This window comes from Buteo buteo, chromosome 1, assembly GCF_964188355.1.
Source record: "Buteo buteo chromosome 1, bButBut1.hap1.1, whole genome shotgun sequence".
NCBI classification, from domain to species: Eukaryota; Metazoa; Chordata; class Aves; order Accipitriformes; family Accipitridae; genus Buteo; species Buteo buteo.
Window position 1 is genome coordinate 11903112 of NC_134171.1, and position 105909 is coordinate 12009020.

Here is a 105909-nt window from a genome sequence, read left to right on the forward strand (position 1 = left end):
CCATAATCTACTGAAGTGCAGAGGTGGAGTGCTGTGATAGGTAAGTAATGGCAGCAAAGGTGTTCAAAGGAATCTGAACCTACATCGAGGTTTGATCCTGTATTTCAAAGAAGTTAACAGAAAATAGCTCATTCCCTTTGTAGGGCCTTAATAAAGGGTCCTCTTCTGGATCCAGAGGAGAAAAGAGGTGATTTTTCCCTTTTTCCATAACACTAGAATCTGTCTGTAAACAAATGAGGCATGGGAGCAGTGGGGCTTCCTGTCCAGCTGCAGAGGTACCTCTGTCCTGTGGTCAAAGTGATAACCAAGGGGCAGATTCCAACCATGATGCACTGAACTATGGCTGCATGAACCTGTCTCCAGGTTGACAGTGATGTGATAGGTCAGCACTGGAACTTTTTTTCATGACCATCAAGTGCCATTTATAGTGGCTTAGTACATTTCTTCTTATGTCTCTCAAGCCTTGACAGGCTTGAGAGGTGGGCCCACACAAACCTCATGAAGTTCACTGAGACCAAGTGCAAGGTCCTAAACGTGGGTCAGGGCAATCCCAAGAACAAATATAGGCTGGGCGATGAGCAGATTGAAAGCAGCCCTGCAGAGGACTTGGGGATGTTGGTTGACGAGAAGCTCAACATGACCCAGCAATGTGCACTTGCAGCCCAGAAAGCCAACCGTATCCTGGGCTGCATCAAAAGTGTTACCAGCAGGTGAAGGGATGTGATTCTCCCCCTCTACTCTGCTCTCATGAGACCCCACCTGGAGTACTGCATTCAGCTCTGGGGCCACCAGAAGAAGGACATGGACCTGTTGGAGTGAGTCCAGAGGAGGGCCATGAAGATGATCAGAGGGCTGGAGAACCTCTCCTATGAAGACAGGCTGAGAGAGTTGGGGTTGTTCAGCCTAGAGAAAGGGCTCTGGGGAGACCTTGTAGCAGCCTTCCAGTACATAAGGGGGACCTACAAGAAAGCCAGAGAGGAACTTTTTTCAAGGGCATGTAGTGATAGGACAAGGGGTAATGGCTTTAAACTGAAAGAGGGTAAATTTAAATATAAGGAAGAAGTTCTTTACTCTGAGGGTGGTGAGGCACTAGAACTGGTTTCCCAGAGAGGTTGTGGATGTCCCATCCCTGGCAGTGTTCAAGGCCAGGGTGGATGGGGCTTTGAGCAACCCGGTCTAGTGCAAGGTGTCCCGGCCCATGGCAGGGGGGCTGGAACTAGATGATCTTTAAGGTCCCTTCCAACCCTAACCATTGTATGATTATTATTAAAGTTAGAATCTCTCTACCCAGAAGTCACTCTTTTGCTAAATTGCTGTTCATGGAAGATCCTTCTCCAGTTGCCCAGGAGAGTGACTGCTACTGCTTGGTTGGCTATTCTTATGGTAGCCAACATCAACATCACCCATTTTCTTTCACTCTCATCATCACATTAATGCTTCCTAATCTCTTTATGACCCTTTCCAAAGCCTTAGTAGCAATACAATATGACACACTATCATCAAAGAAAGAAAAAAACCATGGTAGTACAAACTGAAGGAACTCCCTATATAAATCCAAAGAATAACTATTTTCTGAGGAGAGCATCAATGTTTAAACAGAGGGAGTGTTTCAGTGACTGAGACACCACACAAATCAGCTCTGCAAGCTCTGTGTCAGATGCAAATTGATGTTAAATATCTGGTGGCAAAGAGCAAGAAAGATGACAAGCTCTCTTACGCAGTAAGTTGAGCTACCAGTAATTACATGCCTGAGACAGACTTTAACAACGTAAATTTGGCTGTGCTCAGCCAGCATCTTGCTCATCAGCCTTTCTTGCTGAACATCTGTAAGCAAACTGGCATGTCTATTATTTTTACTGGGTTTAGTAGTTAGCTACTCATTTAGTTTTATACTACTCTTTTGAAGGCATAAAATATATTTAAACACCTTTTCCTATTGCAATGGTCATTTTATGTCCAAAAGCTGACTGAGCGAGAAAGAAAAAAAGAAAGAGTTCACAAAGGCATTTAACTGTACAATAAAGACACTTCTTCACATAAGGACTCCTAGGAGACACTAATTTGTACCACTGTGCAGCATTTTCCTGGTTTGTTGTTTTGGCCACTACAGGTACAGAGATTCCAAGAAGCCTTTGAAAAGGAAAGACTGTGACAGCTCTCTCTATTTATCAGGAAGTATCAGGACAATTCAGGACCTTATAACCTATCAGAAGAGGAGAGTTGGTCAAAAACTGCCCTTCTTTTCCCATCCACTACAAGACCTAGACCACCACAGGCATTTTTAGAAAAGAAAGCAACATTTCAGAGGAAAAAAAACAAAAGGTGCAACATTACTTAAATAACCAGCTTAATAATAATTTGCATTTCAGCCTGCCAAGAAATGACTTGAAATAATCTAGTCTCTTTCATCTAATCAGGGCAATTACCAAAATAACACCACTTACTTGTAATATACTTCAGTTACTTCACTTAGGCAGTTAGATTTATACAGAAGGAAGATCCTAGAGAGACGTAAATGCAGGTTATCTTTTCAAGGGAAAAATACAGGGATACCCTGGAAGAAGGATGCAAGAACCAATTGCCTACGATGTCTAATGAAATGCAAGGCACATGGAGAAGCAGCCCCAGGACTCGCTGAACTCGGGGATACACAGCTGCTGCTGGAGTTGCCTCTCTGCAGCTTTTTCACTTTCCCCACCTGCTGGCCATGCTGGAAAGCAGCACAGCACCAATATATTCTGTAATATGAAAACATCCTACTCAAGTGATTCTGCCCTCACACGGAGGTATTTCTGTAGGCCATTAATGAAGTTTCTCTGCATTTCTTTTACTGTTAAAAGTGAGATCAGCATCTCTGATGAGACATCCCAGTAAAACACAATGAAAGAAAGGGCAAAAATACCTATCATTACAGCTTTTCAAAAAACAGAAGACTTGTCTCACTTGAAAGCATTCCCTACCTGTTTAGATTCCAAACACAAGAAAGAATATGACTGCTGGGCTAAACTCAATATTTATATTCACAGCACTATCAGATCATTGCCAACAGCTGATGTGTTCACTATAGGATTTAGTTTCTGAAACAATCTGACAAAACAAACATTAAAAAAATAGAAGACAAAATATACCGTTCCAAAATATACAGAGATAAGGATAGCAATGCCTGTACTGGAGGGATTTCCTCACAATGCACCAAAGGCCAGTGAAGATACCACAGTGCTGCAGAGTAAAAGCATTCCCCTGGGAAGGCTGCACATTCAAAGAGAACAAAAAAAAGCACGATGTACTCACAAAAGACAGGCAACTTGAAAACTCTCTTTCTCTCAATATTTTGTACCTGAGAAAAGGGCAAACAATTTTCCCTTCCTCTCTGTTCCATGTTTATTCACTGGATTAAGAACTCCTAACACGAAGCCTACAATCCCAAGCAAAAAGACTCATTTCACAGCTGTTGTATCTCTGCGTACACCCTACTCATAATATCAATTAGCAGCGAGGACAATTTCCTTATTGCTACTACAGCAGATCAATTACCAAAGTATTCAAAATTCAGGGCAGGCTTTCCAGGAGAAGATTGGTTTGATTTGGTACACAGTGTCTGGCTAGCTGTCAAGCAAGACTGACTGGCAGCTGGAACGAGGGTGTTTTCACAGCGCAGCAGGTGCGCTCAGCTTCAGCAGCCAACGCCTGCCCACGGTGCACGCACAGCACCACATACGTACCTGGGAAGGGCTGGATACACAGCTTTGTGCGAAGCCACGGGGTGGCTCACCAAGAAACTAATGCAGATGGATCCACTGATCTCTAAACAAAAATCTGCCGTGATGCTCCCGCCACAAAGGAATCCGAAGCTACACTCACCCATCTAGAGCTGTTGAAACCTGTTATAATAAAATTGCAGAGGGAAGAGAAGAGCTGGGTTGCAATCACTAAGCAGATTTCATCTGGCAGCATTGTAGCACCCGGTTAGATGTGGCTTAAAGCACTGCTTGTAAGAAGATGGTAAACGAGCACTGAAACAGTTACGTTTTTCTACCTGATAAATATGAACATTAAGTTATAATACAAACAAAACGCATAAACTCAGCAGGCCCAAATAAAGGTGTTCACTAAAAACTACTCACAACACGCAAAGCCCAGTCATGAAACCATTGCCACATAAATGCAGTGCTGCTGCAGCAGGCTTCTGCAAGAGGAAACGCGCCAACACCCTGGGGGAAAATCTTAAGATTCTACTCACAGGTCCAGCACGATACAATAGCAGAAAAGGTGACTGTGCAAAGTACTCCTTGCAGTAACATGTTGGCATTACACTCTGGGTGAATTCCCAATTAATTGCAATTTCTCTATGAAAATACTCTTTCAGTTATATAAACAGAAGTTACCAGCCATAACAAAACATAACATCTGACTTCAGCTGATGCCAAACGTTTAGACACTTTAGTGGACACCTGTCTCAATATTTGTTTTAGCTGTCACTTGGTAGGACTGTTCCAGATTTTATATTTAAACTTTGTTGATTCTGAAATATTTGCCATTACGATGCCCTAAGCAAAACTATTGACTGCTCACTCTTGCCTACTTTATATAGCTAAAGCTAGATTCTAGCTCATAAAAACATGCTAAGATCACCGAAGATAGTTAATTATAATTTAAAACTTCGAATCTGAACAAACAAGCCCCAGAACCCAGCCTAATTGTATAAGAAAGCATACCTAGAGGCCTATATTGTTGTCAGACAAGCTGTTAAGACTTCCTCTAGGAAATGCTCTAAATCTAGGCTAATAATTTATAACATGAAGCAGTAGCAGTAATACTGTAAACAGACAATCCAAATGATATATACACAAAAATTCTCCTGGTTTGAAACGTGCCAGAAAATAGACTGTTCTGAAGCTAATAGAGATATTCCGCAAGTAAAAAAATTCTATTGTGATTTTTTTTTCCCAGTTTTAGGGATCTGATGAAAAGCTAAAATTCAGTCCGGTACTGATGTTAAAGGGAGAATGTAAACACAGATTTTTTGTTTGTTTTTATTTTAGAGTATTTCTATAGATTTAATGAAACTGTAGCTCATTTACAGATGAAAATATAAAATCTCTAGATCCCAGCATTTCTGACTGCAGCCTGATATGTAACTTCTCTTCATAGCCTCACTCTTGTGAGGTATCTACAACAGCAAATATTTTCCCTCTATAAAATAGGCTTCAAATAAAGCCAAATTAACTAATGGGTAGTGATGCTAATAAACTAAGAAGTAAAATGACAGTGTTACCTGAACGATTGAGACTTTATGCTAGAATCCCTTGTGGAGCAAGAACTTTTTTATCTATAGTGAAACTGATTCTTACTCTGCATAGTACTTCATCCACTGCCAAAGCTGAATATTGTATTAATGCCATTTTAAGACTGTGGATCACAGAGAAAGCAACAAGATACACAATTTAGATAAAGTAGAGCTATTTTACACCTTTACATTTAAATGCAGAATTATATAAGGCTGGCATTTGGATGCAAAAGTGTTCTCTTACCACTTCTCCAAACAACAGGGAAGTTTCTGTAATTACAGGAGATTTACTGGCTGGCTTGCCACCTGCAGTGATGCCAAACAGGAAGGAGAACAGCCATCACGCACCTGTGACAGATCTGCATGCTGGTGAGTTCAGAAACAAAGTCTATACAAAGGAGGCAGCATACTACAGTAATATAGTATGCTATGCTCATTATCATAGCATTGCACAAACAATAAAAAGGTAGTTTTAAAACTAATTCACTAGCCTTATCATGCGTATATTTGTGACTTCAATGAGTCAAGCAGGTATTTCATTCCACATTTATTAGAAAGAAGGAAAAAAAAAAATTTCAAACCAAAATACAACCAACCTTCTTCCAGCTCATTAACCCTGACTTCCTGCAAACCTGTCTGAGGGGCTCCACAGGTGAACTCTAACTCAGGAAATCACCTGTTACAAGTCAAACCCATCATACCCCAAGGTGAATCATTAGGGAAGACACCAGTGACTAGAGAACAATTGAGTCCATTTTTGCTCTTTGCACCGTGGGAAGCAATCTCCATCTGGAGATAGCATGAACTTGATTTTACGTCATCATCAAATGTATCACTAAGTTTACCACAGTAAATAAGCATCTTGGGGCTCTTCCTACTCTGCGTGTAGCCAAACAAAAGCTAACTAAGGCAACATCATCACTTGATTACATGCAAGTTCATAAAATTTCATGGCTTTTCTCAACTCTTGTCCCCTCAATAAGCTAAGTTCTGATATTCTTACAACAGTAACTACACTTATCAACTGTGTTCCCTTACTGTGCTGCCCTGCTTCACAAGGAGTTGCAGTTTACCTGGCTTATACTATTCTTCCCTTAGTCTAATAACCTTAATTGAACTACATCCAAGTTGCCCCTTAGAATATGATTCACCTGAAGGTAATTTCTTTTTAAAATGTGCAGGCTCTGTAATGACTGTAACACACCACTGATTAGTGCTAAATTCAGGACACAGTATACAACACTGCAGACCAGAGCCATGGGGGAAGGCTCAGAGCCCACCACAGGTCCTGTTAGAGGTAGGCCAGGTAGCTGTACTACACGGCATATTGGATAAGCAGAACATGGTTTAGTGGGCCTGGATGATGGTTGGACTTGATGATCTTGAAGGTCTTTTCCAACCTAAATGATTCTATGATAATGTGGTACGTGATCCGTAAGTTAAGGCCTTGCTGCAATTGTCAGGGTTGTTGTTATCTAGCAACAGCTGCTTTTTCCAGGATCAGAAGAGAAATGTAAAAGGAGAAGGGGGAACATAAAACACTTCAGTCAGTACTTTGCTCCCGCCCTGTCAGTAGATTTAGACCCTGCTTCTCCTGCATGCAATGGACTGCAACCTGTTGGCTTAAAGTCAGGGTGTGAGAAAAGGGGCTTTGGAACTGTTTTGAAAAGTGTTTCCAGTACCATCTTTCATTTTACCTCTGCTTTGTCTTCAATTATTTCCTTCCTTTGTACTTCAGGTTCCCTGAGCTCTTAACAGAGTTCTCACATGGTTATTCACTCTTACCCCTAGACCTCTTTGTTCTGCAATCAGTTTCTATGTCATTGCTCTCACCACCACATTTCTTCTTTAGTAACTTTTTTTTTAAATCTTGCCCTTTCTTCAGTAGGATTTGGAATCAACGTCTTGTCTTAGTAGATCAGAGCAGGATTTCCACACTATCAGTATACAAGCTAGGCCAGAAGCAACACGATCCCTTGTCTCAGAGCTTGTACAGCAGATATTGAACTTTACAAGCACTCAGCAGTTGACAGATATGAATGATGACACTAGTTCAATGACTGTCACTGAGTAATAATAAGGATTTCTGCTAAGTTCACAGAATCGTTTAGGTTGGAAAAGACCACTAAGATCATTGCATCTAACCATTAACCTAACACTGCCAAGTCCACCACTAAACCATGTCCCTAAGTGCCACCTCTAAATGTCTTTTAAATACCTCCAGGGATGGTGACTCAACCACTTCCCTGGGCAGCCTGTTCCAACGCCTGGCAACCCTTTCAGTAAATAATTTTTCTTTCCAATATCCAATCTAAACCTCCCCTGGCGCAACTTGAGGCCATTTCCTCTCATCCTATCACTAGTTACTTGATAGAAGAGACCAGTACCCACCTCGCTACAACCTCCTTTTGGGTAGCTGTAGAGAGCGATAGGGTCTCCCCTCAGCCTCCTTTTCTCCAGACTAAACAACCCAGTTACCTCAGCTGCTCCTTATAAGTCTTGTGCTCTAGACCCTTCACCAGCTTCACTGTCCTTCTTTGGATGCACATTTAATTTTAAAAGTTAAACCTTTTAAAGAAAATAAGAGTCTACCAAAGAAAATCATAACCTGCTCAAGGTGCTAAAACATTCCTTTGTTATCTGATAAGCAGAAACCCTACCATTCCAATATAATTAAACACATTTTCTACTGTTACTCCTTACTTTAAAAAAAGAGGGAAAGGCCAGCATGGTCTACAGAGCCCTACAAACCTACACACACGTGAAGACTTCCACAGTAATTTCCCAGAAAGTTATTCTTCAAACCAAAACTCATTTTGAATCAGTATGAAAAGGAAGGACAGGACAACTAGGGTCTGACCAAGAAAAGAAGGGTAATATATATTATTACTCCATAGTAATGGAGAGGAAGCTGTCAGGTCAGGAAAGAGCAAAATCTCTTCAATTTTTGACTCCCAAGAGCCACTGTGAGTCATAAGAAACTATATATCCTCCTGGAAAGTTTGGAACAAACCAGCTAATTTTCAGGGTTTGAAAATGCTGCATCATGTACATCATGAAGAGTGTCTTAGAAAATTAAGTTTTTAGACTTTTCTACTTATACAAATGCATGTTAGACAAGCCATGACAAAATCCAGAAGTATATACATACTTTACTATACCTTTTGCATGTTAATAACAAAATCAAAGAATTAAAAATACAGGAGAACTTGTAAACCAACTGGAAAATATGATGCATAGGAATGGGGAAAACCCCTCCATATTATTGTACAGATCTTCATGCACCAGGCAGTCCCGAAGTCAATCACAGATTTAGTTATGTACACAAGCTTAAACATAAGTGGCAGCCTTTTATTACTGTAGATGTTTTTTCTTTTTAATAACCTGAGACTGCCTTAGGTCCTCAGTTCCATGAGCATATGGGCAAGATTCAGAAGGCAAAGAACAACCATCAGGATGATGAATGAAAAACCAACAGAGCCGTGTTTTAAATGCATCAGCTGAAAGGTGTCGTTTCACTTCAGGCTTAGTTTTCCTTGATGGTTTCTCTTTTCTCCAGTCACGAATATGAACTCTCCCATTTAGAACTAAGATTTAAAAACAAACAAAAATGCTGCTGTTAATAGACAGCCATGGGAATTATACTTGAAAAAAATGCATAGGGCATTCTGTGAATAAAATATATATTCTACAAATGGATCACTCGGGCAAAACCAAATGTGCCATTTGTACAGAAATAGAAAGAAGTGTACAACAAACCAAGATAATATATACACGGTCTAAAGAAGAATTGATTGATTTCCCGGTGAGATGTTTTATTGTGATGCTGAATAGTTTCAGGCACCTTTGTATCATCTTTGTAGAGGCTGGTTTGTTTGTTTTAAACACAGCAGTTAGGATCATTTAGACTGAAATCCTCTGAATTTAGATTGCAAGTCCAGAAAAAGAAGTTTCAACTTCAAGAACTATAATCTTTCCCATGTTCAAAACTTCATTACTCCACCTTTTAAATGTGATTACCAGCAAAAAATCTAGTAAGACTCTTCTACTACTGTTACTATGCAGAAATGCTCTTGCAAAGACAATGGTTCACTGACCCAAAAATACACTGCACTGAAGAGATGACAAGTCTAATCCTTCATATGAATTATCATTGCTTAATAAAGATTTGGGTTTTTTTAAATTAATTTGCTGTGTTAGGACCATAAACTGCACACACACATTTGTGAACCTCTGTCAACTCCTTAAATGTGTAAACAAAACAGAATAAAAGGAAGTTAATAAAGAAAAAACATACATGAATAACAACAGTGAAAATGAGGAGGGAAAAGTTTGCCACTTCTAAGTTGCCATGCTCTATTTTCATATTCTGCTTCAATCATACCTTCTGTATCACAAACTTGTAGCTTGGAATAGTTAACAATACAATTCTGCATTCTGATAATCGCTACTCAAAACATAACGAGTCCAGTGAAAGCTTAACATCACACATTCAGGCCTGGATGAATTAATCCCTCCAAGTTTCGTTGTGATACACAAATAGATCTGAACTCATACAAAGCCAATCCAGAAGCAGGTTCAGCAGAGCTTTAAAATCTCACTCAAAAGATGAAGAAAAATGAGCAGATACAGTGCTATTTATGATCAAACATATTTTTTCTAGAAAATCAGTCCTGTATTGGACAAGATGTCTGATCAAAAGAAACTGCCACAGATCAGTTACGCTAAGTCCTTTCTTTTTCGTGTGCGTGCATCTGTTTTCCATGTCTTTAAAAGAGCAACACTTCAGTAAAGATGACAAGAGCTGTAGCCATGTTCTCTGTCCTCTTTGGTATAAGCAAAGTCCTTCCAGAGACCACCTGCTGATAAAAGCCCCTTGTTATGGTGACATGCTACTGAAGGAACAAACCAAATGGTCTTTACTGAAGCCCCACACAGTTTCCATGTGACATTAATTACTGAGAAGGACCTGCCCTTAACCCTAGTCTTTCTTCAGAGGTAATGTGCAGACAGCATCCATGCCAAATTAAAATGCTCATTCCATGTAACAGGTTGTAAACCTATTCCACCTATCCCTAATGACAGGGAATCAAATTCAGACACATAATGAATGCAGTGTGACCAACTCTTTTCAATGGATGGTAATTCAAAAGGATTTCCATACAGCTTCACATTTTATAATGGCCAAGTGCACAGAAATCCTTAGTGGATGCTAAACTTGGCTAAATTAACCACTGGCAGCAATTAGGTTGCATACTTAGGATTATTTGCCATGGATTAGTTGATCAACATTTTACAGCTGATGTAGAACTGTTGGGACACAAGAAGTTAACACACTTCCAAACCTGAATCAGCCTTAATACTGAAAACCTTGAAGATCTTGTATTTCTGCAAAGCTAGACCTTAATTTTGCAAAACTCCACACTGACAAAAAAACCCAACCCAAAAACAATGACACAAAACACACCAACACCACATTATAACAGGAAAACAAAACAAAACAAAAAAAAAAACAGCTATCAACAAATGCAGCCAACCACAGAAACTTGCTACTGAGTTCTTTCTGCCATGCTACTACAGGCTATACAAATACAGCAAGCCTCAACAGTTACAGGTTCTTATGGAGATTTAGTTTTGTTTTATGTTGGCATTTACACTATGGGGCTTGGTAAGGCCAGACTAAGTCTCAGTTAAACGCCTTAGTGAACTTGGTCTACGTTTCATGGCCCCAAAATCATCAATACTTTATAGGAAAAATAAAAATTCTCTAAGTCAAACAATAGCATCATATTAGCCACTTCAACTAAAGGGTTGTCTTTTCAGATACAGTCAGTCTAGAACAACACTTTGCTGATGGATGGCTTACCAATCTCATTCAAAAAGAATTTTACTAACATTATCTTGGAGCAATGGGCACATATTCAGTTTTCCACAAAGGTATTGTGCTGGTTTTGGCTGGGATGGAGTTAATTTTCTTCACAGTAGCTAGTATGGGGCTATGTTTTGGATTTGTGCTGAAAACAGTGTTCGTAATACAGGGATGTTTTCGTTATTGCTCAGCAGTCCTTACCAAGTCAAGGCCTTTTCTGCTCCTCACACCTCCCCACCAGCAAGTAGCCTGGGGGTGTGCAAGAAGGTGGGAGGAGACACGGCTGGGACAGCTGACCCGAACTGACCAGAGGGCTATTCCATACCATATGACATCACACTCAGCATGTAAAGCTGTGGGAAGAAGGAGGAATGGGGAACGACCAGAGTTATGGCATTTGTCTTCCCAGGTGGCTGTTGCACGTGTTGAAGCCCTGCTTTCCTGGAGACAGCTGAACACCTGCCTGCCACGGAAAGTGGGGAATGAATTCCTTCTTTTGCTTTGCTTGCATGCACAGCTTTTGCTTTGCCTATTGAACTGTCTTTGTCTCAGCCCACGAGAGTTTTCTCAGTTTTGCCCTTCTGATTCTCTCCCCCATCCCACTGTGAGGGAGGTGAGTGAGCGGCTACGTGGTGCTTGGCTGCCAGCTGTGGTTAAACCACAACAGGTATAGAAAGTGGTTAAAAAACACCACTATAGTAATGTTTCAGTTGAGTTTAACTGCATATAGAGGAGATAAAACAGATGAATAGAGAAAACCAAAACAAAACCCCAAACCCTTACTTTACCTTCGAATACTTGATGATTGTTCTTGAGTAGTGTCTGCAGGCCTCCACATTCACTCTTTAGCCTTTTTAAAGTCTCTTTATTTAAATGTTCTGCTACTTCTTTCAAAGAAAGGCTTTCTGCAATAAATAATAGTGTAGCTATTAAAAATGTATAAATTTTTTTAAGATTTTATATATAACTTCTATATAAGTTAATGATTATGAGCAGAATCTATGAATTATTTACCAGTACTGCAGCAACTTTGTACTCCCAATATCGTGCATGATATATATTTTATATGTATACTGTCTGTAAAATAGCAGCTTTCATTCTACAGGACTAAAGTCAGAATTTCCACAGTAAGACGCATTTTTTTTCCCGCTTTTTTTACAGTAGCATATAACCCTCATTGCAATAAGCACTGTTTACATGCATCTAATTAGAGAGATGAGAGAATGACTCAAAGGATATCCTGTAACAGTAACATATGACAAACTACAGTAAGTAATAAAAATGGATGGAGAAAAATGGAAAGATTGTAGTAGTGAGAACTGAATGCTTTTAAATTTAACATCAACTTCTATGCTTTCTTCTTAAGACTGAATTCCTAACCATGCCATAACCAAGTGCCACTTTAAAGCACTTCTTACACAATTCTTACAGAATTATAGCTAATTATTATGCAACTATCCAAAAAGAAACTTAATCTTCTCCCCAAATAGATGTAGAGTGTTCTGGTTTGGTAAATGGGGAGGAGTTCTGGGTTTGGTTTGGGTTTTTTAATAAAAATCAATTCTGTCCTAGTATTTAAGTGTAGAGGGGAAAAAAACCCACACCAAATTCAGAATATTCTTATATGCCTTATCTGCATCCTCGTGTGCAATAAAACATAGTGGGGGGAAAAAAAAGCCTTTGATTGCTACTGTGCTGTTCTTGGTATTTCCTAAAATCTATTTCACTTACTAAATTCACAAACACATAAATTCATTGGAAAAAGCATCCTCTACCAGCAAAAGCAAAAGATAATGTAAAGGAAAGACAATCTCACCTCCTTGATTCCAGATATCTGTATTTCCACCATGCATATTAGAACATGATTTGGGGGGGGTTGCACTTAACAGCAATTTTGCCACATTGAGAACCACATCATCTACAAAATCTCGAGGGAGGGAAGCACAATTTCTGATTTGTACTACTTTTTCTCTGGGTTGAAATCCAGGCATCCAAGTTGTACCAGCAGTCTCAGTCTCATTTTTGGGAAGTTCTGAGCCTTCTTCTTTGCATGAACCATCAGAGTGATCCTTATGATTAAATCCAACTCTTCTGTCACACATGACCACAGCACAGGTCTGACGATTATTAATATACTGTGTTATCTGCTTGTCAATCAGAGCACATTCTGCAGGTGGATAGATCCTTTTTTTTCCAATAAGGCTTACCTATTGTAATAGAAATAGATAAACCGCTATTTCCACAGAGTCCCATACTTACACACAGCCCCCCAACCCGCCCATGTCTTATGCAGGCTTCTAAATCTACCTACAGGTGATATCCATTCAAACTCAATACTCGTTAACATCTGAGGGGTTTTTAATTTTAGTTTTCAAATATTGGTGCCACAGAAGAAATCAAGTAATCAAACCATAATCCATCATGCCATACAAGCACACAGCAAAAAGATTGTTCCTGACCCTCAGATTATTTACAAAATTAAAGCTGGACAACTCTTCCTACTCTGAGAACACTTCACTTTGAATTTCACAGGACATGAAAAATTAAGTACAAAAAGAAAGTACAAAAGAAAAATTAAGTACAAATAAGCAATATAGGCAGCTGGAAAAATTAAGGAAAAAATGAATTTTGTAAGTTTTCCATCCTGGAGGGTGGCATAAGAAATAACCATCAAATCTTCCATTCTTTCTTGTCTTCAGGATTGTACCTATGACGTTAAGAGCAGAATACCCAAGAAAACAATGAGTATTTTTAGTCTCTCTTCAGAGCATACTGTCTCAAGGAATGCAGCTGACTATGGCCTGATCTTACAACAATAATAATGAACAAACAATAATAATGAACAAAACATCCATACGCTTCAGACAGCTAGCAGCTTTAAAAAAATAAAGACAAAAGCCCTACACAAAATTACCCTTTTTGTTGATGGAATTCTAAGGCAATCTTCTTCCACGTGAAAGCCGCATACGGATCCCACTTCGGCAACAAAATCAAGATACTCTCTGTACTGAGTTTTCTTGCTTTGTCTTCGGCTGTATTTTCCGTGGAAATCAAAGAAGCAACATGGCAGCACAAAGTAGCAGCATGAATAGGAAGACCTACAAGAAGGATAACAAACTGCTGAATGGAAAGTTATTTCAGAGAACACACAAAATTAACAAATAACCCATCAGATACAAGCAACAATGGAAGTTTTCATGAAGTGACAGAGCTTCATGAAGTAATATTTATATGTTCCTCTTTCAGTAGATTAGATAATCAAAAATACTGTTTCACAAAGTATTTGTTAGAGCAAATTACTGTGTCAACTTGGTTTGCTGGACTAAATCTCTAGATATTAAACTATTGCAGCTGGTTGTGAAGAGCACAATGGTTCAAGGAAAAGCAGAACCAACAGCAATTTTATTTAAAAAAAACAACAACAAAAACTCAAACAACAGGTTCATATCTAAAGAATAGAAATCAGTTCTGGTTTTTGAACTTCAAAAACAAAATTCTCTACTGACTTCTATGAGAAAGTAAATACTACACCTGTGCTTTTCTGCAGGAATAGAAACATTTTGTAAAAATAATCAATTGGCATCAAAAGCAGCAACTCCTGCAAGCACAGCAGGTGTGGCTTGCAAGAGTGACAAGTTTTCACCAAGCCCACATAGGTAATTATGTTTTGAGGTGGTTTGTTTGGTTTTGGTTTTAGTTTTTTTAATTCCTTTCCTCCCACTCCCGTCCCTTCACAAATACCTAGCTGCAATTACAGGTATCCATGGTGTTAATTCATCTGAATGGTTTCCTATGAGCCAGTCAGTATCTGGGAAGAGATGACTGTCACCGGGCATGATTGTAGACTCCTAAAAAAACAAACAATACATTAACTGAATTTTATTACAGGTTTCTTTAAATGCATTTTATTTGTTAATAAAGCACTAAGCAGCAGTATAAAATTATATGAGCTGACAAATACAAGGTGAATAAGAACCACAGACACCAACAAAGTTTTCCTCAGTCTGCACTTTTACCAGGTAGTAATTTTTTATAGCTACAAAGATATAATTTAGCAGCAGCTACCCACAAAATATTGGTCAAAAAGTGGAATAACAATTCTGATTAAGATATCTGGCACCCTAAGTATTTGTAAACAAATATCATACATCAGGTTATGATTTCTTTGCATTCTTCTTCTATCACCTGTATGTCTGGACTCAATTTTTCAGAAAGCCACTTAATTTGCTATGTCTTACAGTCCTAGGACTCACACAGCAATTAATCAGAACACAGCTTCGCTACCATCTTCTCTTCTTTCGCAGACTCTTCCCTAATCAAATCCTAATATACAGAATGCCACTCTTCAGACCCTATCATTCACCTATAATAAACCTAACACTTGCCCTCTATGTTGCCATTCCATCCCCAAGTTGTGTCAAAGACTACCTTATAACATATGAAAAATCAGGAGCAAAAATAGGAAACAATAGGTTGGAGAAAGAAGGCTTCTTTGGTGGCCTTTAGAATAGTATTTTGCCTCATGGAAATTCAATATATATGGATTGAGGAGACATCAGCACAGAAGTCTTCCCACCACAATACTGTCTCACAGAATAGTGATTAGTCTCAATACCCTATCCTGATATTCTTTAAACACAAACAAACAAAACCCCCAAATAAACAAACAAACAAAACCCCACAAAAAACCAAAACCAACCACCAAACAGGATGAATTCTTCATACAGGTTAAATTTTAAAAATTCTAGAGTGCCTTTAATGTTTATCTCTCACACAGATGTTTTTTTACCTTGAACTAAGTTCAGTAAATAAAGTACTTCCTTCCATAGTATAAACAGCTTGAAGTACACACTCTTCTCTAAAAACATGTATGAATCTCAAAGTAATTATTGGACAGATTTGAAAAATTTTTAAATTTGAATCTCCACAGACCTTTAGCAAAAGCCCTGAAAATTATGCCCACACTCTCTTTTTATATACAAAATCCATGTTAGCTCAAAATTCACATATATATGCAAAGTATTATCTGTATAGGAATTTAAAAAACCAAACCCACTTATTAAGGAATTTCAGAAATCTCAGACTACCTCTGTTACATCCCAGTTCCCCTCTTCAGAAAGCACTGTCTTAGGTGTTCTTATTATCAGTATGGTGTATTATCGTTCACTTTAAATACTACATCTCTGACCATTTTTAGTTATGTATATACATTTCTAGATAATATAGGTAACAAATTTATTTTTGGCAGGATAGTAGATGTTCAACCAAGTGTTTGGTAAGTGTTTTCTTATGGTTGATTAAATAAGTTACTCCTATGTTACCTTTCAGTTTTGATCATTCAATTTTGCCATAGAGTGAATTACCAGTGCCACACTCCACTTTTTGACAGTCATCCATAATCAAATTTATATTCACCATGTCTGACAGCAGTTTGGCAATGCAGAGCGGCACCTGTTACATTCATTTTTATTGTTAATATTGGCACTGAATGTCACAGATGGCAATATTCATCCTGCAACTCATGCTTGAAGTAAAGATCAAAACAAAATTAGCTTCGAGGGTAACAAAAGGCTGTGAGCAGGTGCTTTCTCCTTCTGTGGCTCCTGTGGCTCCTGTGGCTACAGAAGCCTTGTAAAATCATTTCACCCTTCCTATTCGTTATATAACTCCTTCCCACATAAATCAGTGCTTTCCTTACATAAAGATTTTAGATATTTTTATTGTTTCTGTCTGGCTTTTTCAAGTGTTCTCTGTGGTTTTTTTCCCCCTCTCGTTTTTTAAAAGACAAAAACCATCCTTTTCTATTTTGTTCCCTCATGCTGCAGAGAGGGACCGCTGCTGCTCAGAAGTTTCCCTATGAGTCAAGAAATCTGAGAAACTGTAAACAGCCAGACCTTAATATGAAACGAATGCAGAGAATTCAAAGATTTTCACAATACAGAAACATGGGCAGAAAAAGGAATTTATAACATGAAGGAAAAGCGAAGATGCTGTCTGGTATGATCAAAAGTGACTTAATATAGTACAACAGGAACAAAAGAGCACCACAGCTTGATGTTTTGGATTGTTTATTGAAACCTTTCAGTAAGATCTAGTTGCAGACTGCAGCAAAGGAATCTGGCAGTTTTGGCAATCTGCACCCAAAATGGCAGGGTAGCAAAGAGAAGGCTGCACAAGACTGTGAAAGCCCCACATCCCATCTGTGAAAACTGCTGCTCTTTTTTTGATTTAATGTGAGTTGTTAGCATTCAAAGATATGTTGAATTAACTTTTAAACAAAACTACTAGATAGTAACTACAGGTGGAAAATTATTTGAATATGTTGGAAGCTGACAATTTTTGAGAGAAAAGAGTGAGAAATTTTAGGAGACTAGAGAACAAGAAACCAGAAACACCTCACCTCCAAAGGGCAACTATTCATCAGTACCACACTTTAACGAGTATCAGACCAAGAACAGCTGGAGTTAAAGTGAACATTCCTGTGCTTGAATTGTTCCTTTTCTCATAAAAATGCTAATCTGGAACTTGAAATATGATCCTTCTTTCAGACTCATTTTCCTGTTCAATTTTTTTTGAAGGCTATTATTGCAATTATTTACCACAAGGTCAGTACAGCAGAGGACTGGCTCCTTTGAGGTTCAACAATTTTGGCCCCAAACCAGCACACAGCACTAGAAGGTCAGAATCACTTTCAAGAATAAACTACTCACAACTTTGGATACTAATATCTTTTATGAGGTACAGTGGTGCAAACAAAGCTGCTTATATTGATCTTGCAGTAAAATTAAAGATTGTTTCATGGTGTGCATGTCTGTACATGCAGTAGGAAGTCACGCTAGTCTTCTCAGCTAAAAAATCAGTAAGTTGCAAATATGCAAGGGCATGATACAGCATTACTCTCATAATTCCCATTACAACTTACTTTACAGTCCCACAAGACCTATGGGTGGCATCATACCAAACCAATAGATCACCTCAGACAACTGTCTGTAACCCGGTACGTTTCATTACATTTGCATCAACACAACCTGAAGCAATGAACAAATTAATAAAGTTAAACATCAATAAGATTGACATACATTTGCATAATACCTCTAAATGAGTTTCTGGTCCATACATGTCCCATATTTTTCTTCTCCTCACATCAATTCCTCTACCTGAATGCTGAAATATTGGAACAAAAAGTATCATTTTTAAGTACTACTTTTAGCAGAAACTGTCAAACAGGCTCACTAAATGTATGTATTAACACTCATTATGTGTCTAAATTTTAGTATGAATGAAATAATCAAACATAGCTTCACCATTTCAGGCAGAAGCTGAATACTTTTAATCCCTTCTTTCCCTTCTAAACATGAATGGAAAGACTAGGAAACATTAAGAATATATCTGGCTTGAAATTTTACCTGGGCATACCTATTGAGACTGCTCTTGAAAATCTGGATCTCTACAAAAGTAAAAGCAGAGGTATTTTTTTTTGTTTGTTTTTAAAATATCAAAACCTTTCATAAGGTGAGTAATACTGTAGCATCCACAGCACTCAGAGAAAAGTGCTATTCTAAGCAGTTCTTGCTGGAGAACCACCTTTCAACTAAGTCAGTTAGGCTGCTGGAGTCCAAGCACACTCTTCCCTGTGTGAACTGATGGGAAGAGGAAATAAGACTGGAAACTAAAGCAAGAAACGAAGAATTCATAAGTAACAATATTTGAACTTCAAGAAGCCTGTGCAGAACTAGACAAAATCAATTACTAAAAAAAGTCTCATGAAACTCTCGCACACATCATTTTTTGACAGTCAACAATGTTTGTCAGTGCTACAGCAGTGATGACCTAATGATGTACAAAAATAAATGTCTACAGGGAAAACATTTGGTTTTTGTTACACATCTTGTATTAGATCAATTTTTCTGGCCACAGAAGGATAGAGAGCTTGTGCTATGAGAACTTGGGACTTCCCCCCACTAGTGACATCCACTGATCTAATAGGAGATACTCATTTCCTCTACAAATTTTACCATGTTGTTCCAAAAGTGGAAAATACAATTTTCTAAAACAGACAGACCCAAGTTCACTGGGTTTTGTTCAATCTCACTGACCTTTTTTTGTTGTTGTTTCAGAAACTATGCCTTAAGAAACTGAATTTTGCTGTTGCCACATTTTCACTCCCGAAAGCACAGTATGTTGTTAGGCATTTTCACAATTAACAAATCCCAGGATTGTTTTTAAAGATATTGAAAAACATTTTCAGGACATGACAAGCAGAACTCAATTTCTATAAAATTAAGCTCATGAAAAACATCTTGTGAGAGAGAATCTCTGTGTTAAGATTCCCCATTCCTTTTTGGTTCATCTATAGCATAACTAAATTACATCATTACTTTTTCTTTTCCCTCTGAGTTTCTTACCTCAGAAAAATAGCCTTGAATTGAAATGAATTGCGCTTATAAAAACAGATAAATAAGTGAAAGGTTTCTTGTGGTGAATGGGGTGAAATCCAGTTGGTGGCGGGTCACTAGTGGTGTTCCCCAGGGCTCGGTGTTGGGCCCTGTTCTGTTTAATATCTTTATTGATGATTTGGATGAGGGGATTGAGTGCACCCTCAGCAAGTTTGCAGATGACACCAAGTTGGGAGGCAGGGTCGATCTGCTTGAGGGTAGGGAGGCTCTACAGAGGGATCTGGACAGGCTGGATCGATGGGCTGAGGCCAGTCATATGAAGCTCAACAAGGCCAAGTGCCAGGTCCTGCACTTTGGTCATGGCAACCCCACGCAGCGCTACAGGCTTGGGGAAGAGTGGCTGGAAAGCTGCCCGGCAGAAAAGGACCTGGGGGTGCTGGTTGACAGCCGGCTGAATATGAGCCGGCAGTGTGCCCAGGTGGCCAAGAAGGCCAACGGCATCCTGGCCTGCATCAGAAATAGTGTGGCCAGCAGGAGCAGGGAGGTGATGGTTCCCCTGTACTCGGCACTGGTGAGGCCGCACCTTGAGTCCTGTGTTCAGTTTTGGGCCCCTCACTACAGGAAAGACATTGAGGTGCTGGAGCGTGTCCAGAGAAGGGCAACCAAGTTGGTGAGGGGCCTGGAGCATAAGTCTTATGAGGAGCGGCTGAGGGAGCTGGGGCTGTTTAGTCTAGTAAAGAGGAGGCTGAGGGGCCCTTATAGCTCTCTACAACTACCTGAAAGGGGGTTGTAGTGAGGTGGGTGTTGGTCTCTTCTGTCAGGTGGCTGGAGATAGGACAAGAGGAAATGGTCTCAAGTTGAGGTAAGGGAGATTTAGATTAGATATTAGGAAAATTTTTTTACTGAGGGTTGTCAAACATTGTAATAGGCTGCCCAGGGAAGTGGTTGAGTCACCATCCCTGGAGGTATTAAAAAAGCAAGTGGATGGGGTACTTCAGGACATGGTTTAGTGGGCATGGTCAATGATCTTGAAGGTCTTTTCCAACCTAAATGATTCTATGATTCTAAAGCTCTGCTAAGATTTTCTCCTGGTAACTAGAGTGACCAAATCCTATTTTAGCTACATGAATTAACTGAATTTTGGCTATCTGCATGCCAGATAAAAGAAAAGCATAACAAGAATATTGACTTTCTGGTTTTTAATTATTATTTTAAAAAAGCACTCTATTTACCCCTTCATTGTTTAGAATATGAACCAGCAAACCATTTCCACATCCAAGATCTACAAATGACTGTTTCTTGGTCAACCCTTTTTCCTTTCTCTCTTCTTCCCAAAGAATCTAAGACAAGAAAAGAAAATATTTTAGACTTCTGCTCTCAAGTTTCCCTGTAAGAAAGCAGAAAAGGTTATTGGAAATTAAAGGAGAAAGCTGGGAGAGAATGCAGATGTGACAGAAGACATTCACTGTACTCACAGAGAAAATAACTTGAGAGAAAAAAAAAACTCAAAAGCCACTGAAACTGTTTATGGAGAGGGGCAGGAATTATGTTGCAAAATATCAATCATTTTGGTAAGTGCTAAGCACATCCTCTGCTCCCTTCTGAGTCACTGGAAGTTGAAATTAATCAAGGCTATGCAACCCTGGGCTAGACTGAGCACAAATGTAAAATAAGCTGCTAAAACAAAGGGTGCAAGAGATGAACAGAGGATGCAGGGGAAGTAGCAAGTAAACTTCAACAGTGTCTCTGCAAGTAACACCACAGAAGCATTCATATCCACTGCATTAAAGAAAGAATCGGTGGCAGAGCTGAAAATAAAAACCAAAATGTTCTTTGTAATCAGTGGGCTATATATTGGTACATGTAGCATCACTTTCTACTGAACAAAGTGTAACTTACCTAGCAACAGTCAGCTACCCCAAATTCCACATCAGCTAAAGGGACCCCAAAGCTTTTAGCCCAATTCTAGTCTGTGCCCTGTAAATAAGTAGTTACTTTTACGTAGTTATGTAACTCATAATTAGATAATAATCGGATGTTTGTCTGCAGGGCATGGATTAGTCTCTATCACTGTCAAACTCTTTCTCCTTCAATGAGAAGCTACAGAGCACCCATTCATCAACCCTGCACACATTTTTTACTATGACTAACAAAAATCCTCAAGAGTATTTAACCACAAAAATTAGTATTTGTAACATTGCTACCTGTTAATTTGTCAGTTTTCCTAGAGGGAAGGAAACTGCAGATAATCTATGAGATTACCAGGCTATGTTTACATTTTTAGATGTACCAATCATTGCACTTTTTGCACTCTAGGCTATAACCCAGAAATCCCTAATCACATCCTACACAGATCACACCTACCCTCCATCCCCTGCTGAGCTTCTCACAATGCAAACTGAATAGCTACTTCTTTGGGCATGTGCCTATACAGTAGGTGACCTTAATATGACTGCAGAGTAAAATGAGGTCAGATGTAGGTGCCATAAATACACAAAAATTTAACACTGGACCTATCTTCTCTTAACTACCTGTTTAACGTACTTCTAAATAATGAGTTATTATATACCATCACATAGATACCTGAAATTTTTGCAAGGAGGCTACGTTATTAAAACCATACTTTAAGCTTTCATTTATATAAGCCAGTTATTGGATGACTTTAATAACTTTTTGAAAACTACTGCTACATCAGCTAAAACACATTATCACTGTAAACTAGCACTTGTGCATAAAAATTCTGTCATTACAGAATCTTCTTGTGGCTACAACTGATGTTCAACACCTAATATGATCACGGTGGTAAAAATGGTAGAAGATAAATCTACTATATAGCTCTTTTCACAAGCCAGTATAATAGATTAAAATAGTTCAGTTGGAAGGGACCTAAAACGCTCATCTAGTTGAACTGTCTGACCACTTCATCATGATAATTTCTCTGACGTAAGAAGTTCCGTCACATCAACGTGACAATCAAGATTTTGAGAGCATAGGTCAGTCGGGTTTTCTCAGACAATTTTAAAAATCTTCATGGGAAAAGAAACTGGGTTTCTAAGTTTAAACAGTCAATTACCAAAATAAATTAGTCCTCAATGAGTTCTGTAAATGGACTAACTTACTTATAAATACTGATTTAGAGAAGATGCAAGAGGTATCTACATTATGACTTATTATACGTAATTCCTTGAAATGCTGTTGAGAGTACTACCAAAGATCAGAATACAAACACAACTTGAAGAGTTATAGACATGAAGTCCACTTTCAGTTTAAGTTATGCTTGAAAACATTGTGATAAGAACTTTGTCTCTCTCTTAAATGAGAGCAAAAGAAAAAAAACCACAAACAAAACCCACCAAAACCAAGCAAAAAAACCCCAAAACCAATCCCCAGAAAACCCACATCCTTTCTCCTACCCCTTTCCTTTTGCATTGTATGCCTGTAATAACTTCAGGTCATTCTATTTTTAAAAATGCAACAACTATAAAACGAAAATACTGATTTTCTTTAGACAGGTTCTATTATTAGGAAATAGAACCTTATAGAATATTATTAGGGAAAGCAGTTCCCTACCAGCAAGTAAGTGGCAATGGCAACATCTTCATAAACAAATTTCTCAGGGTCTGTCACTTCAGGCCACACCTTCAGAAAAAAATAGAGAAAAATTATTTTCTGCACCATCTGAAATTACTTCAGGAAGTGCTCAGTTAAAGCAATCTGGATACTCATCCACTTACAATAGGTTTCTGCACTTCACAAATTTTGCATTTTAACCTCATTAAAAATACACACAAAGAATATAAATAAAGACTGTTTGATTTTGTGAGTCACAAAAAAGAATCATAGCGTAAAGGATGTCTGCTGTCATCCAATCAATAAAGTTTCCAAGAACATTATGGCTCCATATGTGAAGGTCACAACAAGGAAACTGCTGCATCTGTTCTGTAGTAGAGCATGCATCCTTTTGCTTAACTCTCTTAGAAGACAAATGCTTATATTATTCCTGTTATGTGCAACACTGATAACATGAACATTTCTAAATTTATTTTCACAACATAACAGGCATAAAATTATCCTGACACAACAGAACACAAAGAGTCAAAATCTGAAGTAAGAAGACAGAAAGTGGAAGTATTATCCATATTGTGTAAATGAGGAATTGAAACAAAGATTAAAATGCTCAACACTACACTGTCTACTGCAGAGCTGATGACTCAACAATTACCTTACCCACAAGTCCAATTTTCCTCTCATCTATATCTTTCTATTAGTACAGATATATCAACCACAGAACCTTTCAACATTTTCACAATATGTTTTATAAAAGCATTTACCAATTTTTTTGCTTGTAGCTAGAGTCTGGTGTATAAGGATATAGGCATTACTCCACACAGCACTTAAGATGATCACTGTTGTTTATTGGGATCCCCACGATAAAACAATAATACAAAATTGCTCCTCTAACTCAAACACATATTAATATAGCATCCAAATTTAAAAAGAGTAATAAGAAATTTAACCTACTTGCTAACCAGTGCTGTTTCCAGACTCTTTCAGGTTTTGGAGAAGGAGGTGCTTTATTTATGCCTTCTACTGTGGATGATTTAATATTTACATCCCCTGACCTACCGCTTACTTCTTATCAGAAGGGATACATTCTGGAAAATAGCTAACTCCTCCAGATATTTAGTGTGAATTTGGCTCCAAATCTTGCTTTTCCAGTTCAGTTCTTCCAAATATTAAATTGTTAGTACACAGACGCAGAACAAAACCCCAAAACACAAAACCGTTAAAACATACGTTTCGATTAAATTGCTTCTTTTATTAAAAAAAAAAAAATATTAGCAAAAGAAACAGTTTCACTAAAAAAACAACAAAAAAAAATAGGAAAGCATATTATTACTGCATTTATTGCTAAACTTACCTTTACCATCTCTTTGTATTTTTCTTTAAGATTTTGATAAACCTTGCTGTATTTTGCTACAGAAATGAGCGAGAGTGTACTTTTAAACTCATTAGGTTTTTGCTCTACAGACCATTTAGCCAGTTTGGACAAAAGTTCATTTCCAAGCCATGCTAGTTTGGGGTATGCAATTCCATCTGAAAACCAATCTTCTGGAAATGGAGCTACAACAGACAGAGACCTTTAAAAATAAAAATTTTATATAAATACAGTGTATTTCATTATTTCAGCCACCTCAAATAGAGAGAAAACAATGACTAAGTGGAGAAAATCAGCAGATCAAACAGAGGTATAAAAGTAGACTGATGAATAAGGGAATATGTAATACACAAAACCAAAAGGAAAAATAAAAACAGTAAAGTTACTGAAAAATGGAACAGTCTCCCCTGAATTTTGTTAGACAGCTCATTATTTGCCAATTCAAACACTGAAGATGAGAGTCCATGCTGCATTTAACACAGTGACTGAGGACTCGCATATGATGAGCAACCTGACTTAGCAAGAGATCCGAACACTACCTAGTAAAAGTGAATTCATAAAATTCATGAAAACAACAGGAAAATTTCAGAGGAAAAATATACCAACCAGCACATTTCAATATTTCATCATCTCAAATTTTATTCAGATTTCATTACAGCTATGCCCTCAGATGCTCAGGACCAAGCTGCAGCAGTCTACATTTCAATGACTGAAGCTCAGTAGGTTCACAGCAATTCCAATTTGACCCTCAACCTTACTAACACCCACGGAACCTGACCTCTCCCACGGGCATAGCTAGCTCCTCGTGGTCAGAATATGCATACTTTTTCTAGACCACATACATGTACAGTCAATGTATACATTCAAAGTTGAAACAGATTTGGTTTGTGTTGGTTTGGGTATTGCAGATGTTTCTTTTAACTGAACACTATGCACTAAGATCACACCACTATTGTCATTTATTAATCAAGCAGGAACTAAACAAACCAAATTGCCTAGATACTAATACTAAAACATGATGTGATCCTTGCAGTATCTCATGGTTTGCTTCCTCCCTCACTCCCAGCACTTACCATTCCTCATCTTTTATGTGTGTAAGTTGAATTTGATAAATATTGCACTTTTTAATCTGGTATTTTCCTTCACTGTTTTCCTCCAAAGGCAGAAAAGTCACAGTTCCATTGTAAACATCTGAAAAGATATGTAAACAGTGATATATTATTCTACGGTGCAAACCATTCTGGTTAATACTGCTGCATGAGGTTTCCAAAATATCTAAGGCTGACCAGTAAGACTATTCATTTTCTTTAAACCTAACTATTTCAATAAAGTAAAAGCTAGACAATGAGATTTTTCTAGCACAAAACTGCTGCTTTCCCCTACCCCATAGTAAATCCAGAGTCCTGGAAGCACATTCCAAATAAACAGACTTACATGTCACCCCAGTATTAGATAAACAATCAGTGCAATATTAAAAAATAATAATATTATTAGTATCTATCAGTTTTGCCATGTTCAAGCACAGGATCTACTGTGTGATTAAAATTAATTATAGCTAGGCTTCCCTTCTAGCATCATGCAGCTTCCCCAATTCCTGGACTAAACACCATGAAAAAACGCATTATCTATCCCTAAATTAGTATCTCATAACTCTGAAGGGAGACTACCGGAGAAGACCTGTTTTTAGGTGAAGGTGCATGTACTATGTTAATATATTAAGTTATGTTCAGCAACTACACTACTGATCTTAATGGTTCTATCACCTATGGAATAAAATATGTAAGTCCAGTAACAGATTCCAAACACTAGAGATTTTGAAGAGTTGAGCTGGGCTGACAAATAGCTGGCAATGCACTTGAGTGCCTCTTCTATATTTCAAGAAGATACTCTGCAACTTTTGTCACATCTCATTCTCTAACATCAATCATGCATGTAGGATAATTAACTCCTACACAAGTAAAAACAGCAAGGGAGAGTGTGTCCTTTTGTAGTAACTTACAAATAAAAAGAAAGCTGACTGCAGCAAAATATGAATGGGACGATAAAGTTTAGTATTCACATGCTACTGATTTTTTTTAAAATCTTAATATCTTAATTTATTCCCTATATCCTTCCTATAAAGTGACTCTAAAAACATTTATTATATTCCCTATGGCCTATGATATACATTATTACTTTATAAACCAGTTACAAAAATCTTTTTAGCTATTGTTTATCCAAGGCGATTTCTTCAGAATAGCTTATTAAGTTCTCATTTTTTAAAATGCTTTTTCAATTACCATCAAACCAGGTGTTCCAACAACTACAAATCTTCAAACTAAGAATGCTATATTGGCTAAGTAATCAAATTTCAATGGATTCCAAAATCTTCTGAGAGAGACAGGAAAGAATAATTAGCGATAGAGCAAACATCAAGTCTTGCTATCTTGTCCCATCCTTAGCCGATCCCCTAACATTTATTTACTTTAAACATATTAATTAAAAAAATTATTTTCCTAGGCTGTTTCTTACACATAGGCTCTATAGATGTAGCTCAGGAACATCTCCTCTTAACATCAAAAGAAAAAATAAAACAAAACTGCAATATATGCTTTTTTTTTTTTGAAGGCAGCAGGATAAGAATCATAGCCCACAAGAGCATCCAAAATCAGCTGTACCCCATAAATGACAATAGTTCTTTCTGAATTGTAAATTTGTTTCCAGAATTCTGATTCTTTTCAAAACATTACTATTAGAATTTAATCCACATCAACACTTTTCCCAAAATTTCTTAAAAGGTGTCAATCTGTACCCTGTATGTTTCTTTATCTTAGTAGGATTTACTACAGCATATTACCATCACACAATGTAAAAAAAAAAAAAACCAAACCATGAAGTCAAGCTTCATTTTTAAGCAATACTAAACAGTAAGAAAGTCGACATAAACAGTTCAGCTTGGAAGGCAGGTGCCACAGCTGCCTACTTTTTTTTCATTAACTCTGTGTTTTCAGAGGCTACCATCACAAGCCCGTAATTAGATTTGCACTGCAAGCGGTGGTTTTGTGCGGGCAGCTTACTCACGACAGAAGCTGGCACGGTGACAGTCCTTCTTGCCTCTTCTTTTTAAGACAAAAAGATGAGCCACTTCCAATACCTCTTCTTTGGGAGTGGGGTGCCTGGCTTCCCTAAGCACTTTTCCTGTCTCAGCAGTACCTTACACCTACCTAGCGCATTAGCTCTTCCCCTACTGCGATTCCCTAAGATTGAAGCGGGAGTTGTTTAAACCAGAGTCCTACAGGTGTTTGATCTCTGTAATTTGTATTTCAACTGCTGACACTTCCTAGCACAAGAACAACAAAACGGATAAAGTCCAATCACGCGAAAAGGACAAAAATCCATCTGCAGTCCCACAAGTAGGGAAAAAAGGGCTATTTATCTCATTTGCGAGGCAGCCTCGGAGGGGGCAGCTCTGCGACAGAGGCAGCGGCCCGCAAAAGCCGCCGCGCTCCGGCACCGGCGGGCGCTCCCCGTCCCGCCCGCTCTCACCGCCTCGGAGCCCGCCTCCCGCTCACCTTGGACCGCCAGCTCCTTCGTCGGCGGGGCGGGCGGGCCGCCGGGCCGCCCCCGGGGCAGCAGCGTCCTCAGCACGGCGCGGAGCTCGGAGCGGCGGCCCGGCCCGCCCCAGCCCGTGAGGGGCGGCGGCACCTGGCCGCGCACCTCCCGCCACAGCCGGCCCAGCTCCGCCGCCCCGGCAGATCGCACCTCCCGCCCCCCGCCGCTCCCGCCTGCCCGCACGGCGGCGAGGGGGGGAGACGCTTCTCCCCCCTCCCCGAGCGGCACCGTCCCCTCCGCCTCGATGGCGGCGCCGCACAGCCGCCTGTTGGCCACCTGCGGCTTCTCCAGCCAGACGCGCACCGCCGCCCAGAAGCCGTGAGGCAGCGCGGCGCCGCCATCCCGCACAGCCGCCGCCCCCAGCAGCCCCATGGCCGCCCCGCCGCTCCTGCCGCCGCCGCCGCCGCGCAGGGGGAAGAGGCGGAGCGCGTCGCAGGCTGCTCCCGTCAGTTCCCGAGGCGGGGACGGCGGCGGCCGCAGGTAGGTACCGCGTCCCTTCGGGCCCGGGCCGGGGCTCGGAAGCCCCCAGCGAGGCGGCCGCGGGCTGCCGCCTCACGGCGCAACGGCCGCGGCCAGGGCGGGCGGGAAGCGGCTCCTGTCAGCGCTCCCCGGGGAGCCGCACCTGCCGCCGTGTGGGGCGCGGCGGGAAACTGCTGCGGTGCCGTCCCGCAGCGGAAAAATACGGGGTACCGGCCGCTCCCGGAAGCAAACGTAGGCTGGAGGATTTTTACCGAGTTTACGGCTTCTGTTTGAGGAAGGTCTGTATCGTTGTGACAGCGGCGACGGTACCTCAGCGTGGAAGCGCCTTCCTGAAAGCGGACTCGAAACTGGGAACGCTGACTGACCTGACAGGCACCCAGCGGCCCGACTCGTCAAGGAAACAAATCTCGGTACATTTTTCGTAGAAAAAAACAGTACATTACGTAGTCTTTTTTTCCCCCGCCGAGCAGAAACGAGGCCCCGCCCTGAATTGGGACAGTTCAAATAGAGGTTGTGCAATGAAACCTCGAAGGACTCTTAAAGAAGCGGTTTACTTCCCTGCCTTTAAGCTCCCCGGTGTTGTCCTTCTCTGGGCAACTGCTATCACCAGTTTTTTATTTTATTTTATTTTCTAGCGGCTCTGCATTTGCGTGTAATGGTATTTCTGACAGAATAAGGGTACAATTTCGTTATTATTGATGGTTACCGAGTGTCTGAGCTGTGTTATTGTTATGCAAGACAGTTGATGATAATACACTGCAAACTGAAATATTCCCTTGTGATTTGCATACCGTTGTTGTCCAGTCATGAATTTGAATTGCTAGCAGGAGCACCTTCCACGTAAAAAGGTTTTCAGCTCAGCATTTCTCAGTGAAATTGCAGCAGTTGTCAGCAAGTTGAAAGTAACACGCGTTATTTTTTATTGCCACATCCACACACAGATTTCAAAACATCAGCGCAAGGCTGAAATTAACACGGATGTTATTCTTTAGGGCAGTCCTTTATTACTTCCCTATTGTTACTGTCTGTTTTGCTTTCCTAATTACTTTTGAAACTGTTTGCTTGGAACCAAACTATATTAAAACATTGTGCGAAGACCAAGAGAGAAATTGAAATTTTTTTGAAGTACAGGATCCTTTTATATGAACGCTTAAGTTTTCTCATTTGAGCAATCTCATTGATTTGCAATGTAAATAGATGCAACAACTGCAATATTTTGATGTAAATTTTTCTCTGTTCTGAGCCAGAAGCCTTGAACTTCTGCCTGATTCACTTGTTTTCCAGTTAGAAGAGTAATGTCTGTTTATTTGGCTTCAGGTTGAAATGCTCTTTCTTGATGCCTTTTTTTCCCCCCTCTCTTTTCTTTCCAAACCTGTTGCTCAATACTGGAACTGCACCTTCCTGGAACCAATTTGGAAGTCACATGCAGAAATACTATCCTGCAGTCCTCTTTACTATGTCTGTACTGTCCAGAACTAGAAATTGACCTCCATAAGAGGATTAGTTTGAAAGAAAAACAGGGCCTCCTGCTTGTCCCATTTGCCCGTTTTATTCAAGTCAATGTTAGTGACGGACAGCATGTTGATATTGCTCTGGTTTAACAATTCTAAATGTTCACCATATCAAAGCAATGGAATAGTATACAGGGCTGGAGGTGTTTATGTTTCCCTTCTGTAAAGCCACCTATTTGTTTCTGAGCCACACTCCTAAAGGCGTGGGCAGATACACCCTGGTAGCATAGTGCTCACATAGCCAAGTAGATCTGTGGGAACTAGCCCAGTTCTGGACAAGATTAAATCAGGCAAAGGAGATGCAAATATGCAGAATTTTACAGAAGTTTGTTTCTTGCAATTGCAGTACATGAAATGAAGGTTTTATTACCCACTTACTCTTTCATATATTCAACCAGTGGAAGATAAGAGCAGAGTTCCTGTTGTTTCCCTGATGTCTTCTGCCTTGTGTTTATGCATGAACAGTGGCTCATCACTTCAATTATATAAAAACAGACCTTAGCATATAACCGACATGTCATTTAGTTAAAAGTTGTTTGAATGTTAACTAGTAATGTGGAGATAAAATAGGCATCTCCTGCATTTGGACAAGGCTTTGTATGCATGTTTTGGTGCTTTCATATTTTACTATTTTGCATTTAAGTTAGAAGCAAGTTAACAATTATTCACAATATGTTATTTAAGACATGTTATTTTTTTGCCTGGATCTTTTATCTCATTGATGCCCTTTTCTTATTATGGAATATTAACCAATGGTGTCCCTCTTTCATATTTTGCTTATTTCAAAAGGTTTAGCTCATATTTTAATAACAAAGACCATGTTATTCATTTACATTTGATCAAAGGCAATTTTCTTCTTATCTTGTACCAAGCCAATTGAATTAGAAAAATGGAAGGGCAAGGTTTTAATTGGCTCTGCGCTGCTGTACTCATACATTCGAACAAGTCTATGGATTTAATTGACAACCCTTTTGATTTCTTTTTATTATTAAAAAATAGACATCTGCGGTGCTTCAGTTTGTGATATATCTTTCCTTGTTTGATGCAGTTTAGCTAACAATGGCACCTACACTGAATCTGAAAGAACCCACTGGCAACCAACGTTCATGGGAAACTTTGCTACCAGATTTCCCTAAAGGACCACTTTGCAAATATCGTAAAAAAGCTTCCTTTAACTGGAAGGAGATGGCAGTGTTACTAGATGGTGAAGATATCATCCAGCTTAAGGTAATCTTTGCAAGAATTGTAAGCATGTGTTAATTTTGGAGATATTAGTAGAAGCAAGTATGTGATTTTCAAAGGGAGGGTATTTACTTTAATAATACTCTGTAGATATGCAGCGTGAAGAAATTGGTTTTGCACATCCAATTTTCAGAGCAGAACTGAACTTTTAAGCAATCTACTTTGCTGTCTCATAAGGCTCATGTTATTACTGAAAATCAGTACAGAGGAGACCAGCAGGTGCTATGTTACAGCATTCATTTCAAACAGAAAGAACTATATTCTACTGTATTTCTTTACTGTACTGTTTGCATTAGTTCATATATCCCATGGTTTTACAGTGCACTTAAGCTGAGCTAAGTTCATGCCACTGTCAAACATAGTATATCTGTCTTCCTTTCACTGACATAATTTCCTGCAATCTTCTGTGCTTGCATTAATGCTTCTGTGGCATTGCAGTTGGACAGATTAGCATGCCTACCTTGCTGAAAGCTAACCCTACCAAAAAAAAAAAAGAGGTTAATTGCAGCACAAGAGATGATGTGGGTATGCATGACTTGGAGATGTAGGAGGAGACAGAACTGACTTTTTTGAAGGTGATGTAGATTTACATGGATTTAAGCTAATCTTGAACATTCACCATAATTATTAAAATCTTAGAAGCTAGATCAGAGGAATCAGAAATGCCTTGTTCTGCATCTGACTGATAAGCTTAAGAGCATAGAAAAACCACAAGTGCCCTGTGTCTGAGGGAGTTTCAAAGCTGTGTGAGCAAGTAGCATTGTTCATACTGAGAAAGGTGTATTGGGTCTGTCTGAGACGGAGTTAATTTTCCCCATAGCAGCCCTCATAGTGTTGTGGTCTGTATTGGTAGCTAGAAAGATGTTGATAACACACCAGTGTTTTGGCTACTGCTAAGCAGTGCTTGCACAACAACATACCCCCTGTCTTACCAGTAGGCTGGAGGTGGGCAAGATCTTGGGAGGGGACATAGCCAGGACAGCTAACCCAAACTGACCAAAGGGTTATTCCATACCATATGACATCTGCTCAGCAGTAAAGGCTAAGTAAAAAGAGGAGGAAGGGGGGGCATTTGTTATTTATGTTTGTCTTCTGGAGCAACTGATACCTGTACAGAAGCTCTGCTTCCTGGGAAGTGGCCGGACATCGCCTGCTGATGGGAAGTAGAGAATAAAATCTTTTGTTTTCCTTTGCTTTTGCACGAGACCTTTGCTTTTGCTTTATTAAACCATCCTTATGTCGACCCATGAGCTTTTCATTACATTTTCTTTCCCCTGTCCAGCTGAGGAGGGGAGTGATAGAGCAGCTTTGGTGGGCACCTGGCATCCAGCCAGGGTCAACCACCATAAGAGGGAATTGCCCTACCTTTCAAAGAAAAGCACAGGAATGCTCGTTTTCTTCCTACTTATTGTGTCATTCTCTTCAGAGGGGAGGAAAGGACTTTAAAAACCTTTTATAAAGATTTTGCCTAAGGCACTGCACTTTTTTTTCTAAATTACATGAAAAACAATTAAGAAGATGTGGATATCTTGAAGACACAGAGATCTGAAGTAAAAAAATGCCATAGTATATCATCTAACAAATTAAATGAAAGGATCCAAATTAAAACATTAAAAGATGCACATCCTTATATTGAATGGCTGCATATGATGGTTCCATTAAATGGAGTACGTTTTTGCTTTCATCTGGGAACAGAGCAGTTGTGGTAGCTTAATGGCTTTACCATTATGGTATATTTCTAACTCAATGTAACCCCTGGAGTTTCACCTTTATTCTCAGATTGAGGGCCACTGCCCTTTAGATCCTGCCAGCAGCTTCATATAGTGAAATTATGAAGCTGCTTGTAAAAAGCAAGTAAATTTTACCATACTGTTCTCTTGCATTCAGAGTGAATCAGTCGCACACTTATTGCTTCATGTCAAAGGAGCTTTCATAAAATTTAGCTGCATGAACTGTATATATAATGACAGACCATTTAAATATATATTTTTAATTCTCTGGAGTTTTGGCTTTATAAATTTACATCTTCCTATCAAATGATGTAATTTGAGGCCTAGTATTATCCTAGAAGAACTATAACTTTTTTCATTAATGCTCCTAGATCAACATTCTCATGTCAGTTTTTTCACCCTAAAGAACAGAATCTTCTCCGCTCTGGAAAGTGATCCTCTCTTTGCACATCGTCCTGGAGAAGATTTGTGCCGTGAGAAATATCAGGAGCTGACATTCCTGCGCTGCAAAAGGCTCTTTGAGTATGATTTTCTTACTCGGCAAGAGATCATAGAGAACCCATTAAAGATACTTAATATGGTCATCTGTGTAGGAATGTATGATTGGTCTCCATGTCTCCAGTATTTCTTACATTGCGGTGTAAGTACAGTTCGAAAGGTATAGTGGTGTATATTTGAATGTAAGTGTCTCATCATAGCGTAATTCCATTGCTTTCTGCCTATTTTATTAAAGCTATATCTTTTCCCAGTCCTTTGTTTTCAAAAATGAAGTTAATTTTAACTATTTAGAAGAATCAGATTGCTGTGGGATGAAGTTACTAGATCTTTGTCATTAAGACCTGTCTCCACTGGAATCCCACCTGGAAAGTAAAGGTGGAGCAGTATAGAAAGAGCTACAGAAAGATATTTTGATGCCTACAGTTCCACCTTCTTTTGTCCCCTCTGCTTCCTCTCTAGGGCACTAGCAGCCAAAGAACTTGGTTGTTGGGTCCTATTTGGTGGCTATGTCTTTGCTGTAGATACAGGTATCAGAAACTCCCTTGCCTCACCCTCAGTGTGTTGATTCAGGGCAGAATCCAGAAGGAGCAGAAACCAGTGTAAAGTTTCTCACTGACATCAGTGGCTGGGATTCTGTTTGTCAGTTGCTTCCTAGATGAGTCTCTCAGAAAGGCTTGACATAGCTGGGCAAATAATATTGGTTGAATTAATTCTTTATTACTATTCACATGGCAGGGGAGGGTCTGGGAGTTGTAATTTTGTTATGTGAATATCCATCTAGAAAAACTGAAGGTAGCTTTAAAAACAGTGGTTTTGTCTGATCTTGAAGCAGCTATTTGCAGTTCCTAATCCCTTTGCAATAAACCAAACTAGAATCGTCTTAAAGTTTTACTTTACTCAAGGGGATATCAGTAAGGACAAGTGGAAAGTGAGCTTATTAAGCATTTTTAAGAGTTTGCAATGAAGGCTTGAATAGGTTAGAGCTGTGAAAATTTCAGTCCTCTATAAAGAGGCCTTGACAAGATTAAATCCTGACTTACCTCCTCCAGTTATAGTCTTAAGTAGTTATTTACTGTGCAGCCTGCTTTCCCTGGTCTCTTTAATGGAAATCACTATTACAAATTATTACGTAAGTGCAACTGCCATCATGGGGTCACTGATTTCATTCATAATTTGCTGTTTTTACAGGTATTTGCAGGTACAATTTTGAGTGCTTCTGAGAGGTTTGCAGACTTTGTGAAACAGGCTTATAGCATGGAGGTAATTTTTTTTTTTTCTTATAACTTGTGAGAACAGGGCACTGTCAGAACCGTGGCACTACCTGCATGCTTGTGTAATTTCTGATCTCTTTACATACCTAGGTACATCTAAATAGTGAAAGAAAAGACCAAGGAGCAGGTGCAAGCACTGAGCCCTGACTATCCTCACTGCTAGCTATTATGCCACTGTCTGGATCTGTTTTACACTGTCCAAGTTAACATGCAGACAAAGTTAGTGGACTTCTCCCAAAAGGCAATATAGATGACACTACACTAGTTTTGTCTCTGTCCACAGTTTTTTGAGAGTATATCCTAGCAAGTTTTGCATGCTCAGACACTCCCACTTCCCACACCTACATCATACACTGTGTAACATATATCCTTGCCATGATGGTATAAATATTCAATTTCTGATGCTATAAAATGGAAAATAATAATGTCATAATGCACAGAAACACCACATGGAGCCCAGTGAACTCCAGGACCAAGTGCCCTGCAGAATAAGTGTAGCCTATCTGATACAGAAAGAGCCAATCCTAAACAGTTTCTCCTGTCTATGCCATTTGGTCATGTGGGCAACATTCACTGTCTGGCCTGACCTTCTGATTTTGCAAGATATACGTGCTGACCGTGCCCAAACTGAGCTTCATGCTTCTTTTGTTATTCTTTATCACTTCTTGTCTTTTTTTTTTTTCCAATCATTCACCTTCCTTGCTTATTAATTTTCTGAAATTCTGTATGCTCATAGACAGCAATATGCTGCTACATAGTTCTGATTTGATACCCCATGTTAAAGATCAGGATGAATTCTTTCAGTGACTCTCAGTCTACTCAAAAGCCTGAGGATACATATTTGTCAGAATAATTTTGCCTGAGGCTTCAGGTTTATTATTTTTTTTTATTCTCACTTGCTTTTCAAAGGTTTGCTACCGAAGAGTATGTACTACAGGCCAAACCTGTCTAGGGTAAAGGATTCCAGTATGCACATTTCAGTGTGGCTTCAACTAGGCAGCGTTCCCAAATGCTGCTGAGAACCAAGAGTATGCATACATTGATCAGATATGAATTCATCCCCTTCAATAATGTAGGCTATTCGCAATTTTGAAAATAAACAGCCTTATTCTGTTTTTCTCCTAACTTTGGGAGTTCCTAGAACTGCTTGTAATGCAAGCAGAGTGGACAATTTTCACCATGCAACAGTTCTTTCAACCTAGACAGCTGAAAACTTTGTCAGTGGATGTAATAGTCTGTACCTGCCTGACTGAGTCAGCCATCAGCAAAGGAAAAAAGTACCTGTTACCCTACTGCAGACATGATGTCCTAGACTTAAGGTTACATTTGATTGGTTTCTTGCAATTGCAAGTTACTTTCCAATAGCTGTATTTGCAATCATTTGAAAATCTTACCATTTTAATTGCTGTAATAAAGTAGTCTTGAACTGTGCCTTGTATCTCCTTATTTAGATTTTTGGATGTTTTGCTCTGACAGAACTCAGCCATGGAACTAATACCAAAGGCATACGGACTACTGCCACATTTGATCGTAACACTCAGGTTAGTCCGTAATGCGCAGGAATGATGTTTGACATTGTTAGATGCTGTTATTTGCTAACAGGACAGACTGATTCAAGGATTTCTTCGATTAACAAGAATCAAGTTCAACTCCAAATGTAAAAAAAAAAAAAAAAAGTCAAATACATTGGAGGGAAGAGTGTTTTGGGGGAGCCCTTGTTCAAGAAAACCAAAAGAGAAAAGCATATCATACTTCAGGTGCTGTGGGTGCCTCAGTTCAGAGACAGCTCTCTCTCCCCTTCATTCATTTCTAAGAGAAAAAAGTGGATTCCTGCAAAGAATACAGTTAAGGGTGGATATGGGGATTTCAACAGATAAGCATGTTCCCACACAACTTTCCAGTGTTTGCAAAACAAAAGTCGTCTACATTATATTTTTGACTACTGTAAAAAAGTGCATTTAATACCTAGAATACTTGAAAAAAAGAGGAAAGTGATTCCATTCCAGCAGAACAAAATACAAGAAAGTGAAATGGTTGTCTATCATATATCAATATTTACAATAAATCCAGAAATTTCTGTTTTCTTGAACAAATAGTTAATTTAACTTCTGGTTGTGATATAAAATAAGGATAGCCTTCACCTTTGTTGTGTCTCTTAAGGAATAGTTGGATGCGCAGATTAAATTGTCTTTTGTTTTTAAATATGAAGGCTTTATATACGACAATTAGGATTATTTCCTAAGGATCAGAAAAAGAAATACAAAAAAGAGATAACAAGACTATTGAAGAGACTGAAAGAGCAAAGCAATAAGCTGCTCTTTCCATTAGGATACTGCTTACTCTTCATAATTTGTTTTCTGAAATCAACACTGCTGCAGAAATAAATTCATTGTACTAACATTTTTTTCAGTAAATGAATAAAACTCATTGTAGTTTTACATTAAGGGAGAAGAAAATAGAAGTTAAGAGAGGAGGCTGATAGAACTTTCTCTCTTTGTCATGTACATGCTCGGTTTACGCCAAGTTGAATTTAAAATGTGTTATTTAGTGTCCCAAGAAGGTATGCTCATCATCTCCCCCAAAGAATGTGGCATTTTATTGCACTGTAATGTACAGAACTGGGTACTATTACTGTCAACAATGTCACTCATGTCTGTACATCATGAAGTGGCTTCAAAAGAATGAGAAGTGAGAATATTAGATTTGAAACATAAGATTTTATATTCTTTAGTAGGACAACATCCCAGTCTGCATTTTTTCATATACAAGCAATTTAGTGATCATTTATGCAATATGGACAATCGGATTCCTTTCCAGAAAAAAAACCAACCCACAACTTCATGAGTTTGGCAGCATGAAAAGTTCCATTTAAATAAATTGAGTTTTATGCTGGTGATGAGTGCACTGCAGTAAAAGTGACTGAAATGACTAAATCTTTAACATCATGGAGCTCTGAGTTCAGATTTCCTTTACATCCAGAAAGCACACTATTTGGAATCTAAAAATCTGAATGCTGAAGCTATGTCTAAATTTCAGGATACATGTATTCTTCAGAATTCCCACTACTCATGGTCCCCCAGTTGTCCAAACTCGGAAGTGCACTGCCTTTCACACTGTCAGCCAGGCTTCCTTTCCACACAAAACTGTGTAAGAAGGAGGTGGTCCCTGCACAGAATTCAGCCCTCACAGCTGAAACAGCCCTCGCAGTCCCTGATGTGGACTCACAGCTCAGCTTAACCTAAGATCTAGGAAATGCTTCTGAGTTTATCACTTTGCTTTTCTTTTTTTAACTGCTTAAATGAGCAATTACAAGGCTGAATTTCAGGCTTTACAGTGAAGTAATGAACTTTTTCAGCTCTAAATTTTTCCTTGCTACATGTATTCTCTCCAAAGTTGAACACAATAAGAGAGATCTCAGCTGTTGGAGTGGAGTATAGAATGAAACCCTGGCAGTTAATGTTTTCAAAACATTACCATGGTCATGAAAAAAAACCAAAATAGCCGTGTGTTCATTTTTATGATTTATATAATTTGCTCCTTTCTTTTCCTGAATACAGGAATTTATCATCAATACTCCTGACTTTGAAGCTGCAAAGTTCTGGGTTGGTAATATGGGGAAACATGCCACTCATGCAGTTGTGTACGCCCAGCTCTATACTCCTGATGGACAGTGCCAAGGATTACATTCCTTTATTGTACAGGTAGAGTGGAAATACCGCTTATCTTTTTTTTCTTCTTGGGGAGAGTGGGTTCAAATTAAAGACTTATTGTTATGCTGTTGAGTATATCTGACCAGCAGATTCTTTAATTAATCCTTTCCACATTTATTGCCCTGTAACAAGTATACTGTTTTTAAATGTTCACAGATATTGTGATGGTTGTTCAGCCAGTTTTATACTGTCAGTTTTCTGCAAAAAATTCTGAAAAATACCAAAGAGCTGAAAAGCCTCCAGATTATCATGGTACCTATATAGTTAGAACTAACCTATGCTATATGAAGTCCTGAAAGTTTTAGTTGAGGTTTAAGATGATTTATGTCTGCTAATGCTGCAGGCCGAGCTGCATGAAATCTTCAAGCTTCTACCACAGAGATCAGTTTAAGATTAAAGGCATCAGAAAATATGGCAATGCAGTAGAGAAGTTATACATAGTAAAATGAACTAGTTGCAGACTGAACAGAATTTATTACAAAATTGGGGAATATCTCAAAGCCGATTGTTACATAAAAATTCCATTGATTCCTACTATGTCTGTGTACACCTGAAGAAGGTTTCAATGCTAGTCATCATTGTTAATGCATATTTAACACAGTGATGTAATTAGTGTCATATTGCCAAAGTAATTTTTATTAAGGGATCTATGTCCTGAATGAGAGGATACGAAGGTGCAACTTAGATCCGGGATTATGTTGTTGAAAAAAACAAAGAGCTTTCTTTAGCATTGTCCTGGTTTCAGCTGGGATAGGGTTAATTTTCTTTCTAGTAGCTGGTATAGCGTTATGGTTTGGATTCAGTATGACAATAATGTTGATAACACACTGATGTTTTCAGTGGTTGCTAAGTAGTGTTTAGACTAAGCCAAGGATTTTTCAGCTTCTCATGCCCAGGCAACAAGAAGGCTGGAGGGGCACGAGAGGCTGGGAGGGAACACAACCAGGACAGCTGACCCAAACTGGCCAAAGGGGTATTCCATACCGTGTGATGTCAGTATATAAACTGGGGGGAGTTGGCCTGGGGGGGATCGCTAACCAGGCGTTGGTCAGTGAGTGGTGAGCAATTGCATTGTGCATCACTTGTTTTGTATATTCCAATCCTTTCATTATTATTGTCATTTTATTATTGTTATTGTCATTATTAGTTTCTTCCTTTCTGTTCTATTAAACTGTTTTTATCTCAGCCCCTGAGTTTTACCTTTTTCCTTCAGATTCTCTTCCCCCATCCAACTGGGTGGGGGGGGGAGTGAGTGAGCAGCTGCGTGGTGCTTAGTTGCTGCCTGGGGTTAAACCACGACAAGCATTGATAACAGAATACAGAATATTTTGGGAATGTTTTCACTGTTTGAAAAGTTCAATCAATAACTTTCATTGTTCCACAACTGAAATAATGTTTCATTCCACTTCTGTGCAGATTCGAGATACAAAAACTCTCCTGCCAGTGCCAGGTGTGATGGTAGGTGACATAGGAAAGAAACTTGGGCAGAATGGGTTGGATAATGGGTAAGTCAATCCATTTAAAGGAGGAAACATTCTAGATTATATCACACTGTAGTGGTGCAAATATCCTTCTGTGTCAGTTCTGTCTTTACTTCTGAGGTATTCGCTAGTAGTTTTAAGTTATTGGTATTTCTAAAAAAAAAAAAAAACAGATTGAAAAATCTCGAATTTCAGTATTTTCTGTCTGAACAACTATAGTCTTTCTGCTTCTCTCACTTTTTAGAATATGAAATGCCACTAATACTCTGTGAGTATCCCCAAGCTTTCCTGAAGTCATAGGCTCTGCAACAATAATAATGAAAAAAAAACCAACATCCATTAAGTTCTGAGTAAAGAACTTAATCAGCCTCTCCACCCATCTGGGTGTAAGCCCTTAATTATTTAGTCTGTCAATTTCCAGCCCACAAGGTTTATTGTTAGTAAAGATGTAAGATTAATGAGACCCAGCAGAGAAACTAGGTATCTATCTTTTTTAAACCATGGGATTTCTGGACTAATCCTGTTCACTGCAGGAGAAAAGGAGAAGGTTAGTTATTTTTTCTGTATTCTCTGTGTACAGTTGAAGTAAAAAAGTACCTGGGCTCCACTGCTGAGTTACGGACTTCAGTGGCCATACTGTGTCTCCACTTTACTAACCAAAGGCATCTGATGTCAACGAGAGACAGTGAGGAAATTGAGGTAGATTTATGCGTTAAAACAGCCATTATGTAAAAATAATTATTTAAACCTCTGTGTTAGTTACATTAGTTACATTATTATATCTGTGTAAAGAAAGAGACCTAAAACAGTAAAGGGGGAGTGTGGTGGGGTCACTTCTTTATGCCTCAAATTTACCTCTTTCTGTTGATTGAGTTCGTTACAGACATATGTGTTGTCCTTCATAATGTGCCATTGCAGTAAACAAAGTAGCATCCTAAGGTATCCTGCTTTGAAACGTAGTCGCTTTGACTGGCTTTCCAGAAGGTCGTAGGTCTTCTGTAGTTTGTTTTCTGTACCAGCCTTCTCCTGATATCCCAAATAATCTGTAGTGGCAAAAACAGCACTGGCGTTTATGTAGCTCATTCTCATTGACTCTCTGTTGCCTGAAGATACAGATGAAATAAAGAAAAAAAAAACATATAGAAAATTAAGTTTTACAGAGGAAAAATGTTAGAAAAGGCATGGAAAAGAAGGAGGTTGGGGTTTTGGTATTTTTGCCTGCATCTGCATTATGGACTAATAGCCACCAGATGGCACAGCAACATGGGCCTGAGTAATCTAAATGTAATTCAGCTTCATATTCCTGTAGAAACGTTCAAATTCTGCTGTTCATTCTTAATTTGCAGCACAGTTTCATGTGCAACACAAGGAAGGAGAAGAGTGTGCTTGTCACATAACATAAAAATGCATGTAATTTTAAAATCTATTTAACCGTTGATCTGTGGGGAAAAAATAGAGCATTTCTTAAAATATCAATAATAACTGAATAATCTGAAATGATAATTCACATAAGACACTGTAAATAAGAGATACCGATGACTTCCTATCTTAATGCCAGATGGAGTCCCTTATCTTAGTTACATCATATGTCATTTAAAGCAATCATAGGGCATTCTAATCTTTCTGTTTATTTTGTATATGCTGCTTTAAAAAAACATTATTATTTTCTGCTAACAGTGGTGCCTGAGGAGTCCCAGTCAAGTATCTAGATCTCTTAAATATCAATTAAGACAGTCCGTTTAAGACAGCAACTGCAGATTAAGATAGAGGGATGAGGGAGCCCAAGGTTACCAATAGATACCCTTCATTCAGCTGAAAACTCGAGGAGCCTGTGTTCCTGATCTACCTCAGCTATTTTCTTTGGAGAGGTCTGATGCTAGATGCCAACATGGTTCAAAAGACCTAGTTTTCATTTTGCAACCTTCCTGCTCACACTGAGCTGTCAAAAATGTCAGGACTTGTACACGTTGCTTCTCAGAGGTGCACAAAGGCCTAGATGGGGACTGGAGAGGTAGTAGCTTCATAACTCTGCATTTGTTTGCAGAGATGAAAAGCTGTGCCACTCTAGAAAATGCACTGTTGGTTGCATGATCTGCAAAATGCCAAGATTCATAGGGAGACATTTCACTGGACACTGCCTTGTCAAGGTGTTCTCCTAAGCGGTTTAGTAATCTTATATCCTAGCTTATCCCAGAGAAAGCACAGCCTGCAGTATAGAAACCTGTTGTATGTAGTGATGAGAAAATATTCCATTGTGCTGTGACTACAAGTGTTAGTCTCTGCTGCATGCTTTGCCAGTTTTTTCAATGTATGTGTAAAGTCTGATTCAACTACCATACACATTTAGTAAATCGGGTATATTTCCATGTAGTTACACTCAGGGTAAATAGTCAGAGTGAAGATCAGAGTGTGACATCTCTGGCAGAGATACCAGATTTTGTTCCTGTACTTCAAGAAGTTTATGTTACTAATTTGCAATATGGGTACAGAGAGTTAAGCTCCTGAACACTTTTGAGGGACATGGGAAAGAAATTCCAGACCTTCATTGGAAAATGCCATTGATTTATGCTATGTAAGAGAACAGAGTAGGTGATTGTAGTTGTCCCTTCTGGCTTTGGAAAACAATAAATCTCTTGGGTCATTTGGCTGAAGGCTGGTTTCCTGCTAATGCAGAGTGTAATGTTTTCAGTAACAGAAAGAATTTCAGAAGTAATGTGGGAATTTTTGCAGTGTAAATCCAATTGACTAGCCTGCTCCTTCTGTCTTCCAAATAATTCTCATAGCTTCATAATTGGAATGTCCAAAAATCACATGGGTTTTGCAAGTCTTTGTAACTTCACCTGACAAAAAGAGACAAAATCACTTTAAAATATTTTCAAATATTTTTCTTTCTCTGCCATTTACAACAGTTTGTGTAATCAGTAGATAAATGGTTAAAAATAGAACTCCAGTTTTTCTTATGGAGAGTTTAGACTGGTTTTGTGTTTTGTTACCAAAAAATAAATCAGACTGCCACCAGGGGATGCAAGTGCTTCAGTCCTTATTTTTATAATATAAAAATGTCCACCTGTTGCTAGTGCTCTGGCAGTCTTTGAAATATGCTGTTCACTGAGGTCCTAAAATGGAAGTAGCTGAGGAAAAAAGCAATGACTGAAAAAATTCTGGGTATTTGGGATTCAGGGGCTTTTCAATAAAATTCATGTCAGGCATAAGATGAGGGACATAAAGCGAGAGTTTGGGTAAGTGCTGATGTGCATTTCTGTTTCTTCCCTTTGTTGGTTGTTTTTTTTTCCTACCCTGGCCAACGTAACATTACCAAAATTACCCATTACTGCAGTGCACGTCAGTAAATGATTGCCGCTGAATCAGTGATGAACCAATTTCATGTCAAGTTGTAACTAGCAGCAAATTGCTGCTTTCCCCACTCAGAAATAGAAATGATGCCCAAATGAATCTGCATGGGAAAGAGTTTGAAAATCAGTTATAATTGTGTTTCTGAAGTGGTGCTTAACACGCCTGTCTTTGTAAACTTGTTCTGAGCTCATTCAGCTGTATCCACTGATAACGTGTATACAGTTTGTTGAGCAGACAAAACCTATGATAAGGAAAGAACTAGTGAAATGAAGCTATCAAAGATACAGCAAACCACTGCCAGACAGAAAGCTATTTATTTTAACTGAACTCTTTGCAGGGGGGGAAAAGGATCTTTCTGGGGGAAGAAGAGTTGTTAACTCTATCTAATTATAATGATGGACTTTGGAAAACTGAAGTTTTTTATTAGCTGTTTAACAACCTTTCATGTACAATTAAAATGTGATCAATCTCTCCACACATACAACATGCTAAGAGATTCAGCATGTTCTCTAGCAGTCACTGAGGCCAGAGTCAGTTTTCTGGATACTGAAAACAAAACAAAATACCCAAGAGGAAATGGGTAAAGGGGATTTATTGGGCAGAAAAGCAGTAAATGGTATAAAAGAATCCCTCCTGGAAAGAGATTGCAGGTTCTGAAAGCCCTCAGTACAATTCCTTGTGTATTGGTGAAGACGGCATCCATCACACAACATGCAAGCCTTTACAGATTACTTTTAAATGATTAATTCATATTCTTTTTATTTGTTACTATTTGAGTATCAGTGCCAATAATACATTAAGATTCTGCTACTGCTAGTTTAAGGGCAGACATATGAAAGTCTAGTCCTTCAAAGTGTTTTTGTCTCCTAGTTTATCCTCTTAACTCTTACTTAGATTTTGCAATGGTTGCAGTTATTTCACTAGGAAGATAGGAGCTGTAATACATGGTTGAAACCTAAATAGTCTTTGGAGCTTCATCTTACAATCCGAAGCAGTAGTTTGGTGAAGATAATTTCCATACTCGGCTTCTTTCGTTGTTTGCTTCTACTCCCACACTGTCTTTTTCTTTGTACTGGGACAAACATTTATGGAGATGTGTAGGGGACTCAGCTAGGGAACTGGAACTGCCTGAAAACTAGTCCAACAAAAAAATTTGGCTGTCTTCAACCAGATCATTTGTCAGGTCTGGTTCACTGCAAGGCCATAGAAGAGACTGTTCCGGTACAGGGAAAGGGGCAGTACAGGGATGTGAATAAGCAAGCCAAGTGTAGAAATCAGTCCTGCTTCTCAACTAAACAAGCTTATGCTTGTTTAATGTTTGTATTGTCTTGCAGCCTCTGACCAGAGTCACAAACAATTGCAATAGTAATGAAGCAGCTGTGAAAGAAAAAAAAAAAAAAGTTGAAAATGCATATACCTGTACTTACATTATCTGAATACATTACCATCAATACTTCAAGTGTTGTGAACAGTGCCACTTCCACAGTTAAACCAAATATTTTGCAAGACACATCTTGCATATTTGCAATTTAAGTCAAAACAGTGATTTTTGCAGTGGAATCATTGGTATTTCCCTGTTTTGCCCTCTCCACTTAGTTTCTACAGTCAAGGTTAGACATTACATGGGTATGTACAGTGCTGTGCACCTTGCTAAGATGTAGTCATATTGCTGAAGAGTGCTGTCTTATCCCCTCATTTTTGTCACTCACATATGTGTCAAAACTGTAGCTATAGCCAGTTCACACTGACAGGGACTTGATGGTGCTAACGGGGAAAGGTAGATTCAGATCTGGTCACGCATTTGTTTTATCACCCACAGAAATATAGCCTCGCATGCATCTGCAGTGAACTTCAAACAACCTTTATTCTTCCTTAGCAGAGTTCTGTCAGCTCTCAAGAGTTGCAGGAGTCTGCACATCCAGAACTCCTTGCAAGACTGGCACTTAGACTATGAGAACTTTAGGGTGAGTGGGTCTTTGTGTGTCAATGAAGTCCATTAAGATAGGATTAGGAGGTCTATAAAATGCTATGTTATTTTATCATTGTTATTGAGCATTACTGTTACACAGCTGCATTCTTAGATTAGAGCCTTGATTGTAGAAACTGGAGCTAAAATATTGCCTTGCAGTTTTCCCCAGCTTCTCTGTAACTCAACTCTATCCTCAACTCTAACCTTTCTGTGAGTTTCAGTCTGGAATATGTGGCTGTTTTCTTTCCTTCTGCAAGTTTTTCACAAAACCTCTGAAGTGTTATTCTTCCCAAGGTTTACTGTATCCCATAAACAACCGTGAGATCACTTGACTTACAGCCTTCCAATACTATTCACCTGCTTTCTGTTTCCGGCTGGAAGAATTGAAGGAACTGTCACTGCACCATCTCTAACATAGTCAATAACAAAAGCTGGCAGGAAAGGCATTTTAGTGAGTCTGAAATTCACCAAAGCATGTTTGAGCTATTTGTACTACAGGTAACAGCTTATTAATTTAGTACTGGCAAAAGGAGCTCATAGCTTTTCCAGCTGCTCCTTTTTTATCAGCATTACTGCACACCAGATGAATTACTATTGCATGATTTAAAGTCAGTACGATTAACTTTGCTTGAATTGTTCCCTAAACTACTGGCCAAAGAACCCAAACGAGAATGCTACTATTGGAATAAAGCTTCACTCTGCTCAGCTAATCTAGGTAGAAATCTATGTGATACAGGTTTTTTTTACCTGTGGGCTACATAATGCAAAATTGCACATTGCTGTAGGTACATATTTAAAGTGACAGCTATCTGTCTGTCTTGCTCAGAGGTCTTAATCTCAGTCACAGTATTTGCTATGCAGAAGAGGCCCTAGTAGGGTGGCTTTCAAACCTATGGTCTTGTCATCACCATGTGAAATTTAGCCATTTTCCAGACTTGCTGGTACATGATATCCCCATGACTCTGTATACAGTTCCATTATTCTAAGATATTTTTTCAATTCTTTAAGATTTTTCCCCTAAATGCGTTGACAGATGTGGTCCATGTCTATTCACTATGCTTTCTAGGCTAGTAACCATTAGAAATGCGATCATTGACTTCATTAAATCTTACTATTTATTTTTAATTTGTTCCAATCTCAAGTTCAAATTGGCCAGTCTAACATTTTCAAATAGCAAAGTTCTTGGAGAAGGAGCGTAACAGCAGCTGGCAATGATCTTACAAGGTCGCCTAACTCCCAGGTCCTGTAAGGTTCTGCTTTTATTTTCAACACTGGTGCTTATAGGCAATATATCTTATTTCTTTACACATAGGAATTTTCTATGTGATTTTTTTAATTGCTAGTTCTGTCTCTCTGTTTTACTTCTTAAAGTTTTTGCCATCTTAAAGGTGTCTAATTTGATAGCAGCTTACAGAAAAAGAAGGAAATCATGTACTGTAATGGACAATATCAAGGAAAAAATCTAAACTTTCAAAAACTGTTATTTGAACTTTTTCGTTCTAAGAAAATAGGTTGTTATATAATGATTGGAAATATAGCATTTTGGTTCACTAGCTATGAAAAAAGTTATAAGGGTATATATGTGGGTTTTAATCAAAATAATTCTAAGTAATTTTTTATGTGGTACAGAATTAGCTACATTATATTTATGTCAGACAGATTATAATAAAACTTTCTATATGAGTTTTTGCTCTTTCCAACAAAAGAATTCCTCTAGATTTAACTATTTGGGATTGTATCACAATAGGTGAAAGTGGGTAAAACTGTTTAGATCATTCTGGGAGCTGTTTTGCTTGGCACACATCTGTCTCATGTTCAATATTAGTAGGCCTGAATTTCCTAAAAGTAGGTTATTAGTATATAGATTTATATATTAGTAGATTTGAATTAGCTTTTTATGAACTCTAGACTTTCAAGCATCTATCAATAGAAATAATTTTATACAAGTGCACAGCTTTGCAAATGAATTGAATTAATCACTACAGTGTAAAACACAAAAGGACAATTTGCCATCTTGTTCATTGCCATTACTACCATGAATCTTGCTGTTCATCACACACAAGACTAAACATGCCTCAAATATGTATTTGCAAAGAAAAGACCCAAGAGCTGGAGCGCTTTGAATTTTCTTCCTAATCTGTGCCCCAAAGATTGTGTCATCTCTCTGTTACATCAGCTCTTCCTTTAGTCTGGTTTATGATTCCAGTTTTTATCACCCATTCAACAGCTTTTTAAAATAATATTTCATTGCTTTCTTCCATGCATCTTTTCCTACTTGGCAGGGATCCTTTATAAATACCCATGAAGCTCCTTTTACCTTCATCACTCAGATTCCTCCTTAAAATTCTCATTTGCTCTAACAGCTTCTAAAAAAATGCCAATGCTTAGCTGCCAGTGTGCTGTGACTGGCAGGTATCATATCAAGAAAGTATTCTTCAGTAGTTAGTGTCTGCCTCACCATTTGTGTGAACACGTTTGTAGCTTCTTGCCTTATGCTTGGATTGTAAGCTCCTAGGAGGAAGCAACTTGTAGTTCTATGGATGTACCATAACTAAGAAAAGAGAGTGCTGAACCAGGGACCTAAACCTTGCCACACACACTCCCCTGTAATTGAAGTAATGAGCAATAATAATTAAACAGCTCGAGTTCTGTCTAACATGCATGCTATTGCTTAAAAATATTGGAGCTGCTATACAGTTTTAGTTGTGATGGATTTTATTTGGGATATAGGGAGCAGGGAATGTGAATTTAACTAAAAGATCTTTTTCAAATGAAATTTTTTATTTTCAGTGATGCAAAAAAAATACTAACAAAGATGGAAATCAGATTTTTGGAAATTCTTCATTTGCTTCTCTTGCAAAGTAGCATTGTCTCACTGAAGCTGGCACTTAATAAAGCACTTTTTAGCATCGTTAAAGCCAGTAAGCAGCTGGTTCTTGGTCAGGATAGTATGCTGTTCTCTGTGGCTAAGTCCGAAAATACTGTGTATCTCTAAGGCTGAATAAATTCAGTATGCAGATATGTTTCCCTGGAAACAACTCGTAATTTTAAAGCACATGCAGCAATGCAGCCCTTATGTAATTTATTAATGTGAAAGACCTGGCTCTCATGAGCCTTATTAAATAGATCAGCCAGTATTGGCAGGAAAAAGGAATTTGCTTTGATTACAAATACAGCTTTTCAAGTGCTATTAGATACTGAGATATTCGTGAGTGGAGCTGATATTACTGCTATTTTGCCAAGTTGTATTGCCCATTTGGGTGAAACAGTTCATACACTTTCTTCCTGAAAAATATGTATACTCGGGATATTCTGCCTATTCTAACAACTTCCTTCTTTATTGCTGCTAGGGCACCACAATTCAGGTTGTGGTTATCTTGCTCTTCCTTTTTAAGATGCCACATTCCAGGGAACAGAAATCCTAGTCTGAGTTTAAACAAAGAAAATTCCTCCATTCAGTTCCTTCTCAGGGCACTATTTCAGCTATGTCCTCATTTGTATTGCAATAACATGAATAATCCTCACAGATCTATATTTTAGACTCATAAAAATATATGGTGTCTCTATTCCAAAGCAGTCTCCAGTCTGGACTGAACAACACCTCAGTAAAGCACATGGTTCAGCAGAATTGTTTGTGGCAGGGAATTACTAGGAGTCAGAATGGCCCAGTCAGGTTCTAAGCAGGAGATGGAAGTTGTTCATCTTCCCAAGCTTTTCAATAGCTGAGATATCAAGCTAAGTAACTTAACTAAACTCCTGCAGACTGAGAATTCAGTTCAGGTTTCTGGGATGTTGGTGAAAGTGTCTGTCAAACTGCCTCTGTATAAGGTCTCTAACAAGTAAGTTCACCTGTCCTTCCTCTCAAACAGAATACATTGCTAATCCTTCTATTAGTTGTTTACCTCTCTACTTATGAAGCTGCTGAAATGGTCTCTTAGAGTTAAGGAGGTGTTTGTTTTGGTTTTGTAAGCATCATGGTTTTTTTTAAAAAAAAAACTCAAGAGTTATAACAAATAATTTCGCATCTTGAATTTCCTTTGCTGCTCTGAATCTGAAAGCCTTTGTTTTCCCAGGCATACTCTCCTAAAATTACCTACCTGGCTTGATGGGCACTGTTTTCAGTTCACTGATATGCCTGAGATCATTGTGTAATTGTGTCTTTGTTGTGATCTTTCTTCTGTAACGTAGACACATCAGACTGTGTCAGGGTAGATTTTACATTGCTTGTGTGTTTGTTTAAACAGATTTGCCACATTCCACAATGTCAGGATACCTAAAGAAAACATACTGAATATAGCTGGAGATGTCACAGCTGAGGGGAAGTACTCAAGTTCAATCAAGGTATGAATCAAGGTTTTGTTTCATTAATACAGTTCATTAAATATACAAAGGTATAAGCAGGTTAAGAGATAGAGCATGTGCCTCTCATGTTGGGAAGTACTAGATACCTGGACTTAAATAAGGCTATTGATGATTTCACATGAGATAGTCAGAATGCTGGTTTTTTAATTGCCTTTCAGAGTTGTCTCAACTCACCTTACTGATTTTACTGACTTCCTGCTCTTTGCGCTACCCCACTGATCCCAAAGTAGTTTACAGAAACTACTTTGAGTCTTGCCTGAACTCCTTATCTGAATGTGTCAAGAAACAAAATTGGCCAATCCTCTGGGCTTCTGATCATCCTACCAGAGTGGTATCTTTACAGGGGATGTAAAGGAAATGTTAGCCTCACCATTCAATCTGTGCCTTTTATTCATTCAGGATGTTAAAGAGCGTTTTAGTGCAGCTCTGGGATCCTTGTCCACTGGTAGAATTCTGATCACGGCACTTTCCACGACCAATTTAAAGCTTGCCTTATCAATAGCCATTCGCTTCTCAGCAGCTCGCCGTCAGTTTGGACCAACTGATGATGAAGAAATACCTGTTCTTGAGTACCAAACACAGGTAAATACTTTGGAATTCACATCTACAGAGTTTTATGTAATGAAACGCAGATTCAGAGCTACCACAGATCAAAATAGCAACACTGAAGTTAGGGAAATTAAAGTTGTCTATGTCATCCAAAGTGTCATTCTAGTGCAGCTGGGAGGGTTCATTCCAACTCAAGACCTTCTCCTGGCATGATCAGGCTTTTGACATAAGTTCTTGGAATAGCAAAACCCAAAATACTCCTGTTTCTCTGAAGTACTTAGAAACGTTTGTCTTCTAAAATGGTAATCTTTTCAGAGAAAGACTGTCTTCTGTACACATATGAAAGTACTGCAGATGTAGAAACTAGTATTTGTTTAAAAATGTCAGTAACTCTTTTGCTGCTGTGTTAATTTTCCTTTTTGTAGCCTTTATCCTTTAAAAGATAGAAATCAATGACATTCATTGTGATGAAGTCTCAAGCTAGCACTAATTTCAAGAGGAATATAACCAATGTTTTTCTGCAGATTATGCAGGTGAAAAACACCTTTTTCTCTGAAAAAATAGAACAAGAGTATGTAGGGTAGCTGGGAAATAGAGAAAACTCAGATCTGCTGAATGAGAAAGGTTAGTGTATAAGAAGTGCTGAAAACAAACCTGCCCAGTTTGTCCTTGCAAAGTGGCTAGTTTTTTTCCAGGTTTGCACTTAGTCTTGCAACTTTGGAATATTTCATGGGTTTCTACAAACTGGCAAATGCTGCCTTCTTTCCACCTCTTCTGAATGAGCCAGGGTCTGCTTCCCACTATTCAAGTCTCTCAATTTTTTCTCAGTTTTGACTTGTTCTGTGGGCTCTGCTTGCTGAACCTCTCATTCCCTTCTTGCTGTACCACAAAAGCTTCCTCAAGCACTTTCTCTTTTCCTTCATGGGCTTCAAGTTGCATGGAGCAGGAAAGATGCTTTTTTTCTCTGCTTCCTAGCCCTGTTTTTTTTCCACAGGATACAACCAGCACTAAGGTACATTCAGCAATGAACGAGCAAGTGAAATAGTTACAGCCTCTGTCATTTTGGTACTGAAGAAACACATGAATCATGACTGGCCCCAGCATGGCAGACATTGTGTAAACACAGGGCAAAAATAGGTCGTTAGTCCCCAAAGCTTCAGTGAACTTTTGCACTGTTTTAACAGAATGTTTAATACAAATTCATAAAATGCATGAACTAGAATAACATAACTGTAACTTGTGTGTAGTTGCACTTAATTATGTTTATAGATGGTTATTGTTAAGTTCTCGTCTCCATAAAACAGTTTTCCAATTTGAACAAAGTAAAAAAGTATGGGTTGGTTCAGTATTATAAGATAGTTGCATATATATAGCTAGAAAAAGTATGTATCAATTTGCAATCAAATCTATTTAATTTTTATTCTAGCAATGGCGTCTTCTTCCTTATCTGGCTGCCGCATATGCCTTAGATTATTTCTCCAAATCCCTGTTTGAGAACTTTGTAGAATTTTATGCAGGCTTATTGACAAAGCAAAGGAGCCAGAGACAGGTGAGGTATTTACACATTACTTCTTCGCTGAGTTCTTACTATAATAAACGGGAAATTGTTAAATGAAGGACCTACTTAGAAGTCTTAGTATCTTACAATCAAGAATGCTAGGGCAATGTCTCAGAAATATGGGGCATACAAAGTAATGATTAAAGTAGCATTCAGAAAAGCATCTAAATTTGTTTTGATGGATTGGTTAATGTTTTATTGATTTCTGTGGGATTTAGGGTTACATTCCCTTGCAGAATTGTTTATCATAAATATATGATGATAATGCAAATTCAGCTTATAACTGTTGTAAATGATACTGCAGGGGGCATATATCAAAAAATTTCTGAAATGATACTGTTCTTAATTCCTGCACAGACTCTGTGAGTCTGGCTTGAGTTTGCAATTCATATTCATGCATTAGGATAAATATTTTTGGAGAAAAAGTTAAGACTCTTGAGTCTTAATGCTGAATTTCTCATCCACAGTCAGACCATTGGAAGTCACCCCTTTACAGAGGAAATAGTCTGATCTGTCAGTTTCTGTGCAAGGACTGATTCTCAACCAAAATAACTGCAGTATGTTTTTTCTATAGCATATAAATTTTATTTATTTTTAAAATTTTTGACAATATTAATTGTTAAGGCCTACCTACACACTGGCTGTGTATTGCTCAGATCTCACTTAATCAGGCTTTTTTCAGCTAAAATAAAGCTCATAAAAGATTTGTGTACTAATGTCTGGGTAGTCTAATTTCTCCTCTTTGCAGAAACAACAGAAGAATCTGTTTGATTTTTTTGATCTGATATTTTGTCTCTGGAGGTCTCCAGTGCAGTTGCTAATCTTAGGCAAAATGGTGGCTATCAGAAAAAAAAATTGTGTTAGAAAAAAATCTGGTAGTTGACAGTGTTAAGAATGTAATCCTTATGAATTCCTTTTGTACTACAGGAGATCTAAAGAAAAAAAACAAACAAAAAAAAACAACCAGGGAGTTACTCTTAAACAAGCTTTGGTAGTATCAATGTACTATCTCCAGACACTGGAATTCCAAACACGTTTTCCAAGGAGGGCCAACAGAGTTAGTGTAAATGCAGGCTACTGTGGTTCTGTGGAAATTGAGGGGCTACATTTGAGTTTTCCTACTCTTTGCAAAGTTGATGCTTGAAAGATCAGTGAAAACCATGTAAGGAAGTAAATGTTATAAATATCCCCCTGCTGACTGGGGAGATAGGGATTGCTTATTTCACAGAGGGGATAGAAGCTTTTTCTGGACATGCCACCTTCAACGACCTGTGTCTCCATCTTTGGGAGGAAAAGGTTGGCAAGCAGTGGACTATCCCATGCAATGCCATCTCAGCTGGCACATCTGAGTTAAGATGTACCCATGTGTCCATTACCTGGCACAAATTATTGCTGTCCCATATAAGAAATTTAGTGCTGAAGGTTTTTCAGTTGTGGCAGGGCTTTTTGTGGTAGCAAAAAATATGCTCTGCCCTTACACAGATCTCAGAAAATTTTATGTGTGTATTGCTAGTTACTCTTCATTATAAAGCAGTACACATAGCTATGGCTTTAACTGGTCACAAACTTACTTTGTGTAAAAGTTATTACTCACTTGTAACTTGTTTCTCACAAAGGCTGATATGGGACGTGAGATTCATGCCTTATCTGCTGCCAGCAAACCACTGTCTTCTTGGACTGCTCAGCAGGCAGCCCAGGAGTGCCGAGAAGCTTGTGGAGGACATGGTTACCTTGCCAGTAAGTTACAGACTGCTGCATACACTGATCAGAAAGAGAACAGTTATGTTGGTGTATTCTTTGGCTGTTGTTGTGTCATGGTGTCTGAATTTTTGCAATGTATTTAGAAAGGGTTTTTTCCTCATATCTGTATTTTTAAAGTTCATTTCATACCTGATACAAAAAAAAACCACCTTAAACCCATGCGGCATCTGCACCAGCATTTGGACAGACTGTACATGTGATTCAGTCTCAGTTCCAAAAATAAAGATGCAGACTTTATAGATTAAAATTGCCCTTGTAAGATGAATGCCACACTTTTCTAAAGGCTTTCCAGTATATTCATTTTCACAAGCTAAACAGTGAACTTTCAAGCTCTTCTGTTGGTGACAATAGCTATACATACAGGAACAGACAATTCTCGTGCATTTTGTCACACAATAATTATTTAATCTCTCTTAGCTTCCATTAATACATTGCAATATATTAAATTGTGCACTTGTTCTTATTAAGTGAATCGTCTGGGTGAAATCCGAAATGACAATGATCCAAACTGCACATATGAGGGAGATAACAATGTCCTGCTTCAGCAAACCAGCAGCTACCTAATGAGCTGGATGAATTGCATAAGAGGTAAGTTTTCATTGTGGAATCCTATGCTAGACCCAACAGTGTGTAGCTAATGGAGTTAGGGGGTAATTTCATACTGAAAGCAATTGACAGTCATCTAATCATTTTGTAGAGCATAAATAATGTGCTACAGACTCCATCACATGATACATTCACAATACACAGATATTTGCTGCAAGAAATATTCTTCCCCTTAAGTCTTGCTCCCTGAGAAGTACCTTGCTCCCTGAGAAGTGCAGTTTAGTTCAGTGGAACTATTCCTAAAGTTATTGTAAGTCTGGGTACCCTCTGCTCATTGTACTTAAAACAGTTCATATCGCCTAATTTAGTAGCAATATCCATAGTACATTTTGTAGTTCTCTAGATTTTGTTTCAGTTTTCTAGCAGTGAGTTTCACCAGCATCTTACAGAGCTGGAATAGGAGCAATAGGAGTTGAATCTTATGGGGCTTATAGGCAGTGATGTCAGGTTTTTCAGCATTTATTCACCAGTCCTCATTCAGCTGGACTAGGCCATAATAAAATAAGTATTTTGGCCTAATTGCATCTGGCCTATCACACGTATGCATGGCTTTGTAATAGGCTTTTAGTTCCAAAGAGTCTGATTTCTTTCCTTAGAAATAATTTTTATTTTCTTTGGTATTTCAGATAAAGCTCCTTTTGAATCCCCTTTTGGAACAATAAACGTTTTGCAAGACTACCATCATATCCTTGGCTGGAAATTCACAGCCGTTAGTGTTGAAGATTGCATGGACTCCTCAGGTAGCCTTCTGCTGTTGTTAAAGTGATTCTAGAATCTTAATTCCCTTTCCAGAGGAAAGGATCCAGAGATTTGAGATTCAGCCTTTGCTACTTACTAGATATTTGTCATATTACTATTTGCTGATTTTCTTTGTATTATATGCATTTCAATTTACTAAGAACATAGTTTGCATTTCAAAATATATCGTATTGTCCCTAGCCTCAATTCTGGAATGGAGGGTAGCATCAGATATTTTTCTTCCATTTTTGTTCCTCTAAAATAGCATTTGTAATCTAGTTATTTTGCCACTGTATTGTTGTTTTCAAGTGAAACTGTTGCAAGGGGCATTGATTGCCACTACCTTATATCACTAAAATATCTTATTTTAGAAAACCATACAAGTGATTTAGAAATATGTTGAAAAGGCTTTAAGTGTGTCTGCTTTTGACAGTTGCTTTTGGTTGCATAGAGAGAAATGAGTAATTGTGAAAGAAAATTCCCTGCGGTTTTCCTGGCTTGCTCTGCTATAATCAAATCAAGTATGACATTAGATGCCATTCCCACTTTTCTATCACTGTGAGCCCAGATTGGCCCTTGGAGGCAAGAATTAACAGAGAAATGAGCAGATAATGAGATAGTGACAGGGCTTTGAGCAAAAGTGAATCTGTGAAACTGAGAACATGCTGGGGGAAGAAACTCCAGTCTTAATATATAAGGGGGAGTCGAGTTAGTTCCTAGAATTCAGTAACCACTTTGGTGCTCAAATAATTGCAAAAAAGCTGAACTTCAGATAGTGATGCATAGTACCAAGTGAGATAGTATCATGATAGCTATGGGGTAAAATCTGAATAACTTTGAAATACAAAGGCTTATAAGAAAAGGACTAGTTCAAAACAAGTGCTTGCTTTCTTTGTTCTATGTCTCCAACTTGTGAAATCCAGCAGAGCACAAGCTGATACCTAAGCACATGTTCTCTCCTCTCTTGTAATACCTACTGAAGCAGACTATAGTTTTAAAAATATCTGAATCTGTTTATTGTTCCATTCTGTTAGAAACCGGACTGTTAATTTAGGTGTCTAAATTTAGGCAGCATGTGAACACTCACAATTTTTTTCCTTAATAGTTCCAGGCTGCTCTAAAAACATAATGCACTGATCTACAAAGCAGGTCATTCAAATGCATTTACATTCAGCCACCTTTGCAATGTTAGAAGTCATGTGCTTCCATGAAATGTGGACTGTCTTCTGTTCTTGTATTCTGAGAAGACACTGAGTATCTTGCAGACATAAGTCTTAATATGGGAAGAAAGTAAGCTAAAAAAAATTGATCCAAGTCAGAAGTCTAAACTGAGCTGTGGATATACCTTGTCTTTTAGCTTGGGGTCAGTTCGAACTAGTGTATGGTCAGGCATGGTATGTCTTCACTGTACAGCTACAATAATCTTACTCAGATGTTATTTATTGCATCTACAGTAATGGGCAAAGTGTCATGTTAATGGATTGATTAATTAACACTTTCACTTTTCATCTCAGGTAACAAAAACTGTGACTGCAGTAGAATCTGCATGTGACTTCTTGTATCATAAATGTGAATGTTAGGAATTTTGGTTTTCTCTTTTTCACAGTTCCTTTAGCAGCATATAAATGGCTGGTTTGCTACCTGCTCCGAGAAAGTGACCTAAAGCTGAGCAAGGAGAAGCAGTCTGGGCGAAGTGATTTTGAGGCAAAAAACAACTGTCAGGTAATACTTATTCGGCTCACTTCTTTTATTTACTTATTTTCATCCAAGTTTGTCAGATCCTGTTAGTTTTATCTTTTTGTGTCATGAAGTACAATTTCCTCAAGCATAAAGCAGCAAGTCAAATAACTAATAAAATGTAGTACCTGTCCATGTGCATTGTATTGAACATGGTAGCAGGAGGTCAGTTACCATCAGCAGAAGTTTTCCAGGATGCATTTCCCTTCAGAAAAGTTGCAGGCACGTGTTGGGTGATGTCTGTAATTTTGATAGCACAACTTCTGAAGACTAAATCTACTACTATTAAATCTACTGCAGCATCTGATTATTCCATCTCCATCTGCGCATGTGGCCAAATACATACTGTAGGAAAGAATCTTGCTCTGGCAGGTAGGTAAACTAGATGACCTAATAGGTCTTTTCCATCTCTAATTTCTATAGCGCAAAGTACTCATGAAAGATACCAGACTGACAGCATTGGAACCTGAAAAGGAAACATTGACAATCTACATATAGCAGAGCCGCTCTTTCACCAGAGAGCTTTAACAGCTAGGGATGGCTTAACTCCAAATTTCAGTGTATATCCCCAAGCTCCCCAAATTCTTCTGTTACCTCCATGAGGAAAACTGGCTCGCATCCAAGGAAAGAACACTTGTCATTTGTCACTGAGGAGAGAGATCTGTTCCCTGAAGATGACCAGTGTCATTCATTTTATCTGCAAAGCTCATTAAAAAACATGCGGAAGGAATATACAACTCTGCACCTATAAAGAGCCAACATAGCTTCACCAGGGGATGGTCTGTGTGAAACCACTGGTAGAGTGGAGGAAATCTTTCCTGGTTTTACCCTAGAATCAGCTTATTAGCAAAGTTCTTCAGAAACAAATTCAGAATGGGAATTGTCAGAAATTGAAGTCTGATTGCCTGTCAGTTGCCCAGCTCTTGGGAGGCTGGTGCCGTGGTCAGTGTGTTAGAATGGTTTGCTCAGAAATGTGAAGGTTCTCTTCTCTTTTATGTTCAAATGTGCTAAAATTTAAAGATACTTTAGCACACAACTGCTTTTGAGATAGGCACTGATGTACCTTAAGTCATTAGGTTTTCTTTCCTCCCTACAATGCATCTTCAGGACAGCGGGATTTTTTATTTTAAATGGCATGCCTCAAAAACATCTGAAAATGATTTACAAGCTGTGCTTTAAAGATGTGTACGTATTTGATTTAAAAGTCTGGGCATGAAGAAGAGCTTTTCTGTTAGCCCAGTGGCTGACCAATATATAATACTTGTTCTTGCTATGGCAGATCTGGAAGAGATTCCTAACTCATCCCTAGGTTATTTTGGTTTGGGGATAGCTTGATAGAAGTAATACAGAAGTGCAAGCAAAGGCAAAGAAGGAAATAGAATTATAGGAGAGAAGAATAGGGAAGTAATTCTTAATGCTTCATTTGCGATGTTAAGACTTATTTCATTCTGACTAGGGAGTTGACATTCGTATCTAAAAAAGTCCATCTAGGAAGGGGGAAGTCCTCCCTAAACCTGCAGAGAATAGATGTGTATTTTGCAGTTCTTACTTGTATCTGAGCTTGGGCATAAGTATACCCCTGAACAGCTATCAAGAGAGAAACAGTAATCTTTGGAATATGCATTTTTTAAATGCCACAGTGGATTTAAATGCAAGGATGAAGCAAATGTTAAAAGGAAAAAAAGAAAAACTGATCAACTAATTCTAAATGAAAAAAAAAACAAACCCTGAACAAATGGGCTAAAAAAAACCACCAGTTTACAGCATTGCAACAAATCAGCCACGACAGCAATGGTTTCATATTCCCTTTCTGTTCACCAATTAGAATGTTCTCATTCAGTAGTCTATTTCATGGTATGACATATGCCATGATACAGCAAAGGCGAAGTATGTAAAAGTAGACAAATGTTCCTATGTAAATACAATCCCTTAGGGTTTTATACTCCATATTAACAGTAACTGGTTACTTGCCTTTCTGATTGGATAGTTGGCAAGGATTAGTTGGATAGTTCTTTCAAAACGTATTGCAATCTATTGCAATCCATAAACAGAATCCACTCATGCTAACATGATCAGATTTTTTATTTTTTATTTGAAAGGACTGTAATAAGTTTTCAATAGGCTACTGAACCACTTTGAAGATCTTATCCTTTGTATAAAACTCTGTATAATAATAAATAAATGTAAACCTACCTTTCTCAGAGTTATATGGGTTTATTAATGATCGTAAAGTCAGCAAACCTGATTTTGCATGGTCTTCTCTCTGATGTAGCTACTTGATCCCATAAAGTCTGGGTGCAACTGCCTAATTACACTGGTAGGCATCCAATCTGCACTCCCTTTGGATTGGTATAAGAAAGTACGCAAACTGGAACACAGTGGAAAACTAGGATCTTATTGCTAAAAGGCATTTCATGAGGCATTTCATGACTAACCTTTGTAAAGACATTGAAGAAAGAGTTTTCTCCTAGAGTTTCTTCTTAGACTTCCTTTAATCTCAAACTAGATCAGCAGATCTAAATCAACAAATCTCCACTAACTTCACCAGGCCAATGCCATCTTGCACCAGCTAAGCATTGGTTCCTTGTATTTTGTTACTCAGTGTCCTTCTTTTCTGTTTCCTAAGGTGTACTACTGTCGATCATTAGCCATTGCTTTTATTGAACAGACAGTCTTACAAAGATATCATGCCTACACTCATGATCCCAACATACCATCTACTCTCCAGCCAGTGCTTAAGAATCTCAGTGCTCTGTATGGACTCTGGTCTTTAAGTAAACATCTAGCTGTGCTCTACCAAGGTGAGATCAGCTCCCTGAATATACTGTGCATGTCACTTTTTTATAAAGTCCTAACTTGGCAGTGGGAGGGAATCCCAATTAGGATTTAGATTAGAGCATTTTCTTATTGCCTGTGTAATATAAAACAATCATTCTGGACAAAATTTTCCTGAGCAGGAATCTGGAGCGACAAATGAACCCAAAAGACTCTTAGCTCAGAAATAATGGAGGGCTCACAAGTTTTGCTGTGGTCCAGTGCTTGGGGGAGAGGATAGGGGATAGGCAGCAAGATGTGTAGTGTAGCTTGTTAATGCGAAAGGTTCCAAATGTCTTAGATTAACGGTTTTGCATTCAAATCATTAATGAAAGACAGTCAGTCCAATTACACAGGGGCATCTATTTAGTCTCTTGAATACTGAGCTGATAAACTCCTTTGTAAAAGGATTGTATCAATACAATCTTAACTGGTATAGGCTTCTTTGTGAATGTATTTGCAGGTGGCTATGCTTTGGGTGAACAAGCTGGTAGATTTATTCAGGATGCTATTCTGGAGCTCTGCTACAGGGTAAGCCTTCAATATTGTTTGTTGTGATTAAATAATAATATAGTATACAAATACTAAAAACGAGATAGATCCGTTATTCTGTACATCAAGGAGTAAATTAGCAAGATATTACATCAATAGTTTCTGCATAACTTTCTATAAAGTTTGGCAACTCATTGACCTTGCATCTAGTCCTAATTTATTTACAAAAAAAATGAAAAACAGTCAATCTTGCAAAATAACACTCTATCATTTGTGGCCTTGCAGTCTTCATTGGAAAGCCAGCGAAATACCACAGTCCAGGTCTATTTATTTCATTATTGTGTTAGCTCATGAATTTTTTTTCTCAACACAAAAGCTTTTCGAACTGGATTATATTCTAAGCATGTAAGCAAAATTTCAAAGAAGAAACTGGACATTATGTTTTTAAAGTTCAAAAATATGTGGTTTTACATGTGTGAACAGTACCATCTTCGTTAAAATGTGTTTTAAAACCCATAAGCAAAGGAAGAAAAAATTTAAAATACAGCCTCTTTAGACAATTACCCTGGGAGGAAAAAAAGCAAAATAAATTGAGACTCCTTATTGTGGATTTCTCTTAAGTAACCAATAGCTGGTACTTTATGAGAATAATCTTCATGCTGCTCTGTAGTTCACAGGTAGCCATAGACAACTAGAAGTTGCCAAATATGTGTCTTGTTTTTACACAGTTGAAAGATGATGCAGTTGCCCTGGTTGATGTCTTTGCTCCTCCTGACTTCATTCTCAACTCTCCCATTGGTAAAGCTAGTGGAGAGGTAAGAAAACCCATTTTAAAATTTATAAGTTTAATCATTAAGAAGGGTATTGCCTGTAAATAGCCATAACATATTCAAGACACTTCGAAGCTACAAGAGAAAAGGAAGATGTTTTTTCAGTGGAGAGTACCAGAGTTAAACTGATGCCAGTAGAAAATGACGTTTTGCATTTATGGGAGATAGGCTTCAATGGGAAACTCGTACAGTATTGCTCTCGTTTGCTCTTGTGGGCATCTGTGCTGCTGAGCAAAACAAAAAAAAATTATACCATCTCCTAAGATTCCTTAAGGACTAATATGTCTTTAGTATATCAGTTAATACCTTGGAGAGGTAGTAAGGTCTATTTCTTCTCTGCCTAGGACTTTTGCTGCCTTTATTGGTATTCGTATTACACTCAGTTTGTGTGATGTGCATATAAATGGTGTAGAAATTATTTATTTCTTTTAATTCTTCATAAAATTATTATTTTACTAAGAGAAATGAAAATTTAAAACTTGTTCCAGTTAAAAATTATATCAGAAATTGTACAATTCCTTGAGAATTCTGTTTATCTAGTGGGAATTCTAGGATATGACAGAGTGTCTTGTATTAACCAGTGCAAGGTACAGCATTACCCAAGGGATCTCAGTAATCTTAATACAGTCTTGAAGGATGCTGTTTTGTTAGCACCATCCTTGTTAAGGCTGAGAGACATTTTTTTTTATAGTTTAAATTACACAAAGCAAGCCTTGAATCAAGAGCATAAGATTGGCCATACCGGATCCAGTTCACAGAATACTCTGTAACTGACAGTGGCCAAGGAGAACACTGTACGAAACACATGAAAATCCAAGTGTTCTTTCCCTAGTGTCTCAACTGTTGGTACTTGCTGGTTTAAGAGATACCTCATGCCGTACCTTGTATTTGTATCGTTTGGTTTAATAGCCACGCATGTATCTATCCTCCATTCATTTTTCCTATCCACTTTCAAATTCAGCTGTATTTTGGCTTCCATGACACTGTAATTTCTGTAATTTAATTATGAGTATTGTGAAAAAATACTTCTCAATCCCAGTTCATATACATTTACTATCTTTGGAGGCCTTTGCTTTTCTCTGACAGGCCTTGTTTTCCTTCTCTGTACCTTTTCTGATTCCGCCACATCCTTTCTGAGGTGTTATAACCAGACCTCAGGCAGGATTCAGGATGTGGGTGCACCATGGATTGGGCTATACTAGGTCATGGTCCCTCTTTGCTTTTTTTTTTTTCCTTGACATATTTAAAGAGCTGTATGTCATTCCAAAGTCTCAGCAAACTAAAATTCTTGCTTACTGGCCAACCCTACTCAGCAGGGCCAAGCTGTGGGATAACTATTATGTAAAGACTAGTGTCACAGTACGGTAGTTCGGTTTGGTGTGGATAGACCCTGTAGAGAATCACTAGAGCCTGGGGAAACTGCCAGGAAGTTTGACAGGATTGCTGAGTCAAGTGTACTCAATGCTTTTCAATATCCTCTGTCTGTGTCTTCATGTCTAAAGTTGTCCATCGTTCCCATGGTGATCAAGCAATACAGAAGGCAGCCCAGATGTTTCTAACCAGACGCTGACCTAACAGAATGATTACTTTGGTAACACAGTCTCTACAAATAAAGGAGGAAGGGCTAGTTCTACATATCTAGCCATTTCAACAAGAGGACTATAATCATCACTGGAAACTTTGTTTCCATGTCTGTAGATTTTTGAGGATTAAATTAATGAAAGAGGTCATGGGAGGGAAGCTCCAAAGGTAACTCTAAGACAAGGAACATCATCTGTAAGAATGTTAAGACTATCTGTATTGGCCAAAAGCCCATTTTCACCCATTATTCTGTCTCTAAGAGAAGCTATGAGCAGATGCTATAGGGAGGAATATAAAATACGGTGCAAGTACACAGTGATATGTTCCTAGAATACTAGCCCCTTTCTAGCAGTCAGCTGGAGATTTCTTATCAGCAGCTGTTAAAACTATCATGTAATGGATTTGGCTAGATCCTCTTTGGCTAGCTCTTAGCTCACACAAATACAGAATCCACAGAGACTTATTAATATTAGGGATTAATATTAGGAATATAATATGTGAGACATGCAGATAGGACTCAAAACACTACTGACTTCCTCGTGTACTAAATATTTGGTAAGGTTTTGGTAAATTCATTGATTCATATTGAGAAAATAATTTCAAGCAGTGATATCCAACCCACATTCTGCAGAATTCAGGAAGGTTTTTTGAACTGCCTCTAAGTCTGTGGTTTTCAACTTGTGTAAATATTTTCAACTGAAATTTGAAAAAGGCTGCTAATCCCTTATTCAAAGAAAATACTTAAAAAAGCTCCTTGTCTCCTGGCTGTCTATATTTAATTCTGTATTCATTGCTATCGTTGCAACTTCTGAAAACCAATGCAAACATTTTAGTAAAAATTACAGCATGGTAAAGAATTGATTATCCAAACATAACAAGAAAATGAATTTAATTCAGGATAACCTATGTTGTACTGCAGTGGAGTGCTTTGTGCCATGAACCACAGATCATAATTGGAGCAGAAGAAAAGTTTCCAAATTTGTTATGGGCAGCTTTAAGCACTAAGTAAGAATTCAGATTCTCTTCAAAAGAAACTTTGATGGTGTGGGCATCATTTCCCCACAGAAGCTTTGACAATGTCAATGTCAGCTTAAGTATGGAAGTTATCACCACATTTATTTCAAGATTAATTAAAAATTGTTAGACAATATTAAATCAAACTTGTAATGGAATAAATACTTAACACCAGCCCACATAGTCAAGCGAAAAATATATTTAATATTAAATATATTATATTTCAGTATTTATTTAAATCATCACAAATACATAGGGCTAAGCCATCTTTTCATGTAGAAGAAAGGCTTTTCACTTTACATCACTGACTGCTTTTATACCACATTCATATTGTATTATACTGTACTCCAACTTACTGCTGAAAATACGGCCTTCCTTTCCTCATCTTTCTATAATGTTATTTAAAGTTTTAAGCTTCAGTTAATTATGAACTGCCAAATATTGCTAAAATTATACTTTCGCAGAATTTACTTCCCATGTACTTTTTTTAACTGTTCCACATAAAATTGCAAATTGATGAAGATGGTGAACTAATAATCTGCTTATGAGAGAGGAATTTCTTATGCTCAGATTGAAGAGTTCATATCTGGGAGAGAAGTTATGTTACTTTCCAGAAATGTGTTGAAGTAAAGGTAAAAACAGACATGCACGAGTGCTTTCAGACATGACAAAGATTAGCTTAATATAACCATGTGTCCAAATTTCTACCTTTGATAATACAACTTATTGAAAACAAGAAATTATAAAGGTTAATGGTTTCCTGCTCTTATGCCAAGGATGGTCTAAACGATTTACACAGATATCTGATGTTTACAGTACTTTGAAATTTTGTGCTTTATCTTTTTTTTTTGTGTTTATTCTTGCCTGTACATAATTATTCACATTTGTTATCTAGAAATTCGATCACAATCTCATTTCAGTAAGTTAGATAACTTATCTTGCAGAAGTTTTCTTTATTTTCTATATGAATTAATCCTTTTTTGTTATTATTTTGCAGTTATATAAAAATATGTGGGCAGAGATCCTTCAAGGCAGCAAAGCTCTGAACAGACCTTCATGGTGGGCAGAATTTTGTATTAATAAACCTGTTATAGGCAGCCTGAGGTCAAGATTGTAAACCAAACAACTTGTAAGAGGCTGGATGGGCCTGAGATGGATACCGTATTTCAAACATCAGGAGGAAATGAGACCATATGTCAAACACTGAAAATGAAAGAGATTTTCATAGAGAAGTTCCAAGTTTTAAAATAACTTTGAAATCAAGTCCAACTTGGTCTCAGGGATTGTTAGCATAATAATGACAGGAGCAAGAGCAACACATCTGCACACTATTCATATTTACTCAATTAAATACAAAAAAAATGAAGATTCATCATGATCACAGCTTTGCAAAGTTTCTATGAAAGAAATGTTCCAGTCTCTTGACTTTACTGTCATATTACAGAAGTTAAATAATTAAAAAACATTTCCCACCAGGGATTATGAATAAGATGAATAAAAGCAAAATAAAAGAGAATTTGAAGAAAAAAGAAAAAAGACATCAAGAACACCAACAGTGATAAACCTGTATTAAGGGATGGGAATCATTTCCGACAGCCCCTTTGAAGTCTGTGAAGCTATTCTGATTTACTTCATGTGCCTCTGTGTTAAACTACTTGATTGCTCTTTCAGTGCAGGAGAGGATTAGGATTTTAGATAATTTGTCTTTAAATTGTGTATAACTCTGTAGACAAAATTAATTGAAAACAACTTGTTTATACATCTTTTTAAAATAAATGTATGGTAATGCAAACTTGTAAATCTTATATACGTTCTTGGTTATAACATTTTCATTACTGCAAAACCAGTATACGTTGACACGCATAGAAACTACATCTATGTTTTAGGTCAGAATATATTCAAATTATTATGAATACGGTCTTACAAGAATGTACAACAGTGGTAGGCATTATTGAACATATTAGGATATTTCTCCTTCAGCTATATTAACTATCAAATATTTTTATTCACAAATGGAAAAGACACCAACAGAGCTTTGAAAATTCAGAATATTTTATGTTTTAGATATGCTGTGAAAAACAAATTCAATCTTTCCTTTATTGTATCTATGAACTGAAGTACTATTAAAACCTAATTCCTGTTGCCCGTACTGTTGTGAGCAATTCTATCAAGCCAAAGAGATTATTTTTGTAAGTTAAAAAATTGAGTATTATTTATGGCTAATCAGGGATGGATTATGGTTTGGGCTATTAAATAAATGCGATTTCAATACTTGAGTGTTGAATTCTACTTGAGCAGAATCAGATCCTTGTCCTTGTGGGGTTTCATATTTTCATCTGTTGTTGCAGTGTCAATATATGAAAGTTTTTAAGTCTTTACAGACTGCCACAATGTTACCAAGTGGTTCTGTAGAGGCTTCTTTGATTCCATCTAAATCTGGCAGAGCTTGGGAAACATTTCATGGCTGGAGAATGTATTGAAAGGCCAGTGTTAAAAAGATTTCTCAGAGTACCTCAAGGTACGTTTATTTACTAAACAGATGTTTTATTGAAGTTTCTGTTTGTATTTTTAAGAGCAGTTTATCAGAGAATCTGAGGACTCCCGAGTGCGTCATAATGAAAGTACAATTTAGGACAGGCCAGAAAGAAGCTTTATTAACTATGATCATAGTGAGAGAACATTTGGAGAGCATCTCCCCTTCTGCTTCCCTGTTCTCAGCCAACTGATTGCAGAAACCCAGCCATATATCCGTTTCAGAAAAGAGGAGTAAAGAGGTGAGGAAAAGCAATCATTTCAATGTTGACAAAGCCAGGTGTCCATCCCTGGAGGCATGGACTCCTTAGGTAGCTTGCTAACTGCCACAATTCTAAGGCATCAAACAGTAACTAACAATATGAAGAGATGGCTCTTGGTGGAGCTAGTGTTAGTGGCACACCCCATGTGATCTTAGCGCAGAAGTGGGAAGTTGGAAACAATCACAGACTGGGTTTTAGTCAAAAGGAATGTTCTCTTAGGAAAGATAACTTCTTAGCCAGACCTCTTGATCTTAAATGTTAATAATTTTACCACCACAAGTTCAAGGTCAATTACAGATGATCACCCTCAACACACTTCAGTAATAAAAAAAAACAAACCACAAACCCAAAACAAGAAAACAAACAAAAGCGCCCAAATGCTGAAACTGTTGTTTATAGTCCCATTGGGGGGGAAAAAAACAGTATAAATTATTTCTTTTCTTGGAACTGTTCTGCCTCTTTAATAATGCCCAATAGGTGCCATCATCCCATGGAAAAAGAATAGATCAATACAGCTAAATACCTATTGTTAGATACTATGAAGTCATGGGGTCTCATGATTATCTTCATCTATTTTCTGTAGCAATCCAGCCAGTGCCTCCTGCTTGCATTTGTGCAGACCTGAAGAAGTAGCCAGAGCACATTATGCCCAATACCCAGTGTGAACACCAGGATTTCTGACACTGAAAAAGGCAGACGGGGAAGAGATGCCCTGCTACATAAAATGCAGACAAGTAGCATTGATGTGTCACTCCGCATTCTGTACTATCAGTTGATCAGCAGCATTATTTCACTGTCTTAACACGTGTGCGATTTCACCATCACCTCTGAGCTCTTCGTAAGTGATAGGGTCTTTTCCTGCCTCCTTCCTCACAGCTGGGAAACAGAACTGTATATAAATCTTGCATATAAACTATAAGTCTATTTATGAGGCCTTTGTAGCCCAGAAGAAAAAAACAAGTGTTTGTTTGGCATGTAGCTTAAGCCACTTTCATCCAAAAAAAAACCCCTGAGCAATCAGCTGTGTCACAGTAGAACAGAACTGAAGACGTGGTGAGCCCCAAAGATACCCACCAAACACATGACAGGATAAACAGACACCTCTGTAGAAATATATCCCTAAGCGTTCCTGCTAATCTTATTTATTATGACTATTTAGTCAACATCCAAACTCCCTGATAAAAGCTGAGCCCCTCTGTGCTGATAAGGACTGTACAAACTGCCAGGAAAGTGTGCTGTTTGTTCTGAAAAGCTGCTAACTTCGACTAGAGCAAGCACTGCGGAGAGTGCATTAGCAAGAACATGATTATGGGCAGGCAAAATGGGATACTCTGTGAAATGTCACGATTATGGACACTAATATGAACTGTCACACAGCTTGCACTAAGGTTAGAGCTTCATGGGATCCTTGGATACCCACGCAGTTAACAGCAGGATTTACGAGACCGGCACACCAAAGCTGAAATAAGTAAAAGCAGAGCAGGGGTACCATGAGGCCTCGGGGATTTACTCTTTCTAAAACTACCCATCTCCGTGTAGTGAGCGGGGGGTGGCTGCTCACCAAGACTGTTTGCAAGCTCAGTGCAGGTGTTCAGCAGCTGTTGGGCTTCATATGCTGCCGGCAAAGGCTCTCCGTTGACTCTCACACCCAGCGCAACGCCGCGGCTCAGCAAAGGCAGGCTCATTCTATAGGGGGCAGAGCCACTCTGCACTCAACATTATCAAAACTCTAGTATATTCTGTATGAATATCTGGATAACCATTCTTTAATCAGTTATGACCATGAATTTCTGGCCTGTATGTTAAGCCGGACCTGTGTAATCAAATGACCGAAATACAATACCCTTTTCCTCTGAAGTCAGCAATAAGCCAATGGTTCTAGAGGTCTTCCACATCCAGCTTGTCAGAGCAGCAGAAATTGTGTGAACTTGCAGAGCTGTACATGGAGGGAGAAAGATGTCATGAAATCTGGCATCCAATTATCTACCAAATCATAGGTCAATAATTCAACAACTACCACAAGATGTCATTATTATATGAAGTTTGTTCCTCTTTATAGGACATTAAATAAGAGAGGCCTCTGGCAGAACAGAAAAGTTATTTCCCTCCTGGTTCAGATGCCAAATAAAGTTGGATGTGTCATTTTAACTTGGTTGGGCAGCTGGGTCAAAGGCTGTCAGATAGGTTCATTCCAAAACAATTTGGCCGTGAGAATCTGTCCTTTGAAGCTGTACAGGAAGGCAGCTAAATCTGTCACCAGAAAGTTAAAGCCAAGTAGGCCTGAAAGAGCCCTAACCTACTGCTTCCCCTGTGCCCATGATGGCTTGTCTCCTGGATAGTGGCATTTTCTTTCTTTCTGCCTTTGTCAAACCATCAACCTGCCAAGGGCATTTCAAACTCGTTTCCTCTGTGATGTGATATTTCTGCTGATGTGACTCAGTTAAGGCAAAAAATGTCTTTTCTATCAGAACAAAACCAAATTGCTCTTGTGCATTAGGACGCTGAATGCACACACCTCCCTTCCTGATGTGGCAAGATAAATACATGAATATTTCACGTCACCTTTTATAGGAACGATGGTGTCAGGAGAAAGGCCTAGTGAGCCAGATGGAAGCCCTACCATCTTTACAGCTGCAGTTCTGTGGATACAGGTTTCCCAGCGGTGCTTGTTTTCTGCGGAGATAAGTAGACTCATACCCTGCAGTTTCTGTCTGAAAGCCTCTTTCCCACTGTAATAAATGATTTATCATGCATCCTGCAGGGTAGCAAGTTTCTCCTCTGTTTGCCTTTATTCATGTATTTTCTTTACTGACTTAATGTGTTTTCAAACCTGAGTGGTGATTTAATGCTAGCACATGCTATCAGCATGACCGGTCTCTCTCTCAGATGCAACCATATGGACATCACGGCGGCCTCTGTTTCCTCCTGTAGCACTGTACCTCCACGGGCCTTAGCAATGTTTTGTTATTCCCAGTTCTCATTAGCCTGAGATCAGAGTAAGGTTCCAGATCGTTTTCGCTCGGTTCACTGGCCTAAGGAGCACCGTAAGCAAAGGGGAGCTCGCTGCATGAGACATCCATGTGATAGAATAATCTGAGACAGACAGATCCAGCCAAGGGAAGGTCAGATGTGATCACAGCAGGCTGCCCACAACACTGTCAGTGGGAACAGAAGCGTAAAGCTTCGCTCTTCTCCAAGCAAGTCAAGTCTCGGGTTTATCAAATACAAGCAGAACATTTCACACCCTTTCCTTTCAGAGGCAGAAAGAGAGATGAATGCAGCTTTTGCTGAGAGCAACTGTTCTGCTGACTACCTTGCCTTTTTCTTTCCCAAATTTTTGCAGTCTGGTTGCATTTGTTCAGCATTCCCACAGCATGACTCTCTCTTGAATAAATGCAGTTTCCATCAGGATTTTCTTCACTGTGTTTGTCAAAGAATAGACCAGCAAGTGTGTGGCTAGAACAATATCCAGTGGATTTCCTGAAGCAAATTTACACACTTTTTTTCATTTTTATTTGGGAACTATGGTCAACTGAGATTTGCAGAAGACTCCAAAGGCCCAGTGTCAGGGTGAATGGCCCCTTCACCTGCCCGTGTTCTTCCATCCTCCTGCAGAGTGCCCTCCCCAACTCATTTCACCTGCTTGTCACCTTCTCTGTACTCATAGCTTTGCCAAAACCTCATGTTTGCCAAATCATAAAATATCCATTGTTATTCCTCTTTTTATGCAAAGAATATTTTTAAATTCTTTGATAGAGAAAATGCCTCAATTCATAATGACAATTTCATTTAGAAGGGCAATTGTTTGCTATTGCGTGCCAAGGAGAGATAACCGGGAGTTGGAAAAAGAGCCCGTGGAAGGACCAACATAGTTTGGTCAGACCTGGGACTGTGACAGAGACATGCCTTATGCTTTCAACAGGTGATCTGTGGGCCAGGACACCTTCTAAAGCATCCAGAGAAAAGCAACTCTCCTGCCAGTACGCCATACAGCATATACTGCTATATATGGCCCTACCACCTCCACGAAGTCTTTTGGGGCAGCCAGTACATAAGCAATGGACAACTATTGCCTGAGAATGAAACCTCTTTTAACAGTGTAATACATTATTTTTGTAAAATGTGAGAATCAAAACAAGAATCTATAGACAGACATCATTCCCTATAGCAAAAATACAAGCTGTGATGATAAAATTGTTTATAATGCAGCAAAATAAATACTCAACAAGTAGTTCTGCACTGTATTTACGTGCTTTTGTCACCAGGATGTGATGAAATACTTTCCAGTCCCTCAGTAACCCAGGAGGATGTTAAGCAACACGTGCTATGGTGAACACTTTAAAATTAGCAGACACATATAACTGGGAAGAAGATTGTGAAGGCTTGATGAGGAAGAGTTGACTGACCTACTCATACTCCTTTCTGTTATATGTAAGAGTATCAAAGAAATTCCACCAGAATAGAGTTTGCTGGATATTATAGCAAAATTTTAGAAGGACGGAGAAGTGGTGAACATGATTCTATCACAAGCAAAATAATGGAAAATCTGAAGGAGGGTTCAACTAATAAAGTAATTAGCATATAGTAATACAATAAATAGCAATCAGAAATTTTATAGAAAATAGACTTTGTCAGACAAACCTAATTTCATTCTTGGAGGAGTTCCCAGGTATTCTCAAACTCAAATATGTCACAAATTTGTGTGACACACAATGTACACATTTACCTCTAAGACACCATAGTGAGTGTTACATGACACTGTGAGTAAAAAAATAAGCATTCTATCTATCAGTAAAACATGCTTTAATGGGATTAGGAACTTCCTGACTGACAAGATCTCGGAAAGCCGTCAGTGGAGAAATCATTGTGTGTGCTTTAGGGATGTTGTTAAGGATAATCCGAGAAATGCCACTGCTTATTATTTTCCTTGGCAAGCTTGAAGTAATATTAAAATGTGCAGAATCAGTGGACTGGTAAATAAAGGTGAAAACAGACTTGACATACAGCATAGTCTGAAATGCTTAATAAGTTTAAACCAGCCTGGTTTTGCTGACCCAAGTATGCAACAGCTCCTTCAAAAATACAGGGATAAAGAGAGATTTGGTCATTCTAGGTCAGACAGAGCTGAGACAAGGTGAATGCTTTCCTCTCTGGACTGGCTGATTGCTCTTATCAACAACTGACCTGCATTGATGTATTTGGGAGAGAATGATGTGGTGTACAATTTTTTAAAAGGTTACAGGAGTGTCACAGGAGGAGTAAGAAAGCGTGTGATCCTTACAACCTTGACATGATCAGAGAATGGTTTCTTTTCCGGCCCTAGCTGTAAAAAAGCCACATCCAAAGTTAGACCCATAAAAAGGCAGGCCTGCCTGGCAAATGGAAACTGTGTTGTGGAGGGTGGAAGTTTCTACAAGTAATTCTGTCTCTGTGCTCTCAGAAACTGGGTGCCAGACGACAACTTCCTCAGGGCACAAACCAGCAAAGGATGCAAAAAAGAGTGACAGTATTGACTTCAAAGCTGGAAAAAAGTGTGGTACAACAGGAAACTGGACAAATTCAATGTTTAGCATATCAAAGAGGAGCTTAAAATATGATGTGATTATAGTATTATTGGCTTGTCCAAAGGTGGAAGAAAAAAGTCGAATGTCAAAACAAATCTAATTTGTGTCCAATCACTAGGGAGAGATTTAAGGAAATGGTTTACTTTGAAGGAAAGTGTGTGCCTATACATACATTATTTGGGATGACCAAACTATGGTCTATGGTTTTGTTATATGCTGTACCAAGATCCTTTAAATCTCCTTTTCAAAACAGCTGGTGCCATTTGAATTGCCCTCCAAAAAAGTACTTCTTTGAGTGTCATTAAATAATGATTTTTTTTAAGCCCACACAAACACTTGGCTTCTTCCATCTAGTTTATCGATGATGAATGTTTGCGAAGTCCAGAATGGAGCACTGGCCGTGTTTCACTGACGTGATGGAGGAGCCAGGAAAAACATATCTCCTGGGGAGTATTCCCAGTTGTAAATTTATTTTTGACACATATAGGGTGGAATTGGGTTTCTGTGCTTGTTTTGATCTCTTTACAAATTCTTATTAAAAGAATGTCTTCCAGCTCCACAGAAACTCCATATCCTGTTCCAGTCCCAAAGCTGTGGGTAAGTCCCACAGCTAGACATATGGGGCAGTGGGAGCGCAATTTTCACAAACTGTTTCTGTAGAAAAACTAACTTTCTCACCTGAGGGAGGGTACCACCACCCACCATCCGATCTTTGACAAGATCATAAAAAGGAAGAAACACACAAGTGCCTAAGACACTGAGCAACCAACAGCCCCGTTCTTCGCTCAACACACAAATATTTGTGCGGCTGAGCTATGCTCTACGGCAGATGAAAACCATTTTTTTTTTTTTTCACAGCGATCAGTTGCGCTGAGTGTTGTTCATCCAAGGCACAGCCCATCGGCACGGATCCAGCCAGAGCCACTCTTTGGTCTCGCTGATGGGCTCTGTTCCACGGTGGCCCCACCACAGTCACCAGGTATTTTGGAGGTGGTGCAGCGCTGCCCTGCTGGACTCGACTCGAGAGGGAGACATCCACTCTTAGCCTGCATAGTCCATCGTGGTTATAGTGAGACCGTGCGTTCAGGGAATTTCCCTCTATGTTTTTGGCTCACTTTTTGGTTTGGGTTTCATTTGGGGTTTTTTGATGGGGAGGGTGAATGAAAGACAATTTTACCTTTCTATCTGCCAGGTTGTCTGTTTTGACAAGCAAGGAAATAGGCACAGCATTCCTTAGCCATGTTACAGTCTCTCCTCCTCAGTGACAGTTTTTCTGGTGTCTCCTCATTATACTTCAGCTGTGAGGCCAGTTCCACAGCAAAAGCTGGAGCATTTGCAGTTTTACTTCTGTTGCCAGGCTCCCTTTTCATTGTGGGAGGATTCCATATGCAACCAGAGGATGATTTTCCTCTGTGTTAAGAAATTGTCCTGGCACTAAACTGTTTGAGTCATCTTTCTGTTTGCTTGACTTCTCCCATAATAATATTATCCAAAACTTGATTCACCAGCTAATCTCACAAAACAGGATTTTAGATGTTTAAGAAAAAAAAAATCTTTTCTTGTTTTTTTCATTTTGACCTAAGAAAGCTCAGAGTCGAAAGAGTCATGCTGTATTTTGCTTCAGTTCAGGCTAGAGAGCAAAGACTTCTACAGAAAGATACATTCCTTAGATGTTCGATTTGCAACATGATCGATTATGGTTTGTCTCATTTGGGAGGAACATGGTAGTAGCATCATCATTAGTAGTGAGGTGTGTCTTACCACTTCTCGGAACCATCGTGTTACCTCTGAATAACCAGAATGATTCTCTCATATGTATTAAAATTCCCATTCAGGGATGCAACAGTAGTTCAAGAAAAACAAAAGGTCCCATAGAGACTTATTCATGGGTGTTCCTGCATCATAAGAGTTGAGGTGACTCAAGATGTCATCTGGTCAAATGCTGTTCTTCAAGAAACTATTAACTGTATCTGTGTTAGTCCTTAAATCTGACATTTTCTTGAATATAGATTCAATGTTAAATTGTAATTAATGTACTGGAACAGGCAGGCATGGCTGTTATTCCAGAAATCTAGTGGTTTTTCATCATGTTTTTGTAGATTTTTGGTGGAGAAAGGAGGAGGGCTTACTGTAATGCATGAGAGGTGAAATCACAGACCAGGATCCCACCACCCTAAGCGCTGTACAAAGCTCTCACAAATATATCTCCAAAACCTTGCAATTCAAATAGAAGACAAGAAATAATGTACTATGAACAAATTAATATGTCAGTACTGGATAGCACTATGTGCAGCAATCTCAATGTTCCAGTTGCCATTTTTAGCCAAATTTTTTATAAACATGGTGTCAGGGGAGCTTAAGGGTGAGATGTAAAAGAATCAAATGGAAAACTTACCTGGAAATCTTCTGTGAGCTTCTTAATTTGGAAAGGAAGCTTGTGAGAAAATAGGTAGCCAGCGCTTGGCATCAAGGATGGCATCATGGAGGCTGGAGTAAATACCCTATCAGTGAATGAAAGATTTCAAAATTAGGATTAGGCTATGATGAGTCTTGAGAGTAAAGACCAAGAACTTACACTTAATCTAATATAGAAGACAGTGGAAAGACACAGAAAGCAAGGGACAGTGCCAAGGTCCTGTGCTAAAAGAAAGTACAAATAATCTCTTGTATTTGGCATGGAAATGTTAAGGACAGAGGTGCATTTGCCAAGGACAGAAAAAAGGAAATAATGGGTACATACTTTTATGAGTAAGTTTTACTGTATGAAAGAGAGGGAAGTCAATAGTTTTTGCAGAAAACGCGAAGGATTTTTAAAATTTAGAGATAGCTTGGACATAAGGACCAGACTGACTGACAGTAAGTTTTCATCCACCGTGGAAGTCTCTCCTGAAACCGCTACTTTAAGTAATTACATCTGTTGCAATTTTTGTTCAGTTATTTTTTGCTTCCATATGTATCTAGGCAACACCTGGAATAATATTATTCTCTAACAAATTCTAAAATCCAGTGGTTCATTACAACATGTTGCAACATTTTCATTTTAAAGATACAGATTTCATACACACACACACAGAGAGGCACAGACACATACTTATTTACAAAACTCAATCTATTCATGTGTGTACAAATAAACAAAATAATATGTGTGCAAAACTAAAAATTTGTTAAGCAGGCTTAGTCAAATAGTTTTCCTTCTAGTTGTTACTTCTTTTGTCAGAATTCAGCCAGAAATTAATGTGTAAAGCTAGGGATGTATGTATATTTTTTTAACTTGGAGTCTTAACACTACCACAGTAATCAACTCCTTATGAAAGCATTATGAATGGCAAAGAGATAATAAAGAACTATTTGTGATATGGCATATTAATTAGAATTATAATGAAGGTTAATAGGATCATTATCTCAAGGGTTACACTGTAAAATGTGTGAGAGGGAATTCTCTTATTACATTCAAGAACTGCAGCAGAACTGTGAGCATATTTTACATTTTAAGTTTATGAAAAAAAATGGATAATCTCATTTGTCTAATGAAGTTGCAGTTATATTTTTGAGTAATAAAGTCACGTAGGGGAATTGCTATTACTTTACCAAATGCATCCTACAGAAGATATTATCATTTTAATTACCTCAAGATGTTTAGAGCTATATCCTTTTAATTAAAAATCAGAGGACCTAATAGCAGTGGTATGCCTAAATAGCCCAGGGAAATCGTTTGTTGATTTGTGGTTGCTATGAGAATATTCAGAACTATAGATTGTATGTGGATTAACATACAGCTATGTAAACTATAAATGCTTTGAAAAGCTTGAAGGTTTAATGCAAACTACATTTCAATGCATACACCCTCTCTAATTACTTAAGCAATGTGTTTTAAGTGATTACATTGTACTATTTCCACACTTCAAAGGCAAACTCTGGCTAAAGCCCTTCCTTATGAATTTCCATACGCAGTGCACCTATGCAAACTCTGCCATGTCTCATGCAGGTTACAGGGCACGTGTATGGCAAAGCAAGCCAGTCAACGTTTAAACCACACAAAAAAAAAAAAACCCACAGCTGAGTAGTCTATAGTAAGCAGCGGCCCCTGAGCCAAAGGTTTTCAGTTTGTGGAGGGTCCAGGGACTTTAAGAAGAAGCGAGCAGCCCCCCGGGCGGAGGAACCTGCCTGCCCAGCACCAGGGGTGTGCGTGGGAACCCAGGGACAGAAGACCCAGGACAACAGCTCCATAACAGCAGTACTTTGTTATCCTCTAGCTGAGCCGCAGCGTACGGACAGGCCACATTCGCGCATCATCTGCTGGTCCAACAGTCCGGGAAATGTCGTGTTTCTTTGTCCTCAAACTTCATGAAGTATGTGAGTGATGGGGTGTAAAACTGGCTCAATCTGGCAAAGATCACAGGTAGGGGTTAAATCTGAGCAGCAACGGTGTGCGTTTCGGAAGGGTCACAAGGGGAACACTAAGAAGACAAGCTGTGGTTTTCCTCCTAGCAGCAAGTGCAAAGCATAAGGCACGGCCTGAACCCAGCGCCTCTGGCTATGTGGTTTGACAGCACCCGCCCAGCACCAGCCGTCCGGACAAGAGGAGGATCTGTGGAGGCTCGGACTGGAACATCTGCAGATCACTCCATAAACACAGCTTACCAGATGTTACCAAATTACCAAAGCAGCCTGTGATTCAAGAGGAGGACTTCCGACAAAAGCAGAAGCAGAGTGTATGTGAAAAACCTTTTTATCTGTGCTACAGTGTGATCAGAAGCAGATTTATAATTGCATTAAATTGTTTACACAGCAAAGTAACAACTGACACAGCAGTCTTCTCCTCCCACTTGTCAAATTCCTTTTTATTTTTGGCTATTTCAACATTTTGGTTATTTTGGTAAAATACATTTTACCGTATTGCTTTACTGCCTTCCCTGATTTGCCTCATGATTTAAAGACACGGTGAAAAGATTAAAGTCTGAAATAAGGATAAATTGGCATGGGTATCATTACACCTTCCTCAACAGTGAAAAAACCAGGGATTTATAGATGGAGTTTACCCCTTCCAGGGGGGTCTGCGAAACACAGGAAGAAAGCTCTGTTTGGAGCTGCCACTTTGCAAAACTAAGTAATGCCCTCCAAGGATATTACACCAGTGGCTCTTTATGATGAAGCAAAGTTCTGCCTTGCCTATCACCTCTCCTAAAAATATTCCTATCTCCAGGAAACAACATCTCAGAAACCACCATGCATCTGTTGCCATTTTTGTCTCAGTAGAAGAGCCAGAAGACAGCCACGAAGGCTGAAAAGCAAGATTTCTGATTTGTGTGCAATTTTGGTCTAATTTGAACAATTACTGTGGGTTTGTTTCTTTTTTAATTTCCCACAAACAACCCCTCAGAAAATCAGTGGCAGAAACACTGCTACGTGGTCTTCCAGAAACTACATTCCAGAATCCTCCTACTCCTTTGAAACTGGCCTACTGTTGTGTCGCAAGATCTCAAAAGCTTTACCTCTGGGTAAAATGCGGACATGAGAGAACTTTGTTCAGCCCTTCTCTTGTCTCTTCCCTTCACCATTTGTATATCCCCACCTTTCTATAAGCTTACATTCCTGTCCTACGGCAAAATAGAGGACAGAGTCGCAACCATCATTGCTGTCAGTGAACCGTACTGGTGGGCCACCAGCTCATGCAGCTTGGCTCTAGTCTTTCTTTCAGCCAGGTTTCCTCTGCAGTAACCTTAGTCCACCCTGTCCCACCCCCCTCCAACCCTTTAAATTCCCAGCACGAGGCATCTGTATTCAAAGTCACGTAATGAGGTGGCCCCTTGGGAACCTTATGCCTCAGATCAGGTGCCAAGACATCCTGGCTCACGTGATGGTGGAAGGCATGCATGGGGGTCGTAGATTTGCAGTGCTGCACCGAGGGTGTCTGAGACGCACGTGTCAGGATGGGGGGCTCTCTGAGCTAGTGTGTCACCCTGGTTTCCTGTACTTGACTTGTATTCCGTCTCAGGAGTTCTCACATCCGACCTATATGAAAAGGAAAAGCAAGAAATTCAGTCACTGTAGGGTTAACCGAGCTACACAGATGCCACAAAACCATTGGGATGCAGGGAGCCATGGCTCTTCAGCTACCAGCAAAGAGTCTTGAGCATGTGACAGCAAGTACAAGCCACTCAATGTCTTGCCTTGCTTTATTTCCCATCAAAACAAGTCCTTTCTTCAACCTGATGCGACCCTCTCAAGCTCTCCCTCTCTGCCACCAAGCCAAGCCCAGGATGCCCACAGCTCCCCTCTCGTCCCACAGCACTCTACCCATTTCCCCTATTCCCCCCTACTCCACTATGTCCTAATTCTCCTCCCCATAAACATTCATGTACGGCATTCACTCTGTTCTTGTGCCACTCTATCTGAGTGCCACTATAGTTTTTGACACAGTCAAATTAACATACTGGAAATCCTCCTTTGACTCAAGTGCATTTATAGCCAGAGGCTCCTTTTCTTTCTTTCCTGGCTCTGGGGTTTTGCCAGTGGAACAACATACATTGACGCAGGCGTGGCATTGGTAGGACTTCTGCTCATGTCCCCTAAAGCCAGCAGGTATGAAGTGGCCCATGATCTTCTCAACTATTCAGCATGTTAGCATTAAGCTGTCTGTAGCTTAACTCTTTGCTGGGAACTGTGTTTGATATAGCTTCCCCAAAGAGCCAGAGAGAACAGTAGCATCATCCTGTACACATAAGTAAATAATAAAAGGCAATCCATGAAGAAGCTATTGCCATTTTTCTTTCTCCTTCCACCCACTGCAAGTAGCTAACCCAGGAAGGATCTCCTAAATGTCCCTCTGTGAGTACTGAGCAACCCTTATCATATTACAGATCTTCCTCATATTAGGAGCTCTACACGCACATTGAGCTGAAATTATGTACTCACGTTTGAAAAATTTAACCACTCGCAAGTCAGACATCTGTACCGAATGGCAATAGAAGCATAACCATCACAAGAGGGTTTTTTCAGCATCTTAAAGGAGCTGATGACTTGGGCTAAGAGTATATAAATTGATAGTTTCTATGGCAAGAAGCTTTTTTGTCCAAGATAAAGGTCAAGCACATCTGGAAGACATAATAGCTGCGTCCTATAGAGACTACATCAACTATCTTGCTGCCAAAATCTACTATGAACAGGCACAAAGGGCCAATCTGCTGATTTTCCCAGCTGTCACTGGTTTATTTAAGGGGCTAAGTCAGTTTTCAATTATTGTTCTGTTAAGAAAAAATGAAATCTATTGTGTAAGCTCTGTGCCAAATTACCATTGCCACATGCTACATTTCCTTGAATTTTGAAAAGCTTCATTTTCTGTTGTCCTATTTATCTCCTTGGACTGTACATAATTATTAAATGGTCCCTAAAATCTTTTAGCCATTTCACACAAGACAAACGTATTTCCTTGAAATAGTTACAGCAAGAAATCTGCTTTAAGTGCGACAACCATTTGCTGTCCCAATCTAAACTGTCCAATATACCTTTTCAAAATGTCAATATTCATTCTGGCTTTATTTTTACAGTGCTAAACTAACTCACTGTAATCACATTACTCAAAACTGCATGGCACAGCTATGGATGAAAAGGGTATTACATGCAAGAACACAAACATAAGAAGTTGTATGCATTATGAACAGGAGAGGTGCAGGACTTGCTAATAGGAGGCACCCTGCAGACAAATGCATCCAAACTCCTGCTCCTCTGTAGCTACAGAGCCTAAATCAGGATGGTGATTGACACCCAGGACACTGCAGAGCCCACAGTCCTCCCCTATGGGCACAGTTGGATCTTTAAAATGATGCTGCTAGCAAGGAGGTGGCACTCTCCTTTGAAGTACTGCCTCAGGGAAGGGGAGGACAACATCCAGCTCCCTCCTCATCTTGAGATGTCTGAAATGCACTTTCCCAGGGAAGTGTCTTCACTAATTGCTTCTGAATGGCTTTGGAGTCCCTCCTGTTGAAACTAGGCCTACATGCATCCCAAGGCGCCAGAAGCAGAGCTACAGCTCAACAGTAGAAGTTTAGACTTGGTCCGTGGCTCCCAGCTCCTTCTGTGCTCAGCAAAGCCCCCAGCACATAACCTTCCTTGATTTGCTTGGCTGAAGCTGAGCAGGAGGAGAATGGTCAGCTATATAATTGCATCACATCTTCAGTGAGGCTACACTGCTGACCAGTTACTGCAGTTCAAAGTGTTATTGGTTTTTATTCACCAGAGTAGATACTTTTCGTGTTTAAAAGAAAAGCTAGAATAGCCTCAGTGTGATATTTGTTTGTGTATCTCATTAATCACCTGTAAAGTAATCCACTGCTTGAGAGCTTAAAAATTAGCAAAGGAGTATTAAATGCAGAGAAGCATTAAAATGGATGGACTTATAGCAGCTGGTTTGAATTGACAGGCAGGAGGTGAAGGACAGCATCAGGCATTAGTTTGTCTTTATGCCTAGAATGAGAACAAGTGAGAAGCTGCCATTGCAGTTGCTTCTTTTGTACCAGCAATTTTATTCTTTGGAGAAGTAAAGTAAGGAAATGGAGATTAAGAAGATGAGAAAACAAGAGTTGAATGAACTTTTACTTGTAATTTATTCCACTAATTAAATGAAAAGATAACATCTGGTGAAAAAGCTACACACAGAGAATTTGTTAAGGACTTACAGCACTCTCCTCTGCAGTAGCTGCCTTCATACTTACTTGCTTATGGCCTCAACTAAATTTGAGACTGCTGTGTCCTTAATGTAGCCCTTAGTGAACTTTTCTTTGCCCCCAAACTTAACTGCTTGACTAACAATGTAGACACATAGAATGCATAAACACTCTGATACATAAAAGGAACAAATTTTCTTCCACCTACTGATCAGTACCTCTCTAGTCTTTGGCTACACTTTGCTAAAGCAGGACAAACTGGCCACGTACAGTATATTTATAAAAATCTTTTTCTACTCTTATTCTTTTTTACAGACTAGGTAGAGTTAAGCATTTGTGAAAATGATGATTCAGCTCCTTTATTTACACAGAACCTCTGTAGATCACCAGAGGTGGAGGACTCTTAAATGCCTGCCTTATGAGGTGATTCAAGAAGGGTGATTTGTTTTCCTGGGAACCCTGTGTTATTAGAGATAATAGGGTCTGGACTCAGTTCCAGGAGAAAGGGGAAGACGGCACCAGCACGCAACGGGAGAGGCTCTGATGAATCAGCACATCTGAGACAAGAGCAGACCCAGACCACAACCAGTATGTTGACTGGGACCTGTTTGAGCAGCAGGTGCACATTAGTCAGCATCAACCAGGAACATTCACAAATGCAATCCCCAGTGTGCTTCACTGGGCACAACCCCAGCTCCCGAAAAACTGCCAAAACTGCCGATTCTGTGACATGAACAAGTAGGTCTTCTTCAAGTACAAGTCAGGCAGGGTGGGAGGAAAACTTGGGCTCGGTCTGCACGCTGGACATTGGCCAAAGGGCCTTGAATACATTGGGGTGTGGAGGAACATGTAGGAGAAACAGAAGATTTAATCTCAGATTTGTACTCTGTGGATAGTACCCGAGTGAGGAAATCACTTACGATCTGTGATATTTCATCAAGTTGCAAACTGAGCAACCCTCCATCTAGATCTACATTTAGCACAGGGGGTTGGTGTCTGAACCAGCCTCTCCTGGACTTAGGTGTCAACCAGATGGCACAGCTAAGGTGATCATGCTGAATCCCGTTATAATCACTTAATAGAAACAGGCATTTACAGGGTACGGTTCATAACAGCTGTTTCAGAGGTCTACAGCGGGATGAGATGAGCAGCATTCTATGTTGACACTAACAAAGGTATTAATTTCCAGACTGGAATATTTGTTAGGGGAGATACCGGTAAGTCTACAGTTACATGTCTCCAGGTCTACTGTACTTGCACCCAACCAGCTCTGGTGGGATCCAGAAACAAGCCTGTGAGTATCCACCTACAGCCTCTGTCCTTTTCAGCCATCATGGGGGGAAGGAATAGTATCCCACCGATGGAGTGCTGGTCCCTCTGCTCCTGAAGCACTGTTACTGAGAAAAAATATGACCATGAGCCAGAGAGAGAGAAAGAAGATGAGAGCAATAACAACACTTCAGATTACTCTCAAGAAATGAAACTTTAGTCAACATCTAATATTGTTTGGACGGAGGCGGTATTTATTTACTTAAGTCCTATATTGGATATTGGACACATCAGTTAAACCGCAAGTTCTGTAGGAAACAACCTGTTTATCCAGAGTCTAACACAAGAGGGATGAATCAATACCGTTCTGCTTTAAGTGGTGTTATAGACAAAAGTGAAAAAGGAACCCAGCCTCTACCTGCTAGTGAAAGATACCTCTGCAGACTCCGAGGTTAAGCCTCTGCTGGTAAATTAAGCAAGTTCACAAAGGCTGCCAGGCGCTCAAGCCAGCTGGCACAGAGCAAGCCCTGTTTGCTAGCGAGCTCGCCTCTCCTTCGAGACAGGGGCAGCTGCATGAGGCCACCACCCTTGGGGAATGGCGCTGGGAACTGCTGGGAGAGCTGGTTGTCCCCAGCCACCCCAGCCCAGCCGCTGCTCCGGCAGCTCAACGCCACAAACAGCCACCTCGGCTCCAACGACCGGCAGCAGTGCCTGGCATCGCCTGATTGTTTGTAGGAATGTAACCGGTAGGTGAAAATAGGCACTTAGGAAGAAAGAAATAAAAAGAAAAATCATACTTTCACCTTTGCCTTAGACTGCAAAAAAAAAAGATTTAAGCAGGAATTTTCAAAAATGAAGCAACGCACGGCATATTGGCTCATTCTTTGAAAGTGGTGAAAAGTAAGGAAAATCTCTAATCTATAGAAGCACTCTTAAATTCACTGGGATCATCAGAGATGGCAGAAGGTAAAGATGACTGTCTTTAATAGTGTGCAAATGTGCCTCGGTTTCAGAGCTGGAAAAATATCCAGTACTCCAGATGGAGAGAAAATTGAAAAACATTCTTTGTTTATATTTATTTATTCAATCTCATGGTGTCCTTGGTTGCCCAGAGGAGCTACTGAGAGTAGTTTCTACTGTGCTGGTGGTTAGAGTTAGGTTACACACACTTTTAGAAATTCAGCTGTCTGCCACTAATGAATTGTTCAGCGTAGCTTGAGGGTAATGACGCAATTAGCAAAAGTAGGCCAAATCCATCCCAGGTGAAACTCTACTGATGTCAATGGCTTTATTCTCGATGATGTGCTTGTTCCAGTGTGCGTAGAGACAATATGTAGAAAGAAGAATCTTGCAAAAGGATGCACATGGATTTCATTTGTCTTTTCTGATACTAATCCTGCATTATAATGAATAAAATGTAAAATTGCAACATTTGCATTGACAGCAACAGTGCATTTCTGTGAACCGACTCACAGGTACAGCACATTAATAATTATTTTATATTTTTAACAGTGTCCTTTATAACTCTACCCACAAGCATATAAAATTAATAGTTGCTTCATTCCTTGACTACATGCTACTTTTTTGAATTTACAAAAGTAAAAAATATAAATTCTGAAAGTCTTTGTTATCCCTGGCTGTTTTAGGAATGGACTTGCTTCAAAGAAGCCCACAGCTAGAGCATGGCAGGCAAAAAGAAGGGTGAGTTTTGCCTTCACTTCCCTCCTGAATACGGCACTGTATAAAACAAAGCAATAGGCTTTCCCTGCCCAAAAGGCTTTTAAAGTCTGTTCCATCAATTATTTAAAGCTATATTGTATTGCAGTGAAGTTACCAGGGCTTCATGACTGGTACCCTAATAGATAAGAAAGAAAGTACAGGTCAAAACTGAAAGCACAAACCAGCCATTTCACCCAGGTCATGCAAGAAGGCTGTGTCAGAGCTCCCAAACAATTCTGGTTCAGGGTTACTCAATTATTTTTTCCGGACTTAGCTGGAAAATTGTATCACTATCCCCCTGGTAGAAAGCAAAGCCTTGACAGAGATCTCCCCAGCCAGAAAGGCTCTCCAAGCTACATGGTGCATTTGCCTGCATTAGCATGGGAGACATCAACATCTGAGACTGTGACAAAATCCAAGCAAATTGTGTTCCTGCTCAAGATTTTGTCCAGAAACCACCAGCCCTGGTTTGGTATCTTAAATAAAGAGCCATCCTTCCTCTTATTGCTTTCTAAACAATGACAGTAATGAGGGCAAATTTATGACTAGCGGGGTAGTCCGGTTGGTACTAATCCAAAGAGTACAACCTATGGTCCTCAGTTTTATTATCCCTGAAAAAAAATGTGCTTTTGTAATGGATCTGCTTAAGTGTGACCTCTTAAATTATCTCTGCTAGTGGGTTGTAGCAACAGTTCCCCAGCTGTGCTGTTATTCATCAGTAACCATAGAAATTAAAGTGCTGCCAAGTATGTGCTCTTTGTTTTTTTCGAAGGGCTGAAAGATGATGCAGTGATGTCTTTGCCCCTCCTGACTTAATTCTGAACTCACCCACTGGCAGACCTGATGGAGAGGTGAAGACGAAACTTACTGTCATTGGAAAGCTCCGTCACCGGCGAGCTCAGTCAACAACGCTGCTTCTGCGACTGGGCTGCTGGTGCATTTTTAAAAAAGCCTGCAACTAGAAATAGGCTGTGGTGGAAAGTCATATCCTGTTATTCAGTAATTGCAGTCTTTAATGAAAAACTTTTTTTGTTTGTTTGTGTATTTCTGTTGAGATTGAACTGAAGCAGCACGGGTATTTTTAGCCAAATGATTTGTTTTGGAAAGGAAAAAGTTGTATAAAATCTCTTCTAAAGGGATGCCTTCAAGTTAATTATTGGCCCACATTGGTCTTTGAGTTTTTGTGGGTAATTTTGTTATTAGGATAGGATTCTTTGACTCCGAACTGACATCTGGGCTTTTTCAGTAGTCAGTAGAGTAGCACACTTCCAATGAGTAGCACTAACCCTGTGTTAAGATGGGATGAATCCTCTTTCTCACCAATCATAGAGGGAGACAATTAACTGAGACCAGGCTCCTAACTTTTAGGCAGCTACAGTTAGGTGAGAGAACTACTCGTGGTGGCTTACTGCCCATTTACTGGGCAATTTAAGGACTTAAAAACCTTGGTATTTTGCTTTGTATTCCACTGGTTGCTTTTCTGCCACACGTTGTATTGCCCAGTAATAGCCAGCTATCCATGGGCAATGCCGCACCTGACGTGATTTTGCTTTTTGTTGGATATGCAACATCTGTTCTACAGGAAAGGAGACTGCTTCCCATTTGCCCAGGAGAACTTAGAGAACATCTACAGTGTGCGGGGAAGTGTGGTGCAGAGATTTCTGTGGGAGCTTTTCAAGAGGGGAATCACAGACGCGGACTTTCTAGCTTTGCTTGGCAGCAATAAATAGCGAGTACCAGACTCAGGTGTCTCTGAGCACTTCTGGCTTGGGGTGAGCGTGGGAAGGAGTAACTTGTGTATCTCTGCAACCAAGTGAAATTAACACTGCCCTGGACTTGTTCATCAAAGTTAAACAAAAAGAATAAATTTGGCAAAAAAGTATATTTTCCCTCCGTCACCCTTTGAGGGTTCACTAATGCCCAGTTTGACGTATTCTTCACGGGGATTTTGTCTAGGGTGGAAAAAACCTGATTTTAAATTTTGACTTGTAATTATCAGATATTCCATGCTGGTGTGTACCAAAAATGTTGGATCACTGAAATGCCTGGAGTTTGGAAAAGAAAAAAAGCACTTCATACTGGTTCAAATAAGGAAATCAGTACAAATACCATAAAGACAAAACTGCCAACTCCAGATTCCAAATGAATTTAAAAGTCTATATTTAGCTCCTACTGTTTCTGTTTCAATTATAAAACATTTCTTGTTAAATACACACCATCATCTCAAATGCTCCACTCGACATAGTTGCTTGGAGCCCCATAATTCATCTCTATTTTTAGTTTGCTCACAGATAAGGGAATGGCAAAGGACAGCAAGTAAATGATTCAGGCTGGTATTTTTACGGGACCTTCACAGTTGTTGCTCTAGGAATTGCTCTGGAAGCAATCCAAACCTGGCCCAGCTCCCGTCGAACAATTTCTCTTACAAAGGTAAGTGTCAGATCTTAAGCAACCCTTTCCCTGCTTTTGGAAAAGGCAGAAGAAAAGGGTGCATGAATCCTTGGTAGAGCAGAAGCAGCAGATTTTCTCAGTAGGTATCTGACATGAAATGCTGCTTTGTAGCCATGAAGGGGAGAGTGAAGAGGGTCACACCTTGAAAGACAGAGATGTTTAATTTAAATGCCAGGCCTGGATGTTACAAGGGGTATTAGGCTGTTGGAATTTTTTATCCCAGCTATTTGGATTTTCATGAAAGATTTGCAATTCCCTAATTGCACATTAGAAACAAAAGTGTTTCCATCTTCTAATAAACTCTAAACTTCTTTCCAGAATCCCTTCAAATGCTCAGCATATGTTGCATGTGGCCTGCAGACTGCCACAGAGGATTTCAAACCTACCTGTAGCCTGGGCTCAGGAAGTGAAACAGGGAGGGGAAACACAGAAACAAGATTGAGTCCCAGTTGTGGTAAACAGCAGTGGGCTGAAAAACTTTTATTTTGTTTTATTTTTACCTCTGTAAGTAGAAAACTAATTTTTTAGCAGCTTGTACAAAGTGAAATCAAATTGATGGAAAATCTGGATGGACAGTGGAGATGTGGGCCCAGGCTGTCAGCTTTCACTCAGGCTTATGCCAAGGTGTGAAGGTGTTCAGGTTTCAGGAACCCCATTCAACACTGTTAGGGGAAAATCTTTACTTTACCACTCTATCACATGCATGGTGCTTTTCCAAGCTCAAGGGAAGTTAGACTCATCAAACTTGAACTTAGCCAGCGTCAATTTGGCTGAACCAGATTTGGCTTAGGTGCCTGGTATAATTAGATGGGCTCTCATAGGATGAAGTTAGGAAAAGGGAAGATTTAAACTGGAATACAATTTCTACCACTAAAACAAAGTGCAATGTGAAGCAGTCCCATAAGGAAAGAGGCTGATGCATGTGTCCAAAGTCTTTCAAAGCTGGACCACACAAAATCCTAAGTACTTCTCCCAGGAGTAATCATCCACTGGTGGGAAGACGGAAGGGATGAGGTAATATAAGATAGACATCAAACCTGTCTTTGTGGTACAAGGAGGGAGGTATATATCCCCAGTACAGAGAAAAACGCAGGCAGAGACGTTAAAGGCTAGCTCCAAAAAAGTCAGCTATAATTGACTAATAATCTAAATTCATAAGTGTGATGTGGAAAACTCTCATTCAACTGCTGTTAATCCTGGACACAGCTAAATTTTACTGGTAGCTCATTTTCTCTGTAAAGTCTCCCACACGCACATCCATGCTTGCCTCACCAAGATAGCCCGAGGCAAAGCCCAGCCAGGAGCCCTCTTAGGCTGCAGAAATAGTTGGAAACCCTCAAACAAATAAAAAAAAAAAAAAAAAGAGAGAAAATCAGCCCACTTTTCTCATTGCCTAGCCCAATTTGTAGTCATTAGGATATGGCCTAAAAGGTTAGCGTTGGCTCAACCTTCTCTACCTCCAGCTATTCTTTAAAAGTCATCTCTGAATTGGGTCTTCGAAAGTGAGTGCCCGTGGTCAGGACAGAAGTCCAGACGATGCATCCTAACGGGATGACAGCACATCCCAGTGGCCCCAGAGCGGCTCCCAAGGAATGCCACGTGCCAGGGCTCTGGTGCTCAGCGGTTGCTGGTGCCCAGCTGCAGCACTGGGCACATTTCACCCACCCCAAGCCCCAGTTTGTGGTGCCAGCCCAACGCACCCCATCTCCAGCCCTGTCCCGGACACAAAGTGTTTAACTGAAATGGTGATGCCTGCACGGAGTTGGGACCCCAGCCCCTAAGAGACAGGCAATGCCACGCTTCTCTCTTTGCTATGGCCAAAGTTTGATAAATTCATTAGGAAGTCTGCAATTTAAGCCTTATTTTAGCTGCTCTATTACATATGGTCTTAAATCTCCTACTAGAGCTACAGACAGGAACAGACACAGCATTGTCATATATCCAAACTCAGTCCTAAACATTAAACTACTTAACTGTACTGGAGCGTGTATATACAAGCTGTGTAGGAGGTAGAAGATAAATATTAATGTCTTCATGTTTATATGAGAGGAACAGCAGTTTCTTCATGCATGTAAGAATAGTTTGAAACTTACAATGCAGCATAAAAATTATCACAAGTGTGATTTTTTTAATTAAATATTTATATCAGAAGGTTATCCAATTTGATTAGAAGGATTTTAGAAAGTAGAATTGGCTTGAAATAGCTGCACATCAAACAGCTACTCTCTCAAACAAAATTAATGATTAAAATATAACACGCTATATACCACTATGTCACATACAGGCCATATAAATGACAATGGTTCAGTGCTTCTATGCTAGACTATTTAAATATAGAAATGTTTTTAAAACAAATTGAAAATGAAGAGAAGTTTGACACTGTAGGAGATCATTTTGCACAGCAATATTTTTGCAGCAGCATACCTCTTAAAAATAGCAAGAAAATGAGAAGACTCTTCCAGGAATAATCAAAGACCTTTTTAATAAAAGCAACTAACAAGAAAAAAAAAAGGACGGGGGAAAACAAAACTGACAACTTCCTCGTGACCACAAGATTTGACTGAATGCTGAATTAGCACTTGCAAAGACATTTGTTTTGCAAAGTATAAAATTTACTCCAGCCTGTTCTGAACTCCCTGTGCTTAGCACATTTGTTTTATCAGTGTTCAAATAGCATCTGATGTTGCTGATCCCTTGGAAGATATTTGTTTTGTAGAGCTCATCCAAGTCCACACACCCAGTGATGTCTAGTAGGCTCCTTCTCCTCCTAGGACAGACTGATTTTTCATTTGTTGCAGCAAATTCCTGAAAACATACAGTGAACTGGAAATGATCCTAACTCTACTGCTTCTTCTCAGAATGACACGTACTGACTGGCTACATTAAGAAGGACTGAAAATATATAACCTCATTTTATGATAGGTTGTCCCAAATGGGTTTGGAACAATTCTCTAATGATTTTTATTCTCCTCAAACTGATATCATGCATTCATTCCATCTCAGTGTGAAATCTGAGCGATATAATGAATCATGGAAGCCCAGGCATTGCACATACAGACTTACTAAGAGGCTGGAGAAAAGACTATGAAAAACAACAGAGAAGCACCCACAGACTTCAATGAACTTTGGGTCAGACCTTGAAAAGTACTGCCTTTTTTCTTCTCCAATGACCCACAAATTAAAAAGCAATTAGTTGGGTTTACATCTAACTTATGTTTACTTCTGAGCACAAAAGTAAGATCATTTGCTGTATTAAGAGTAAAATTCCCCCTGCTTTAGAAGATGTGTTTCTTCACCAATAAACGCATTCATAGTCAAATTCCCTTAACCATTAGTGCATCATCTGAGTTGCAAATAATGCCATGGATAGACAGGCAACCAGCTCGATCAACACAAATTCTTCTGAGCTGTCTCTGTGCCACATCTCTCCACCATGTATCTTTACTAGTTTGGACATGAAACTGTTGCTTCTGGTCCTAAATTAACTCCATGTATTAGTACAGAAATACTACTGGATTTATAACACTGTCTCACACCATGGTACACATCAGCAGTCCAAGTGTGAGCTAGCCAGTCCGCATCCAGGCTGTTTGGTTTTTTTTTTACCTGAATGTCCTAAGCTTTCATTGCCCTGCAGCTGGATATCTGGCTGCAACTGAAATAGAATAGAAGTTTCTTGGCTGAAGTTGTCATCTTTCCCCTGAAGAACTAAACCATCAAGGATTCATCAAAGCATGGCAATGCTTGTGTTATCCAAAATCAGATCACAAACAACACGTTTCTAAGTGCTTGCGTCAGACTATCAACATCAAACACTTGGCATGCTTGATACAACTAGCTTTTGAAAGACACTGCAAAAATATTGAATGTTTCCAATGCCTCTACTGGAAGCACGACATCTCTCCAAATATGTTCGCTTAAGGACTATTCCTCAAATGCAAAGGAGAGTAACGTGATTTGTAATTTGTTCACAAAAACTAGTCAAATCTTTAAACGTTAGGGTTGGTGCCATTTTGGTGTATTCTGAAGAGATGAAGGACTTGGGCTTGCCTAGACAAAAGGCTATCCTGCTTCAAGTGCACCTGGTAATGGTATAAACACAGTTGCACTTACATATATATGCTTACATTTGTATAGCTGATTTTGGCCAGGGAAGGAATTATGCTGGTAAAAAACTAGTTATTAATATACATTCATAACTGTGTCCAAACCAGTATTATGCCAGCTTGTATACACTGGAAAAACAATAACATTCTTAAGCAATCCCAGCTACATGATTATAAGCACCACCTGTTACCTCAAACATCTTTTTATCCCTCTTCTGAACACTTACTTTAAGGATGAAACATATGAAAGTGGATTGCACTCTAACTTTCCTGCAGAAAACAACATAGCATATGTCCATTAAATGTCTTGAAATAACGTTAAGTGAACCAAAAAACCTAAAAGTTAGATTTGGCATGTGATATATTTGTAAATCAGCTTTCCATTGCATCAAATCCTCCATTATTTTTAATAATGAAATTGATGTTGCAGCCTTTACCTAAGCAAAACATTCACTTAGTATCACTGAATATTTCATATGAGTATTCAAGGCAGGAGCTGGTCAGTTATGCTATATATGTTGTGCTTAGAAGCTGAGGAAAGTCTCAATCAAATGTTAAGTCAGTAAGAGCCTTCCCAGAGGACTTTGGATGTGTCAGCAGCTATTCTGCAGGGCAGGTGCCATCAGGTGTATGTGCCCAGGAGTATTCCCAGGGGCAGAGCAGTCGGAAAGATCCATCTCACTCTTCCCTGCTTGCTCCATCCTCAGAAGTACCTTCGTGTATGAAGATGATTCCATAATTATTTTTTACTGGTTGTAAGAACTATTTAAAATTGTAAAAAAAAAATAACTATATGCGCACATATAGTTTAAACCTTCAGTTACCATTGTTTGGAGTTATTTTCTAAGGGCTTTTGGCAAATTAGGAAATTCCTGCCACAGCTGTGAGTACTTCTATTTGAACATCTGAAATTCCACAGCTATCAGCACATTAGCTCAAGCCTTGGTGACTCGTAAATCTTTCTCAGCATCTGATTTCATGAGGTCTAGTTCAAGCATTAGATGGAAATTACATTTTGCAGAGACCATATTTGAACAGCATTACTTAAAGAGAAGCAAATGGATTTTTACTTTAACGGTAGTCCAGGTAGATATTAGCGAGTGTTCAGAAAAGCAAAGATCTGGTTTGAGCTAGACAGCAGGTCTTTAATAGAAAAAAAAGACGGAGACATTTTTATCATTACTAACGACATGAAACATCAGGGATAGCTGAATATCTGAGACGAGAACGCATTGTCTAAAAATGCAAACTCGAAGGCAGGCACAGCCCTGACATAGCACCTACCTTGCCAACAGCTGGTGACAAGCAGATCCACCCTCCCAAAGAATGCTGGTTCAGTTCCCACTCCTTCAGCCTCACTTTCAACACACCCTGCAGACAGTCGAAGGGCTGCTCACAGCTTTTTGAAGCTATCAGGTGCTATCTAAGCCTGCATAAGGGCTTTCTAAACATCTGTCCTGGGCTGACCTATGGTATACAGGTAATGGTATACCTACTTAAGAAACCAGAAAACTGTTTCTATGATGTTCCTGATGGTTTTCATGCAATTGCCACCCAGACATTCATTTTCCCTGATCATTAAAAGCCATGGCCTGCTTGTGCCTGCTCAGAGAATCAATTTTTTTCTGCGTCACAACCTATTGCATGGGTGCTTTAACTCCATTTGGCATAGCCCCTAGTCTGGTGGTTAGGGACTCCTGCTCAGTCCCGTGGATCAGAAACTTCCCAAACTTTAGAGAACCTAGATCAGATCTTCTCTCTATTCCACCATTGGCCTATGGATTGCTTGCCATATTCCTGAAAATGTAAGGGTTTGATCCCCTTTCTTAGGACGCAGGTTAACTTTTGCCTAGAATTAGGCCCCAGCTTAGCCCACCACTTTTCTAGCAAAGCACCTTAAAAGAAGATGCGGATCCCTCTCAGTGCCAAATATCCACACGATCAGGGCACTCATCTAGGTAGGGGAGCTAGGTTTGTGTTGCCTACACACTGGGCACAGTGCCTTACCGATGATAACACAGAGACTTTCCTCCACAACCCAGTGATTATTCAACAGCTTATGCACAGTGAAATAATCCATCAAGAAACCTCAAGAGCACCCAAGTCAGTCTGTCCACCAAGAGCCCAATGGTTTGAATCCTCTCCTGACAGACTGGTGGGCACTTAGACATGCACTTGCTCTTCTGTAGGTGTTCACCAAAGACTGAGGGGAGCTACAGGTGCGAGAGGCTTCATTGACCGACGTTAGAATATACAGATCTCAGCAAAAACCTCTGGGCCAGAGTAGACACTGGAAGAATTTTCATCCATGGAGTGTCTTAATCACTGCTCTGTCAAAGGTTAAAGAGAGATTTCACCTCATCCTCCAAGCTTTGCTCTGGGCAGAACTGGAAGGTGGCCTGAGAGCATGCCCCAGAGGACAGGGATGTCATGAGGAAGACTGACAAAACATGTGGAGCCTAGGAACCCTGCAAGGACAGAATTTTGAAACAAATCTCTATTTCCAGCACCAGAAATGTAAACAGCTAGAAATCTGCATTGACAGGAATTCAGTTTTTTTGAAAGGTATGAAAAAGCTCCAAGCATCTATGTTTTGGATTTAAGTACCTTAAGCTCCTTTGCAGACCTTGGCCTTTCCTTTTTATCTCTGACACTGATGTTATTCATGGCTTATGTATTTTTACAGAGCAAGTGACATAATAGTCTACCACATCCAGTCAATAAAAATCCAAATGGAGCTGCAAAAAGCAAAAGCCTTTTTTTTAAACCCTAAACAGGGTTTCTGTGTTGTTTAATGGACTACCTGTAGTGCAGGGAATTGCTTTGGGGCAGATGGAAACAGGGTCCAGAACTCCTGAATATCTTCAAAGCAAATTGTTTCCAGACAATGACAAGGTTTTCAGGATTAGTAACACAGGTGATGTAGTGCAAGTAGGTAGCCTTCAGAGATACCAGTCCTCCGCTCCTGCTTCTTGAAAGTCAGCTCTGGAGCTTTTATTGATTGTGTGACTACTCCTTCCAGTGAATTTCCAGGCAGATGCTGCTGTCAGCACATTATGTTTTCCACAATCAGCAATCTAAAGTCAGATGTGTGACACAGGCTGCTTAACTGCAAAATGGTGGCCCTTTGATGTCTCCATTTACACCAGTAACTTATGTACCCAGTCAACACCAGCCACATATGCTCTTGCATTGACAATGCAGAAAAGTCCAGCACATCAGTTACAGGAGAAGACAATTAATATCCTTCTAACTCTCTTATATATTAAAGATTTTTACAGCATGTCTACTGAGCAAGGTTCTTCATAGAAACACCAGCAAAGGTTCTGGTGGTTCTTGTGTTGGTTTGTCAGCCTGTGAATCACCTATTTCCAATTGTTTTCTTAGCCTAAGGAATATCAAATATATGTGTCCCAGGAATGGGATCTAAACATTGAACTGTTGGAGGATGACTTCATACACCCTTCTAGACGGCCAGCTTTCCCTGGAGTTATAAAAGATTCACTAGGCAAAGAGATAATCCTTCTTTTTTTGGTTTAAAGAATTCCTTTGTGAGAGTCGACTTGGGTTCCAGTCCTTGTTGTAAGACCTGTTTAAATATCTTGTCCAGTTACTATGGATACTGTAGAAATAGGATGCACAGTTCCTAAATGCAATAAAATTGGAAGAGTGTGTTTATATCTTTCAGGGAAAGGACCCAACCACTAGATCAGAGTGTTGATTTCATTACTTCTTCTGTCTCCTTCATTTTTCCTTGGGCAAGCCTTAAGAGTGTGATCAAAACTTACTACAGTATCGTTGATAGGCACTCTTTTCTTCTGTCTTTAGAGGGCCACATTCATATTTCACTTCACTTCTAATTTGCCCATGCCATAATTAGCATAAAACCACACTACACAGCTTGCTTCCATTGTTTTATAAAACTAGTTAAAAATAATGAAACTGACAACAAAAAAAGCACAACTATCATGTTATTGGGCTTCCATCTTCTTTCTTGCAAAATATTTCAGAGTCTGAAGAAATTTAGTATTAAGCAATAATTTTAATATTCAGCTTATAGTTACACTGAGTTCATCCTCCTTACTCATGCCCCTTGGGCTATCACTCCCCTTGCTGTTTTCATCTTTAAATAAATACTTTTAGCAGGTTTTCTTTTCCCTCTTAGTCATCATTTGGCCAAACTTGATTCTTTTTTTTTTTTTTAAACTTTCAATATATGATTTGTTGAACTAACCCTTTGACTTCTCATTCAATACTGTTATTCTTCAAATTCGACATACATTTCTTTATTATTGTTGCAATTAAATTATTTAATACCTATCTGAGCTTTACATATGAAGCACTAAACACTTGACTCTGGAACTATTTAACGTTAAAAGCTGATTTTTACTTCTTGATCTCTGTTAAAACTTCTTTATTGACGCTATGATTTCAAAACATCTTTCTCCAGCTGTATATCTCAGTCCAAAGCAAATCCAGTGGGGAACATAATTTAACCTTTTTCCAGATTTAATCGTATTTATTCATTCTGAAAGTACTTCAGTCATCTAACTACTACACTCATCTGGGCTTTTTCCAAATCTATAGAAACGTGCTTCTAGACAGTACATCCTTCCTCTTAGCCTTGTCACTTCTTTCTGAGGTACCTTTTTCTCTTTGTTTTTTTCAGGAGAATTTAGAAAACTAAAATGTTCTATGTAAGTAGTACTCAGATAGCTGAAGCTAGGCAAGATGTCTTCTCCATCTTCCGTAGATTTTGGCAACTGCTTTGACTTCAGTGTTCTTTAGTTTCCATTAACATAATAAATAATGACTTTTAGTAAAGCTGGGCCTAGCACCAATTCTTGCAATACTCCTTATGTTCATCTTCCCTTCCAAATTGGTACATTGCCATTATCATTAACCTTGATTTATGGTCCCTTGTCTGCTTGCCAGCCTACTTGAAAGTGTAGTTATCCAAGTCATTTTTAATTCATTTCTGAAATGAGACTCCATGCCATGCTATTATAAAGTCCAGATTCAGCAAATATTCTGAATTCCTATTGTATATTAATCCTGCCACTCCATTTTACCGGAGATGTCATTTTGAGGAGAACACAAAGCCTAAGGAGTGTTAAGAACCAGCATTCCCAGCACAGCAAGAATAGGGGAAATAGGTCTGACAGGTTGAAGAGATGACTCTAGATTTCAGGAATACTCATATGTCTTTTATGTACAGCAGTACAGACCTTCTATTTTATCATTATGCCAAGGAGCCAGCATGAAATTGCCTTTATTCATTTTCCTCAAGAATTCATAAGCCTGGTCTCCATTCATCTGCATTATTAGAAACATAGTTCATGTCCATCGGTATTTGTCTTCTAAATACCTTCAGGAAAGTTGGCATTCTGAGGGGCAATTAGTTTAGTATGATTATCCTTGATTTATTCAATACAGTCCCATTGTACTCGAAGGACTAAATCCTTCTCTTTTTCAAAAGTTTCTTTTAAAATAGTGTTTGTTCTCAGAAGGCTTACTCTGTAATAATCAGTAAAAGAGGTGGTTAAGCTTCTCCACACTGAAAATTCATCTCTTCTTGATTTCTTTCCACCTTTGTCTTTCCTGATAAGAGGAGTGGAGGCAATTGAAAATCCGAGTCATAAGTGCAGTAACTCTGAATCTAGATAAGGAAAAGCCTCCTCTCTGCATCCATTCTGTGGCCCATCCCGCCACAGAAGAGCATCTAAAGAGGAATGCAGTGGCAGAAATTATTTCCATCAAATCAATGGGACAAGGTAGCTATAGAGAAGTGCTTTTTCCCTTAACCAGTAAGAAGGGGGAAATTTCCTCCAACTTTTAGGAAGGAAAAGGAACCAGTGTCTGCTTTTGTGTTCCACTGATATGAAGAAATAGAATCAGAGTCCCGAATACATTAACATGATCTTGGTGATGTGAAGCATTACAGTAAAAGCTCAAACAGCAACCTGCTAGTCCACTAGCAACCAATGCAATTAGAAATTTCTTGTAATTTCTTAAAGATAATAAAGAATATAAATAAGGATAAGAATAAATTATCAAGCAGAGCTTTCTACTTAATGGTATTCTTCGTTACTTCTTCCCTCAGTTCCTGTGAGCATTGTTGCACAGGATAAGCACACTGACAATCTTTTAGATAGTGTTAAATACAGTAATCAACTTCTTCAGGGAGGAAAATAGTTATCAACAAAGGTTGGGGCTGGAGAGTTCTTGCATTTTCTAACTCTGATTCTACAGAATAAACCCAGCCCAGTGGCAAGAGGTAAAGAAGAGCAACTGTCTCAGTCGGTAACCCTTAGCTGTCATCTCACTCCAGGGCATCTCGAGCACAAAATCTCATCAGCCACACTTTGATCCAACATACTGATACTTCTGCTGTGACCTTATAGCTGGTGCTTATAGCTGTCTCTGTGCAATAAGATAACAGAAGTAGCATAGGAGCCTTAGGCAGGCAAAATAAATTCTTATAAAGCAACCAAAAATATTATGCAAAGAGATAAGTTGGAAAGGGAAAAGGTACATGAGAGAAGAAAAGACATTAGGAATTCAAAAGAGGGTTGGGCATTAGCTAAAGTTGGTAGAAGAAATAACTTTATATGGCTCTTTTAGGCCTGGGGCAATGAGAGGTGGGAGGGTATCTTGGTTGATCATGAAATATCAGAGGAAGTTGTGGTAGCTATGAGAGCTACAATATGGGCATTTCAAGACATTTAATTCTCTTTGTTCCACCTCTTCTTTTTGAGAATTCTTGATCTGAAGAAAGAGGGAGACACAAGGAAAGAGAGGGAAGAGAGAAGGAGGGGAGGGAGAAACAGAGAGAGAGAAGCCCATCTTTTCATCAGTTTGTCCACCAGCTTTATCTGCCAGCAAAACCCCATTTTGATCCCTGACTTTTCATTCCATTCTCCATTTGTTGGCCCACCACAGTTTCAACATAAACTTTAGGAAACATTAGTGGACCTATTTGTCTGAAACAAATGTGCTCTTTCTTCTTTGTTTCCATCCCTTTAACAGCTGCTTTCCAGCAGCTGAGAAAGAATTTAGGTCTGCTATATGTTAATTATTACACTGCTCTCTTACTCCCACCTCCATATGTATGCCCTGATCCTGCTCTCCCTTATCATAAACACATCACAGAAACTACGCTACACAGATAGAGTTACAGTAAAAATGTTTCTACACACAGAGGTCCTTATTCAGCTATTGCTCAATACTCTCTTGGGGAAACTTGATTTCAGTGGGGGTTGGTCCATATAATGACTGAGCAGAGATTGCAGGGCATGAACTGCAGAGCGCAGGAACTCCCACAGAAATTTTATTTAGCGGATCAATGTAGTGAAGCTTCGCCAATACGGTATTGTGGGAATACTGACACTGCAACTGAAAAGCGTTGACTTCTGCCTCCACTTAGGATATATTTCAAGATCAGAACTTACATTTATATATCAGCTCCAAGCTGTAAAGCTTTTTATGACATTTCAGATTTGATAAAAACATGTTTGTTATTGGTTTAGTATTACTTTTAGCATGATCTAATTTATAGACCTAATAGTAGATTTAAGATATCCTATAGGTGGAGTTGGTAGCACAGCTTACTATTAAATTTCCTAACACTTCCACTTATAAGACTCTGCATTCAACAGCTTACAGCTTTGCCAGACCTGAACCATTTGGGCTGAAATTTTAGATGTTGCTCAGAAAATTTAGCCTTAGGCTGAATTTTACTGGCAAGTATCAGCCGAAATTGTGCAACTGTTCAGCTTTCTCCAAGAAGAAAACTGGAAAAATTTAACAGTTTTTGCAACGTTAAAAGTATACAGACATCTTCTTGGAGAAGCTAGAAGCCTATGCTACAACACATAATGGAAACACAGTGAAAATAATGCTTTCTTACATGGAGCATGCTTTCACTGTTTTCCACCAAATCTAGACAAAGTTTTACAAGATCAGCTTCTATGAATTCACAGATTAAATGGCCTGAGCAGAAACAGTTTCTGTTTTAAAAGCTAAACAGCACCAATCCTGTCCTTACTGAACAGTATTAAGGTTCTCACATCTCCTGTAGTTCGGGGTTTCAGAATGAGAAATAGGGTATCTGTCTCTTCCAGATTCCCCCCTTTTTTGGGGCACAGACATTTCAGTACAGAAGAATAGGTGATGCAAATGAAACATGAACTTCTGTGTGAGGAAGCAGAGAGGAGAAATGGTGTACTAAGAATGGGAGAGGGGACAAAGACAGATCAGTGAAGGGAATGACGCTCTGAAAATTAGTGAACAAAGATTTAAACCTTTGCTGGAGGATGGAAACTGGGGCTGGCCAAATTACATGTATTAAGAAGCCCAGGAAAATCAGTGCAGTCATAGAAACATGTTGGAGAAGGTGAGACACAAAGTGACAAGCTGGGAGTCATAACATACTTTTTTTAGCCTGTAACGGATACCCAGCTTCCTAAGTCTATTTGCTGTTGCCAGATAGTAGCTGTGAAACCCATTGGTGATCTATGCGCATTTTTCTCCTTCACAGCTGGTCTCTATAAATTATGTCAATTTACTTCTGCTCTAAATTATTTAACTGCTTGACAGCACCCTGTTGAATTCAGCAATGACATATGACGAAATACCTCTATTTCTTTTACAAGCCAAGAAATAAGAAATCAGGCCTAGTCAGAAATGGGTACAGTAGTTTAAGATGGCACTGCCCTTTATGCCAAAAACTTGATTATTGTTCCCCTGGTGGATTTAACTGTCCCCATGGCTGCATCATCACCAGATGCAGTACATAAAAATGTCTCCTCCATATCAGTTTGAATTCTGGTGACTTTTTGCTGAAAGATGCTCAGACCGGACTGATGTTACACCGAAACAGACAAAGACCATTCACAGAATCCGGTCACCTAACTCATAACGACAGTAAGCTTCAGCCAGGACATGGCCTAAAGCACAATGAATAAAGAAAGAATTTGAATAGTACATAGTCCAAAACTCAGAAGTCAGTAGAAAAATAATAAGTAGGCCTTTGTTAATTCATTCGGTACCATGATGATGTAGTGGGCCTGTGGAAAATGCTGCATGATATCAATGGAAGAAAAATGCTTGTGCTCAAAGAATTCTTTTCTAAGATTTCAGTGGCCTGATTTTGGTCTCTAAATTTACCTGTGACATTTTAAAAGACTCTGAATGTGCCGACACATATTATTCCCTAAAATATGAATTGTTCCTTGTGTATTATTTTTTTCATCACACCAGATCTCCTATCTCTCCTCCTGGAATAAGAAATTCTATTTGGGGTACCAGATTTTATGCTGCCCAGAGTTCATTTCAGTGTTCAGTTATTTATTTGTGAAGCCAAAGTAGAGAATTACAAACCATTCTGGATAATTTTTCTAAGATTTGTATACTAAACCAAAAACCCCAGAGATTTCTGACTTTTTGGTTGGAAAAACCTAAGGTGCTATTTCACCTACAGCTGAGCTTAAGAAGAGTCAGTCACTGTTTTTTCCACTGTTTGGCTTGGCCTCTAACTTTGTACAGTTTTACTTGTGTCCACCAGTGCCAGCAAAGCTTTCCTTTTCATTCAGCATCAAACACAGAAAACTCAGCTCCATGGAATTAAAGTCTTCCTCTTGTCTACAGCAGAAAGGTTAAAGCTTATCTTGAGCTAAAGCAGCTTGTCTTTTGCCTTTGCTCTCCAAAGCTTCATACTGCAAGGCTCAACAGAAAGGTTTCAATGACTTCCTAGGATTCTGATCAAGCACAGTTGGTTTGGGGTTTTCTTAGAAAAGCCTTTTCACCTTCCTGAAATGGAGGAAATCTGAGAACAACTACCAGAGGAGGAAATCGTCCACGAACTTAAGAGCCCACAGCCTGCTTCTTAAAGCGGTACTATGCATTTGAGGAGCAGTGGCTTTTAGTAGGGCTGTAGACTAGACTGAGGTGGTCTGGATTCAGTCCTTGGTTTTAAACAGTGTAGATTTAAGCAAATCACTGAGAGCTACAGCCAGCAAGGAACTTAGGGCATGAAGAGAGGATTTGGGTGGAATAAAGGTACTGATGCCCAAATGTCTCGGGCTAGATGCTGCCTGCCCTGTGCCCATCTGGGATACAGGAACAAACCATTTCTCCAGCTCTGCCCAAACAGGTCCATGCAGCTAATATAGAGAGATTCCCAATCTCAAGAAAAAGACAGAATAGTATTTGTTTATGTAGTACAAGTTTTCTTCTTATATTTTGTTCAAAGAATTTTCAGTGCAAATTTTAGCTGTGCTAGAACAGACCCAAACCCAAGACTGCCTCACTCCACACCAGCCTCAAGTTTTGTACCCCTTCTGGCTTTGTCCCCTGCTGGAACTTGGATTCCTTTCGGCACAGTGGAGAGGGAGAGCTCCAGTTCTCCGCAGCATAGCCCAGGAGGCCAGGCCACTGATATCCAGCAGGAACAATAGGCTCAAATGCCCTACACGCAGTGTCTGTCTGGACCGGCTCTTTCCCTGGTAAGTGCTTAAAGCATAAGATCATTATATAAAACAAGAGTACAGCTTTCGCCTTCAGGAGTCCTATTTTTAAAGAAAAGCATGAGCATTGTTCTTTCAAAAACCAGATGTAAATGTCTAGCCACACAAGACTGTAGGCTCTAAAATGGATGGATACACCATTCTGTAGGCTTGAATCCAGAGTCTATGCTCTGGAGGGGGATAGTATTCATAACGTATAAAAAACCCATTCTTAGTTTTTCCTATTGGTTAGCATTAATTTTCTCCTTGCTTAATACATGTGTTATGTATTTCCAAGATGTCTAATTTTCCCCGTGCTATTCAAAGGGAGCCTATGTACTTCATACACACTTATTCTTTGCACTCAGTGGGTCAATAAACTAAAAATGTTGGTGTCTAAAGGCATCAAAGTCCTCTTAGGAAACCAAGTCAGAGACCTATGGGACAGTTCATATCACCAAATTTCTTATCTGTATGTGAAACAAAATTTGATATCTCAGTTTACTTGGCCTATCCGAAACATCCACAGCCCACAGACTTACCCCACAAAACAGAAAAACAATTTATCAGTGTGACAAGCAGAATATTTACAAAGCATATTACAGAATCTAAACATGGATTTTTTTGGACACAGAAGTGGAGGCATAAAGGCCCTCTGTAGCAGAGTCACAACAAACCACTGGCTGGAGCATTGCCACTTTGCTATTCCTATTAAACACTTTTCCATCCAACCACTGAAGCCATCCAGCATATTCTGCTGAAATCTGTGCAACTGATTTGCTAATACAAGTGGATGAACTAGCTCAATCTATAATGACTTCTCCTTAATGTGAATGGGACTACAGAGACAAATACTATTACACTGGATTCATCCACAATTTCCAATTACTGTTCTGAGTGCTACAAATGCCTCACCACAAAAAATTTCTATTTCAGATTCCCTCAACCACATCAGTTATCACAGAATCATAGACATGTCAACTGGAAAGGACCTCTGGAGGTCATCTTGTGCAGCCTCCCACTGAAAGCAGGATGGTCACCAATGCTGGATCAAGCGACCTGTAATTTTGTCCAGCCTGGTCTTGAAAACCTCCAAGAATGAAGACTCTACAACTGTGCCACCATGAGTCAATCTAACCACAGAAGACAAGCAATCTAAGGCTGAATGGAAGGCACCATCCCAAAGGGAGAACCAGCTCTCGCTGTGTAATCTAGCATTTTGTCTTTGAGAATACTCTGCAGATGCTTAGGGGGAATGTATTAAAACAGGGAGTATGTAGACTGATCCTCTTATAGCAACCAGATAAATTAATGAAAGGGAAGTCTTTTTAGGAATATTATTGCACACAAAAGTGCAGATACAACCTGAAGCTCAAATTCCTCAAGTCACAGGGGAATATTTAGCTGGGAAAATAATACAAGGACCATGTATCACTGGTTACTTGCCCTGTTCTTACTGTCTTTCTTTATAAGATGCTACTGGCTACGCAAAAATGCAGGATATTTGGCTAAAAAGACCTTTGTTCTTTCTGTAGCCTCTAAAGTTCATCATCTGGGTTCTTGTTCTAAAAACCAACAGATTAACAACCACCCCCATTTGGATCACAACCTTTAATCTTATACTATCAAGAAAGCTAAATGTTTTAAGGTATGCAACCTTAATCATATAGTTCAAGACAGAAAAAGAGGCTTAGACCTTTAAGGGGGCTTCATATTTTCTGGCTGTCATCAGCATCAAGCTACTACATTGTTGGCTGTTCTGGGTTGTCTTTAAATCTCTCTGTGCCTCTGCTTCACAACTTCAGTAATAACACTGCTTAGACATGTTTCAAGAATAAATACCTACTATATAGTTAAAACACTCATATGTCATGCTAATAGATGTCATTGCTAAGTATCCAGGTCAAAAATTAGAATTGCTTCATCACAGATTTGAGGGATACACAGTAAAAACAATTGCGCAGATCAATTTACACAATAGAGAATTATAGAACAAAAACAAGACACCTAATTTAACAATATCTTTAAAAGGCGAAACAATAATTATTTTGCCTCCAAGACTTTGAGAGGCAAATAGCACCACTTTGATACTGAATATACTGAGTGTTCATGTAAAATTATGAAGACAACAAATTTTGGCAGATTCTCTTGCATAATTTTCATCTTTCTGTGCTTGTATTCTTTCTACACCCTTTGGTTTCTCTGTCCCTGACTCAGACATGCATCATCTCTATTTCTGGGAAAATATTATTGACATTTTGTCCTTGGGTGTCTGTCACTGGTGGGGGACAGGGTGAGACTATCTAATGCATGGAATGTAGGTCATGAAAAGCTGAGGGCACTCAAGATGTTTTTGAACCAGAAAACAGGCTTTACTGGAATGGGAAAATAAGAAATTAGACAGCTTCATGTGATTTAATTTTAGATGCTTCACTGAAACACCCCAGCTGCTCTGCTGGTAACGTCTTTTCTGGAGACAATGAGCTGAGTGTTCTTACAATGGCTTAGAGCTGGTAGGGAAACTGGGAAAAAATAAACAGAATTTCTTTTTTTCTCTGCAGAAATATGGGGGACTCATCTTTCCTCTCCTCCAGTTCGGCTTGCGCGTGCGCAAAAGCTGCTAGGTACATGCTAAAGCTTAGACGCTACCTCACTACCTCCAGCCCCATCCAAGGCAATCGGTAAAGAGCACTTCGCATTACTGACAAAGGAATTTGGGACAGTTGCAAAGTGCTGCACAAGTTTTTTCCATTCCAGTTCTTCTTTCTGGGCGGTCCTTACCAGAGCCTGCTCTGGGCTTTGGCTTTTCTCTACCCAAAGCTGGCCAGAATAAATTCAGTTATAAAACATTTGCCAGACACTCCTCCATTCTTCAGACTGTTTCTTTTCACCACATTACCCCAAATTTCCAATTTGCCTAATAGCATTTCCTCCCCTAGCTACTTTATCAAATACGCTCCTTGGCTGTCATTATCTCTGTGGGAATCTCTACATAAGATTTAAAATTATTTGACATCCCTAACTCCTACTTCTGGACTCCAAAGTTAAAGCATAATGCTGCTTTCTCCCTGACCACACTCGAACGGGTACCCTACAACAAGTTACAAAGGGAGATATTCCTACCATCTCAGCTGTTGGCACCTATCTTAAGAAGCTCTCATTTTCCATAGAGTCAGTGCAGAATAATGCTTTTTCTAACTTAGTTACAGGTACTAGGCTTAGTGAATATCCTTAAACAATCCGAAATATGTGACAACGAGGCCTTAGAAGCAGTCATGGAGGAAACACAATTTCCTTCTAGGAAAGCAGAAGCCTCTCTTTTGTGGTTCTATATTCCAGCTAAATTTTTAAGGAGCTAAAAGGAATGATGACTTGCAAGGTATAAATATGCTGCTGTTGATCCTTGTTATCGGTCCTTTTGATGTTCTGCTTCCCCCCCTCTGCCCTTATCAAGCGATGTGTGAGGACCATCCTTTTGGCTGCCAGCTGGCACGCCAGCTCAGGTGTTAGTCATAGCCTGGGCACAATCCTGAACCCACTTCTCCCAAGTGGTCACTCATGTCCTGAAGTTAGGCTTTACGTCTAATTTCTACCGGTAGCCAGGTGGTTACTGAGGATTTTGAAGGCTACCGAACCTAGTGATTTCCAAACCAATGTTTATAAAAATGCGAGGCACAGGATGTTTAACGTCTGTCTGCTACACTTCAAGTGGAGTTACCAGAAACCATGCAATCCTCTATCATTATTTAATAGCTCATTTGAGAATAACAGGGTGATTCCCTTTTCAACAGTTGTGGCCCAGAAAACACAAGATTACCTAACTTCAGTCACCTATTGACAGCTTGCAAAAGAATAAGTTAAAAAGGTCTTTGGGGGTCTGGAAGTTTCTGATTGCAGAAGCCCAATCTTAAATGAAGCAGCATAAAACATTATCAGGAAATAAGAGACATTCTTTCAGAGTTACAGACAAATGCATATTGCAGGTAATTTCTCAGTACAAATGCCTACTAGGAATCATCAAGTTTGTCTGCAAATGTAATAATGTCCGGGAGAGGAAGCAATGTCATAGATAAATGACGCAGAAGGATCTCTGCACTGGCAATGAGAAAAATGATACCATATAGTCTTTTGAAAATATGTGATGTTGCTCCACCTGATTTTTAACAATAAGGGGAAAGAATTAAGAAGAATACATTTTAAAGTGCCAATTCAGATGTACATATGTTGTAGTAGATCTAATTAGCCCTTAGAAGGACTCAGAGGGGACTGCTGCAAAGAGTAGATCAGATTAAAATGTTATTAAAAAGGAGAAAATAAAATATAAAAATCCCACCTGAAAATAGCCTATCCATGGCCTAAACATTTCAGATTTTCCTGTAATATCCAAAGTATAAGGCAAGAGAATGTACTAAACTGACATTCAGCCTGAGGGAAAAAATTGGAATGGATGCACTGGTTGAACGTAATGCAACTCCAGATATGAGTGAGGCTGTCAGGATAAGTTTTCCTAGGTAATTAATCCACAGAGAAGGAAGGTTCAAAGGTAAAGCAATTAGGAATGACTGCACCAAACTGGAGAAACAAGTTAAATCAGATGTTTCAGTTACTCACATGGCTGTACTTCATGTGCGCTTTATCGCTCGGTTTACTATCAGTAAAGAATCTAGTAAATGAAACAATTAAGAACAATACAGGAATGCAGGATAAACCTTGATTAAAAAAAACCACCTTTAAATCCAATTCAGCTAAGGCATAACACTTAAAACTCTCAGACTGTTAACTTCTATCCCAGTTGTTCAGTTAGAGCCTGGACCGTAACCTTTGAAAATTAACAGACTCCCACAGGAATGCAGAATTTCAAAATATAGTGCTGCTGCATGTCTTTTTCCACTCATCTACCTAATATAAAACTAGTAGATTAAAGTCAGATTGCATAGGAGTTTGAATTTTTAAAATCTGGATATGTTATTAAATGCAGACAATAAGCAGTAGCAAGCACATAGGGAAAATTCTACACTTCAAGCCATGACGATCTTTTCAATGATATTTTTGCAGCTCTGCTCTTTATATAGACTGAGACTCCTCAAGTTCAGTCTGTCCCCGCTGTAATTCTCTGGTGATACGGTCTGCAAACATGCTAAGTACCAAAGCCCTCAAATATACATACCAGTACTTCAAACCCTTTGAAAACCAAGCCTCTTTCAGCTTTTCCCTTGACAAGAGCTAGTGTGACAGACACACCAGCCGCTCAGACCTGAATAAGGGCTTTTTGAAGCAAAACCCATGAGCGCAGCAACCATTCAAAATAAGACTGCAGCAGATACATACTGCCTGAAAATTAGGGATAAGTCAGAGCTGTGACATCTATGGCGGTATTTGTATTATATAGGCAATATTACTAATTGGCAGCATGTTGGTTTAAACAACAAATCAGCCATCACTTTGACTTGGCTCACTATCAGGTGAC

At 39.1% G+C, this 105909-nt stretch overlaps 2 protein-coding genes and 1 long non-coding RNA gene across 9 annotated transcripts; 1 reads left to right on the forward strand and 2 right to left on the reverse strand.

The window, feature by feature from the left end:
- Positions 1-8422: 8422 nt before the first annotated feature.
- On the reverse strand, positions 8423-28556 carry TRMT44 (tRNA methyltransferase 44 homolog). 2 transcript variants are annotated; one of them, XM_075022489.1, is made up of 11 exons: positions 28043-28505; positions 25565-25682; positions 24474-24693; positions 23123-23191; positions 20785-20892; positions 18249-18320; positions 14898-15004; positions 14071-14254; positions 12973-13363; positions 11945-12061; positions 8423-8874 (listed from the first exon to the last, which is right to left on the reverse strand). In XM_075022489.1, exons 1-11 carry the CDS (start codon positions 28452-28454, stop codon positions 8642-8644), a joined length of 2031 nt encoding a protein of 676 aa, XP_074878590.1. In that variant the 5' UTR covers positions 28455-28505; the 3' UTR covers positions 8423-8641. The 2 variants fall into 2 exon arrangements, with proteins under 2 accessions (XP_074878590.1, XP_074878597.1); XM_075022496.1 differs by lacking the exon at positions 18249-18320 and having other exon boundaries at positions 28043-28556.
- ACOX3 (acyl-CoA oxidase 3, pristanoyl) lies at positions 28462-65512 on the forward strand. Of its 6 annotated transcripts, XM_075022452.1 has the most exons (19): positions 28462-28562; positions 28860-28972; positions 31122-31300; positions 33452-33685; positions 34732-34803; positions 36266-36355; positions 38372-38515; positions 39941-40029; positions 49573-49669; positions 50090-50272; positions 51666-51788; positions 53414-53534; positions 54027-54146; positions 54791-54904; positions 56509-56624; positions 59266-59440; positions 59917-59984; positions 60674-60760; positions 64368-65512. In XM_075022452.1, the coding sequence occupies exons 3-19, from the start codon at positions 31133-31135 to the stop codon at positions 64485-64487; spliced, it is 2121 nt and encodes a 706-aa protein (XP_074878553.1). In that variant the 5' UTR covers positions 28462-28562; positions 28860-28972; positions 31122-31132; the 3' UTR covers positions 64488-65512. The 6 variants fall into 6 exon arrangements, 5 of the variants coding, with proteins under 5 accessions (XP_074878553.1, XP_074878561.1, XP_074878550.1 ...); XM_075022460.1 differs by lacking the exon at positions 28860-28972 and having other exon boundaries at positions 28532-28562; XM_075022449.1 differs by lacking the exon at positions 28462-28562 and having other exon boundaries at positions 28569-28972.
- A 2490-nt stretch (positions 65513-68002) lies between these two features.
- On the reverse strand, positions 68003-74596 carry LOC142028656 (uncharacterized). Its single transcript, XR_012649654.1, has 3 exons — positions 74470-74596; positions 74125-74230; positions 68003-68101 (listed from the first exon to the last, which is right to left on the reverse strand). It is a non-coding gene; the product is annotated as an uncharacterized LOC142028656 (long non-coding RNA).
- Between the last annotated feature and the right edge of the window lie 31313 nt (positions 74597-105909).

What these genes read in the sequence shown, in the direction of transcription:
- TRMT44 (XM_075022489.1), bottom strand. Translation starts at nt 28,454, where the DNA reads ATGGGGCTGCTGGGGGCGGCGGCTGTGCGGGATGGCGGCGCCGCGCTG. An exon ending in GAAGGAGCTGGCGGTCCAAG is followed by an intron (nt 25,683 to 28,042) that starts GTGAGCGGGAGG and finishes ATATCTTTTCAG; the next exon opens with ATGTTTACAATGGAACTGTG. An exon ending in GACCAGAAACTCATTTAGAG is followed by an intron (nt 15,005 to 18,248) that starts GTATTATGCAAA and finishes TTGTTTTTTTAG; the next exon opens with GAGTCTACAATCATGCCCGG.
- ACOX3 (XM_075022479.1), top strand. Translation starts at nt 29,081, where the DNA reads ATGAAACCTCGAAGGACTCTTAAAGAAGCGGTTTACTTCCCTGCCTTT. An exon ending in TTCTTGAGTACCAAACACAG is followed by an intron (nt 50,273 to 51,665) that starts GTAAATACTTTG and finishes TTTTTATTCTAG; the next exon opens with CAATGGCGTCTTCTTCCTTA. An exon ending in TTGGTAAAGCTAGTGGAGAG is followed by an intron (nt 60,761 to 64,367) that starts GTAAGAAAACCC and finishes ATTATTTTGCAG; the next exon opens with TTATATAAAAATATGTGGGC.